The sequence below is a fragment of the Mobula hypostoma genome, chromosome 26 (genome assembly GCF_963921235.1).
Source record: "Mobula hypostoma chromosome 26, sMobHyp1.1, whole genome shotgun sequence".
Taxonomy (NCBI): domain Eukaryota; kingdom Metazoa; phylum Chordata; class Chondrichthyes; order Myliobatiformes; family Myliobatidae; genus Mobula; species Mobula hypostoma.
Genome location: NC_086122.1, coordinates 1,803,561 through 1,947,739, shown reverse-complemented (window position 1 = coordinate 1,947,739; position 144,179 = coordinate 1,803,561).

The following is a 144,179-nucleotide window of genomic DNA, read 5'->3' as shown; positions in this document are numbered from 1 at the left end:
CCAGAAATTGCTCATAATAATCCAAATGTCTCGCCAATTCTTTATAAACTTCAGCAGTACATTTATGTTCCAGTCCTCACAAAATCAATGCTAACTTTGCACTTGCTTTCATTATGACCCACTGAATCCACAAGTCCCAAGTCCCTTTGCACCTCCGATTTCTCAATTTTCACCCTATTTAGAAAATGGTCTGCACCTTTATTCTTCTTACCAACGTACATACGCAACCCCAAGTTTCCTGCAATAAATTCCTTCTGCTACTTCTTTACCATTCTCCCAACCTCTCTAAGTCCTTCTGCAGACCTATGTGACATGGCCAGACCCTCCACCTATCTTGTTATCTGCAAACTTGGTCACAATGCTGTCAGTTACTTCATCCAAATCATTAATGTATAAAGTGAAAAACTGGACTCAATACTGACCCCTGAGGAACTCCACTAATCACCGGCAGCCATCCTGAAAAGGACCCATTTATCCCCACTCTCTGCCTTCAGCCAGTCATCCAAACTTCTGTCAAGGCTAATAGTGTTATGGTAAAGATAGACATACAATGTTCAGGGTACCCTGGCTGTTAAGATATATCAAGGCTATAGTCTGGAAAATAAAGGAATCGTCCATCATGTTTAGGTAGCCGGGCATGAACAAATTCCTCAATTAATATTCAAGAAATTTGGCCTGTCCCCTAAAACACTCACTAATTTTTATAGATGCACCGTAGAAAGTATTCTTCTAGGGTGCATCACAACCTGGTACGGAAGTTGTCCTGTCCAAGACTGAAAGAAGCTGCAGAAGATCGTCAACACGGCGCAGCAGATCACACAAACCAATCTTCCATCCTTGGACTCACTTTACACCGCACGCTATCAGAACAGTGCTGTCAGGATAATCAAAGGCATGACCCACCCAGCCAAAAGACTTTTCATCCCTCTTCCCTCTGGGAGAAGGTTCAAGAGCTTGAAGACTCGTACGGCCAGATTTGGGAACAGCTTCTTTCCAACTGTGATAAGACTGCTGAACGGATCCTGACCCGGATCTGGACCGTACCCTCCAAATATCTGGACCTGCCTCTCGGTTTTTTTGCACTTTCTTACTTTCCATTTTTCTATTTTCTATTTATGATTTATAATTTAAGTTTTTAATATTTACTAATTTTTACTATTTTAAATATTTTTCATATTCAAAATTTGTAATCCAGGGAGCGGGAAGTGCAGAATTAGATATCGCTGTGGTGATTGTATGTTCTAGTATCAATTGTTTGGCGACAATAAAGTATAGTGTATAATATATACGATTAGGCTTAAAAAGGAAATCCCCAGAGAGGAAATACGTGCATGAGGTAGATTTGGCAGAGAGAGTTAAAGATAATCCCAAAAGGTTCTTCAGTTATTAACAATAAAAAATGTAACTATGGAAACACTGATTATTCTTAAAGTTCATACCTGCACCTCTTGTAGCATTCTTGATCTCCAGACTTGAATGCCTCAAAAGCTGTCTTAGTGTGGAGCCACAGGAGATGGCTGAGATTTTTAGAACACAAACATTGAACAGTCACACAGGAACAGGCCCTTTGGCTCACAATATATTGCTGAACCAATTAAATTAGTAATCAAATAGCTATCCAAACTATTCTCCTCTGCCTACAAAATGTCGATATCCTTCAATTTCCCTCACATTCATATGCCTATCTAAACATCTCTTAAATGTCCCCAGGTTCCTCAGCATACCCATCACCGAGGACCTCACTTGGTCTGTATATACTGGCCGTGTGGTGAAAAAGGCACAACAGCGCCTCTTTCACTTCAGACGGTTAAAGAATTTTGGCACGAGTCCCCGGATCCTAAAAACTTTCTACAGGGGCACAATTGAGAGTATCCTGACTGGCTGTATCACTGCCTGGTATGGAAAGTGTACTTCTGCAGACTGCAGAGTATTCAGGACATCGGTGACAGGTGCGTAAAAACAGCCCAAAGGATCATCGGAGACCCGAGTCACCCCAACCACAAACTGTTCTAGCTGCTATCATCCGGGAAACGGTACTGCAGCATAAACCAGGCTCAACAGGCTCTGGGACAGCTTCTTCCACCAGGCCATCAGACTGATTAATTCATGCTGAAACAATTGTATTTCTATGTTATATTGACTGTCCTGTGGTATATCTTACTGTACATACTATTTATGTCAAATTACTACAATTTGTACACTGCACATTCAAATGAAGATGCAACGTAAAAATTATCTCCTCATGTATGTGAAGGATGCAAGAAATAAAGTCAATTCAATAATGTTCCTGCCTCTACCTCCACCACAGGCAACACATACCAGACACCCATCACTCTAAAAACCTTGCCCCACACATTTCCTTTGAACTTTCTCCTTCTCACTTCGCTGCATGCTCTCTGGTATTAGACATTTCAACCCTGGATAAATGATATTGTTTCTCTACTCTATCTATGCCTCTTGTGATGTCACCCAGTTCGGATATGGCCCAAGTGCGGCGTGAGAGACACTGAAGCAGGTCGATAGTTCACAGATTTTAATGAGAACAGTGTTAAAGGGACACACGGTATGGACAAGGGAACTATCTACCAGGCGGGGAGGAGGGGGAGAGGTAGTAACTGGCTTGAGCTGGGTGGATCTTCGGTGATACTGGTAGACTCAATCTATATCACACCTTGTTGACAGCCTTTTCCACTACAAACAGTCCCACATAGCGCGGTGCCAATTTCCAGCTCTCGACTTTCAGGGGAAGATCCCTTGATGCCAACCAGACATCCTCTCCTGGCTTGAATGGCCTTGTGTGTGGAGGAGCCGGATCAGTGGTTGTGACACAAAACCTTACAATCCTCTATCAGGTCTCCTCTCAGCATTGAACTCTCCAGAGTAAACAACCCACGATTGTCCAACCTCACATTATAGCACATCCAGGCAACATCCTGGAAAACATCTTGTGCACCTTCTCCAAAGGCTCAAAACCCCAGAATTTTTAATGCCTATTTTTTCCAGTTTACGGAGAATATCATAGATATCAAAGAAATTAGGGTAATAATGAGTGAAGTCTTACATTATATGCATAAAACCATAAGACTTAGGATCAGAATTAGGCCATTCAGTCCATCGAGTCTGCTCTGCCATTCCATCATGACTGATCCCAGATCCACTCAAACCCATACACCTGCCTTCTCGCCATATTCTTTGACAGCCTGACCGATTGGAAAACTATCAACTTCTGCCTTATATATACACATGAACTTGAGCTCCACTATAGTCTGTGGTAGAGCATTCAAAGATTTACTACTCTTTGGCTAAAAATATTCCTCCTTACCTCTATTCTAAAGGGTCACCCCTCAGATATGAGGTTATGCCCATTAGTTCAGGATACGCCCACCATAGGAAACAGCCTCTCCACAACCACCCTATCTAGTCCTTTCAACATTCGGTAGGTTTCAATGAGATCCCACCCCCCCCCCCCACCCCGCACTCTTCTAAATTGCAGGGAGAACAAGCCTAAAGCTGCAAAATGCTCCTCATATGTTAACCCCTTCATTCCCGTAATTATCGTTGTGAGCCTCTTCTGGACTCTCTCCAATGACAACACATCCTTTCTGAGATATGGGGCCCAGAACTGTTGACAATACTCCAAGACTAGTGTCTTATAAAGGCTCAGCATCATCTCCTTGCTTTTATTTTCTATTCCCCTTCAAATAAATGCCGACATTGCTTTTGGCTTCTTTACCACAGACTGTAAGTTAACCTTGGAGGCTTGCACGAGGACTCCTAAGTCCCTCTGCACCTCTGATGTTTGAAACTTCTCCCCATTTAGGTAATAGTCCACACTATTGTTCCTTTGGCCAAACTGCATTAAAATACATTTCCCAGTACTGTATTCCATTTGCCAGTTTTCTCCCCATTCTTCCAATTTAAGTCCTGCTGAAATCGCATTTCTTCCTCGGCACTACCTACCGCTCCACCTATATATATGTATCATCAGCAAACTTTGCCACAAAGCCATCAATTCCATGATCTAAATTACTGACAAACAGTGAAAAGTAGTGGTCCCAACACTGATCCCTGAGGAACACCACAGGTCACAGACAGCCCAGCAGAAAAGGCCCCCTTTATTCCCACCAGCCGCCAAGCAGAAAAAGCCCCTTTTATTCCCACTCACTGACCTCTCAGCCATTCCACTATCCATGCCAGTATCTTTCCTGTAATGCCATAGGATTTTATATTGGTAAAAAGCCTCATGTGTGGCACCTCAGCAAAGCCCTTCTGAAAATCCAAGTAGATGACATCCACTGCCTCTCCTTTCTCCATCCTGCTTGATACTTCCTCGAAGAAATCTTAACAGATTTCTCAGGCAACCATGCTGACTGACTAATTCTAACCTTAGTGTCCAAGTACCTCAAAATCTCATCCTTAATACTAGACTCCAACACTTTCGCAACTACTGAGGTTAGGCTAACTGACCTATAATTTCCTTTCTCTTGCCTTCCTCCCTTCTTAAAGAGTGGAGTGGGATTTGCAATCTTCCAGTCCTCCAGGACTAGGCCAGAATGAAGTGATTCTTGAAAGATCATGACCAATGTATCCATTATCTCTTCAGCAACCTCTCTCAGGACTCTGGGATGTAGTCCATCTGGCCCAGGTGTCTTATGCACCTTAAGACCTTTGAGTTTGCCTGCACTTTGTAATAGCAATGGCTCTCACTCCTGCTCCCTGACACTCACGGACCACTGGCACACTGCTAGTATCTTCCACAGTGAAGATAGATGCAAAGTACCCATTAAGTTCATCTGCCATTTCTTCGTCCCCATTACTACCTCACCAGCACCATTATTTTCAGTGGCCCAGTAACAACTCTCACCTCCCTTTTATTTTTTATGTAACTGAAAAAACTTTTGGTATCCTGCTTTATATTAATGGCTTGGTTGTCCTTACAGTATATTTCACCTTTTCCCTTCTTATAGCTCTTTTAGTTGCCTTTTGTTGGATTTTAAAAGCTTCCCAATCATCCAACTGCCTACTCACTTTTGCACTTTTGCTACCTTTCCTTGGCATTTATGGAGTCCTTAACTTCCATTGTCAGCCGTGGTTGGCTACCCCTGCCATTTGAGAATGTCTCCCTCTACAGGACATATCTATCTGGCGCCTTGTGAACTATTTCCAGAAACTTCAGCATCTCTGTTCTGCTGTCACCCTCCCCAATCGACCTGGGCAAGCTCTTCTCTCGTGCCTCTGTAACTTCCTGTATTCCATTGCAATACTGACACATGTGACTTCTCCTTCTCAAACTGCGGTATGAATTCAATCACAGTCCCTGAAGAGTGGCTTTGTGTTAAGCACCCCAATAAGATCTGGGTTATTACATAATACCCAATCTAAGATAGCCTTCCCCAAGTAGACTCAAAAACAAGTTTCTCTAAAAAGCCATCTCATAGGCATTCAACAAATTCCCTCTCTTGCGATCCAACACCAACCTGATTTTCCCAATCCCCTTGCATATTGAAGACCCTATTTCTATTGTGTATTACCCTTATTCCAACTCCCTTTGCAATCTTAATCCCACATCTTGGCTACTGTTTGGAGGCCTATAGATGATTCCCATTATGTTTTTTTTACCCTTGTAATTTCTTAACTCTATCCACAAAGATTCAAGATTCTCTGACCCTATGTCACCTCTTTCTAAAGATGTAATTCCATCTCTTACTAACAGAACCACACCACCCACTATGCCTTACTGCCTATCCTTTCAATACAAAGTTCTTTTGAAGAGGTAACTAAAAGGATAGATGGAGATAGGGTTCTGAAAGTTGTCTGTGTTGATTTTATTAAAGTGTTTGACATAGGTGATCTGGAAGGTTCAGTTACCTGGGATTCAGGGGGAACTAGAAAGCCGTATTCAGAATCAGCTCAATCAAAGGAAGTAGAGGGTGATGGTTGAAGCTCAACTCTCCAGCTGAAGGTAGTGCCCTGGAGGCCGTTTTTTCACTATTTTTGTCCATGATTGGAATATGAATATTCCTGGTGCAATTTACAATTTGTTGATGACAGCAAATTAGGGAATCTTGTTGATAGTAAAATGGGTAACAATGAATTTTGAAGATATCTTCATCAGTTAGGGCAATGGGTTGAGGAATGGCAAATCGATTTCAACTTAGATAAGTGTGAGGTGATCTATTCTGGACATTCAAAATAGGGAATGGCAGGGGATTGATGAGTGTTGTGGAACAGAGGGACCTGGAGTACAAGTGCACAATTCACTGAAAACAACCTGATAAGTAGGCAGGGTTGTGAAGAAAGCACTTCGCATGTTAACTTTCATCAGTCATGGCACCGAGTTTAGAAGTAGGACCATTATACTGTGTTATATAAGATATTGTTGAGGCTGTACTTCGAGAATTGTGTACATTTTTGATCGCACTGTTACAGGAAAGACATTGTCAAGCTGGCAAAACTGCAGAAGAGGTTTATCTTGCTGTTCCCCACCAAGAAGGCTGCAAAGCACTCCGTTTTCTCTCTCGACACCAGACGCATCCAGTTCTCCTCCACCAACACTCTCCTCCATCTAGTAGAAGTTATCCTCACTCTAAATAGTTTCTCCTTTCACTTCCTTCAAACAAAAGGGGTAGTCATGGGCACTTTCATGGGTCCCAGCTATACCTGCCTGTTTGTCGGCTACATGCAACAGTCTATGTTCCAAGCCTACACTGGTAACCGTCCCACACTCTTCCTACACTACATCGATGACTGCATTGGTGCTGCTTCCTGCACCCATGCTGAACTCATCGACTTCATCCACTTTCCCTCCAACTTCCACCCTGCCCTCAAATTTACCTGGTTCATTTCTGACACCCTCATCCCCTTTCTTGATCTCTCTTATCCAACGATATCTAATATAAATTCACAGACTTTCACAGCCACCTAGACCATAGCTAGACACACCCTGTTACTTGTAAAAATGCCATCCCCTTCTCTTAATTCCTTCATCTCCACTGCATCTGCTCTCAGAGGCTTTTCATTCTAGAATGAAGGAAACGTCCTCCTTTTTCAAAGAAGTGGGCTTCCCTTCTTCCACCATCAATGTTTCCCTCAACCGCATCTCTTCCGTTTCACACACATCTGCTCTTACACCATCCTCCCGCCACCCTACCGGGGGTAGGGTTCCTCTTGTCCTCACCTACCAAACCACCAGTCTCCATGTCCAGCACATAGTTTTCTGAAACTTCCACCACCTCCAATAGAATCTCACTACTGAGCACATCTTTCCCTCCACCCCACTTTCTGCTTTCCACAGGGATCGCTCCCTACATGACTCCCTTGTCCATTCCTCCCTCCCCACTGATCTCCATCCTGGCACTTATCCTTGCAAGCGGAATAAGCACGACACCTCCTCCCTCACGACCATTCAGGGCCCTAAACAGTCCTTCCAGGTGAGGTAACACTTCACCTGTGAGTCCGTTGGGGTCATTTACTGCGTTTGGTGCTCCCGGTGTGGCCTCCTGTATATCGGTGAGACCTGATAGAGATTGGGAGACCACTTCGCCGAGCACCTATGCTCAGTCTGCCGGAATAAGCAGGATCTCCGATATGTCCCTCCATGGTCTACACCACTGTCGTGATGAGGCCACATTTCTGTTGGAGGAACAACACCTTATATTCCGTTTGAGTAGCCTCCAACCTGAAGGCATGAACATCGATTTCTCAATCTTACAGTAATGCCCCCCACCTCCTTCATGATTTCCCATCCCCTTTTTCCTCTCTCACCTCATCTCCTTGCCTGTCCATCACCTCCCTTTGGTGCTCCTCTCCCCTTTTCTTTCTTCCATGCCCTTCTGCTTCTTTCACCAATCAACTTCCCAGCTCTTTAGTTCACCCTTCCCCCTCCTGGTTTCACTGATCATCTTGTGTTACTCTCTCCCTTCCCCCCACCTTTGAAATCTGCTCCTCACCTTTTTTTCTTCAGTTCTGCTGAAGAGTTTCGGCCTGAGGCGTCGACTGTACTCTTTTCCTGGACGCTGCCTGGCCTGCTGAGTTCCTCCAAGATTTTGCGTGTTTTGCTCAGATTTTCAGCAACTGCAGCTTTTCTTTTGTTTGGCATGCTGTATGTTTATCCCCAGGAGTGCAGGAGAATGAAGGGTGACCTCACAGAAGAATATAAAGTCATGAAAGGCATGGATCAGGTGAATGGTCATAGCCTTTTCACCAAGGTTGGCAAGTCCAAAACTAGAGGACACAGATACAAGATAAGAGGGGAGAGATTTAAAAGATTTAAAAGATGGGTAACTTCTTTATACTGAGGGTAGCGTGTAACCGGAATGAGCTGCTAAAGGATGTGGTCGAGGCAGGGACAATTGGAACATTTAAAAGGCATTTGGATAGATACATGGAGTTGAAGAGCATTGAGGGTTATGGGCCTAATGCGTACAGGTGGGACTAGCAGGGTGGATGCTGTGGCCAGCATGGGCCAGCTGGAATGAAGGGCCTGTTTTTGTGCTTTATTACTCGATGACTATCTGTAACTGCACCAATATTGGTGTCATCCCTAAACTTGCTGATCCCCCCATCTACATTTGATATACTGTATTTCACAAGCAACAGAGGCTCCAGCACAGATTCCTATTGAATACCACTGGTCATGGACTTCTAGCCATAATAACAATCTTCAAACTTATTCTCTGTCTTCTGAATTCACTTTAGATCCCATGCATTATTATCTTCTGAGTCAACCTGTAATGAGAGACCTTGTCAAATGTCTGAATAAAATCTATGTGGATAACATCTACTGCTTTACCCTCATCATGCACCTTCGTCACTTCCTTGAAATACTCGTTCAAGTTCGTAAGGCATGACTTCCCTCGCACAAAGCCAGGCTGTCTTTCCCGAAGCCAAGCCTTTCCAAATGCACATAAACCATCTCTAATAACTTTCTCATCACTGACACAAAACTCACTGGTGTATAATTATCTGGATTATCTCTATTTCGCTTCTTAAACAAAGGCACAACTTTTGCTATTCTCCAGTCTGCAAGAACCTTGCCTGTTGTTTGTGAGGACACAAAGATCTTTGTCAATGTCCCAGCAATCTCTTCACCTGTACCTTTCAGTGTTTAGGAATATATATGCCATAAAGCTCTTAATGCTTTTCAGATCACCCATCTTACCACCTTTATCTCAAAATGTCCCAACACATTAGCATAGCCAGTCTGTTCACAAACCTCCAATTCCTTCCACTTGATAAGTACCAATGCAGAGTCCTCATGTATTACCTCAGGCACTTGCTCTAACTACAAGCATTAATTCCCTTCTTTATCCTTGAATGCACCCACTCTCTTCTTAGTTATCCTTTTTTTCTTAATGTAAGTATATAAAATACTTTGGATTTACCCTTGACCCTAGTCACTAAGGACATTTCATGGCCCCTTTTGGCTTTCTTAATTGCCTGCTTGAGGTATTTCTTGTTTCCTTTATATTCCACAAGGGCCCAGTATGAGTTTAGTTTCCTAAACTTTATACTTCCTGGATTAGACAGCGTGCCTTATGAGGATTGGTTGACTGAGCTTGGGCTTTTACTTTGCAACGAAGGACGATGAGAGACCACTTGATAAGATGAGAAGTGGCATATATAGATTGGACAGGCAGTAACTTCTTCCCGGGGGGCATTGGCTAATACAAGGGGGCATACTTTGATTTGAGGAAAGTATAGGGTGATATTAGAAACAAGAGAAAATCTGCAGATGCTGGAAATCCATGCAATACACACATAAAATATGCAGAAACATAAGAAGGGGTGGAGCAGATAATGCAATAAAGGTGAAAACATCAGTTTTACAAATTATATGGTGCATATTATTATGTTGGAAACCATACTGTGCAATAAGAAATTTCACAGAATTAGCACTATTCAGTTTAAAGACAAAACTTGAAAAAAGTGGCAAGACAAACTGAAATAGATTGAGGATTCATTAAAGAAGAGCAATCTATGTCTTATGAGCAGAAAATAATTAATTTGGTCAAGAAAAATAGCCTAGGTATTTTCTAGCGACTGAAGACGGTGAAGAACCACAGGCATCCAATATAATAACAGGTGCCACAGGTGAACACAATGCTATTTCTGCTTGGGGTGTCGAAGTTTGGTGTTGAATTCTGGCACTCTCTGTAAGGAATCTTTGTATGTTCTCCCCATGGAATGTGTGGATCTCCCCTGGGTGCTCTGGTTTCCTCCCACAGTCCAAAAATATATTGGGTAGGTTTATTGATCATTGTACATTGTCCCCCCCCCCCCCCGCCCTGGGTTGTATGGGGTGTCAGGGAGGGGTAGCACCTCTGGTGGGGGAACATGTCGCGTCCTTTTTAGGGCGGTTAGTCCACCTTTGGTCCCCATCTGGCACTCAGCTCTCACCTGTGGCTCCCCATAGCTGTTTGCATGCGATAGCGGCCACACCCCGGGCAACAGCTTCAACAAGCCAGCTAAACCAGGTGAGGGTAGCCGACGGGTCTCAAACCCTCAGTGAGATAGGGAGTTGTCTATCCCAGCATGTGAAGACAGACTCCGGCGGATTGAGCGGACGAGACCAATGGAAGGTCCAACGGTCAAGAAAGCGGTCTCTGCAAGCGTCGTGGAACATGTAGAGCAGGACAAGACACAGAAGATGTCCTGGTCATCCACTGCGCCTAGTCCCATCTCCAGCTGTCTAGACTCTGTCTTGCTTCTGGATCCAGATGGGAATTGGGAAGAGAGAGTGAGGCTGACGGTGCGCAACTCTCCCTCACTTAAATCCAAATCACGCGCTAGTCTCGACACCATTATGATGATGTCGAGGTCCTCATCGACGTCAACAACGTCAACAACGGATGAACAACAACAACATTGTCCCCTGATTAAGTCAGGGTTAAATCGGAGTGCTTGGGGGTTGCCGAGGCAGTGTGGCTCGGAGGACCAGGAGAGCCTACTTTGCACTCTATTTCTAAATATATAAATAAGTAAGCATGCATGATATATACCAGCCATGTGATCTATTAGCAACACAGCATCCGAATGGATCTGCCAGATCATGCTCATGATATTTTATTCATTATCTGTGCCTACCCAATAGAAGGCAGTAGGATTGTGGGTGCCCATCATCTTGGAAGCCTGGCAAGAATAGAACTTATGCAGTAAATGTAGGGCACTAAAGAATGTCTATGAATGTCTCTGAGAGACCTTGGAGATTATATCCATTGTTTCCTGAAAGTGATCACATAGATAAACAGGGTGGTGATGACGATGAATGGCACGCTTGACTTTGTAGGTCAGGACACAGAATATAAAAGTTGGGCAGTTATGTTGCATTTTCACAAGGTAGTTGGAGAATCGTGTTCTTGCCACCATTCTTTTGAAGTGATTAACTGCAGAGAGAGTGCAGAGGTGATTCACAAGAATGTTGCCTGGATTTGAGGATCTTAGTCACAGGGAGAGGTTGAATAGCCTTGGTTGGTTTCTCTGAAATGAATGAGATAGAGATATATAAATTTATAACAGGTATATAAATCTCTAAGAGGCATATATACAGTATATATAATATTTTTCCCATGGCTGGGGTATGAAAAACAAAAGAGCAAAGGTTTATGTGAAAGAAAGAAGAACGAGTTCCATGTGTTTCTTTGTTTTGTGGCTGTCTGTGGAAAGATGAATCTCAGGGTTGGATACTGCATACTGTACATACTTTGATAATAACTGTACTTTGAACTTTGTACTTTAAAGGAAATTGGAAAAGAAATCTTTAATATATTGAGTGATTAATATTTAAATACCTTCTGCAGGGGAGGTTGTGGAGCCTATTACAATTATTATGTTTAAGAAGTATTTAGACAGGTACTTGAATAGGCATGACCTAAAAGAATATGGACCTAATGAAGGCACCTGGGATTGGTGCAGATGGCCTGCATGGATGCTGTGGGGTTAAGAGCCCATTTCTGTGTTATACAACACCATGGAACTGTGAAATATCACTACCTCCACCTTAAGTACATCTAGTGACCCAGCATTCACAAACCTCCAGAGAGAGACTTCAGATATTCATTCCTGAAGTGTTGAAGATTCAGTTGCCTCTGTTAATGAACCGGAGATGGAATCTTTTCTAAGAAATTAGCAGCGCCAGTGCAATCTGTTATAAGATACTGATAATTGATAGAGTGGGCAATCTTTGAGATTCATTTTGTCATGCTAATTTGGCTGGCCTCAATCTAGTTTGTGTCAGAGAGGTATTTCAATGCCATACTGAAACGTGATTTGTTTGTGTAAAGTACATTACACCATCAGATAGTTTCCTCCAGCAGGCTCATGCTTGTGTCTGTGGTAATTCTGTATCCTCACATAATCCCACATAAGTGACAGCAGTATGAACATAACATGCAGATTTTAACTCCATTGCACAGGGTTTTAAAGCCATTCCACGTGAATATGGATAAAGTGTTCAGATTTTGGATTGTCTCTGAAACTGCAAATTGTTCACCAATTCCTTCAGGATTTAAAAAAATATTGGCAGTTTTGATATTTCCCATTTTTGGAGATAGAATTTAAAAAGATTAACACAAAATGTTTCTTCTGCTTATGAACAAACTTAAAACTCAGCGTTAAAACCTGGTTTACTTTTGCATAGGACTGCACCTCTGTACAGACTGCTAATCTACTCCAAACTATATGATTGGTCAGCAGTCATCTCACAGGTAGCACTGTTCTCATACCTCAGGGATTCACACAACACACACAAAATGCTGCAGGAAGTCAGCAGGCCAGGCAGATTCTATGGAAAAGAGTACAGCTGATGCTTCGGGCCGAAGCAGTGTTGTTTAGATTTCCAGCTTAGGAGGGAGGAGAAGATGGCGGCGAGACGCAGCGCGCGCGGCCGTTCCGAATGATATTTAATGTGTTAACTAGGGGCCGTGTAGAGTCCTGATTTGATGGAGACAGACGTGACAAGCACGGAGGAACACCTGGAGAAACTTCTGAAATGCCCACTTCACTGCCGCTGCTACTGTGCGATCCAGAATCTCCAGGGGGTAGGCTCCAAATCCTCGGCTTTGCCTGCTGCCTGTTGCCGGGGCCGGGGTCAAAGCGCTCGGCAGAGATAGTGCTCAGTGCTTGGTGTTGGAGAGTTGGTCGGAGGCTCAGAGTTTTTGGACGGACTCGGACTCGGATTGTGGTCGGATGCTTCCAGGATGCTGCATCGGCAAGTTTGTGGCGCTGGAGGTTCACCGTCTGCGTGAGATGGTGGGATGTCGAGAGACTTTGAGACTTTTTACCATGCCCATGGTCTATTCTGTATCAAATTACGGTATTGCTTTGCACTGTTGTAACTATATGTTATAATTATGTGGTTTTTGTCAGTTTTTCAGTCGGTTTGTCATGTGTTTCTGTGATATCATTCTGGAGAAACATTGTATCATTTCTTAATGCATGCATTACTAAATGACAATAAAAGAGGACTACGTGTCCTCATAATCTAATCTAATCTAATTTGCAGATTTTTACTTGTTTGTGATTGGATACCTCAGGGATTAACATTTTATGTGCAAAGTATCTTACTTGTTCTCAAACCAATCACAATAATCAAGTACAACTCAGGAGGTTGCAAACATCTAGAAATCTTCCTCAATCCTCTCCAATCCAGTAAGCAAGTAACAAGTTGTGTAAATAGAACACAGAGCAGTGCAGCACAGGTCCAGGTCTGTCAAATCCCAATATCGGGTCACACTCATTAAACTAAGTAAAGTAAGCTTCCCAATGTGGTCTGTTCCACAGCTCCTGCCTAAAGACCTCAAACCAGACTACTGTCCTTCAGATATCTGATCCCACCCATCTCTATCAAATCTTCCATAGCATTCCACTGGGCAAATGCTACAACACATTACCAAGACAATCCTGGTTGGCCAACACAACATTCCTAAGTTGGACAAAGTGGCTCCCTATCTTTAGCTGAAGCCAAAACACAAATCTATGAAGCTTACTAACAAGATACACTGTGTTTGCAGAAAACTGCTAAAATAAAAATACCTCACAGCATAGCATTAGAAATCTTAACCAGGACATTACACTAAGTTTACCAAACGAATGCAGTTGTAGGAAATCTTCAATAATAGTAACAATTACCAGCAAATGCCTTGAAATAAATCACTAAAAGCATGGGTGAGAAAACCAATAGAATTGTTTTAAGTTTTAAAAAGTCTTGGAATAAATTAGATAAATCTTGAAAATGGACAGTGATCATGGAGCCGAAATAATCTGCAGAAGATAATCAATATCAAACTGCCTATCAACAGAGAGGAGCAATCAGCAAGACCACAGGACTGTAGTAGGTGAATACCAATCAAAGCGCATTGAAGGTGTTCAGTGATCATTGTCAGAGCGTCCAGCTCTAGTCACTGGAAGTACTGGTGAACTGTACAGAAGACTACAAGGCTCATCCATCATATCAGAGGTCTAAATTATTCAGAAATATTAATAGGCCTCAGACTTTCCGGCCTGAGGCATCTGTAAGCAGATCAGAATGAACAATGTAAGACCAGCGGGCATGCATTGGGAGTAATTTCAGAAGAGATTTTTTTTACACAGAGAGTGATGGGTACCTGGATTGCACTGTCAGGGAGTCAGTAGAGGCAGAAACATTAGTGACTTTAAGAGACATTTAGACAGAGAGATGAATGTGAGGTTAATGGAAGGATATGGACATTGGGTAGGCAAAAGAGATTAGTTAGCCATTTGATTATTAATTTAATTAGCTTGCCACAAACATTGTGGGATGAAGGACCTGTTCCTGTTCTGTACTGATCCATGTTCTAATATGATGGATAAATATCATAAGTCTCAACATTTATTGTGAACATTGAACAAAATTATTCCAAATTCAATTTGATAAAAGGGTAATTTAAAGTTCCAAGTAAATTTATTATCAAAGTACGTGTAGACAATAAGACCATAAGACATAGGAGCAGAATGAGGCCACCTGCCCTATCGAGTCTGCTCTGACATTCAATCATGGCTGATCCTTCTCTCTTCTTCTCCTCAACCCCAGTTCCCGGCCTTTTCCCATAACCTTTGATGCCATGTCCAATCAAAACCTATCTAGAATCAAGAATATATATCACCATGTACAATCCTGAGATTTGTTTTCTTGCGGGCACGTGTAACCCAGGTTAATTAAACCCAAAGGTGTAATGTTAGAAAGTTCCACCTGTGGAGGGATGGAAATGAGGTTTATTGATTTATAAAAAAGAGAATTTGAAAAAAAAAATGCTTTGCAAGAGGAGGTGTGCTGAATCAGGTATAGTCAAGGAGCAGCAATGATTAGAAGCTAAAGGCATGAGCTGTTAAGAGTGGAATTAGTAGTGAGTATCTTTACCTTACTAACTTGAAAGGTAAGGAGGAGAGAGAACAGCGATAAAAGATTTATTGAAGGCTGTAACACACAGCAGCTACAACAAGACAATATTGGCAGATCCCTACTGTGTAGTCAGGAATTAGTTCTGTAAATTCACACCAAAGGATTTGGTCAAGTTTGTGAATTGAGTTGCTGTGGATGATAAACGACTTCATTCCAATGAAAGAAGATGGCGAGCCAACCACGCTGAAGAACCAGCGCAGGAACAAAACGTTTAAAGATGCTGAGGATTTAATACGGTTTGATGTATAAGTTCAGTTTCATTTGAAGAAGCTGAATTTGATTTTCTGCAAGGGGGAAAGGGGTCAGACTTCTGGATAACTGGGATCTCTTATGGGGAAGGTATGGCTTGTACAAAAAGATTGGGTTACACCTGAAAGCATTGAGGACTAATATCCTTTTGGGTAGGTTTGCTACAGCTGGTCAGGAGAGTTTACACTAACATTGGCAGGAGTTGGGATCCAGGGTGACAGGGCTGAGGATGGAGCAGTTGGTTTACAAGCAGAAGCAGTGTGTCGTGAGAATGCTAGCAAGGACAGGATGATAGGACAAAGCTGTAGTCAGCAGGATGCTCGTCTGTAAAAGGGGGACAAAATCAAAAAGGGTGGTGAATACAGGACTGAAGGCATTAGAATGCACACAGTACATGGAATAAGGTGGATGAACTTATAGAACAGTTAGAAATTGGCAGGTATGATGTTGTGGGCATCACTGAACTGAGGGGGAGATTATAGCTGTAGGCTTCACGTCCAAGGATACACATTGTATCAAAAGGACAGGCAAGTAGGCAGAAGGGGTGGGGAGGCTCTGTTGGTAAAAATGAAACCAAATCCTTAGAAAGAAGTGACATGGGATCAGAAGCTGTAGAGTCCTTGGGGGGTGGGGGGTAGAGTTAAGAAACTGCAAGTGTAAAAATACCCTGATGGAAGTTATATACAGGCCTCCAAACAGTAGCAAACATGAAGGCTACAAATTACACCAGGAGATAGAAAAGGCATAATAAAAGGGCAATGTTACAATAGTCATGGGGGATTTCAATATGCAGGTAGATTGGGAAAATTAGTTCGGTGCTGGATCCCAAGAGGAGGAGGTTGTAGGTTTCCCACAAGATGGATTTTTAGAGGAGGTCTTAGTTGAGCCCACTAGGGATTCAGCTATTCTGGATTGGGTGTTAGGCAATGAATCGGAATTGATTAGAGAGCTTAAAGTAGAAGAACTCTTAGGGGCACGTGATCATAAATGATAGAATTCACTCTGTAATTTGTGAGGGAGAAGCTAAAGCTAGATGTATCAGTATTAGAGTGGAGTAAAGGGAATTACAGAGGCCTGGGAGAGGAGCTAGCCAAAGTTGATTAGAAGGGGATGACGGCTGGAATTTCTGGAAACAATTTAAAGATGCAGGATAGATACATCTGAAAGACAAAGTATTCTAAAGACAGGATGATGCAACTGTGGCTGACAAGGGAAGCCAAAGCCAACATAAAAACCAAAAAGAAGGCACATGATAGAGCAAAATTTAGTGTGAAGTTAGAGGATTGGGAAGCTTTTAAAGACCAATAGAAGGCAATTAAGGAAGTAATAAAGAGGGAAAAGTTGTAATACGAAGGTAGGCTAACAAATAATATTAAAGGGAATACCAAAGTTTCTTCAGATATATAAAGAGTAAAAGAGAGGCAAGAGTAGATATTGGACTGCTGGAAAGTGATGTGGGAGAGGTAGTAAGGGAGAACACGGAAATGGTGGATGAACAGAATCAGTATTTCAAATGTTCAAAGCTTCATTATGTATGCAGTATGCAACTCTGAGATCTGTCTTCTTCAGACAGCCGCAAGACAAAGAAAATTATGTAAGTCTGTTCAAAGAGAAACATCAAACCCACCCTGCCCTGCACCAAAAAGAATGGTAACAGGATCATCAACCCTCCCCTACACAAAATGCAAGAAGAACATTAACCTCCCCCCCACCACCAAATCTCCACCTCCTGCACAAAAAAACAAGGAGGAACACGTAAAAACACAGAATACAAAAACAATAACACTAACAAATTCCATACGCCAAATCCGTAAATGCAGAACCTCAGCAATATTCTCTGACATCATCGAAATTGAGAGACACCACTCGAATGTAGAGGCCTACCCCAGGGCACAATGAGCTACCACACAGTGCTATTTTGCATCAGACTTCACTGTGGAAAGTTCCAGCTCTATGCTGGAAGTTCGAGAGTGTCAGGGGGCAGAAGTCAGTAAAGTCAGATTTAGATTAGATTATATTATGAAGACACGCAGTCCTCTTTTATTGTCATTTAGTAATGCATGCATTAAGAAATGATACAATATTTCCTCAGGTGTGATATCACAAAACACAGGACAGACCAAGACTGAATATACTAACAAAACCACATAATTATAACATATAGTTACAACAGTGCAACAATACCATAACTTGATGAAGATCAGTCCATGGCACAGTAAAAAGTTTGAAGTCTCTCAAATGTCCCACATCTCACGCAGACGGGAGAAGGAAGAAAAACTCTCCCTGCCATGCCCGACCACAGTCCGACTCTGAGTCGTCCGAAAACTTCAAGCCTCTGATCAGCTCTCCGACACCGAGTACTGAGCATCATCTCTATCCGAACGATTCGACCTCAATCTCGATCACCAACAGTAGGCAAAGCCGGGGATTTTGGGGCCTACCCTCCGGAAGATTCTCGATCGCGCAGTAACAACAGCAGCGGACCTGCGTTTCAGAAATTTCTCCAGATGTTCCTCTGTGCTTTCATGTCTATCTCCATCAAATCAGAATTGTCCACGGCCCCTATTTAACAGATACAATATCATTTTCACCGGAGAGCTGCACGCGCACGGCGCTGCTATCTCTCCTCCTGTTATCTCTCTAGTTACCATTACTAGGAGAAAGTTCTTTGAAAACTGAAAGTTCTGGAGGTAGATAAATCACCTGGACTTGCACCTCAAGGTTCTGAAGGAGGTGGTTGAAGAGACTGAGGAGGTATTATTAATGATCTTTAAAGAGTTAATAGATTCTGACAAGGTTTTGGAGGAATGAAAAATTGCAAATGTCATTCCACACTTCAAGAAAGGAGAGAGGCAGTAGGAATGAAATTATAGGCCAGTTAGTCTGACATCAGTGGTTGGGGAGATGTTGGAGTTGATTGTTAAGGATGTGGTTTTGTGGTATTTGAAGGCACGTGATAAAATAAGCCAAAGTCAGCATGGTTTCATTAAGGGAAAACCTTGCCTGACCCATCTGTTGGAATTCTTTGAAGAAATAGCAAGCAGGATAGATGAAAGAGAATCGGTGGATATACCGATTCTTGAATTTGTATTGGATTTTCACAAAGCCTTGACAAATGGTGCACATGAGGTTGCTTATAAGTTAAGAGCCCATGGTATTACAAGAAAGATGCTAGCATGGATAGAGCATTGGCTGATTGGCAGGAGGCAAAGCGTGGGAATAAAGGGAACTTTCTTTGGTTGGCTGCCAGTGACTAGTGGAGTTCCACAGGTGTCTGTGTGGGGACCTTGTCTTCTATGATATATGTCAGTAATTTGGATGATGGAATTAATGGGTTTGTGGACGAAACAAATATGGGTAGTGGGCAGGGAGGCTACAGAAGGACAGGCGCATTAGAAGAAGAGGCAGATGGAACACACTGTAGGGAAGAAATGCACTTTGGTGGCAGGGATAAAAGTTTAGACTATTTTCTATCTGGACAGAATATTCAAAAATCCAAGCTGCAAAGGGACTTGGCAGCCCTTGAGCAGGGTTCCATAAAGGTTAATTTGCAGGTTGAGTCAGTGCTGTGGAAGTCAAATACAACATTCATTTTGAGAGGGCGAGAATATAAAAGCAAGGATGGAATGCTGAGGCTTTACTGGGCACCGGTAAGGCCTCACTTGGAGCTGTTTTGGGCGCCTTATCAAAGAAAGGATGTTCTGACATTGGAGAGGGTTCAGAAGAGGTTCATGATAATGTTTCCATGAGTGAAAGGGTTAGCATATGATGACTGATTGATAGCTCTGGGCCTGTACTCACTGGAATTCAGAAGGATGAGAAGGCATCTCATTGTAATCTATCAAATGTTGAAAGGCCACAATGGAGTGAATATGGAGGGTGTTTCCTGTAGTGAACAAGATGGCACTGCCTTTCAATAGAGGGATCTCCATTTAGAATGAAGATCATAGGAATTTCTTTAGCTAGAGAGTGCTGAATCTGTGGCATGCATTTCCACAGGTGGCTCTGGAAACCAAGTCACTGGGTACATTTAAGGTAAAGGTTGATAGGTTTCTGATTAGTCAGAGCATGAAAGGTTTCAGGGAGAAGGCAAAATATTGGGGCTGAGAGGGGAATGGATCAGCCATGATGAAATGATGGAGGAGAACTGATGGACAAAATGACCTAGTTTTGCTCCTATATCTTATGGTCTTACTCTTTTACAGCGTCCTGTTTATCTGTTCAGGATCTGGCTGAAGCATAGTAAGAAACATGTGCTTGCTTTGGAGAAAATGCAGAAGAGATTAACCAGGATGTTGCTTGGACCTGGAGTACCATAGCTGTAGGGATAGTTGTACATGCTGGATTTGTTTTCCATGGACCAACAGAGATTGTATGGTGTTTGAAAGAGATGAATAAAATGTTAAGAGGCATAGATACAGGGAGGAGATAGAATATTTTTCCTATGGAAGGGCTATCACAAAAACAAAAAAATGCATAGCATTAAGGTGTTAGGAAGCAGATTTTGAGGGATAAAGTTTCAGATAGTAGATGGTTGATATTTCAAACTCTCTGCCAGAAGAGGCGGATAGTCTGATATAGTCCCTACTTTGAAGAGACATTTAGACCGTAAGGCCATAAGACAAAGGAGCAGAAGTCGGCCATTCGGCCCATCGAGTCTGCTCCACCATTTTATCATGAGCTGATCTATTCTCCCATTTAGTCCCACTCCCCGCCTTCTCACCATAACCTTTGATGCCCTGGCTACTCAGATACCTATCAATCTCTGCCTTAAATACACCCAATGACTTGGCCTCCACTGCTGCCCGTGGCAACAAATTCCATAGATTCACCACCCTCTGACTAAAAAAATTTCTTTGCATTTCTGTTCTGAATGGGCGCCCTTCAATCGTACTAGACTCCCTCATCATGGGAAATAACTTTGTCACATCCACTCTGTCCATGCCTTTCAACATTCGAAATGTTTCTATGAGGTCTCCCCTCATTCTTCTAAACTCCAAGGAATACAGTCCAAGAGCGGCCAAACGTTCCTTTTATGTTAACCCTCTCATTCCCAGAATCATTCTAGTGAATCTTCTCTGTACCCTCTCCAACGTCAGCACATCTTTTCTTAAAAAAGGAGACCAAAACTGCCCACAGTACTCCAAGTGAGGTCTCACCAGTGCCTTATAGAGCCTCAACATCACATCCCTGCTCCTATACTCTATTCCTCTAGAAATGAATGCCAACGTTGCATTTGCCTTCTTCACTAACGACTCAACCTGGAGGTTAATCTTAAGGGTATCCTGTACGAGGACTCCCAAGTCCCATTGCATCTCAGAACTTTGAATTCTTTCCCCATTTAAATAATAGTCTGCCCATTTATTTCTTCTGCCAAAGTGCATAACCATACACTTTCCAACATTGTAATTCATTTGCCACTTCTTTGGCTATTCTACCAATCTATCCAAGTCTCTCTGCAGACTCTCCGTCTCCTCAGCACTACCAGCCTCTCCACCTATCTTCGTATCATCAGCAAACTTAGCCACAAAGCCATCTATTCCATAATCCAAATCGTTGATGTACAATGTAAAAAGAAGCGGCCCCAACACGGACCCCTGTGGAACACCACTGGTAACCGGCAGCCAACCAGAATAGGATCCCTTTATTCCCACTCTCTGTTTCCTGCCAATCAGCCAACGCTCTATCCACGTATGTAACTTTCCTGTAATTCCATGGGCTCTTTTCTTGTTAAGTAGCCTCATGTGTGGCACCTTGTCAAAGGCCTTCTTAAAATCCAAATATGCAACATCCACTGCATCCCCCTTGTCTAGCCTACTGGTAATTTCCTCAAAAAATTGTAATAGGTTTGTCAGCCAGGAATTTCCTTTAAGGAATCCATGCTGAGTTCTGTCTGTCTTGTCATATGCCTCCAGGTACTCTGTAACCTCATCCTTGACAATCAACTCCAACAACTTCCCAACCACCGATGCCAAGCTAACAGGTCTATAATTTCCTTTTTGCTTCCTTGCCCCCTTCTTAAATAGCGGAGTGACATTTGCATTCTTCCAGTCCTCCGGAACCATGCCAGAATCTATCAACTTTTGAAAGATCATCGCTAATGCCTCCACAATCTCCACAGATACTTCCTTCAGAACATGAGGGTGCATTCCATCTGGTCCGGGAGATTTATCTACCTTTAGACTATTCAGCTTTCTGAGTACTTTTTCTGTTGTAATTGTGACAGCGCACACTTCTCTTCCCTGCCACCCTTGAGTGTCTGGTATACTGCTGTCTTCCTCAGTGAAGACTGATGCAAAATACTTGTTCAGTTCCTCTGCCATCTCCTTATCAACCATTACAATTTCTTCAGCATCATTTTCTATCGGTCCTATATCTACTCTCACCTGTCTTTTACTCTTTATATACTTGAAAAAGCTTTCAGTATCCTCTTTGATATTATTTGCTAGCTTCCTTTCATAGTTAATCTTTTCTCTCTTAATGACCTTCTTGGTTTCCTTTTGTAAGGTTTTAAAGACTTCCCAATCCTCTGTCTTCCCACTAATTTTTGCTTCCTTGTATGCCCTCTCCTTAGCTTTAACTTTGGCTTTGACTTCTCTTGTCAACCACGGTTGCATCCTTTTTCCACTCGAAAATTTCTTCTTTTTTGGAATATACCTGTCTTGCACATTCCTCATTTCTCGCATAAACTCCAGCCACTGCTGCTCTGCTGTCTTTCCCGCCAGTGTCCCTTTCCAGTCAACTTTGGCCAGTTCCTCTCTCATGCCACTGTAATTTCCTTTACTCCACTGAAGTACCAACATATCAGATTTCGGCTTCTCTTTTTCAAATATCACAGTGAACTCAATCATGTTATGATCACTGCCTCCTAAGGGTTCCTTCACCTCAATCTCTCCAATCACCTCTGGTTCATTTCACAACATCCAATCCAGTACAGCCGATCCCCTAGTGGGCTCAACAACAACTGTTCTAAAAAGCCATCTCGCAGACATTCTACAAATTCTCTCTCTTGAGATCCAGTGCCGACCTGATTTTCCCAATCCATTCGCATGTTAAAATCACCCACAATTATCATAACACTGCCCTTCTGACAAGCCTTTTCTATTTCCAGTTGTAATTTGTCGTCCACATCACTGCAGCTGTTAGGAGGCCTGTAAATAACTGCCATCAGGGTCCTTTTACCCCTGCAATTTCTTAGCTCAACCCATAAAGATTCTGCACCTTCCGATCCTATATCACCTCCTTCTAATGATTTAATATCATTTCTTACCAATAAAACCACGCCTCCCCCTCTGCCTACCTGCCTATCCTTCCGATACACCATGTATCCTTGGACGTTCAGCTCCCAGAGACATGCATCCTTTAGCCGTGTCTCAGTGATGACCACAATATCATACCTGCCAAACACTTAGCCAGACACTTAAATAGGCAAGGCATGGGAGGATTAGAAATGAGATTAGGTCAGCAGGAACATGGTGTGTCAATGGGCCTGTTTCTGTGCTCTACAACTCCATGAAAGTGTATGTGCACAGCAATCCATTCCCTTCATATATTCAGTTTATATGATCATTTCTTATCACTTCTTCCAGGGGAGAGATCCTAAACAAAGTCAAATTTTATTTTCTGAATGGTTAATACTATTTATAAGCTATGGACCTCAAATGATAGGCTTGTTTGGCTCCAACATTCTGGGATTTAAAATTAAAAATATGCTGCACAAAGCTGTCGTCAAAGATTTGCTTCACACAGATAAGTTACTGTGCTAAAGGAATGGCTGGGAGCAGATGTAGCTGGAACAGATTTACATTAGTCTAATCTGAGGTTCACCCTTCCAGCACAGGAGTAGCACCAGAGGATTAGAGAGGGGCAAATATCATTCCTTTGCTCGAGAAAGGTAATAGGGATAATTCTGGGAATTATAGACTGGTGATTGTTAAAGACCAGTAAAGTGGATTGATGAGATTTTGGAGAAGCACAGTCTAGTTAGAATAGAGGGGCAGGTCATGTTTCACAAGTCTGATTGATTTTTTTTTGAAGAACCTGTTGATGTTGAATGGTGGTTTGGTAGAAATAAATTTCAGTAAGTTATTTGACAAGGACCCCATGGTGGGCTTATTCAACATGGAATCGATGGAAATTTGGCTTGCCCATAGAAGCCAGAGGGTAGTGGTGAATGGAATATATTCTGCCTGGAGGTAAATGACCAGTGGTGTTCCCCAGGGATCTGTTAAACCATAAGACCAGTTGATAGGGTGGTTAAAAAGCGTGTGGTGTGTTGGGCTTCATTAATCGGAGGACTGAGTTCAAGAACTGTTACAGATCTAGCAAAGTCTGGTTAGACCACACTTGGAACCATAGAACATTACAGCACAGAAACAGGCCTTTTGGCTCTTCTTGGCTGTGCCGAACCATTTTTCTGCCGAGTCCCACTGACCTGCACCTGAACCATATCCCTCCATACACCTCCCATCCATGTACCTGTCCAAGTTTTTCTTAAATGTTAAAAGTGAGCCCGCATTTACCCACTTCATCTGGCAACTCATTCCACACTCCCACCACTCCGTGTGAAGAAAGATTGTATCATTTCTTAATGCATGCATTACTAAATGACAATAACAGGGGACTGCGTGTCTTCCTAATCTAATCTAATATTCCCTTTAAACTTTTCCCCCTTCACCCTTAACCCATGTCTTCTGGTTTTTTTCTCCCCTTGACTCAGTGGAAAAAGCCTGCTTACATTCGCTCTATCTATACCCATCATAATTTTATATACCTCTATCAAATCTCCCATCATTCTTCTTTCTTTTTCCAATATTTTTACTAAATTTATTAAAATTTATATACATAAATACAGAATTCATAAAGATACTTATTATAAATCAAACGCACTATATACAAATCACACTGATACAATCACGGTATCCCATACTCATGATCAAACAAATAAAATAAATTGAATTATGAAATACAGTAATATGGTTAATTATACTATAAAAAAGTCTACACCCACTACCAAGACAAAGCTGGTTGGTAAACACAAAACAAAACAAAATAAAAAAGATTACTTTACCATATAGTGATTTATAATAATCGCTCAGATCTATTTTTTTTTTAATTTTTTATTTTTATTGAAAGAATGACACAATAAAGAATATATAATGGATTACATTTTCCTCCATTTTGCTTTAATATCATACCCCCAAAACAAACCTCCCCCCACCCGCCCTCCCCTAACATATCATGGCAGCTCACATAAAAGTTGCTGGTGAACGCAGCAGGCCAGGCAGCATCTCTAGGAAGAGGTGCAGTCGACGTTTCAGGCCGAGACCCTTCGTCAGGACTAACTGAAGGAAGAGTGAGTAAGGGATTTGAAAGTTGGAGGGGGAGGGGGAGATGCAAAATGATAGGAGAAGACAGGAAGGGGAGGGATAGAGCCAACAGCTGGACAGGTGATAGGCAAAAGGGATACGAGAGGATCATGGGACAGGAGGTCCGGGAAGAAAGACAAGCGGGGGGGGGGACCCAGAGGATGGGCGAGGGGTATATTCAGAGGGACAGAGGGAGAAAAAGGAGAGTGAGAGAAAGAATGTGTGTATAAAAATAACTAACAGATGGGGTACGAGGGGGAGGTGGGGCATTAACGGAAGTTAGAGAAGTCGATGTTCATGCCATCAGGTTGGAGGCTACCCAGACGGAATATAAGGTGTTGTTCCTCCAACCTGAGTGTGGCTTCATCTTTACAGTAGCGGAGGCCGTGGATAGACATGTCAGAATGGGAATGGGATGTGGAATTAAAATGTGTGGCCACTGGGAGATCCTGCTTTCTCTGGTGGACAGAGCGTAGATGTTCAGCAAAGCGGTCTCCCAGTCTGCGTCGGGTCTCGTCAATATGTAGAAGGCCACATCGGGAGCACCGGACGCAGTATATCACCCCAGCCCACTCACAGGTGAAGTGTTGCCTCACCTGGAAAGACTGTTTGGGGCCCTGAATGGTGGTAAGGGAGGAAGTGTAAGGGCATGTGTAGCACTTGTTCCGCTTACACGGGTAAGTGCCAGGAGGGAGATCAGTGGGGAGGGATGGGGGGGACGAATGGACAAGGGAGTCGCGTAGGGAGCGATCCCTGCGGAATGCAGAGAGACGGGGGGAGGGAAAGATGTGCTTAGTGGTGGAATCCCGTTGGAGGTGGCAGAAGTTACGGAGAATAATATGTTGGACCCGGAGGCTGGTGGGGTGGTAGGTGAGGACCAGGGGAACCCTATTCCAAGTGGGGTGGCGGGAGGATGGAGTGAGAGCAGATGTACGTGAAATGGGGAGATGCGTTTAAGAGCAGAGTTGATAGTGGAGGAAGGGAAGCCCCTAATATGGCAACTAATATATTTACATCACAACAATTCATAAATACAAGTACGGACATTTCACAACCATACCCCCACGCTACTTCAAGACGATGGCTCACACACATCTGCAACATGTCAGATGATCCAAAATACACTCATATTTACAATTTATCAACCACCCTGTGAGGTAAATTATAAGCGTGTTAAATGGAAGGCAACTTCCCAAGTACAATCAAATGCCCTCAACTTGCAGGTAATTCCTCTAGACTCCCAAAATATGATAAGAAAGGTCCCCATTTCGAATAGAACTTTTTCACAGACCCCCTCAAAGTAAATTTAATCTTTTCTAATTTCAGAAAAAACATTACATCTTCTAACCAAGCAGCAGCAGTTGGGGGAGTGGCAGATTTCCAAACCAGAAAAATTCTCCTACGAGCCAATAGCGATGTAAATGCAATGATATCCGACTGGCTTGCATTTAAACTCAAATCATCATCTGCCACACCAAATACAGCTATAAGTGGGCAAGCTCTCAGTGTCACCCCCAAAACCTCACTGATAATTTTAAAAACCAGTGCCCAATAGCCATCAAGCCGAGGGCATGACCAAAATGCATGCACTAAACCAGCCGGAGAGAAGGAACACCTGTCACAGCCAGCGTCCGTCCCAGGGTATATGTCTGCCAGTCTGGCTTTACTTAAATGTACCCTGTGTAAAACTTTAAATTGTATGAACCCCAGTCTAGCACATGATGATGAGAAATGAACCTTATTCAATACTTTTGCCCAATATTCCTCAGCCAGATCCATACCGAGGTCATTCTCCCACCTAGTCTTAGTTTTGTTTAGATCTTGAACTCCCAAAGACATCAGCTGAGAGTATAGAACAGAGATCAGCCCTTTATTGTTCAAGCTAAGAGTGAGTTTTTCCCATAACATAGCAGGTGGTAGAACAGGAAAAGAGGGAAATTTTTCCTTGACAAAGTGGCGAATCTGCAGGTATTTAAAAAAATGATTATGCGGAAGGCCATACTTACCGCGCAGGTTATCAAAACTATCAAATATGTTATCAGTATACAAATCCTTAATGTGCATAAGACCATTCAACCCCCATTGTCTAAAAGCTGAATCGAATGTGGAGGGAGGAAATAAATGGTTTTTATGAATGGGGCCCAAAACTGAAGCTGATATGAACTTATAGTGGCAGCGAAATTGATTAAAATTTTTGAGGGTGGAGAGCTCGACCAGGTTAGGTGTGAATTGAGAGGATTTCAATGGTAAGGAAGAATACACCAAAGCTGGGAGAGACGAGGAGTAGCAAGACCGTGACTCAAGCAGGCACCAGATTATATCTGGCCGGTGAAGCCAAAATAATACTTTTTGAATGTTCGATGCCCAGTAGTAATGAATAAAGCTGGGAAGACCCATTCCACCTATGTCACGACCTCTTTGAAGAGCGTGCTTATTAACCTTTGGGACCTTATTTTTCCAAATAAAGGAGGTTATAGCTTGGTCGACTGATTTAAAAAGTAACTTAGATAAGAAAACTGGCAAACACTGAAACAAATAAAGAAATCTAGGAAGTATTTAAACGCAAACAACAGGAATTCTGCAGATGCTGGAAATTCAAGCAACATACATCAAAGTTGCTGGTGAACGCAGCAGGCCAAGCAGCATCTATAGGAAGAGGCGCAGTCGACGTTTCAGGCCGAGACCCTTCGTCAGTATAGTCATTTTCACTGACTGAATTCTCCCAGTTATAGTAAGGGGTAAACTGCACCATCTCTCAAAATCAGCCTTCATTTGGCTAACCTGAGGCCTGTAGTTAGCTTCAAACAGAGATGTAAAAGAGCGAGGAATATGTATTCCTAGGTATACAAAACCATCTTGAGATAAAGGAAAAGGCAAAGAATTTTGTCGGATCTGTAGGGCTAAGTTATTAATGGGAAAGAATTTGCTTTTTTGAAAGTTGAGTTTATAGCCACAGAAGGATCCAAATTGACCTAATAATGACACAATAGCAGGACTGCTATCTGCAGGGTCGCTAACATAAAGTAAGAGGTCATCAGCATATAGGGATACACGGTGTTCCATGTCCCCTCACCTAACACCTTGAAATAATGTAGTTGACTTAAGTGCAATAGAAAGAGGCTCAATTGTAATTGCAAAAAGAAGAGGGGACAATGGGCAGATTTGGCAAGTGCTACGTGTTAATGGGAAACAGCCAGATCGAAAATAATTTGTCTGTATACACGCTGAAGGCGAGTGGTATAATAGCTTAACCCAAGCTACAAATATTCTGCCAAATCCAAAATTCTCAGAAACACTAAACAAGCATACCCACTCCACTCTATCAAACACCTTCTCTGCGTCCAAGGAGATAACAACCTCTGGACTTGGAGAATCACTGGGTGAATAAACCACATCAGCCAGTCGACAGATATTAAAAAAAGAATAGCAATTTTTAATAAAACCTGTTTGATCGTCTGAAATTATCTTGGGAAGGGGATGTTCTAAACGGCATGCAAGCACTTTAGCCAAAATTTTCACATCTACATTCAAAAGTGAAATGGGGCAATATGATCCACATTGAGTCGGGTCCTTGTCCTTTTTAAGAAGTAGTGAAATAGCTGCCTGTGAAACAGAAGGGGGTAAGGAGCCATTCTCCAAAGATTCCTGAAACACTTCTAGAAGGGCTGGTATGAGCTTATCCTTAAATTTCTTATAAAATTCTATTGGATAACCATCAGGACCTGGAGACTTACTATTCTGCATAGCCATAATAGCATTATTAATCTCTTCCTGCCCAAGAGCCCGATCTAGGTTCTCCACCTCCTCTGGTTCAAGAGTTGGTATTTCCAAATAATCTAAAAAACGTTCTATATTTGTTTAATCTGAGGGGAACTCTGAGGCATACAGAGAGGAATAAAAAGTTGCAAAGATGTTATTAATCTCTTTTGGATTGCGTGTCAAGTTTTGGTGCGTGTCTCTTATCTGGGGAATAAGTCATGATGCAGCTTGGCGTTTCAACTGATGATCCATAAGCCGGCTTGCCTTGTCACTATATTCATAATAGAGGCCACGTGTCTTAAGAATTAATTGTTCCGATAGGTTTGTAGGTAGAAGATTAAACTGCACTTGCAAATCAACCCGGCTTTTATATAATTCCGCAGTGGGTACCCCAGAGTATTTTCTATCCAGGTCCAAAATAGATTGCAATAACACTTGCATTTCCTTCCTACGCTCTTTATTGGCATGTGAAGTACAAGATATTATTTGACCCCTCAAGTAAGCTTTTAAAGTTTCTCAAAGTAAAGAGTATGATGCCGACTCAGTTTTGTTAGTCTCGAAGAATGTGTCAATGATAGCCAATAAATAACTACAAAATTTCTCATTAGAAAGCAAAAATGGGTTAAGTCTCCACAGAGGCTGTTCTCTAACGTTTAAAGGAAAACATAGGTCCAGTTTCACGGGCGAGTGATCAGATATAACTATAGCAGTGTATTCAATTTGTCGAATTATTGGTATCAAGGAGTTATCTATAAAGAAATAGTCTAGCCTGGAATAGGAGTGGTGAACATGAGAAAAGAAAGATAATTGCCTAACTGATGGATTCAAAAATCTCCAAGGATCTATATAACTATTTTGTTGCATAAACATCGAGAAGGCCTTTGCCATACCAGAAAATGTTCCCCTAGGGCAAGACCTATCAAGCAGTGGGTCAATAGCACAGTCCAAATCTCCATAAGACCATAAGACAAAGGAGCAGAATTAGGCCATTCGGCCCATTGAGTCTGCTCCGCCATTGTATCATGAGCTGATCCATTCTCCTATTTAGTCCCACTCCCCCGCCTTCTCACCATAACCTTTGATGCCCTGGCTACTCAGATACCTATCAATCTCTGCCTTAAATACACCAAATGACTTGGCCTCCACTGCTGCCCATGGCAACAAATTCCATAGATTCACCACCCTCTGACTAAAAAAAATTTCTTCGCATTTCTGTTCTGAATGGGCGCCCTTCAATCCTTAAGTCATGCCCTCTCGTACTAGACTCCTCCATCATGGGAAACAACTTTGCCACATCCACTCTGTCCATGCCTTTCAACATTCGAAATGTTTCTATGAGCTCTCCTCTCATTCTTCTAGACTCCAAGGAATACAGTCCAAGAGCGGACAAACGTTCCTCATATGTTAACCCTCTCATTCCCAGAATCATTCTAGTGAATCTTCTCTGTACCCTCTCCAACGGCAGCACATCCCTTCTTAAATAAGGAGACCAAAACTGCCCACAGTACTCCAAGTGAGGTCTCACCAGCGCCTTATAGAGCCTCAACATCACATCCCTGCTCCTATACTCTATTCCTCTAGAAATGAATGCCAACATTGCATTCACTTTCTTCTCTACTGACTCAACCTGGAGGTTAACTTTAAGGGTATCCTGTACGAGGACTCCTAAGTCCCGTTGCATCTCAGAACCTTGAATTCTTTCCCCATTTAAATAATAGTCTGCCCGTTTATTTTTTCTGCCAAAGTGCATAACCATACACTTTCCAACATTGTATTTCATTTGCCATTTCTCTGCCCATTCTTCCAATCTATCCAAGTCTCTCTGCAGACTCTCCGTTTTCTCAGCACTACCGGCCCCTCCACCTATCTTCATATCGTCAGCAAACTTAGCCACAAAGCCATCTATTCCATAATCCAAATCGTTGATGTACAATGTAAAAAGAAGCGGCCCCAACATGGACCCCTGTGGAACACCACTGGTAACCGGCAGCCAACCAGAATAAGATCCCTTTATTCCCACTCTCTGTTTCCTGCCAATCAGCCAACGCTCTATCCACGTATGTAACTTTCCCGTAATTCCATGGGCTCTTATCTTGTTAAGTAGCCTCATGTGTGGCACCTTGTCAAAGGCCTTCTGAAAATCCAAATATACAACATCCACAGCATCTCCCTCATCTAGCCTACTGGTAATTTCCTCAAAAAATTGTAATAGGTTTGTCAGGCAGGATTTTCCTTTAAGGAATCCATGCTGAGTTCTGCCTATCTTGTCATATGCCTCCAGGTACTCTGTAACCTCATCCTTGACAATCGAGTCCAACAACCTCCCAACCACCGATGTCAAGCTAACAGGTCTATAATTTACTTTTTTTTCCTTGCCCCTTCTTAAATAGCAGAGTGACATTTGCAATCTTCCAGTCCTCCGGAACCATGCCAGAATCTATCGACTTTTGAAAGATCATCACTAATGCCTCCACAATCTCCACAGCTACTTCCTTCAGAACACGAGGGTGCATTCCATCTGGTCCGGGAGATTTATCTCCTGAAAAGATTAGCTGGTGTGTATTCAGGTTAGGTATTAATGACAAAATCTTATTTGCAAAGTGGACATTGTCTCAGTAAGGGGCATAAACATTTACCAAAATAATAGGTATCTGAAAGAGAGAGCCAGAGACTATAATAAAGCGATCATTAAGGTCACTGATTACATCAGATGGTGTGAACTGCATTCTTCTGGTGATTAGTATTGCCACCCCCCTGGACCTACTATTAAATTTAGAATGAAAAACCTGACTAATCCATGCTTTACGAAGTGTATAACGGTCCTCCACTCTTAAATGTGTCTCTTGTAGAAATAGTATATCTGCTTTTAATTGTTTGAGATGAGAGAAAACTTTAGCTCTTTTAACCGGACCATTGAGCCCCTTTACATTCCAAGAAATAAATCTCACAGGGTGGCCTCCATCAGCTGCACTCATGTTAACCATATCAAAAGACACACAGGACCTACAATCCAAAACAGTGCAAGGGTATAAATTGCACACAATAACGCACAATGAAAAGAAAGTCTGATCAATTCGTAACACACAAAAGAATAAACTGCCATGGTAATCCCCCAAAACACTCCCCCCACCCCTTTACACAAACAACAAAAAAACCCAATTAACCCCCGAAGCCTAGATCTACCTCCCCAATTGAGGATGATCGCAGGCAGTACCCAACAAAAAACTTCCAAGGTGTTCTCAGCTCAATATCCCTTACCAGAGGTCATCCCTTTAAGATGAGTGGATGGAAGTTTTAGAGAGGTGTCGGAGGGAGGTGTTTTTTTTTAAAACACAGAATGGTTCTAGGAATGCCTTACCAGGGGTGGTGGTAAAGTCCTATTCAATGGGGTCATTGAAAAAAAACTCAATAGGGACATTTAAAAGGCACTTGAATGAAAGAAAAATAGAGGAAGAATGTTCATATTGACCATGGAGGGAAGTAAAAAGTTATCACAACATTGTGGCTGAAGGGGCCCATTCCGCGCTGCCCTGTTCTATGATTGATGTCGTGTGAATATGCAATATATTTAATCACAATTACATCAGGAGCAAATATCACATACATCCTCTTTCATATTTTATAACAGATCTCCAATGTGTTTGGTACCCAAGGAACTCGACTGCAGATCTAACCAATGCTTTCTCTCAGAAAGAAATGCAATCAATTCTCCAGCTTCTTAATTTCAACTGGCTGATCTTTTGCTGTTGGGTAAATATCATGCTCTTCTAGCTGTTCCATAGGCATAAACAAACATAATCTATATAGTGTGTGAAGTATTCTGGGAACTTCAGTGGTGCTGAATTGAAGACAACTTAGGAGCTGTACAAACATACAAAATACCATTTCAAGATGTCTGTTATGCATTTATTGATGATCCCAGTGACTCTGAATTATGTTTTTGCTGTGGTTGATACATTACTATTATAAAGAAGAGTAGGTTCTTCACTTAAACTTGGACCTTTGTGGTAAGTGTTGAGCATTTGTGCACATCCTGCATGTTCGATGGATTATCATCACAGACAGCACGTTACACATTCCAACCACTGTCTGGTTAAGAACAATTCTTCTGCAGACCCCTTTGAATTCTTTCATCCCTTACCTTAAACCTATATTCTGATTGTATACATCTCTGCAATGGGAAAAGTACTTTTTAAAATATATCTATCTATTCTCTCTCTTTCATCAATCTATCATTGCTCCGTATATTTTCTCCAAACATCCACATCAACTATTGGCCCAAACCTGCTCACAATATTCCAAGTGAAACCTCACCGGTGCTTTATAAAGTCTCAACATTACATCCTTACTCTTATATTCTAGTCATCTTGAAATGAAGCTAACATCGCATTTGTCTTCCTTATTACGTTTGTGAATCCTGCTCAAGGACTCTCAATTCCTTTGCACCTCAGACTTTTTAATTTTATCTCCATTTAGAAAATAGTTTTACTTTTTTATATCTTCTACAAAAGTGCTAATGTTCATGCACTTTTGTATCCATCTGCCACTTCTTTGCCCACTCTCCTAATGTCTCAGTCCTTCTGTAGCCTCTCTACTTCCTCAACACTACCTGCCAATCCACCTATCTTTGTATCATCTGCAAATTTCGCAACAAAGCCATCAATTCTATCATCCAAGTCATTGACATATACCATGAAAAGAGGCGGTCACAACACAGATCCATGTCGAACAGCACTAGTCACTGGCAGCCACCAGAACGGGCACCTGTCATTTCCACTCTTTCCCTCATGTTAATCAGTCACTGCTATTATCTTTCCTGTCACTTAAATTGTAAAGCAGCCTCATGTGTGAGGCCTTGTGAAAGGCCTTCTGGAAATCTAAGTACACAACATCAGTCGATTATCCTTTGTCTATCCTACTTGCTATTTCTTCAAAGAATTCCAACAGATTTGTCAGGCAAGATTTTCCCCTGAGTAAACCATGCTGACTACAGCCTAATTTTATCATGTGCCTCCAAGTAGCCCAAAATCATATCCTTAACAATTGATTCCAACATCTTCCCAAACACTGAGGTTAGACTAACTGGCCTATAATGCCACACACATAAAAGTTGCTGGTGAACACAGCAGGACAGGCAGCATCTCTAGTGTACGGGGTCTTTCATTTTTTGTATGTTAAATTTAAAATGGCTTCTTTGTTATGCTATACTTGGGAATGCATCTTTGTTATGTTAAATGCTGAGAAAGTCCTTCCCGCTAGCAGTTTGTTGGATCAGTTACTGATAAGTGGATGGTATGAACCAATTCGGATAGTTGTTATGGTTTTGGTGTATTTGAAGATACTGTATGCGTGGGGTTTTGGGGCAGAAGGCGGGAGAGCGAGACAGAGGTTGGACCAGGTCCCGTGATGTCCGCTAACAGGGTCGGACCCCGAGGAGGTCGTTCGACGAGGAGAGGAGATGGAGACGGACTCGTGTGGAGCGTCTGGTCGGCCACCGTTATTGTTCCCAGGCGGCCGGTCGAGGTGGTCCGAGGGGGTCGCAGGGTGAAGAAGAAGGTCCTTGAGCTCCAACAGTTTTGTGCATGAAGAGATTGAACTTTGATAAGTGTGGCGCCTTTTATTTTCCTTTTATATTTTATTCTCTATTAATTATATAGTTCCAGTAATATCTATAAACTGTAAATCATTTAATCGTATCTGGTGTATTGTCTGTTATTTGGGTAGGGTGGGGTACATCACACAGCATCCACACTAACTAATTACCCAGTTTGGTGGGGCCGAGGGTTGTTTCCCTTGACGAACAGCGAGCCGAGCGACCCTGAGGGTGGCCAGGGGGGCTACAATAGGAAGGGGTACAGTTGACATTTCAGCCGAGACCCTTCGTCAGGACTAACTGAAAGAAGAGATAGTAAGAGATTTGAAAGTGGGAGGGGGAGGGGGAGATCTGAAATGATAGGAGAAGACAGGAGGGGGAGGAATGGAGCCAAGAGCTGGACAGTTGATTGGCAAAAGGGATATGAGAGGATCATGGGACAGGAGGCCTAGGGAGAAAGAAAAGGGGGAAGGGGAAGCCCAGAGGATGGGCAAGCGGTGCAGTGAGAGGGATAGAGGGAGAAAAAGGAGAGAGAGAAAAAGATAGATAGATAGATAGACTTTATTAATCCTGAGGGAAATTTGGTTTCGTTACAGCCGCACCAACCAAGAATAGAGTGTAAATATAGCAATACAAAAAACCCCAACAATCAAACACCAAAATGCAAACTATGCCAGATAGAAAATAAGTCCAGGACCAGTTTATTGGCTCAGGGTGTCTGACCCTCCACGGGAGGAATTGCGCTTTCGATGGCCACGGGCAGGAACGACCTCCCGTGCCGCCAAGTGTTGTATCACCGTGGAATGTGGCCGAAGTCCAACAGTAAAAAGTTCAATATCCAGTCTGCAAACACGTTCCTCGATCGTTATATACCCCGGATTGCACCATCAGTTGTAAGCCGGAACAGTAAGCACCCAACTCCTTTACGCTTACCGCTCTCAGTGCACTTCCGGTCAGCCGGAACGGTATCACCCACCGAACTCCTCTTCTCCATAAGTCTCTGTTGTCTCAACCCTGTCCTCTTTCCTCAGCTTTGTGATCCCCCTGTGTGTTTTCCTCCGGATTTCAGCAGGGGTGTCCGCCGCTCTGTTCGCTAAGCTGGCCGGTATTTGCTGGTCCGTGGAATACACCATGCGACCTTGCTTCTATCCCGCATGTCGGGATGTAACCATTTCCAGCGCTAAAGAAAACCCAAATAAAACTCTCTCTACCAACATGTTAGAGAGGGTGCAACTTCAACGTGTTACCGTGAGGAAAAAAAAATACAAAAAATAACGTAAATTAAAAAGTAAGAAGAAGAAAGTAAGAATAGATCGGAACGGCTGTACCAGGCTGCATGCACGACCGGCGCATGCGCACTAGGTAAGAATGTGTGTATATAAATAAACAAATAACGGATGGGGTACAAGGGGGAGGTGGGGCATTAGCAGAAGTTAGAGAAGTCAATGTTCATGCCATCAGGTTGGAGGCTACCCACACGGAATATAAGGTGTTGTTCCTCCAACCTCAGTGTGGCTTCATCTTTACAGTAGAGGAGGCTGTGGAAAGACATATCAGAATGGGAATGGGACATGGAATTAAAATGTGTGGCCACTGGGAGTTCCTGCTTTCTATGGTGGACAGAGCATAGGTGTTCAGCAAAACGATCTCCCAGTCTGCGTCGGGTCTCGCCAATATATAGAAGGCCGCATCGGGAGCACCAGACGCAGTATATCAGCCCAGCCAACTCACAGGTGAAGTGTCGCCTCACCTGGAAAGACTGTCTGGGGCCCTGAATGGTGGTGAGGGAGGAGGTGTAAGGGCATGTGTAGCACTTGTTCAGCTTACACGGATAAGTGCCAGGAGGGAGATCAGTGGGGAGGGATGGGGGGGCACGAATGGATAAGGGAGTCACTAGGGAGCGATCCCTGCAGAAAGCGGGGGGAGGGGGGGAGGGAAAGATGTACTTAGTGGTGGGATCCCGATGGAGGTGGCAGAAGTTACGGAGAATAATATGTTGGACCCGGAGGCTGATGAGGTGGTAGGTGAGGACAAGGGGAACCCTATTCTGAGTGGGGTGGTGGGAGGATGGAGTGAGAGCAGATGTGCGTGAAATGGGGGAGTTGCATTGGGGGCAGAGTTGATGGTGGAGGTAGGGAAGCCCCTTTTTCATTTTTTTTTTTTTTAAATGGAGGACATCTCCCTTGTCCTGGAATGAAAAGCCTCATCCTGAGAGCAGATGCGGCGGAGATGGAGGAATTGCGAGAAGGGGATGGCATTTTTGCAAGAGACAGGGTGAGAAGAGGAATAGTCCAGATAGCTGTGAGAGTCAGTAGGCTTATAGTAGACATCAGTAGATAAGCTGTCTTCACAGATAGAGACAGAAAGATCTAGAAAGGGGAGCGAGGTGTCAGAAATAGACCAGGTAAACTTGAGGGCAGGGTGAAAGTTGGAGGCAAGGTTAATGAAGTCAATGAGCTCAGCATGTGTGCAGAAAGCAGCGCCAATGCAGTCGTTGATGTAGCGAAGGAAAAGTTGGGGACAGATACCAGAATAGGTTTGGAACATAGATTGTAACACAAAGCCAACAAAAAGACAGGCATAGCTAGGACCCATACGGGCGCCCATAGCTAATCCTTTAGTTTGGTGGAAGTGGGAGGAGCCAAAGGAGAGATTATTAAGAGACCATAAGACCATAAGACAAAGGAGCAGAAGTAGGCCATTCGGCCCATCGAGTCTGCTCCACCATTTTATCATGAGCTGATCCATTTTATCCTATTTAATCCCACTGCCCCGCCTTCTCACCATAACCTTTGATGCCCTGGCTACTCAGATACCTATCAATCTCTGCCTTAAATACACCCAATGACTTGGCCTCCACTGCAGACCGTGGCAACAAATTCCATAGATTCACCACCCTCTGACTAAAAAAATTTTTTCGCATTTCTGTTCTGAAAGGGCGCCCTTCAATCCTGAAGTCATGCCCTCTCCTACTAGCCTCCCCCATCATGGGAAACAACTTTGCCACATCCACACTGTCCATGCCTTTTAACATTGGAAATGTTTCTATGAGGTCTCCCCTCATCCTTCTAAACTCCAAGGAATACAGTCCAAGAGCGGACAAATGTTCCTCATATGTTAACCCTCTCATTCTCGGAATCATTCCAGTGAATCTTCTCTGTACCCTCTCCAACTTCAGCACATTCTTTCTTAAATAAGGAGACCAAACCGCCCACAGTACTTCAAGTGAGGTCTCACCAGCGCCTTATAGAGCCTCAACATCACATCCCTGCTCCTATACTCTATTCCTCTAGAAATGAATGCCAACATTGCATTCGCCTTCTTCACTACCGACTCAACCTGGAGGTTAACTTTAATGGAATCCTGTACGAGGACTCCCAAGTCCCGTTGGATCTCAGAACTTTGAATTCTTTCCCTATTTAAATAATAGTCTGCCCATCTATTTTTTCTGCCAAAGTGCATAACCATACACTTTCCAACATTGTACTTCATTTGCCACTTCTCTGCCCATTCTTCCAATCTATCCAAGTCTCTCTGCAGACTCTCCATTTTCTCAGCACTACCGGCCCCTCCACCTATCTTCGTATCGTCAGCAAACTTAGCCACAAAGCCACCTATTCCATAATCCAAATCGTTGATGTACAATGTAAAAAGAAGCGGCCCCAACACTGATCCCTGTGGAACACCACTGGTAACCGGCAGCCAAGCAGAATAGGATCCCTTTATTCCCACTCTCTGTTTCCTGCCAATCAGCCAACGCTCTATCCACGTATGTAACTTTCCTGTAATTCCATGGGCTCTTAACTTGTTAAGCAGCCTCATGTGTGGCACCTTGTCAAAGGCCTTCTGAAAATCCAAATATACAACATCCACTGCATCTCCCTTGTCTAGCCTACTGGTAATTTCCTCAAAAAATTGTAATAGGCTTGTCAGGCAGAATTTTCCTTTAAGGAATCCATGCTGAGTTCTGCCTATCTTGTCATATGCCTCCAGGTACTCTGTAACCTCATCCTTGACAATCAACTCCAACAACTTCCCAACCACCGACGTCAAGCTAACAGGTCTATAATTTACTTTTTGCTTCCTTGCCCCCTTCTTAAATAGCGGAGTGACATTTGCAATCTTCCAGTCTTCCGGAACCATGCCAGAATCTATCGACTTTTGAAAGATCATCACTAATGCCTCCACAATCTCCACAGCTACTTCCTTTAGAATAGGAGGGTGCATTCCATCTGGTCCAGGAGATTTATCGACCTTTAGCCCATTCAGCTTCCTGATTACTTTCTCTGTAGTAACTGTGACTGCGCACACTTCTCTTCCCTGCCACCCTTGAGTGTCCGGTATCCTGCTGTCTTCCTCAGTGAAGACTGATGCAAAATACTCATTCAGTTCCTCTGCCATCTCCTCATCTCCCATTACAATTTCTCCAGTATCATTTTCTATCGGTCCTATATCTACTCTCACCTGTCTTTTACTCTTTATATACTTGAAAAAGTATCCTCTTTGATATTATTTGCCAGTTTCCTTTCATAATTAATCTTTTCTCTCTTAATGACCTTCTTGGTTTCCTTTTGTAAGGTTTTAAAGACTTCCCAATCCTCTGTCTTCCCACTAATTTTTGCTTCCTTGTATGCCCTCTCCTTAGCTTTAACTTTGGCTTTGACTTCTCTTGTCAACCACGGTTGCATCCTTTTTCCACTCGAAAATTTCTTCTTTTTTGGAATATACCTGTCTTGCACATTCCTCATTTCTCGCATAAACTCCAGCCACTGCTGCTCTGCCGTCTTTCCCGCCAGTGTCCCTTTCCAGTCAACTTTGGCCAGTTCATCTCTCATGCCACTGTAATTTCCTTTACTCCACTGAAATACTGACACATCAGATTTCGGCTTCTCTTTTTCTAATTTCACAGTGAACTCAATCATGTTATGATCACTGCCTCCTAAGGGTTCCTTCACCTCAATCTCTCCAATCACCTCTGGTTCATTTCACAACATCCAATCCAGTACAGCCGATCCCCTAGTGGGCTCAACAACAACTGTTCTAAAAAGCCATCTTGCAGACATTCTACAAATTCTCTCTCTTGAGATCCAGTGCCGACCTGATTTTTCCAATCTACTCGCATGTTAAAATCCCCCACAATTATCATAACATTGCCCTTCTGACAAGCCTTTTCTATTTCCTATTGGAATTTGTAGTCCACATCACTGCAGCTGTTTGGAGGCCTATAAATAACTGCCATCAGGGTCCTTTTACCCCTGCTATTCCTTAGCTCAACCCATAAAGATTCTGTACCTTCCGATCCTATATCACCTCTTTCTAATGATTTAATATCATTTCTTACCAATAGAGCCACGCCCCCCCCCTGCCTACCTTCCTATCCTTCTGATACACCGTGTATCCTTGGACGTTCAGCTCCCAGAGACATGCATCCTTTAGCCAGGTCTCAGTGATGGCCACAATATCATACCTGCCAATCTGTAGCTGTACAACAAGATCATCCACCTTATTTCTTATGCTGCGTGCATTTAAGTACAACACCTCAAGACCAGTATTTGATACTTTTTGCTTTGATTTCACTGCAACTTTATTGCACTGAAACTCATCCCAATGGCTACACATTTGCCCCATCACCTGCCTGTCTTTCCTGACATCTTTACTGCTCACTATCTTAGATTTATTTCTGTTTTCCCCTTCCTCCACTCTATCATTCCGGTTCCCATCCCCCTGCCAAATTAGTTTAAACCCTCCCTAACAGCTCTATTAAACTTTCCCGCCAGGATATTGGTCCCCTTCGGGTTCAGGTGTAACCTGTCCTTTTTGAACAGGTCATACTTCCCCCAGAAGAGATCCCAATTATCCAAGAATCTGAAGCCCTGCCCCCTACACCAGTCTCTCAGCCAGGCATTCATCTGCCTGATCCGACTACTCTTGCCCTCGCTGGCACGTGGCACAGGTAGCAATCCTGAGATTACTACCCTGGAGGTCCTGCTTCTCAGCTTCCTTCCTAACTCCTGGAAATCTCTCTTCAGGACCTCCTCCTTTATCCTATCTATGTCATTGGTACCAACATGTACCAAGACAACTGGCTGCTCACCCTCTCCCTTTAGAATATTCAGGACCCGATCCGAGACATCCCGTACCCTGGCACCTGGGAGACAACACACCATGCGGGTATCTCTGTCAGGCTCACAGAATCTCCTGTCTGTTCCCCTGACTATGGAATCCCCCACGACTACCGCATTTCTCTTCTTCCTCCTTCTCTCCTGCACAACAGCGCCAGGCTCAGTGCCAGAGACCCGGTCACCGTGGGCGTCCCCTGTCAGGTCATCCCCCTCAACAGCATCCAGAACAAGATACTTTTTGCTGAGGGGGACAGCCACAGGTGTGCTCTCCACTATCCAGGCATTTCCCTTCCCTCTCTTGACAGTGACCCAGTGTTCTGACTCCTGTAGCCTAGGGATGACTACTGACTCCTGTAGCCTAGGGATGACTACCTCCCTGTAGCTCCTGTCTATCACCTCTTCACTTTCCCTGATAAGCACTAGGTCATCAAGCTGTAGCTGCAGATCCCTAACACGGTCTCTGAGGAGCTGCAACTCGGTGCACCTGGACTAAGGACTAATTCCGCTAGACGGAGCAGAGTGGTGGTAGAGGGGAACTGGTTAGGTCTGGAATCCAAAAAGAAGTAGAGAGCTTTGAGACCTTCCTGATAGGGGACAGAAGTATATAGGGACTGGACATCCATGGTGAAAATAAACCCTCCTCCTCTTCATGGACACCCTGCTCTGGTCCTCTTTATTGCTAACTGCCGACGGGACATCAACCGACTCGACTTCACCGCACCTTGTTTCAATACCAACCTCTCTCCTTCCGAACGCTCTGCTCTCCACTGCCCTCAGAGCTCTCCACTTTGGAGGTGGTGGTGATTTAATTACCTCCACTTTGGAAGTGGTGGTGACGAAGGATCTTGGCCCGAAATGTGGACTCTACCTCTTCCTGGAGATGCTGCCTGGCCGGCTACGTTCACCAGAAACTTTGATGTGTGTTGCTTGAAATTCCAGCATCTGCAGATTTCCTCGTGTTGGCCGATAATGCCCTTTCTTCTGCCTCACTCCCTTCTTGGAGTGCAGTTACATTTACAATTTTCCAGTCTTCTGGAACCATTCTAGAATCTAACGATTCTTGGAACATCATAACTAATGCCTCCACAATCCCTTCATCCATCTCTTTCTGAACCCTGGGGTGTACCCCACCTGGAGCAATTGATTGATCCAACTTCAGACCTTTCAGTTTCAAATAACTTTCACCCTAATAATGGCAACAGCACATAGTTCTGGCCCCATACACTCTGGGACTTCACCATAATGGAAGTGTTTGCCAGCGAAGACTGATGCAAAATAGTTATTTAGTTCTTCTCCCAACTCTTTGTCCCCCTATGTCCTCCAGCATAGTTTTCCAGTGGTGTGATATCATCTCTCATCTCTTTTACACTTTATGTATCAGAAGAATCTTTTGGTATTCCAATTAAAATTATTGGCAAGTTTACTTTTGGATTCCGTCTTTCCTTTCTTCGTGACTTTTTTAGTTACCTTCTGTTAGTTTTTAAAAGCTTCCCAATCCTCCAAATTCCCACTGACATTTGCTCTATTATATGTCCTCTTTGGCTTTTATGTTGGCTTTGACTTCTCTTGTTAGCCATGGTTGTGTCAATTTGCCTTTAGAATGCTTCATTTTAGGGATGTATATATCTTGTGTCTTCCAACTTTCTTCCAGAAATTTCGGCCATTGCAGCTCTGCTGTCATCCCTGCCACTGTTATTTTCCAATCAATTTTGGCCAACTCATCTCTCCTATCTTCTGGGGCACCTAGGTGCGACTTGAGTAGCAGCAGTACTCTCAATGGATACGATTAAATATTCCTGTTTCAGTCTGATACAGCCAAAAAGCACAACTGCTTCCAAGGTCAGTACAGTCAAAGCTGTCTTAATGCATTTAAACAAACTATTGCTGCTCAAAACTGAAGGAAACAACACCGATTGTGGTCGGAAGTACCCACGGAGGACACTTCGGAAGAAGTGCAGGTGCAGAGTGGGGTTACAAGTGTGTTTAAGGAAACGAGATTTTAAACTCGCTATACTGACCAACTTGCTGGCAAATGTGCAGTCTCTGGTGAATAAAATTGATAATCTCAGAGCTGGGGTGCTGTATCAGAGGGATATTAGGACCGTGTGTGTACTTTGTTTCACGGAATCCTGGTTAACCCCTTCTGTACCAGATGCAGCGATTCAGATCAACAGGTTTACTATACACCGTCAGGATAGATCTATAGTCTCTCAAAAGCAGAGGTGGAGGAGTATGCCTCATGATCAACTCTTCTTGGTGCAAAAATAGATCAGTGCTGTCCCAATTCTGCTCACCAGACCTGGAACATCTAGCAGTTAAGTATCGTCCTTTCTACCTACCACGGGAGATCTCCGGGATCGTTTTGGCAGCAGTATACATTCCATCTCAGCCTCTCTTGCTGCTCTTCTCCCTTTTGCCTTTGAAGCCATGTCTAATCAAGAACCTATCAAGCTCTGCCTTAAATACATCCAATGACCTGGCCTCCACAGCTGCCTGTGGTTATAAATTCCACAAATTCACCGCACTCTGGCTAAAGAAATTTCTCTGCATCTGTTTCAAATGGGCGCCCCTCTGTCCTGAGGCTGTGCCCTCTTGCCTGAGACTCAAGACCATAAGACAAAGGAGAAGTAGGCCATTCGGCCCATCGAGTCTGCTCCGCCATTTTATCATGAGCTGATCCATTGTCCTATTTAGTCCCACTCTCCCGCCTTCTCACCATAACCTTTGATGCCCTGGTTACTCAGATACCTATCAATCTCTGCCTTAAATACACCCAATGACTTGGCCTCCATTGCTGCCCGTGGCAACAAATTCCATAGATTCACCACCCTCTGACTAAAAAAAATTTCTTTGCATTTCTGTTCTGAATGGGCGCCCTTCAATCCTTAAGTCATGCCCTCTCATACTAGACTCCCCCATCATGGGAAACATACTTTCCACCTCCACTTTGGCTAGGCCTTTCAACATTCAAAAGTTTCAGTGAGATCCCCCTCATCCTTCTAAATTCCAGCAAGTACAGACCCAAAGCTATCAAATGTTCCTCATATGATAAACCTTTCATTTTCGGAATCATCTCGTGAACCTCCTCTCAGCTGTCTCCTAGGCCTGCACATCTTTTCTCAGATGAGGAGCCTAAAGATGTTCACAATACTCAAGGTTGGACCTCATCAATACCTTTTAAAGCCTCAGCATCACATCCCTGCTCTTGTATTCAACACTCAAGTCACTTCACTTCCGGGGCGCCTTGGGGCAACTCGAGTAGCAGCAGCATTCTCAATGGATATGATTAAATATTCTCATTTCAGCCTGATACAGCTACAAAGTACAACTGCATCCAAGGTCAGTATAGACAAGAAAGATGTCTTAATGTGGTTAAACAAACTATCGCTGCTTAAAACTGACAGAAAGAACACTGATTGTGGATGGAAGTGTCCATGTAGGATCCTACAGAGGAAGTGTGGCTACAGAGTGGGGTTACAAGTGCGTTTAAGGCCACGGGGTTGTAAACTCCCTATACTGACTACCTTGCTGGCAAACATGCAGTCTCTGGTGAATAAAATCAATGATCTCAGAGCCAGGGTGCTGAATCAGAGGGACATTAGGACCGTGTGTCCTTTGTTTCACAGAATCCTGCTTAACCCCTTCTGTACAGGATTCAGCAATTCAGATCAATAGATTTAATATATACCATCAGGATAGATCTATAGAGTCTCTCAGAAGCAGAGGTGGAGGAATTTGCCTCATGATCAACTCTTCTGGTACACAAATATATCAGTGCTGTCTCAATCTGCTCACGAGACCTGGAAAATCTAGCAGTTAAGTGCCATCCCTTTTTTACCTACCACAGGAGTTCTCCAGGGTCATTTTGGTAGCAGTATACATTCCACCTCAGGGTAATGTCAATCAGACTGCAGATGATCTGAGCGATGGGATCAATACGCATGAAGCAGTGCATCCTGACGTCTTCATCATCGTTTTGAGAGATTTTAACGAGGCCAGTCTTAAAAAAAAAAATCACAAAATCACAAAGCAATTGCCATCAACAGATCACTTGCAATACTAGAGGAAAGAACACACTGAACCATTGCTACACCACCATCAAGAATGCCGACCTTGCTATTCTAAGGGAGGCACAGGAGCACCTACAGGACTTCTCTGAATCAGTGCACTGGACTGGTATGGGGTGTGTGTGTGTGTGGGGGGGGGGGTTGCTACTGCACAGGACCAAAAGAAGCTGCAGAGGATTGTAAATTTAGTCAGTTCCATCTTGGGTAGTAGCCTACCAAGTACCCAGGGCATCTTCAAGGAGCTGTATCTCAGGAAGGCAGCGTCCATTATTACGGACCTCCAGCACCCAGGGCATGTCCTTTTCTCACTGTTACCATCAGGTAGGAGATACAGAAGACTGAAGGCTCACCCTCAGCAATTCAGGAACAGCTTCTTCCCTTCTGCACTCCGATTCCTAAATGGACATTGAACCCTTAGACGCTACCTCACTTTTTTCATATATAGTATTTCTGTTTTTTGCACGATTTTTTTATCTATACTGTATACTGTAATTGATTTTATGTATTATTATATTTTTCCAGATTATGCATTGCATTGAACTGCTGCTGCTAAGTTAACAGGTTTCATGTCACATGCCGGTGATATTAAACCTGATTCTGATATTCTAGACCTCTGTAAATGAAGGCTGATATTGCATTTGCCTGCCTTACCACCGACCCAACCTGCAAGTTAACCGTCAGGGAGTTCTGCACAAGGACTCCCAAGTCCCTATGCATATCAGATTTTTGGATTTTCTCCCTGTTAGAAAATAGTCTGCACATTTATTTCAACTACCAAAGTAGAATTTTCCAACATTATATTTCATTTGCCACTCTCTTGCCCTTTCTTCTAATATGTCTGAATCCTTCTACAGCCTACCTGTTTCCCCTCCTCCAATCCATATCATCTGCAAACTTGGCAATAAAGCCATCTATTCCATCATCTAAATCATTGATATACAGCAGAAAAAGAAGTGGTCCCAACACCAACCCCTGCAGAACACCACTAGTCACTGGCAGCCAACCAGAAAAGAATCCTTTTATTCCCACTCACTGCCTTCTACTACTCAGCCAATGCTCTAACCATGTTAGTAACTTTCCTGTAATACCATGGACCATTAACTTGGTAAGCAGCCTCATGTGTGGCACCTTGTCAAAGGCCTTCTGAAAATCCAAATCCACTGCATCCCCTTTATCTATCCTACTTAAAATCTCTTCAATGAATTCCAACAAGTTTGTCAGGTATAGTTTCCCTTAAGGAAACTATACTGAATTTGTCCTCTGTCACCAAGTACTCCATAATCTCATCCTTAACAACTGACTGCAACATCTTCCCAACCTCCGAGTCAGGATAACTGTTTTATAATTTCCCTTCTGCTGGCTTCCACCAGTCTTAATAACAATAATGTTGTAGGTGTAACTGAAAGGAGATTATAGCTGGGAGTTTAACATCCAAGGAAACTTATAGTATAGAATCAGAATAAGGTTAATTATCACCAGCATGACGTGAAAAGATAATCAACCACATGTATTGAATAGATTAAAAATAATGTGCAAAAACAGAAATACTTTTTTTTTAAAGTGAGGTAGTGTCCAAAGGTTCAATGCCCATTTACGAATCGGATGGCAGAGGGATAGCCGCTATCTTGCCTTGTTTATAACTACATCGATATGTTGGGACCAGGTTAGATCCTCAGAGTTCTTGACACCCAGAAACTTGAAGCTGCTCACTCTCTCTACTTCTGATCCCTCTATGAGAATTGGTATGTGCTCCTTTGTCTTGGCCTTCCTGAAGTCCGTAGTCAGCTCTTTCGTCGTATTGACGTTGAGTGCCAGGTTGTTGCTGCGGCACCACTAGTTGGCATCTTTCACTCCTGTACACCCTCTCGATACCACCTGAGATTCTACCAACAATGGTTGAATCATCAGCAAATTTATAGATGGTATTTGAGCTATGCCAAGCCAAACAGTCATCTGTATATAAAGAGTAGAGCAGTGGGCTAAGCACACACCCCTGAGGTGCACCAGTGTTGATCGTCAGCGAAGAGGATATGTTATCACCAATCCGCACACATTGTGGTCCTCTGGTTAGGAAGTCGAGGGTCCAATTGCAGAGGGAGGTACAGAGGCCCAAGTTCTCTAACTTCTCAATCAGGTTTATGGGAATGATGGTATTAAAATGCTGAGCTATAGTCGATGAACAGCATCCTGACGTAGGTGTTTGTGTTGTCCAGGTGGTCTAAAGCCATGTAGAGAGCCATTGAGATTGCATCTGTTGTTGACCTATTGTGGCAATAGGCAAATTGCAATGGGTTGAGGTCCTTGCAGGAGTTCAGTCTAGTCATGACCAACCTCTCAAAGTATATCACTGTCAATGTGAGTGCTACCAGACAATAGTCATTAAGGCAGCCCACATTATTCTTCTTAGGCACTGCTATAATTGTTGCCTTTTTGAAGCAAATGGGAACTTCTGCCTGTAGCAGTGAGAGGTTGAAATGTCCTTGAATACTCCCAATAGTTGGTTAGCCTTTCAAAGCCTTACCAGCTACTCCATCGGGACCTTCCACTATGTGAGGGTTCACTCTCTTTAAAGACAGTCTGACATTGGCCTCAGAGACAGATCACAGGGTCATCAGGTGCAGCAGGGATCTTCAAGCTGTGGTTGTATTCTCCCTTTCAAAGCGGAATAGAAGACATTCAGTTCATCTGGTAGTGAAGCATTGCTGCCATTCATGCTATTGGGTTTCACTTTGTTGGAAATAATGTCTTGCAAACACTGCCAGAGTTGCTGTGCATCTGATGTCACCTCCGACCTCATTTTAAATAATCTCTTTGCCCTTGAAATAGCCCTCTGCAAATCATACCTGGTTTTCTGGTACAGGCCTGGACCGCCAGATGTGAATGCCACAGATTTATCCTTCAGCAGACAACGTACCTCCTAGTTCATCACGGATTTTGGTTTGGGAATGTACAATAAGTCTTTGTGGGCACACACTCATCCACACAGTTTTAATGAAGTCGGTAACAACTGCAGCATACTCATCCAGATTCAAAGATGAATCCCTGAATATAGTCCAGTCCACCGATTCAAAGCAGTCCTGTAGGCACTCCTGCGCTTCCCTTGTCCATACCTACATGGTCCTCTCGGCTGGTGCTGCAGTCTTCAGTCTCTGCCTGTACTCAGGGAGCAGACGTACAGACAGGTGATCAGATTTCCCGAAGTAGGGGCGTGGAATAGCACAGTAAGCATTTTTAATGGTGGTGTAGCAGTGGTCCAGTGTGTTGTTTCCTCTGGTATTGCAAGTGATCTGTTGATGGTAGTTGTAGAGTTCAGACTGGCCTGGTTAAAATCTTCCAAAATGATGGTGAAGGCTGAGGAATAACGGCTCAGCCATGATGGAACGGTGGAGCAGACTCAATGGGCAGAATGGCCTAATTCTGCTCCTACGTTTTATGGTCTTATTACATGTGCCAATCTGTAACTGTACATCTACCTTATTCCATTTTGTGTGTGCAATCAGTCCTGTATTCACCCCTTGATTGTGTCAGCCTTTCACATTGCAACTCATCCTGTAGACTGCAACTTTGCCCTATCATCAGCCTCTCCTTGCTCAGGGTCTCAGTGCGGATTGCCTTTGTTTGTAAATTAACCTCATCCTCAGCATGAGCACTGTGGTTCTCGTCCCCAACTGAATTAGCTTAAACCCTCCCGGACAACTCTAGCAAACCTGCCTGCAAGGAGGTAGGAACCCCTCAGGTCCCTTTTGCACAGATCATACCTTTCAGCACCTGCACAATCTTTCTCACCGTGTTCTTCCTTGGATTTAACAGGGAGCCAACATTTCCATCAAAACAACCAATTACCTGTTGTTTTAAAATCCTTCTGACCAGCATTTTAGCCAGCTCACAGGCTGCTGGTGTTCACCCTTCACACTCGCTTAGATTCTTCAATTGGCTTTGTCACTTCAGTTGATGAACAATGAGAACTTTAATAAGTGAAATGAAGCCAAACATCAGCTCAGCCCCAACCTGCAGCCTGCCCACCACGAGGTTCGTGCATGCTGCCTCTGCCTCTTGGAATCCTCTCAGAGACTGCAGAGTGCTGGAATGGACCCGATTGCAGACCAAGTACTGTGTGTACTGTGATATTTACTGAGTAGCAAATCCAGAGGGGCAATGAAGTCAGCGTCAAAGTTCAGATGGAGATCAAAAGTTCCAAAGGAATCAAAACCCAGGAATCGGGAAACAGGCAGAGTCAATATTCAGACGGACAGAGTCCAGATACGAATGCTGGAAAGGCTCAGGAAAATTCACTGACACAATCTGACAACAAACAAGTGAAAACACAGGACTGAAATACACCGAGCAATAAACAGAGAGGCAGATGATAGGTGGAGCACAATGAGACACAGGTGGCAGCAAAACAGGTAATAATGGGAAACAGGTGAGAGATGGAGTACTCAGTATTACAGGGGCCAGAGTAGAGTAGAAGCGGGGTCAGGAGCACATGGGGCATGAAAACAAACAAGAGCACATGGCAATACAAAACCACAGACTGACAGCTAGGGGGAAACACACAAAAAGACAAAGTTAACTGACAGTACCCGTCCCCTTTACGGACGCCTCCTGACATCACAGCAGGTAGAGCTGGGTGCTGGCGATGAAAGTTCCTGATGAGAGAGGGGTCCAGGATGTTATGAGCGGGGACCCAGCACCTCTCTTCAGGACCGTAGCCCTCCCAGTCCACAAGGTCTGGAGACCACGGCTCCAGCAACGAAGTCCAGCAGTCGACGCACTGTGAAGGCCTCTGACCCATTGATGAGCTGTGGGGGAGGGGGGATTTGGGGGACATGACACAGGGGGTGACTCATGAAAGGCTTGATGTGGGGCACATGGAAGGTGGGATGAATGTGGCAGAGAGTGGAGGGGAGCTTGAGACGGACGGCAGCAGGGATGATGACTTTAGCAATGGAAAAGGGGTCGATGAAGCTAGGGGTGAGTTTGCAGGAATCTACCTTGAGGGGCATGTCTCGGGTTGAAAGCCACACACGCTGTCCCTGGCGATAACATGGGGCCTTGGAGCGATGGTGGTCAGCTTGATGCTTGATCCTAGCAGAGGCACGGAGAAGGGCAGAGCGAGTGCACCTCCACGTCTGCTGACAATGGCAGATGGAACGCCAACCTCCTCCTCCTGGGCAGGAAATAGTGGGATGAGGTGGATGAGAGTTTATGACGTACTCGGCCCAGAGTAGCTGCTGACTGCACACCGAGGGGTTCTGGGAGACCAGACACTGCAATACTGTCTCCAGCTGTTGGTTGGCCATTGGTCTGTGGGTGGAATCCTGAAGACAGACTCAGAGGCACCCAGAAGATTACAGAACGCCCTCCAGAAGTTGGATGTGAATTGAGAGCCCCCATCTGACACAACATCTACAGGTAAACCATGTAATTTAAAAACATGCAGTACGAGTAATTTGGCTGTTTCTTTGGCAGAGGTGAGTTTAGGTCAAGGAATGAAGCGTACAGACTCGGAGAAATGACCAACTACTGTGAGAATGGTGGTGTTACCATCTGATGGGGGAAGACCGGTGACAAAATCCAGGGCAATGTGGGACCAGGGTCTATGGGGATAGACAGGGGTTGTAACAGACCAGCTGGTAACCGGTTAGAGTTCTTGCCTTGAACACAGACCGAGCAGACTGAGACAAAGTTGTGGATGTCATCTCCCATGGAGGGCCACCAGAACCGCCAACTGACGAAGGCCTGAGTACACTCGGTTTCAGACAGGATAACCAGGAAGAATGACCCCACTGCAATACCTGTGGGCGGACAGAGCTGGGAACGTAAACACAGTTAGTGGGTCATTGACTAGGAGGCTGCCTCGCTCTGTTGAGCAGTTTGCAAAATGCATTCAATGTCCCATTGCACTGCACCCACGAGACAGTGAGCAGGGAGGATGACATCGGGGACCTCAGGGGTCTCAGAGGAAGGAAATCTTTGGGAGAGGGCATCAGGTTTTCCATTCTTGGAACTGGGGCGGAAGGACAGAGTAAAATTGAATCTTGAGAAAAACAGGGACCAACAAGCTTGACGGGAGTTGAGACGCTTGGCCGAATGGATATATTCCAGATTCTTGTGATCAGTCCAGACTAAGAATGGCACCTTTGCTCCCTCCAGCCAATGCCTCCACTCCTCCAGAGCTAGCTTCACAGCCGGCAGCTCCCGGTTTCCGACATCGTAATTCCGCTCCGTGGGAGTGACACAGTGAGAGAAGGCGGCGCAGGGGTGTACCTTCTCATCCTTGGCCAAGCGCTGAGAGAGAACAGCTCCTACACCAATGTCAGACACATCCACCTCCAAAATAAACTGCCGGTTGGTTTTGGGCTGAATCAGGATGGGGGCAGAGGTGAAATGTTCTTTCAGGTCAGAGAAAGCTTTTTCAGCAGCAGGGGACCCAGAGAATCTGACAGCGGATGAGGTGAGAGCAGTGAGTGGTGCAGCCAGTGTACTGTAATTTCTGATGAAGCAGCAATAGAAGTTAGTGAAGCCCAAGGAGTGTTGCAACTCCCGACGAGTCGAGGGTTAGGACTACTCGACCACCGCCTTGACTTTCTGTTGGTCCATCTGAATGGAACTGCCTGAAATTACATACCCCAGGAAGGAGACTATTGTGATGAAATTCGCATTTCTCAGCCTTCACAACGAGCTGGTTCTCCAGAAGGCACTGGAGATCTTTGCGGACGTGACCTGTCTGTTCAGCAAGGGACTTAGAAAGAAAATCAAAATGTCGTCAAGATACACAAAAATCAAATTGGTTCAGCATGTCCCTGAGAACGTTATTTACCAGGGCTTGGAAGATGGCAGGCGCATTGGTGAGACCGAATGCCATGACCAGATACTCACAATGGCCTGAGGCGGTGTTGAAGGCCGTCTTCCACCCGTCCCCTTCGCGGATGCAGACAAGATGATAGGCGTTATAGATATCAAGCTTGGTGAAAACTGAGGGTCCTTGTAGTAGTTCAAATGCCAAGGTCATGAAGAGGGTAACAGTTTTTAATAGTGACTTCATTCAGTCCCCGGTAATCAATGCATGGACACAAGGAGATGTCCTTCTTTTCAACAAAGAACAAACCAGCCCCAGCAGGGGAGGAAGACGGCTGGATGATGCCTGCAGCCAGAGACTCTTTAATGTACTTACTCATGGCTTCTGTTTCAGGTATGGACAGAGAATACTGGCGGCCCCTTGGGGGAGGTGTGCCAGGCAAGAGGTTAATAAAGCAAACGTATGGACGATGAAGCAGCAGGGAAGTGGCCCGGGACTTGCTGAACACAGCCTTGAGGTCCATGTATTCTGCGTCAGAGAGAGCTGTCTCTGCCAAAACCATCAGCCCCTCGTCTCGCTCCCGCGTCTGCACAAATTCTTTCCTGGCTAATGCTACGTCTGCCTCAGCTCCCTCACTACCTCTTGTTTCACTACACTCCTTCTTTTCACTTCCAACCTCCTCCTGGTACATCTCAGCTAAATTTACTTCGGCAGTCCCGTGATGAACCTGTGAGTCCATGGGCGGGGCCTCAATGCTGGCAGGCTGACCTGTCAATCTCACGGCTGGGAACACGATTCCCCCGGCGAGGTCATTACCGAGCAAGATTTCCAGGCCTTTCATCGGTAATTCGGACCTCACCCCGATCATGACTAGTCCAGAGACCAGGTTGCTTTGTAAGTGTATCTGGTGCAAAGTGTCCCTTCCCCATATGTTTGACCTTGACCTCCCCAGTCTGGGTCTCTGAGCTAAACTCTAATACACTCTTCAGTATCAGTGACTGACACGCTCCCGTGTCTCTCCAGATCCGCACTGGAACTGGTTTTAACCCCTCCTTCACTGACACCAATCCGGCCGAGATAAACCTCTCGCGCCCTTCCTGAACTTTGGCAGACCTGTCCTCCCCTAGCGGTTCGTTTACCAGCTTGATACAGCCAGTCAAAATCGCAGTTTTTCCTTTTCCCGTCTCCTTCTTTGGGGCAAAGCACCTGGACGCAAAGTGTCCGGCTTTCCCACAATTATAACAGACGACCCCAGGAGACTTCCTACCAGACTGCTCCCGGTCTACCTTATCCTTCTCACTAGTCCCCGGCTTACTTTCTGACTTTTCTGGCGGACTCTCCCCGCCGTCCTGACTACCCTTCTGGTAGCCTTTACTCGGGGCAAACTTCATTTTATGCGTCAACGCATACTCATCCGCTAACTTAGCAGTTGCGGCTAACGTGGCTGCCTCTTTCTCATCTAGGTAGGGTCTCATACCCTCAGGGACACAACCTTTAAACTGCTCAATCAGGATCAGCTGTAGCGGTCTGTCATAATCCCCTTCTACCCCCTTTGAGGCGCACCAACGCTCACAATATGTCTGCATCTCACGGGCAAACTCTAAATACGTGCGGTCCCACTGCTTCCTCGCATTCCGGAACCTCTGCCTGTATGCCTTCGGGACCAACTCATAAATCCTGAGGATGGCCTCTTTCACCACCTCATACCTCTGGGCATCTTCCGCGGACAAAGCTGAGTAAGCTTGTTGGGCTTTCCCTTTCAGTACACTCTGAAGCAAAACAGCCCACTTATCCCTCGACCAGTCCTGACTTGTAGCAACTTTTTCGAAATGGAGAAAGTACCGATCCACATCGGTATCATCAAATGGGGGAACCAGCCTAACCTCCTGGGTCGCTCGGAACCCTCCACCTTGGTTCGGCACAGGCCCCTGCTCTGCCCTCATCCTTAACTTCTCCAGCTCGAATTCCCTTTCCCTCTGTTTCTCCTCTCGCTCCAACTGTCTCTCTCTCTCTCTCTCTCTCTCTCTCTCTCTCCAGCCTTTCTAACTCTCTCTCCTGCCTTTCTAACTCTTTCTCTTTCTCCTGCCTTTGTAACTGTTTCTCTTTCTCCCACCTTTCTAACTCTCTCTCCTACCTTTCTAACTCTTTCTCTTTCTCCTGCCTTTCTAACTCTCTCTCCTTCTCTTCTCGCTCCAACTGTCTGTCCCTCTCTTTCTCTTCTCGCTCCAACTGCCGTACCCGGAACTCGTGCTCGAGTCTCAGTTTTTCAAGCTGCACCTGTACCGCGTCTCCAGCAGGTTTTTCAATAGACACCACCCCCAGCTCGCCTTGGGGAAACACACCTTTAGATACATAGCGCTCTACAATAGCTCTGTGTATCTCCTCTCTCCTCATTGTCGACTTCCCCTTAACAAGATTCAACCGTTTGGCCACAGCTACCAATTCCGATTTCCTGGCATCCTCTAACGCCTCCAAGGTCGGCGCCTTTATAAATTCCTCAGCCTCCATTTCTGCTGTTTGTCTTTTCTTTCTTCCGGGAATTTTGACCCAATCAATTTACTCCGTCCCAAATTTAGCGTTCAAAATTGCGGACGAGAACCCCACTTATGTTACGTACCCCGTAACTGGGTTGCCAGACCAGCAGAAATGGATCACTCAGTTGAGTTAGTCCTGACGAAGGGTCTCGGCCTGAAATGTCGACTGTACCTCTTCCTACAGATGCTGCTTGGCCTGCTGCATTCACCAGCAACTTTGATGTATGTCACTCAGTTGGAGTCTGGATTACTAGAACTAAGAAAGTCTTATTAAAGAAACAAGCAACACAGTACTCTAATCAAAAGGATAATGAATGCAACAGTTCAGCAATGATAAACATACATGTACACAGAATTAGGATAACAGGATCAATCAAGCTCTATCGTTGTCTAGGAGTAAATGACCAGTTTCAAAGTGACGCAAAGTTCAGTTCAATTTAGTTCAGTTCAGTTCGCAGTAATCGCTGCCGTGGTGATGGACAGTGGGGGGAAGGAGAGAGAGAGCAAAACGACTGAATATTCAAAACGGCTTCCACACAGACCTTCGCAGTCAGCTTTCGTGCGAGTCCTTTGTGATGTCATCTGAGGTCACCGATCGTGACCCCTCCATTTCCAGATACGATCGTTTCTCTGCGGTGAACCTGGCACCCAGGCAAGGGTGGACACACACCAGGTTCCCGCCGATCGTGCCTTTCCACCCTGTGTGTCTATGGCCTGGTCCCGCAACCGGCCTTCCAAAACTTCCCACCGACTTGTGAGAGACGCACCGCTTCCAGGGTCTCGTTACCTCGGGTGTCGTGTGTGTGTTGCCTTAGCGAACCTGTCCCTTTTTATCCCCCTGCTGGGGTATCGCCTGTCCATCACTTCAAACAGTTCAGGGTTCAAAGGGTGAGCCGATCTTGACAGCTCTCCTTCCATTACTCTCTCCCGTCCCTTCATTAACATCTCCAAATGCTGCTCCATTGTTTTCCTTATCTCTCTCTATCCTGAAGACAGGTGGCAGACCAACTGCTGATCCCACTGGTGCCAGCCCAGGCCAGCTAACATCTTAATTTATGTGTATTCTCGTCACACTGGCAACCAACAGGTAAAAACACAGGACTGAAATACACTGGGCAATAAACAGAGAGACAGATGATAGGTGGAGCACAGTGAGACACAGGTGGCAGCAATACAGGTAATGATGGGAAACAGGTGAGAGACGGAGTACTCAGTAATACAAGGGCTGGAGTAGAGCAGGAGTGGGGACAGGAGCACATGGGGCATGAAAACAAGAGCACATGGCAATACAAAACCGCAGACTGACGGCTGGGGGAAACTCACAGTCAGACAGAGTTCAGCTGGAGGTGCTGACACACCCAAATGATCTCCAAACAGTGAAACAAAGTCTCCAACAATTCCAGAATCATATCCAAGATGAGAAACAGATGTAACATACTCAAAAGAAGTGAAAAAGATGTATCAAGTGTGTATTTGTAGATTTCAGCACTCCAGCTATTTCTGCCAGCTGGCGATGAGTGGCATTAGGCGGATGGCTTTTCATTTGGTCCAGTTGGGTAACTGTTCGGCTTGTATCCAATATTTTCATGGCATTTTGGCAAGGGTCTGAAAATGCTTCAGGTCAAAATAAGAAACAAAATGATCAAAACTCACTGCTCTTTGAATGAAAACGCAAACAACAGGAATTCTGCAGATGCTGGAAATTCAAGCAACATACATCAAGGTTGCTGGTGAACGCAGCAGGCCAAGCAGCATCTATAGGAAGAGGCGCAGTCGACGTTTCAGGCCAAGACCCTTCGTCAGGACTAACTGAAGGAAGAGTGAGTAAGGGATTTGAAAGCTGGAGGGGGAGGGGGAGATGCAAAATGATAGGAGAAGACAGGGAGGGGGGAAAACCAGAGGATGGGCAAGGGATATAGTCAGAGGGACAAAGGGAGAAAAAGGAGAGAGAAAAAGAATGTGTAGCCTCTAACCTGATGGCATGAACATTGACTTCTCAAACTTCCACTAATGCCCCACCTCCCCCTCGTACCCCATCCGTTATTTATTTTATATACAGGGGCCGGATATGTGTGTATATATGCCCGCATTCTTTTTCTCTCTCTCCTTTTTCTCCCTCTGACTATACCCCTTGCCCATCCTCTGGTTTCTCCCCCCTCCCCCTTTTCTTTCTCCCCAGGCCTCCTGTCCCATGATCCTCTCATATCCCTTTTGCCAATCACCTGTCCAGCTCTTGGCTCCATCTCTCCCCCTCCTGTCTTCTCCTATCATTTCGGATCTCTCCCTCCCCCTCCCACTTTCAAATCTCTTACTAACTTTTCTTTCAGTTAGTCCTGACGAAGGGTCTCGGCCTGAAACGTCGACTGTACCTCTTCCTAGAGATGCTGCCTGGCCTGCTGTGTTCACCAGCAACTTTGATGTGTGTTCCTCTGATTGGAAGAAGTTTAATTTTTTCACATCCATTATTTTCTGTTTTGCTTCCAAAACAACAGTAACTAATTCAAGAAAGATACACATCTACACTACAGTGAGCTCATTTGCCTTTTTTAAGATCACCAACTGGGTTAATGCCTCAACTGAACAACAATTCCTCTGTTGCTACATTATTTAAATTATGTACTGGAGAGTTAAATTATGCAGTCAAGTCACTTCAGAGAAGACAGATCTACATCCTTCTAATTTTAAGGGACATCAATGCTACTACTAAAACCTACTGATTCATTATAAGAAGTTTCCTTTGAAGTAATTTATTTCTGAGCTCCCAACGCAGTGGGAGGACTAACCTTGATCAATGTTTCTTTCATCATACACTGACTGGACGTGGGACATAGTTGCAGGGATAGAGTATACAACCCCTCAAGCCAGCTCTGACATTCAAAAGATCATGATTTAATACTTGGCTTGAATTCAGGTTTGCAGCTCAATCCTTCAATCTCTTTATTGTGCTGTAGTTCAAATATTTATTTATCTCAGCAAGGAATGGATATAATGACATAGCATTTAATGTTCTCTGGAGTAAAATATTCAGATTATTCACAAACTTCTGACAAAAGAACTATTTCCTGACCTTAGTTTTAAGTAGCTGAGAAAATGCCCTTGGTTTTCTTAAAGAAATAGGGTCATAGACAAAGGCCCTTCAGAACACTGAGTTCAGGTCAACCATTAAATAGCCAAACACACGAATCCTTTTATTCTCTTTGTGTTCCTATTACACATCTGCCTCCTAAATTTTAAAACATGTAGATACAATTTACAGTAGTCATTTATCATCCCAACCTTCACACACATTTTATACATGACCCATGTTTGATCAGGTTTGAATCACAAGGTCAAAAGATTTTGATGAAAGGTCACTATTGTGAAAAACCTATTCTGTTTCATAGAACATAGAACATAGAACATAGAAGATGGAAATATACAGCACATTACAAGCCCTTCGGCCACATTGTCAAGCTGACCATGTAACCTACTCAAACTCATGTTTCCTTCTCCACAGATATTTCCTAACCTGCCAAATGATTCTAGCATTCTGCATTTTTTTATTTTATGAGGGGTTATTCCAAAATCTATGATATATGGAAAGTCTGAAAATACACAGAAGGGTGGCTGAAGGCATTGTTACACTGGTCATTTACAGACCCGAACAGAGAATCATGGAATTGTTTAAAAACAGGAGGAAGCCATTCGGCCTATTGACTCTGTGTTGGCTCGTCATGCAGCAGTTCAGTGATCCCATTTCCTCACATTGTTCGTTTGTCCTATAAATTATTCTTTCGTATAGCTATACAGCACAGTACACTGCTAAATAAAACTTATGACTTTTGAAGGGACTAACTGATTCTGTCTCCATCACCCTGAAAGGCAGTGTGTTCTGGACCATTGACATTATTTGTGCAAAATGTTTTACGGTATGTGCCCACACCCCAACCAGTTCTGGGCCCACAATGCTGTGGAGCTCCTATTTCAATCCTCTGCCTCCATGCCTACTTCTCTGACAGGGAGTCCTTATGCCCCTCAGATGACCTCTTCTCATATCTCCAACACTCATCCTTCTCTTGAACACCTCTTTCCCCTTCCCTTGACCTTTTCATCTCCAGCTGATGTCATGACAAATTCTTCACTTCTTTGGCCAGCTCTAGCCTCACCCCTTCTGAACTCACAGCCCTCCACTAATCTCAACTGTGTCATCAAACCTGCACAGTGAGGTCCTGCTGAGGTCTGGCAGACTGACCTTTACATTGCAGAGGCCAGACAGCAGCTCTCAGACAGTTCCGCTTGCCAACCTCACTGACAAAGACCAGGATGTCAACTCCCTCACTGTCACAGATCCCAATACATTGGGAGATTCCCCACCACCACCTCCCACTCTATGACCTCCGATCTAAGAGCAACCCAAACTTCCACAAAGACATAGAATCACACAGCACAGATACAGGCCTTCCAGCCCAACTGATCTATGTTGACCAAGATGTCCCATCCAAGTTTGTCCCATTTGTGTTTGGTCCATATCTTTCTAACCATTTCCTATGAATTTAGCTGTTCAACTAACTCTTAGATGTTGTTATTGTTCCTGCTTCAACCACTTCCTCTGGTAGCTCACACCACGTAGATATACTCACCCCTCATGTGGGGCTTGGAGATCTTTTGGCTCTTCCCACTGTGCCTCAGATCCTTTCGACAGACCCTGAACTCAGGGTTGTTAACGGGTGGGGTTGTGACCTGCTAGTGTCAGAGAGTGGGCCATGGCTTTTCTTTATTTGTTGGAATCTAACACCACTGCCACCCCTTCAGAGTGGGTATGGTACACAATCGTCCCAGTCACCCATTCCTCCAACACAACCAAAGAACTTCCTTCCTCTCACAACCCAGCCCACACTACTTCTATCACTTACCCAGCAGTGTCCTCGTAGGCCAATTGTTTCTGCCTGCTTTTGCCTCACCAAACAGCTCCTCATACTTCAATTCCATCCTGCCTCCCCTAGTCCAGTCTCTTCCCACCTACATCTGGGAAACCTCACATTCCCTCTACCAATTTCCCAATTCCAATTCCAATTCCTATCCCCCATCGTCTCAGCTTCCTGATGAATGTCCACTTTCTATACACATTCATCTCCTACCAGGAAGTTCTTAATCTCTCTGATTCTTTCTGCAAAACTACAGCATCACTACTATCTGCCCAGTGAACACCTTAGCCTAAACATGTTCTCTTTTGTCTCCAAATAAGAGAAAGTCTGCAGATATTGGAAATCCGAGCAACTACATCTAACACATCATTCTTCATCATTTCCACCAGCTACAATGAGATCCCACCACTAGTCAAATCATCTCCACACCGTTTTCCACCTTTCATACAGCCCACTGTCTCTCTGATCATAGAGTCATTGAGTAATACAACACAAAAACAGGCCTTTCAGCCCAGCTACTCCATGCCATTCTCATTGCCAGTCACATTTGCCTGTATTTGACCCATTACTCTCCAAGTCCAATTCAAATGTTTCTCAAATGTTGCAATTGTTCACTCCTTAACCAATTCCCTGGCTGCACTCCAGATATTCACTACCAGCCAGAAACTTCTGTTAAAAAGTTTCCTCTCAGGTCTCTTTATCTCTACCCTTTATATTATATCTGTGCCCTCTAGTGGACTCCCCAACCCTGAGGAAAAGACAACAGGTGTCCAACTTATCCATATCCCTCATGATTTTATATACTTCTCTGAGGTCACTGCTTATTCATCAGAAAGTGGTTGTAAGAATGTGGAGTACAAAGTATTCTAAATAACTCTGCACATGAATCACAAGAAGCAAGCAGGCAAATGCAGCAGGTTGTTTGGAAGACGCATGGCATACTGGCCTTAACTACGTTTGTACAATGGAGTGCGAAATATTTAAATAGGAAAGTATTGTTGAAATTGTAAAGGGCTTTGGTGAGGCCACAGCTGGTGTGCTGAGCACAGTTGTCATGGGGCAATCGAGAAGGCACAGTTAAATACTGGGATGGAAATGTTAACTTAATACAAGTGGCTAGAGAAGTCGTATCAAATTCCTTTGGAGTCTAGAAGAATGGGTGATCTTATTGAAACATATACTGTAAGATTTTAAGGATCATGATGGTATAGAAGTTTCCAGTAGTGGGATAGTCTGCTCCACCATTTCATCATGGCTGATTCAATTTTCCTCTCAACCCAATCTCCTACTATCTTCTTGTATGCGCTCATGCCCTGACCAATCAAGAATCTGTCAAACTCTGCCTTAAGTATACATAAATTCTTGTCTTCCACAACAGCCTGTGGCAAAGAATTCCACAGATTCACCATTCCCTGGCTAAAGAAATTCCTCATCATCTTCATTCTAAAAGGACACCCCTCTATTCTGAGGCTGTGTCCTCTGGTCTAAGACTCTCCCATCTTAGGAAACTTCCTCTCCACATCCACTCTATTAATGCCCTTCACCATTTGATAGGTTTCAATGAGGTCACCATTCCTTCTTCTGAATTCGAGTAAACACAGGCCCAGAGCCATCAAACACTCTTTTTATGACAAGTCATTCAATTCTAGAATCATTTTTGTGAAGCTACTTTGAACCCTCTCCAGTATCAACACATCCTTTCGAAGATAAGAGGCCCAAAACTGTTCACAATATTCCGAGTGAGGGATTACTCAATATTACGTCATTGGTTTTATAATCTAGTCCTCTTGAAATCTAACATTGCTTTTGCCTTCCTCACCACAGACTCAACCTGCAAATTAACCTTCAGGGAATCCTGAACAAGAACTCTCAAGTCCTTTTGCACCTCAGTGTTTTGTATTTTCTCTCCATTTAGAAAATAATCAACCCTTTCATTTCTTCTACCAAAGTTCATGACCATACACTTCCTGACATTATATTCCATCTGCTATTTACTTACCCATTCTCTTAATCTCTGTCCTTCTGTAGCTCCTCTACTTCCACAAAACTACCTGTCCCTCCACCTATCTTCATATCGTCTGAAAACTTCGTAACAACGCCATTAATTCTGTCATCCAAATAATTGACATATTATGTAAAATTAATCGGTCCCAACACAGGCCCCTGTGATGGGTCACCAGCGGCCAGTCAGAAAAGGCTTCCTTTATTCCCACTCTTTACCTCCTGCCAAACAGCCACTGCTTTATCCATGATAGAATTTCTCCTGCGTTATCATGGACTTGTAACTTGTTAAGCAGTCTCATGTGTAGCACCTTGTCAAAGGCCTTCTGAAAATCTAAGAACACATCAACCAATTCTCCTTCACCTATTCTGTTGGTTATTTCTTTGAAGAATTCCAACAGATTTGTCTGGGAAGGTTTTCCTTTGAGAAAACTATGCTGACTTTGCCCTATTTTATCACTTGCCTCCAAGTACCCTGAGACCACATCCTTAATAATCGACTCCAACATCTTCCCAACCACTGAGATCAGACTAACTGGCCTTCAATTTCCTTTCTTCTGCCTCTCTCCCTTCTTGAAGAATGGAGTAACATTTGCAATTTTTCAGTATTCTGGAACCATTCCAGAATTTAGCGATTCTTGAAAGATCATTACTAATGCTCCACAGTCTCTTCATCCACCTCGTTCAGAACTCTGGGGTTTACACAATCAGGTTCTACCTTCAGATCTCAGTTTCCCAAGAATCATCTCTCTAGTTATGTTAACTTCACACAATTCATGCCCCCTGACACCTGAAACTTTCACCATACTGCTAGTGTCTTCCACAGTGAAGACTAATGCAAAATACTTATTCAGTCCATCCAGCATTTTGTTGTTCCCCCATTATGTACTACTTCTCCAGCATCATTTTCCAGCCAGCTGATATTCACTCCCACCTTTCTTTTATATTTGATGTATCTGAAGAAACTTATAGTGTCTTCTTTAATATTGGTGGCTAACTTACTTTTGTATTCCATTTTTATCTTCTTTTTGACTTTGTAGTTGTCTTCTGTTGGTTTTTAAAAGCTTCTCAATCTGCTAACTAACCATTAACTTTTTTCTAACATATACCCTCTCTTTGGTTTCCACCCCGCCTCCCAGAATCCAGCACCAACCTGATTTTCCAAATCTCCCTGCATATTGATGTCCCCATGATGATTGTAACATTGCTCTTTTGGCATTGCTCTTCTCCCAGTGGTAATGATGTAAGAACTGAGGTGGAATTTCTTCTTGTAGGAGGTGGTGAATCTCTGGAATTATCTGCCTTGGAGGACTATGGAGACTAGTTTGATGGAGGTATTTAAAAAGGAGATACATACATTTTTGAAGACCATGGAAAAGTGGGAATGAGGAAGGTTTGAGCCCTGGAACAGATCGGTACCAATGACATGGCAAGGAAGAGTGAAGAGGTCCTGGACAGTGAGTATACAGAGCTTGGTAGGAAGTTGAAAAGCAGGACCTCAAGGGTGGTAATCTCAGGATTGCTACCTGTGCTAGGTGCCAGTGAGGGTAGGAAGAGGATGCTCTGGAGGAGGAACAAGTGGCTGAGGAACTGGTGTAGGGGGCAGGGTTTCAGATTTCAGGATCATTGGGACCTCTTCTGGGGCAGGTGGGACCTGTACAAGAGAGACGGGTTACACTTGAACCACAGGGGCACCAATATCCTTTCAGGGAGGTTTGTTAGTGCTATTGGGGAGGCTTTAAACTAGATTTGCAGGGGGATGGGAACCAGAGTGCCAGAGCTGACAGTGTGGCTGGGGTGAAAATAAATGATATTGAAACTTTAAGCAAATCCGCTGATAGAAAGGTTGTGAGTGGTGGTAAAAATCTTCTGAGGTGTATATATTTCAATGCTAGGAGTATTGCGGGGAAGGCGGATGAGTTGAGGGCGTGGATTGACACGTGGAATTATGATGTTGTAGCAATTAGTGAAACTCGGCTACAGGAGGGGCAGGACTGGCAGCTTAATATTCCAGGGTTCCGATGTTTCAGATGTGATCGAGGCAGAGGAATGAAAGGTGGGGGAGTAGCATTGCTTGTTAGGGAAAATATTACAGCAGTGCTCAGGCAGGACTGATTAGAGGGCTTGTCTACTGAGTCCTTATGGGTGGAGCTGAGAAACAGGAAAGGTATGGCCACATTAGTGGGATTGTATTACAGACCATCCAATAGTCAATGAGACTTGGAAGAGCAGATCTGCAGAGAGATAACAGGCAACTGCAGGAAACATAAAGTTGTGGTGGTAGGGGATTTTAATTTTCCATACATTGATTGGGACTCCCATACTGTTAGGGGTCTAGATGGTTTAGAGTTTGTAAAATGTGTTCAGGAAAGTTTTCTAAATCAGTATATAGAGGGACCAACTCGAGGGGATGCAATATTGGATCTCCTGTTAGGAAACGAATTAGGGCAAGTGACGGAAGTCTGTGTAGGGGAGCACTTTGGTTCCAGTGATCATAACACCATTAGTTTCAATTTGATCATGGACAAGGATAGATCTGGTCCTAGGGTTGAGGTTCTGAACTGGAAGAAGGCCAAATTTGAAGAAATGAGAAAGGATCTAAAAAGCATGGATTGGGACAGATTGTTCTCTGGCAAAGATGTGATTGGTAGGTGGGAAGCCTTCAAAGGGGAAATTTTGAGAGTGCAGAGTTTGTATGTTCCTGTCAGGATTAAAGGCAAATTGAATAGGAATAAGGAACCTTGGTTCTCAAGGGATATTGCAACTCTGATAAAGAAGAAGAGGGAGTTGTATGAAATGTATAGGAAACAGGGGGTAAATCAGGTGCTTGAGGAGTATAAGAAGTGCAAGAAAATACTTAAGAAAGAAATCAGGAGGGCAAAAAGAAGACATGAGGTTGCCTTGGCAGTCAAAGTGAAGGATAATCCAAAGAGCTTTTACAAGTATATTAAGAGCAAAAGGATTGTAAGGGATAAAATTGGTCTTCTTGAAGATCAGAGTGGTCGGCTTTGTGCGGAACCAAAGGAAATGGGGGAGATCTTCAATAGGTTTTTTGCGTCTGTATTTACTAAGGAAGCTGGCATTAAATCTATGGAATTGAGGGAATCAAGTAGTGAGACCATGGAAACTGTACAGATTGAAAAGGAGGAGGTGCTTGCTGTCTTGAGGAAAATTAAAGTGGATAAATCCCCGGGACCTGACAGAGTGTTCCCTCGGACCTTGAAGGAGACTAGTGTTGAAATTGCGGGGGCCCTGGCAGAAATATTTAAAATGTCGCTGTCTACGGGTGAAGTGCCGGAGGATTGGAGAGTGGCTCATGTTGTTCCGTTGTTTAAAAAAAGGATCGAAAAGTAATCCGGGAAATTATAGGCCGGTGAGTTTAACATCAGTAGTAGGTAAGTTATTGGAGGGAGTACTAAGAGACAGAATCTACAAGCATTTGGATAGACAGGGACTTATTAGGGAGAGTCAACATGGCTTTGTGCGTGGTAGGTCATGTTTGACCAATCTGTTGGAGTTTTTCGAGGAGGTTACCAGGAAAGTGGATGAAGGGAAGGCAGTGGATATTGTCTACATGGACTTCAGTAAGGCCTTTGACAAGGTCCCGCATGGGAGGTTAGTTAGGAAAATTCAGTCGTTAGGTATACATGGAGAGGTGGTAAATTGGATTAGACATTGGCTCGATGGAAGAAGCCAGAGAGTGGTGGTAGAGAATTGCTTCTCTGAGTGGAGGCCTGTGACTAGTGGTGTGCCACAGGGATCAGTGCTGGGTCCATTGTTATTTGTCATCTATATCAATGATCTGGATGATAATGTGGTAAATTGGATCAGCAAGTTTGCTGATGATACAAAGATTGGAAGTGTAGTAGACAGTGAGGAAGGTTTTCAGAGCCTGCAGAGGGACTTGGACCAGCTGGAAAAATGGGCTGAAAAATGGCAGATGGAGTTTAATACTGACAAGTGTGAGGTATTGCACGTTGGAAGGACAAACCAAGGTAGAACATACAGGGTTAATGGTAAGGCACTGAGGAGTGCAGTGGAACAGAGGGATCTGGGAATACAGATACAAATTTCCCTAAAAGTGTCGTCACAGGTAGATAGGGTCATAAAGAGAGCTTTTGGTACATTGGCCTTTATTAATCGAAATATTGAGTATAAGAGCTGGAATGTTATGATGAGGTTGTATAAGGCATTGGTGAGGCCGAATCTGGAGTATTGTGTTCAGTTTTGGTCACCAAATTACAGGAAGGATATAAATAAGGTTGAAAGAGTGCAGAAAAGGTTTACAAGGATGTTGCTAGGACTTGAGAAACTCAGTTACAGAGAAAGGTTGAATAGGTTAGGACTTTATTCCCTGGAGCGTAGAAGAATGAGGGGAGATTTGATAGAGGTATATAAAATTATGATGGGTATAGATAGAGTGAATGCAAGCAGGCTTTTTCCACTGAGGCAAGGGGAGAAAAAAACCAGAGGACATGGGTTAAGGGTGAGGGGGGAAAAGTTTAAAGGGAACATTAGCGGGGGCTTCTTCACACAGAGAGTGGTGGGAGTATGGAATGAGCTGCCAGACGAGGTGGTAAATGTGGGTTCTTTTTTAACATTTAAGAATAAATTGGACAGATACATGGATGGGAGGTGTATGGAGGGATATGGTCCGTGTGCAGGTCAGTGGGACTAGGAAGAAAATGGTTCGGCGCAGCCAAGAAGGGCCAAAGGGCCTGTTTCTGTGCTGTAGTTTCTATGGTTCTATGGTTCTATGACAGATAAGTCATCATCATATTGAATTGTAGGACAAGCTTCAGGGGTCAGATAGCTGACTGTTGCTGCTTTTTATGTTATTGTGTGTTTTGTAAGGATATCACTGACAGGGTAGATAAAGGGTTCGCAGTGCCTGGACTGAATTACAATTTGCAAAAGGTATTGATAGGCCTCCAGATGAAAGCAGATCATCATTAGTAAATGAGATAAAGGCAGATGAGGCCACCCATAATATCAGTTTGGACAGCAGATTGATTAATAGACAGAAATGAAAGGATAGGAATGAACAGATGAATTTCAGGTCAAGTGCCTCAAGGATTAGTGGCCTTAAGTTTTTAAAATCTATTAATGTCTTAGATGTTCATACTGATTCTAATGCAACAAAGTTTGCTGATAATAGAAAGTAATACAAGCAACCAGAAGTCGTGATACATGTTGGGACCAATGACATAGGCAGGAAGAGGGATGAGGTCCTGAAGTGTGAGTTTCGGGAACTAGGCAGAAGGCTGAAGAACAGGAGCTCAAGGGTGGTGTTCTCAGGATTGCTGCCAGTGCTACGTGACAGTGATGGTAAGAATTGGAGGAGATGGCAGTTAAATGCGTGGCTGAGGAGTTGGTGCAGGGAGCAGGGTTTTAGATTTTTAGATCATTGGGATCTCTTCTGGGGAAGGTGGGACCTGTACAGACTGGATGGGTTGCACCTGAACTCGAGGGGGAGCAATATCCTTGCAGGTAGGTTTGCTAGCATGGTTCGGGAGGGTTTAAACTAATTTGCGATGGGGATGGGACCCAGAGCGATAGAGCAGTGAAAGAAGTGCATGGAGTAAAGCCAGATCTAACATATAGACAGGCTTTGAGGAAAGAGAAGCAGAATAAACAGTGTAAAGACAGTCAGGTAGAAAGGCTGAAATGTGTGTACCTCAAAGCAAGAAGCATCAAGAACAAAGGTGATGAACTGAGAGCTTGGATACATACATTGAATTATGATGTAGTGGCCATTACAGAGACTTGGCTGGCACCAGGGCAGGAATGGATTCTCAATATTCCTAGATTTCAGTGCTTTAAAAGTGAAAGAGAGGGTGGAAAAAGGGGAGGAGGGGTGGCATTACTGGTTAGGGATACTATTACAGCTACAGAAAGGGAGGGTAATGTAGCAGGATCCTCTTTTGAGTCAATATGGGTGGAAGTCAGGAACAGGAAGGGAGCAGTTACTTTATTGGGGGTATTCTATACGCCCCCTGGTAGCAGCAGAGATACAGAGGAGCAGATTGGGAGGCAGATTTTGGAAAGGTGCAAAAATAACTGGGTTGTTATCATGGGTGACTTTAACTTCCCTAATATTGATTGGCACCTGATCGAAGGGTTTAGATGGGGCAGAACTTGTTAAGTGTGTCCAGGATGGATTCCTATCACAGTATGTGGACAGGCCGACCAGGGGGAATGCCATACTAGATGTAGTACTAGGTAATGAACCGGGTCAGGTCACAGATCTCTCAGTGGGTGAGCATCTGGGGGACAGTGACCACCGCTCCCTGGCCTTTATAATTATCATGGAAAAGGATAGAATCAGAGAGAACAGGAAAATTTTTAATTGGGGAAAGGCAAATTATGAGGCTATAAGGCTAGAACTTGCGGGTGTGAATTGGGATAATGTTTTTGCAGGGAAATGTACTATGGACATGTGGTCGATGTTTAGAGATCTCTTGTAGGTAGGTTTAAATTTGGTAAGGGATAAATTTGTCCCAGTGAGGAAGATAAAGAATGGTAGGATGAAGGAATCACGGGTGACAAGTGAGGTGGAAAATCTAGTCAGGAGGAAGAAGGCAGCATACATGAGGTTTAGGAAGCAAGGATCAGATGGGTCTATGAGGAATATAGGGAAGCAAGAAAGGAGCTTAAGAAGGGGCTGAGAAGAGCAAATAGGGGGCATGAGAAGGGGGCATGAGAAGGCCTTGGCCAGTAGGGTAAAGGAAAACCACAAGGCATTCTTCAATTATGTGAAGAAAAAAAGGATGACAGGAGTGAAGGTAGGACCGATTAGAGATAAAGGTGGGAAGATGTGCCTGGAGGCTGTGGAAGTGAGTGAGGTCCTCAATGAATACTTCTCTTCAGTATTCACCAATGAGAGGGAACTTGATGATGGTGAGGACAATATGAGTGAGGTTGATGTTCTGGAGCATGCTGATATTAAGGGAGAGGAGGTGTTGGAGTTGTTAAAATACATTAGGACAGATAAGTCCCCGGGGCCTGACGGAATATTCCCCAGGCTGCTCCACGAGGCGAGAGAAGAGATTGCTGAGCCTCTGGCTAGGATCTTTATGTCCTCGTTGTCCACGGGAATGGTACCAGAGGATTGGAGGGAGGTGAATGTTGTTCCCTTGTTCAAAAAAGGTAGTAGGAATAGTCCGGGTAATTATAGACCAGTGAGCCTTACGTCTGTGGTGGGAAAGCTGTTGGAAAAGATTCTTAGAGATAGGATCTATAGGCATTTAGAGAATCATGGTCTGATCCGGGACAGTCAGCATGGATTTGTGAAGGGCAGATCGTGTCTAACAAGCCTGATAGAGTTCTTTGAGGAGGTGACCAAGCATATAGATGAGGGTAGTGCAGTGGATGTGATCTATATGGATTTTAGTAAGGCATTTGACAAGGTTCCACACAGTAGGCTTATTCAGAAAGTTAGAAGGCATGGGATCCAGGGAAGTTTGACCAGGTGGATTCAGAATTGGCTTGCCTACAGAAGGCAGAGGATGGTGGTGGAGGGAGTACATTCAGATTGGAGGATTGTGACTAGTGGTGTCCCACAAGGATCTGTTCTGGGACCTCTTCTTTTCATGATTTTTATTAATGACCTGGATGTGGGGGTGGAAGGGTCGGTTGGCAAGTTTGCAGATGACACGAAGTTTGGTGGTGTTGTAGATAGTGTAGAGGATTGTCGAAGATTGCAGAGAGACATTGATAGGATGCAGAAGTGGGCTGAGAAGTGGCAGATGGAGTTCAACCCGGAGAAGTGTGAGGTGGTACATTTTGGAAGGACAAACTCCAAGGCAGAGTACAAAGTAAATGGCAGGATACTTGGTAGTGTGGAGGAGCAGAGGGATCTGGGGGTACATGTCCACAGATCCCTGAAAGTTGCCTCACAGGTGGATAGGGTAGTTAAGAAAGCCTATGGGGTGTTAGCTTTCATAAGTTGAGGGATAGAGTTTAAGAGTCGCGATGTAATGATGCAGCTCTATAAAACTCTGGTTAGGCCACACTTGGAGTACTGTGTCCAGTTCTGGTCACCTCACTATAGGAAGGATGTGGAAGCATTGGAAAGGGTACAGAGGAGATTTACCAGGCTGCTGCCTGGTTTAGAAAGTATGCATTATGATCAGAGATTAAGGGAGCTGGGGCTTTACTCTTTGGAGAGAAGGAGGATGAGAGGAGACATGATAGAGGTGGACAAGAAAATAAGAGGAATAGATAGAGTGGACAGCCAGCGCCTCTTCCCCAGGGCACCACTGCTCCATACAAGAGGACATGGCTTTAAGGTAAGGGGTGGGAAGTTCAAGGGGGATATCAGAGGAAGGTTTTTTACTCAGAGAGTGGTTGGTGCGTGGAATGCACTGCCTGAGTCAGTGGTGGAGGCAGATACACTAGTGAAGTTTAAGAGACTACTAGACAGGTATATGGAGGAATCTAAGGTGGGGGCTAATATGGGAGGCAGGGTTTGAGGGTCGGCACAACATTGTGGGCCGAAGGGCCTGTACTGTGCTGTACTATTCTATGTTCTATGCTCTGAAGATGTACCAGAAAAGGAATAACGACAGGTTACATATGTGGCCAAAAATATAGTTGATAGGGCATAGTGATGAGTAATGAGAGACTTTCTGCTTTTGTAGAAAGAAAAGAAAAGCAGAGTTTTAATTGAACAGTGTAGGAAATGACTTGTAACATGTGTAATGTTCTGATTTGGGGGATCAAGGTGCTGGAAACAGATTCTGAAGGGACCTGACTGGGTTGATGCCAGAAGGTTGTGTCCTTGGTGAAGAGTCCAGACATTTTAACGCAGCAAGAAAACTGCTGCCTGACAGCCACTCATCTCTGATGTCCATATGGAGCTTGTGTGTCCTGTCTGTTAACCGATGGTTTCCACTCAATGCTCCAAATCTTTGGTGGGAGGAGAAGATAGCAGCGCAGCGTGCGCGCGCAGGTCTCCGGTGAAAATGATATCGCCTCTTTTAAATAGGGGCCGTGGACAATTCTGATTTGATGGAGACAGACGTGAAAGCACAAAAGAACATCTGGAGAAATTTCTGAAAAGCAGGTTTGCTGCTGTTGTTACTGTGCGATCGAGAACCTCTGGAGGGTAGGTCCCAAAATACCCGGCTTTGCCTGCTTTTGGCGGCCGAGATTGAGGTCAAATCATTCGGATAGAGATGGTGCTCGGTTCTCAGTGTTGGAGGGCTGATCGGAGGCTCGAAGTTTTTGGACGACTCAGAGTCGGACTGTGGTCGAGCATGGCATAGAGCGTTTTCTTCCTTCTCCCGTCTGCATGAGATGTGGGATATTCGAGAGACTTTGAACATTTTACTGTGCCATGGTCTGTTCTTCATCAAGTTATGGTATTGTTGCACTGTTGTAACTATATGTTATAATTATATGGTTTTGTTAGTTTTTTCAGTCTTAGTCTATCCTGTGTTTTGTGATATCACACCAGAGGAATAATGTATCATTTCTTAATGCATGCGTTACTAAATGACAATAAAAGAGGACTACGTGTCCTCATAATCTAATCTAATCTAAATTACTCAGATAGCCAAAGGCAGTTTGATTGGCACTATAAATTGTCCCTAATTTGTTGGTGACTGGGAGAATCTGGAAAGTTGATGGGAATGTGAGAAGTACTAGATGAGATTAGAAACATAGAAACATAGAAAACCTACAGCACAATACAGGCTCTTCGGTCCACAAGGTTGGGCCAAACATGTCCCTACCTTAGAAATTACCCAGGTCATCTATCGCCCTCTATTTTTCTAAGCTCCATGTACCTATCCAAAAGTCTCTTAAAAGACCCTATTGTATCAGCCACCACCACTGCTGCCAGCAGCCCATTCCACGCACTCACCACTCAGCATAAAAAACTTGCACCTGACATCTCCTCTGTACCTACTCTGAAACACCTTAAACCTGTACCCTCTTGCGGCAGCCATTTCAGCCCTGGGAAAAGGCCTCTGACTATCCACATGATCAATGCCTCACATCATCTTATACACCTCAATCAGGAACTGGAGTTGGATCCGGATGTGGTTAGGACCATCCAGAAGGCTTAAAACGTCATTGATGAGACATTTACTGAAGTGGTCACACCCAGAACGCAGGCTTCAGATAGTAAATGGGTGACCAGTAGGAGGAGTAAGAGGAGAAAGCAGTCAGTACAGTTCCCCTGTAGCCATTCTCTTCAGCAACAAGGATACCCCTTTGGATATTGCTGGGTGGGTCAGGGATAACCTATCAGGGCACAGTAGCAACAACCAGGCCAGTGGGACTGTGGCCAGCACTGAGGCTTACCAGAGAAGGGTAAAGTCAGGTGGAGAGATAGTGATAGGAGATTCAATAGTTAGGGGTACAGGCAGGAGATAATGTGGCTACGAAAGAGACACCAGGATGGGGAATTGCTGGAGTTCAGGATGTCTCAGAGATGCTGCAAAAGATTTTCAAGAGGAATGGCGAGCAGCTAGAGGTCGTGGTGCACACTGGCGGCAATAACATACTGTGCCACTTTAACTCACATGTTTTGGTCTTGCATGAAGTTGGAGAATTTTTGGAAAGATGTTTTTAAAACCTTACCAAAAGTGCTGGATCTGGATTTACAACCAAACTTATTTACAGCTATTTTTGGGATTATTCCATCGGAAACATAGAAACATAGAAAATAGGTGAAAGAGTAGGCCATTCAGCCCTTCGAGCCTGCACCGCCATTCAGTACGATCATGACTGATCATCCAACTCAGAACCCTATACCTGTCTTCCCTCCATACCCCCTGATCCCTTTAGCCATAAGGGCCATATCTAACTCCTCTTAAATATAGCCAATGAACTGGCCTCAACTGTTTCCTGTGGCAGAGAATTCCACAGATTCACCACTCTCTGTGTGAAGTAATTTTTCCTAATCTCGGTCCTAAAAGGCTCCCCCTTTATCCTCAAACTGTGACCCCTCGTTCTGGACTTCCCCAACATCGGGAACAATCTTCCTGCATCTAGCCTGTCCAATCCCTTTAGAATTTTATACGTTTCAATAAGATCCCCCCTCAATCTTCTTAATTCCAGAGAGTGTAAGCGTAGTCGATCCAGTCTTTCATCATATGAAAGTCCTGCCATCCCAGGAATCAATCTGGTGAACCTTCTTTGTACCCCATCTATGGCAAGAATGTCTTTCCTCAGATTAGGGGACCAAAACTGCACACAATACTCTAGGTGTGGTCTCACCAAGGCCTTATAAAACTGCAGTAGTACCTCCCTGCTCCTGTACTCGAATCCTCTTGCTATGAATGCCAGCATATCATTCGCCTTTTTCACCGCCTGCTGTACCTGCATGCACACTTTCAATGACTGGTGTACCATGACACCCAGGTCTCGTTGCAACTCCCCTTTTCCTAATCGGCCACCATTCAGATAATAATCTGTTTTCCTTTTCTGCAGGATATACTCCTGCTTCCGCTCAGCGGATGATAGCCTTTTCAACTCTATCGACCAGGGAAGCCATTTTACTTGAGTGGATGGACCCTAACCCTCCTACCGCCTTTTATTGGCTTTCCTCTATCATGTCCTGCTTAAGTCTCGAGAAAATAAGAAGTCGGACATTGGATACATCCTTTAAATATGAGGAAATCTGGCGACCTTTTATTCAATATTTTCATATGATCTGATTTTTGTGCTGATTCTGTTCCAGCTATTTTTCCAGAACCTTGGATTTGATCAGAGAGTCTCTCTTCTCTTGGTTTTTCTCTCAGGATGGACTGCCTTGTCCTTTTTTTTTCTGTTTAGAATAGTGTTTTTTTTTTCTTTTTTTATGTATAATTCTTCATAAATTGATAACAGGAGAATGAATTACATTCTTTTTTTCCTGCATTATACATTCTATATCAAATTCATACTTTGTAGATCAACACTATGTGTGATTCTGATATTGTTTTTTACCTTCTGTATGTACTGTTACTGACATATATACCAGAGATATTCTCCTCTTGTTTGTGTACACACTCTTTTAAAAAAATGAATAAAAAGATTGAGAAAAGAAAGAAGATACTGTAGGTAGAAATAGGGAAGAGGTCCTGCACTGTGAGTATAGGGAGTTAGGGAAGAAGCTGAAGAGCAGGACCTCCGAGGTGTAAATCTCTGGATTACTGCCAGTGGCAGTCAGGGCAGCAATCGTACAGATGAATGATCAGCTGAGGAAGTGGTGCAGAGAGCAAAGTTTCAGATTTCCAGATCATTGGGATCTCTTCTGGAGATGGTGCACCTGTATAAAAAAGGACGGGTTACGTCTGAACCAGAGGGGAACTATATCTTTGCGGGCAGGTTTGCTAGAGCTGCTGAGAAGGATTTAAACTACTTTGCCTGTGGGGTGGGAACTGGAGTGATAGGGCTGAGCATGGGGCAGTTGGTATACAAGTTTATGCTTTGTGAACTGAGACTGTGAGGAAGGCCAGACAGATGATAGGGCAAAATTGGGATGAATTAAAGCGGGGCAAAGTCAAAAAGGGTGATGAAGGTGTTATATTTGAATGCACACAGTATACAGAGTAAAGTAGATGTTCTTGCAGCACAAGAGATTGTCAGGTATGACATTGTGGGTGTCACTGTGTTGTAATTGAAAAAAGATCATAGTTAGGAAGGATATATATTGTATCAAAAGGACAGGCAGGAAGGCAGAGGAAGTGTGGTGACTCTGTTGGTAAAAATAAAATCAATCCTTAGAAAGAAGTAACATAAGATTGAAAACTATAGAACATTGTGGGTAGAGTTAAGAAACTGCAACAGTAAAAAGACCCTGATATGAGTTACTGAACAGTAGCCAAAATGAGGGATATGAATTACAATGGGAGATAGAAAAGTCATGTTAGGGTGATGTTACAATAGTCGTGAAGAATTTCAATATACAGGAAAATTGGGAAAAGCAGTGTAGTTCTGGATCCCAAGGGAGGGAATTTACAGGATGTGTACAAGATGACTTTTTAGTACAGCTTATGGCTGAGCCCACTAAGGGAAAGGCAATTCCGGATTGGGTGTTGTGTAAAAAAACAGATTTGATTAGGCAATTTAAGGTAAAAGGGCCTGTAGGAGGCAGTGATCATAATACGACAGAATTCACCCTGCAGATTGAGAGCGAGAAGATGAAATCAGATATATCAGTATTAGAGTGGAGTAAAGGGAATTACAGAGGCATGAAAGGGGAGCTGGCCAAAATTGATTGGAAAGGGACACTGTCAGGGATGACGATCTGTACAGTTAGTAACATCGTTTTAATCCAATTAAAAATTTATTGCTATTTAAAATTGATGGAACTCGAACAGTGGTTGTTGGCACGGTTCCCCTTTAAGACATTGAAAGAGAGGATACTGTGCTGTCTTAAAAATTTGTCTAAGGAAGTCTGGCTTTTAACTCCTAGTACCAACCATCTTGCTGGCAAGTGTACAGTGAATAAAATCAAAGATATCAGAGCTAGAGCCCAGTACCAAAGGGACATTAAAAACTGCTGCTTTTTTGTATCACAGAATCCCTCCATTCCAGACGCATCAATACAGCTTGTAGGGTTCATAGTACACTGCTACGATAGGATTGCTGAGTCTTTCACAAGCAGAAGGGGTGGACTGTGCTGCATGATCAACTCCTCGTGGTGGTTCAGTCCCAGTCCTGTTCACCAGACCTGGCACACCTCACGATCAAGTGTGGTCCATTTTAACTGCTGCAAGAGATTTCAGCCATCATTTGGTAGTGGTGTACATCCCACCTAAGGCCAGTGTAAAACAGGTTCTAGACGAACTGAGCGGAAGTAATCAAGACGCATGGAACAGCACATCCTGATGCCCTCCCCATCATGTTGGGGGATTTTTAACCATGCTAGCTTGAAAGTCTCTAAATAACTATTACCAGCAAATCACTTGTAGTTCCAGAGGAAGTGTTTGTCCATCGTTGTCAATGATGACCTTGACACCAATTGATGGTGTCGAGACTAGCGCGTGATTTGGATTTAAGTGAGGGAGAGTTGCGCAGCGTCAGCCTCACTCTCTCTTCCCAATTCCCATCTGGATCCAGTGGCAAGACAGAGTCGAGGCGGCTGGAGATGGGACTAGGCGCAGTGGATGACCAGGATGTCGTCTGTGTCTAGTCCTGCTCTACACGTTCCACGACGCTTGCAGAGACCGCCTTCTTGACCGTTGGACCTTCCATTGGTCTCGTCCGCTCAATCCGCCGGAGTCTGTCTTCACATGCTGGGATAGACAACTCCCTATCTCACCGAGGGTTTGAGACCCGTCGGCTACCCTCACCTGGTTTAGCCGGCTTATCAAAGCCGTTGCCCGGGGTGTGGCCACTGTTGCATGCAAACAGCTACGAGGAGCGACAGGTGAGAGCTGAGTGCCAAGTGGGGACAAAAGGTGGACTAACTGCCTTGAAAAGGACGCGACATGTTCCCCCACCAGAGGTGCTACCCCTCCCTGACACCCCATACACCCCAGTTCCAGAGGGACCAACACACTGGACCACTGTACCACCACCATCAAGGGAAACCTTGCTATCCCTTGCCCACACTTGGAAAGACTGATCACCTTGTTGTTCTTCTACTCCATGACTATAGGCAGAGACTCAAGACTTCTGCACCAGTAGTGAGGACCAAGAAGGTATGGACAAGGGAAGCATAGGAGCGAGGGAGAAAGTATGAACAAGGGAGAAGGAGGTGCAATTACAGGGCTGCGTTGAGTCAGTGGACTGGACATTATTCAGGGATTCATCTTCAAGTCTGAATGAATACGCCACAGTCGTTAGTGACTTCATTAAAACCTATGTGGATGAGTATGTATCTACAAAAATATACTGTACATACCCAAATCAAAAGCCAAGGATGAGCCAGAAGATTCGAAGTCTGCTGAGAGCTAGATCAGTGGCATTCAAGTCTAGTGATCCAAGACCATACAAGAAGGCTATCTCAAGAGCCAAAAAACAGTTCTGATTGAGGGTAGAGACAGAATCAGATGCACGTCAACTTTGGCAGAGTTTGTAGGGATTTACATCCTACAGAGTGAAACCCAACATCACAAATGGCAGTGATGCTTCATTCCAAGATGAGCTCAATGCCTTTTATGCTCGCTTTGAAAGGGACAATAAAACTACAGCTATGAGGATCACTATAGCATTTGGTTGGGCTGTGAGGCTGTCTTTCAAGAGCGTGAACCCTTGCAAGGCAACAGGCCCTGATGGAGTACGTGGTAGAGCTCTGAGAACCTGGCAGGGGTGTTCAAAGACATTTTGAATCACTCATTGCTAAAGTCAGAAATTCCAATTGCTTCAAAAGGGCACAATTATACAGTGCTCAAGAAGACCAGGGTGAGCTGCCTCAATGACTATTGTTCAGTAGTGCTCACATCTACGGTGATGAAGTGCTTTGAGGGGTTGGTTATGGCTAGAATTAACTCCTGTCCCGGCAAGGACCTGGACCCATTGCAATTTGCCTGTCACCATAATACGTCTATACGGCATCTGGCGAAGGGTTTCTTTGATTGGACTTTCTTCTATCGATGCTGAGCTCCTCCAGCATTTTCTGTGTGTTGCTCAGATTTCCAGCATCTGCAGATTTTCATAAACACAAAATAATCTGCAGATGCTGGAGTCAAAGCAACACTCACAACACACTGGAGGACCTCAGCAGGTCGGGCAGCATCCATGGAAATGATCAGTCTACGTTTCGGGTTGGAACCCTTCATCAGGACTAAAGAGGGAAGGGGCAGAGGCCCTATAGCGAGCCGGTTTAGCGAGCAGAGCAGCGGACACCCCTGCTGAAATCTGGAGGAAAACACACAGAGGATGCAGAGGGGGATCACAGAGTCGAGGAAAGAGGACCGGGTCAAGACAACAGAGACTTATGGAGAAGAGGAGTTCAGTGGGTAATAAAATGGACGAGTTCACGGCGCTAGCCAGGCATCGGAGAACATTTTGGGAGTGCAGTATTATGTGTTTCACTGGAACGGGGCTGCACGAGGACATACCCGATCAAAACTTCTCCATGGACGGCTTCCAGCCCGTTCCGGCTGACCGGAAGTGCACTGGGAGCGGTAAGTGTGAAGGAGTTGGGTGCTTACTGTTCTGGTTAACAACAGATGGTGCAATCCGGGTCATACTACAATCGAGGAGCTTGTTTGTAGACCAGATATTGAACTTTTTGCTGTTGGACTTCAGCCACATTCCACCGAGATACAACACTGGACGTCATGGGAAGTTGTTCCTGCCCGTGACCATCGAACTTGCAGCTCCTCCCGTGGAGGGTCAGACACCCTGAGCCAATAGGCTGGTCCTGGACTTAATTTCCATCTGGCATAGTTTGCATTTTGTTGTTTGATTGTTTGTGGTTTTTGTATTTCTATATTTATGCTCTATTCTTGGTTGGTGCGGCTGTAACAAAACCCAATTTCCCTTGGGATCAATAAAGTATATCTATCTATCTATCTATCTATAAAGAAGGTGGGGGGAGGGTGGGAAGGAGAAGGCCGGTAGGTTCCAGGTAAAAAACCAGTAAGGGGAAAGATAAAGGGGTGGGGGAGGGGAAGCAGGGAGGTGATAGGCAGGAAAGGTGAAGAAGGAATAGGGGAAAACACAATGGGTAGTAGAAGGAGGCGGAACCATGAGGGAGGTGATAGGCAGCTGGGGGAGGGGGCAGAGTGAAACTGGGATAGGGGAAGGGAGGGGGAGGGAATTACCAGAAGTTAGAGAATTCTATGTTCATACCAAGGGGCTGGAGACTACCTAGATGGTATATGAGGTGTTGCTCCTCCAATCTGAGTTTAGCCTCATCATGCCTTCACATTCCCATTCAGATATGTCCATACATGGCCTCCTCTACTGCCATGATGAGGCTAAAATCTGCAGATTTTCTCTTCTTTGTGATCTGATTACCACTCTGTGAAGTCTCTTCCAGGGATGCTTACCCTGAAGAAGTTTAAATCGATGGGATTTCAGTGAAACTCTCTGTCACTGTTCCCCCTCTGTGATCCCTGCTGCTCCCAGTCCTGTCGAAGGGTTTTGGCCCAAAATGTTGACTGTACTTTTTTCCATAGATGCTACCTGGCCTGCTGAGTTCCTCCAGCATTTTCTGTGTGTTGTTTGGATTTTCAATATCTGTAGATTTTCTCTTGATTATGTCAGGATACTGTTATTGACTACAGCTATACATTTCCTGATGATACAACCATTATTGGCCCAATTTCAGATGGTGACAAGAGGGCACACAGGAGTGAGATATATTAGCTAGTTGAGTGGTGTCAGCAACAAACTTTCACTTAAGGTTGGTAAGACTAAAGAGCTGATTGTGGACTTCAGAAAGGGTAAGATGAGGGAACATGCCTCAGTCCTTATAACCATATGACAATTAACCATATAACAATTACAACACGGAAACAGGCCATCTCGACCTTTCTAGTCGATGCCGAACTCTTATTCTCACCTAGTCCCACCGACCTGCACTCAGCCCATAACCCTCCGTTCCTTTCCTGTCCATATATCTATCCAATTTAACTATAAGTAACAACATCGAACCAGCCTCAACCACTTCTGCTAGAAGCTTGTTCCACACAACTGCCACTCTCTGAGTAAACAAGTTCCCCCTCATGTTACCCCTAAACTTTCGCCCGTTAACTCTCAACTCATGTCCTCTTCTTTGAATCTCCTTCATTCTCAATGGAAAAAGCCTATCCACGTCAACCCTATCAATTCCCCTCATAATTTTAAACACCTCTATCAAGTCCCCTCTCAACCTTCTATGCTCCATAGAATGAAGACCTAATTTGTTCAACCTTTCTCTGTAACTTAGCAGATGAAACCCAGGCAACATTTTAGTAAACCTCTTCTGTACTCTCTCAATTTTATTGACATCTTTCCTATAATTCGGTGACCAGAACTGTACACAATACTCCAAATTTGGCCTTACCAATGCCTTATACAATTTCAACATTACATCCCAACTCCTATACTCAATGCTCTGGTTAATAAAGGCCAGCACACCAAAGGCTTTTTTTACCACCCTATCCACATGAGATTCCACCTTCAGGGAACTATGCACCATTATTCCTAGATCCCTCTGTTCTACAGCATTCTTCAATGCCCTACCATTTACCATGTGTGTCCTATTTTGATTCGTCCTACCAAAATGTAGCACCTTTTTCAGAATTAAACTCCATCTGCCATCTTTCAGCCCACTCTTCTAACTGACCTAAATCTCTCTGCAAGCTTTGAACACCTACTTCATTATCCACAACGCCACCTATCTTAGTATCATCGGCATACTTGCTAATCCAATTTACCACCCCATCATCCAGATCATTAATATATATGACAAACAACACTGGACCCAGTACAGATCCCTGAGGCACACCGCTACACACCGTCCTCCAATCTGACACAGTTATCCACCACTACTCTCTGGCGTCTCCCATCCAGCCACTGCTGAATCCATTTTACTGCTTCGATATTAATGCCCAATGATTGAACCTTCCTAAATAACCTTCTTGTCAAAGGCCTTACTGAAGTCCATATAGACAACATCCACCGCTTTACGCTCATCAACTTTCATAGTAACCTCATCAAAAAATTTAATAAGATTTGTCCAACATGACCTTCCATGCACAAATCCATGTTGACTGTTCCTAAACAGAGCCTGCCTATCCAGATAATTATATATACCTTCTCCAAGAATACTTTCCATCAATTTACCCACCACTGACCTCAAACTCACAGGCCGATAATTGCTAGGTTTACTCTTTGAACCCTTTTTAAAGAATGGAACCACATGAGCAATACGCCAATCCTCCGGCACCATTCCCGTTTCTAATGACATTTGAAATATTTCTGTCAAACCCCCTGCTATTTCCACACTAACTTCCCTCAAGGTTCTAGGGAATATCTTGTCCGGACCCGGAGACTTATCCACATTTATATTCCTTAAGAGCGCCAGTACTTCCTCTTCTTTAATCAGCATACTTTCCATAATTACCCTTCTTGTTTCCTTTATTTTACACAATTCAATATCCTTCTCCTTAGTGAAAACCGAAGAAAAGAAATTGTTCAAAATCTCCCCATCTCACTATACTTTTGCGATTAATTTAACTGTAGAAACCCTTTACATTTATTTTCACCTTACTTGCCAAAGCAGCCTCAAATCTTCTTTAAGCTTTTCTAATTTCTTTCTTAAGATTCTTTTTACATTCTTTATATTCCTCGAGCACCTCATTAACTCCCAGCTGCCTATATTTATTGAAGATCCCTCTCTTTTTCCGAACCAAGTTTCCAATATCCCTTGAAAACCATGGCTCTCTCAAACTTATAACCTTTCCTTTCAACCTAACAGGAACATAAAAATCCTGTACCCTCAAAATTTCACCTTTAAATGATCTCTATATCTCTATTAGACATACTTTATTGATCCCGAGGGAAACTGGGTTTCGTTACAGTTGCACCAACCAAGAATAGAGTATAAATATAGCGATATAAAACCATAAATAAATAAATAATAATATGTAAATTATGCCAGATGGAAATAAGTCCAGGACCAGCCTATTGGCTCAGGGTGTCTGACCCTCCAAGGGAGGAGTTGTAAAGTTTGATGGCCACAGGCAGGAATGACTTCCTATGACGCTCAGTGTTGCATCTCGGTGGGATGAGTCTCTGGCTGAATGTACTCCTGTGCCCAACCAGTACATTATGTAGTGGATGGGAGACATTGTCCAAGATGGCATGCAACTTGGACAGCATCCTCTTTTCAGACACCACTGTCAGAGAGTCCAGTTCCATCCCCACAAAATCACTGACCTTACGAATGAGTTTGTTGATTCTGTTGGTGTCTGCTACCCTCAGCCTGCTGCCCCAGCACACAACAGCAAACATGATAGCACTGGCCACCACAGACTCGTAGAACATCCTCAGCATCGTCCGGCAGATGTTAAAGGACCTCAGTCTCCTCAGGAAATAGAGACGGCTCTGACCCTTCTTGGAGACAGCCTCAGTGTTCTTTGACTAGTCCAGTTTATTGTTAATTTGTATCCTCAGGTATTTGTAATCCTCCACCATGTCCACACTGACCCCCTGGATAGAAACAGGGGTCACCGGTGCCTTAGCCCTCCTCAGGTCCACCATCAGCTCCTTAGTCTTTTTCACATTAAGCTGCAGATAATTCTGCTCATACCATGTGACAAAGTTTCCTACCATAGCCCTGTACTCAGCCTCATCTCCCTTGCTGATGCATCCAACTATGGCAGAGTCATCCGAAAACTTCTAAAGATGACAAGACTCTGTGCAGTAGTTGAAATCCGAGGTGTAAATGGTGAAGAGAAAGGGAGACAAGACAGTCCCCTGTGGAGCCCCAATGCTGCTGACCACTTTGCTGGACACAGTGTTGCAAGCACATGTACTGTGGTCTGCCAGTCAGGTAATCAAGAATACATGACACCAGGGAAGCATCCACCTGCATCGCATCCTTCCCTTAAAACAAATTGTCCCACTCCCTCTAAATCCTTTTGCATCTCCTCAAAGTTAGCCTTTCTCCAATCAAAAACCCCAACCTTAGGTCCAGTCCTGTCCTTCTCCATAATTATATTGAAACTAATGGTATTGTGATCACTGGACCCGAAGTGCTCGCCAACACATACCTCCGTCACCTGCCCTATCTCATTCCCTAACAGGAGATCCAACACTGCCCCTTCTGTAGTTGGTAGCTCTATGTATTGCTGCAAAAAACTATAGAGAGATCAGAAGTGGAAAGTATGAGCAATTTCAAGTTCCTTTGTCTCAATATCTCGAAGAATCTAATCTGGAACTAACATATTGATGCAGATATAAAGAAGGCAATGACAGCAGCTATATGTCATTCGGAGACTGAGGAGATTTGATATGTCACCTGAGACACTTGCAAATTTCTACAGATGTACCATGAACAACATTTTGACTGGCAGTATGGCCATCTGGTGAGGAGGAGCAGAGCTGCAGAGAGTTGTTAACTCAGTCAGCTCCATCATGGGCTCCAGTCTCCATAGTATCCAGGACATCTTCAAGGAGTGATGCCTCAAAAAGGCAGTGTCCATGATTAAGGACCCCCATCACCCAGGTCATGCCTCATTGTCACTGCTACCATTAGGAAGGAGGTGCAAAGCATGAAGGTACACACTCAATGATTCAGAAACAGTTTCTTCCCCTATGCCATCCGGTTTCTGAATGGACATTGAACCCATGTACACTACCTCACAACTTTCTCATTTTTATTTTTACTTATTTAATTCAGCATCGTGGTTTCCATGCCATTGGAATCAGTTGGTTGATTTGTGAAGTATCGTGTGCTTCTTGGAGTGCAACATCAAGTACACGTTAAACAAATATACACACAGGCATCTTCGCTCTGTGGAGCACTTCTTCAGAACGAAGACCATCATCCTCGACCTCAAGGGATAGCCACGACGATTATAATTATATATATACCTATTCTAATTCAGTTTTTTTTCTATTTTTATGTATTGTATTGTACAGCTGCTGCAAAGTCAACAAATTTTACGACGGAAGCAGGTGATATGAAACCTGATTCTGATTCTGAGATGGTGGCAGGGAACGATTCCTCGGGCTACATCAATCATTTCTGCCTTTCTACAATTTCTATTTATTCTTTTCATCTTAATTTTGTTTTTGAAACTATTAAAGCCTGTGCTTACAGTCTGTAGTTCAATCAAAAGAGCTAGCACTGTGCTGTCCCTGAGAAAACTCCAGGAGAGAAATGTGAGCATGAGCTACCATGAGAAGAAGCTCAGCAATGAGATAAGGGGCCATGATCAGCATTTCTTGGGGATTAAAACATCGAGGTAGATTGAAACATTGAGGCAAATGCGGAGGAGAGCGAGGAATTCTCGGAGTGGTTCATGTCGCTTTCTGCAGAGAAGCTGCTGCTTCACGTTGCTGCCTTCAGATGGGCCATTGGTTCGAGTCGTTGCCGTCGGAAAGGCCACTGGTTCGAGTCGCTGCTCTCGGAGGGGCTGCTGGTTCGAGTCACTGTCGTCAGATGGGCCGCTGGCTCGAGTCGTTAACTTAGATGGGCCACTGGTTTGAGTCGTTGCCGTCACAGTACAACTATAGAAGTTTTTGAGTGTATTTGTTAACATGCCAAATTTCTTCAAACTCCTTATAAAGTATAGCCGCTGTCTTGCCTTCTTTATAACTGCATCGATATGTTGGGACCAGGTTAGATCCTCAGAGATCCTGTCACTGAGGAATTTGAAGCTGCTCATTCTCTCCAATTCTGATCCCTCTATGAGGATTGGTATATGTTCGTTCGTCTTACCCTTCCTGAAATTCACAATCAGCTCTTTCATCTTACTGACGTTGACTGTTAGGTTGTTGCTGTGACACCAGTTGGAATATCTCGCTCCTATACGCCCTCTCATCTCCACCAATAATATCATCAGCAAATTTATAGCTGGTATTTGAGTTATGCCTTGCCACACTGTCATGGGTATAGAGAAAACAGAGCAGTGGGTTAAGCACACACCCCTGAGGCGCACCAGTGTTGATTGTCAGTGAGGAGGAGATATTATCAGCAATCCGCACAGATTATGGTCTTTCAGTTAGGAAGTCGAAGATCCAATTGCAGAGGGGGGTACAGAGGCCCAGGTCCTGTAACTTCTCAATCAGGATTGTGGGAATGATGGTATTAAATGCTGAGCTATAGTCGATGAACAACATCCTGATGTGGGTGCTTGTTTTGTCTTGGTGGTCTAAAGCTGTGAGAAGAGCCATTGAGATTGTGTCTGCCGTTGACCTATTGTGGCGACAGGCAAATTGCAATGGGTCCAGGTCCTTGCTGAGGCAGAAGTTCAGTCTAGTCATGACTAACCTCTTAAAGCATTTCATCACTGTAGATGTGAGTGCTACCGGAAAATAGTCATTAAGGCAGATCACATTATTCTTCTTAGGCACTGGTATAATTGTTGCCTTTTTGAAGCATGGGAGCTTCTGCCTGTAGCAGGGAGAGGTTGAAAATGTCCTTGAATACTCCCGCCAGTTATTGGCACAGGTTTTCAGAGTCTTGCCAGGTACTCTATCAGGACCTTCCACCTTGTGAGGGTTCATTCCCTTTAAAGACAGCCTAACATCAACTTTTCAGACAGAGATCACAGGGTCACCGGGTGCAGCAGGGATCTTCATAGCTGTAGTTGTGTTCTCCCTTTCAAAGTGGGCATAGAAGGACACTTTTATGGTACGGTTCATCTGGTAGTGAAGCATCACCTCCGTTCATGCTATTGGGTTTCGCTTTGTAGGAAGTAATGTCTTTCAAACCCTGACAGAGTTGTCGTACATTCGATGTCGCCTCCAACCTCAATTGAAATTGTCTCTTCGCCCTTGAAATAACCCTCCACAAATCATACCTGGTTTTCTGGTACAGGCTTGGGTCGCCAGACTAGAATGCCAAAGATCTAGCCTTCAGCAGATGATACACCTCCTGGTTCATCCATGGCTTTTGGTTTGGGAATGTACAATAAGTCTTTGTGGGCACACACTCATCCATACAGTTTTAATGAAGTCGGTAACAACTGCAGCATACTCATCCAGGTTTGAAGATGTATCCCTGAATATAGTCCAGTCCACCGATTCAAAGCAGTCTTGTAGGCACTCCTGTGCTTCCCTTGTCCATACCTACTTGGTCCTCACTGCTGGTGCTGCTGTCTTCAGTCTCTGCCTATGCTCAGGGAATAGAAGTACAGCCAGGTGATCAGACTTCCCGAAGTGAGGGTGTGGAATAGCACGGTAGGCATACTTGATGGTGGTGTAGCAATGGTCCAGTGTGTTGGTTCCTCTAGTATTGCAAGTGATCTGTTGAAGTTAATTGCTTAGTGATTTTTTTCAGACTGGCCTGGTTAAAATCTCCCAAAATGATGGTAAAGGCATTAGGGTGCACTGTTCCATGCATGTTGATCCCATTGCTCAGATCATCTAAAGCCTGATTGACACTGGCCTGAGGTGGAATGTAAACTGCTACCAAAATGACCCTGGAAAACTCCCATGGAAGGTAAAAGGACGGTACTTAACTGCTAGATATTCCAGGTCTCGTGAGCAGAATTGGGACAGCACTGATACATTTGTGCACCAAGAAGATCATGAGGCAAATTCCTCCACCTCTGCTTTTGAGAGACTTTATAGATCTATCCTGACGGTATATACATACTTTTATAATAAATGTACCTTTAAACCTTTTCTGAGAACGAGAATAGCTGGAGTTTCTGGGTGTATGGGTGTATTTCAGAAGGCACAGGATAGATGCGTCCCAAAGATGGAGTAGTATTCTAAAGGGAGGGTGAGGCAGCAGTGGCTGACAAGGGAAGTCAAAGACAGCATTAAAGCAAAAGAGAGAGCATAAGATATAGCAAAAATTTGTGGGAAGTTAGAAGATTTGTAAGATTTAAAAACCAGTAGAAGGCATCCATGAAATCGAAGTAAATTTATCATATGTCATCCTGTGATTCATTTTCTTGTGGGCATTCACAGTAAATACAAAGAAACACAATAGAATCAGTGAAAACCTACATAACAAATACAGGAAAACAAGCAATGTGCGGAAAGCAGCAAACATTGTGCAAATTAAAAAATGACAGAAAAAAGAAATAATAATATTGATAATTATTACGGAGGGAAAATAATGCACACACATAACTGAAGAAACGCAAATACTCGAAATTACAATGGATATGCTCAGAGGTTATAAAAAATACCCACAATTGGAAAAGTACTGGCAGTGATAATATTCCTAATTATCAATATAAATTTACTGAATCAGATGAAAATTAAGTATCAAATCAGAAACAACGAAATGAGTTATACCTCGACACACCTTCTATACATGGATGATTTGAAATTATATGCTCCTCATCAGTAAAGCTAAAGCAATTAATTCAAATAGTAGAACTATTTAATAAAGATTTAAACATGAATTTTGGACTGGATAATTGCAGACCATTAAACATAAAGAAAGTTGCAATTGAGCTGACAGAATACAAAACAGAGCAGCAGGAAACAATACAACTGATGGGTGAATATGAAACATATCAGTATCTGGGATATCAATGAGCAAAGAAAATAGATCTTAGTGTGATAAAAGAAAAACTTTTGAAAGAATTTATTTCAAGGCTTAAAGTAACATGTTGAACAGAGCTCAATAGTAAAAATGTAGCAAAGGCAATAAACCCTCCTGCTATACCCATAATTAACGTATTCCTTTGATATAATATCTTGGTCTGAAACCGATCTACAAAATTTACAAAGAAAAGTAAGAACTGAAGTGACAAATTTCAGAAAATATTTATACACTCAAATGCACTTAGATTAAAACTACCTAAGACAGAAAATTTCTAAGGATAGACGGTGTATTGGCCTTCATCAATCGTGGAATTGAGTTTAGGAGCCGAGAGGTAATGTTGTAGCTATATAGGACCCTGGTCAGACCCCACTTGGACTACTGAGCTCAGTTTGGTTGTCTCACTACAGGAAGGACATGGAAACCATAGAAAGGGTGCAGAGGAGAGTTATAAGGATGTTGCCTGGATTGGGGAGCATGCCTTATGAAAACAGGTTGAGTGAACTTGGCTTCTTCTTGGAGTGATGGAGGATGAGAGGTGACCTGATAGAGGTGTATAAGATGATGAGAGGCATTGATCGTGTGGATAGTCAGAGGCTTTTTCCCAGGGCTGAAATGGTTGCCACAAGAGGACACAGGTTTAAGCTGCTGAGGAGTAGGTACAGAGGAGATGTCAGGGGTAAGTTTTTTATGCAGAGAGTGGTGAGTGCGTGGAATGGGCTGCCAGCAATGGTGGTAGAGGCGGATACGATAGGGTCTTTTAAGAGACTTTTGGATAGGTACATGGAGCTTAGAAAAATAGAGGGCTATAGGTAAGCCTAATAATTTCTAAGGTAGGGACATGTTTGTCACAACTTTGTGGGCCGAAGGGCCTGTATTGTGCTGTAGGTTTTCGATATTTCTATGTTTCTATGATATATTTTCATCATAGAAAACAGGATTCAGTACGCCACATGATCATATAAGAAATACACACCACTGAAGCTAAATGAGAGCTCAACACAAAAAGAGGAAGAAATTATCACTATAGAAGAAAAAATTAACTACTGGAAGTTCATGGCCCTCTGTGGAAGACATCCCCATGATCTGAGCAGACTAGATGTCAACAAGGAAGCATCAAATGCCTGGCTCAGAATTGGAGACCTCCTACTAGAAACAGAATTCTTGAGACAGCACAGACCAAGGTGGTTAATACAAAAAATATCAAAATACATAATAAAAGACAACAAAAAATAAATTTAGAAAATGCCAAGAAAAAAAAACAGAAACAGTCCAACACATGACAGATTCTGCAGCAGTTTAACTCAATCTGATTACTTACACAGGCACAATCAAGTGGCAAACATCATTCAGCAAAATCTTTCTTTAAAATACCAACTCATAAAAGTAACCACATCTTACTATAAATACAAGCCTGATCCAGTTTTACAGTCAGAATACCACAAATTATATTACGACTGATCTGTTATTACAGACATAATAATTGTCTGGATATAATAAGCAAGCAAGAACAAACAAGAACAACTTACTGAATAGTTATAGCTATTCAAAACGCACATAACTTACAGAAATCAATACGCGAAAAGCACCAGAAATATGCTGAATTAAAAGAGGAAAGTGAAAGAATTTGGAACATAAACAGGGTAGACATTGTCCTGATAGTAATATCTACAGCTGGTATCATCCCAAAGGCACTACACAACAGCATTAAACGACTAGGGCTGCACAGCAATATTATGTGAATCTTCAGAAAGCCGCAACACCATTACAATAGTCTGAAAGTTCCTAGCAATTGAGAAAAAGAGTGTGCTTTGCTATGTCTGTATCTCAGGTTTGACCAGCTTGAGTTGAGAAAAATAAAAATAATAATAGTAATTAAATAAACAATAAATATTGAGAACATGAGCTTAGAATCCTTCAAAATGAGTCCACAGGTTTTGAAATCAGTTCAGTGTTGCGGTAAATGTCGTTATCCCCTCTGGTTCAAGAATCATAGTGATTGCATTTCAAACTCTGGCCCTACCTAAGATATATATATATATTAATTTACTTTAGGTTTGTATTGAATTTATATATAAAATTTTAACTGATTAATTTATTCATTGGAATTAAAATATCCTATACAACATTCCTTTCAGTTTTTTTGTAAGGTATTAGTTAATCAGCCTATTTCACATATTAAATCATTTTTGTCCTGATTTACAAAATAGTTATTATTATTTTCTGCCCTGATCATATTTTTTCATGACTTCATCAACCTATCTATACTGATCCCATTTATAAGTATTTGGTGCAGACCCTGTTTATGTCTTGCTGATTCAAGTGCTTCATAGATCTTATAAGAGGATTCTACTCTTGATAAATGCACCTCCGCTTTTGCTTTCAGTATTGTGGGACATTGTCTGAAAAGGGTGCACTTAACACACACAAAAGAAGGATATTTTTGTAGCCTTTCCCTGCTGTGCAATACTGCTCTCTAACAATAAATGTTTTTTCAAAGACTGGAAAACAGGGAAAGACTATCATATCTCAGAAGTCATTTCTTAGTGAATGCAGACATTAATAATGAAATTTATCATTGCTTCAATGTGCACTAGCACAGCCTTTAGCCAACTGAGGAAGTGAATATTTGAAGGTCAGGACCTGAGGACTGACATTACTCATGGTCCACTGGGCAGCCGTGATTTCTGCTCTTCTAGCTTTTCCTTGGACTACCTGAAGCAGGCATCTACTATCAGTGGAAGGATATCAACGTGTCTCTGCAAATCCACCAAATGTTCTGGAAAGACAATATCAGCATCCTCTCTCAGGCCAGAATTGTCAGCATTGAGGCCATAATCACAATCCATTGTGTTTGCTGGCAGGACGCAATATTTGCTTACCTTAACACCAGGCTCCAAAACAGTTCTGAACTTCGTCACTGGAAGTTATTACCTGGGTTGACACCGGAAACGATTCAATAATATTCACAGAAACTTCTTGAAAAATATGCAATACTTCATGACTGCTCAAAGTAAAGACCTTTGACACATTGAAGCCCAGAGCATAAGACAGAAGCTACCCAGCGACCAGACCAGATAGGCTCTTCCTGTCTCCCTGGGGAACAGTTTTTGTTCCAGGATGACCACATCAGTCACTGAGATCCCAGTGAACTGGAAGAAAAGCACTTTAATCTTTGAGCTCAAGGAAAAAGCAAAGAAGAAGCAAATGACTGTAAAGTATACAAATATATGTGCTTCATGGAAGATTTTCTCACTCTTTATTGAATTTAGTTTCTGCATTGATACCTTTGCATTTACTATATGCAATATATTGGCATGCATATTTTTACTCGGGCAATGAAAACCTATTAAAGTAAGAATACAGAACATTAGTCATCAATGTAGCTTGAAATTCCATGTAAACTGAGACTTGGCTTTCTAAAACTCTGATTTTCTTTCGTTATTATCATTCTGAATAGTTTAAAAATCAAAATGATTCTTGTAAAGTCAATAACCATTCGCAACTTTTTATACTTTTCTAAAATAACTGAAATATAGGATAGTGAAAAACTATAGAAATTGCTTTTCAATACATTGGGCTCCTCAAAAAAAATTTATATTTCAAATCAGTACATCATTGGCATAAACAGTATATACTTAAAATTCACTTCCGATTATAGATTTAAATTTTTATTGATTAAATAACATCTTCACATTTGTCATTAAGTGTAACTAACTAACTTAGAGTGCTTCAGGGAAATTCTGAACGTTAATCCTAATTTTTCAATACCAATAAATGTGCAAATACTTAAGGATGTCAACTCGTTAAGGAAGAGAGTTATTTTCATGAGCACTGTCGAATTACAGAAAGGAAAAAAATATTATTAAACATCTGTTTTATTGAATTAAATTAATAAGCTGGTCAAGGTAATCTAAATCTGTCAGCTCCTATCTAATAGTTGCTAAAGCATCTAAATCCAAGGCTATGCTCAAAGAAAGAAGGGGGGTGATGTTGTAGTCTGGCGCCTCATTATAAAACCCGCCGATAAGTGGGGTGCTGTTGTAGTTTGGCGTACTGACCTCGACCTTGCCAAGGCACAACGGCAACTCGCGGATACCTCCTCTTATTTACCCCTCGATCGTAACCCCACTAAGGAGCACCAGGCCATTGTCTCCCACACCATCACTGACTTTATCCACTCAGGGGATCTCCCATCCACTGCAACCAACCTTATAGTTCCCACACCTCGCACTTCCCGTTTCTACCTCCTACCCAAGATCCACAAACCTGCCTGTCCTGGCCGACCTATTGTCTCAGCTTGCTCCTGCCCCACCGAACTCATTTCTGCATACCTCACCACAGTTTTATCCCCCCTTGTTCAATCCCTTCCTACCTATGTTCGTGACACTTCTCACGCTCTTAAACTTTTCGATGATTTTAAGTTCCCTGGCCTCCACCGCTTTATTTTCACCATGGATGTCCAGTCCCTATATACTTCCATCCCCCCATCAGGAAGGTCTCAAAGCTCTCCGCTTCTTTTTGGCTTCCAGACCTAACCAGTTTCCCTCGACCACCACTCTGCTCCGTTTAGCGGAATTAGTCCTTACTCGTAATAATTTCTCGTTTGGCTCCTCCCACTTCCTCCAAACTAAAGGTGTAGCCATGGGCACCCGTATGGGTCCTAGCTATGCCTGCATTTTGTTGGCTTTGTGGAACAACCTATGTTCCGTGCCTATTCTGGTATCTGTCCCCCACTCTTCCTTCGCTACATCGACAACTGCATTGGCGCTGCTTCCTGCACGCATGCAGAACTCGTTGACTTCATTATCTTTGCCTCCAACTTTCACCCTGCCCTCAAGTTTACCTGGATCCATTTCCAACACCTCCCTCCCCTTTCTAGATCTTATTGTCTCTATCTGTGGAAACAGCTTATCTACTGATGTCTACTATAAGCTTACTGACTCTCACAGCTATCTGAACTATTCCTCTTCTCACCCTGACTCTTGAAAAAATGCCAACCCCTTCTCGCAATTCCTCCATCTCCACTGCATCTGCTCTCAGGATGAGGCTTTTCATTCAGGATGAGGGAGATGTCCTCCTTTTTTAAAGAAAGGGGCTTCCCTTCCTCCACCATCAACTCTGCTCTCAAAAGCATCTGCCCCACTTCACGTACATCTGCCCTCACTCCATCCTCCCACCACCCCACTAGGAATAGGGTTCCCCTGGTCCTCATCTACCACCCCACCAGCCTCCGGGTCCAACATATTATTCTCCGTAACTTCCACCACCTCCAACGGGATCCCACCACTAAGCACATCTTTCCCTACCCCCCCACCCCGCTTTCTGCAGGGATTGCTTCCTACGCGACTCCCTTGTCCATTCGTTCCCCCCATCCCTCCCCACTGATCTCCCTCCTGGCACTTATCCTTGTAAGCGGAACAAGTGCTACACATGCCCTTACACTTCCTCCCTTACCACCATTCAGGGCCCCAGACAGTCCTTCCAGGTGAGACATCACTTCACCTGTGAGTCGACTGGGGTGATATACTGTGTCCGGTGCTCCCGATGTTGCCTTCTATATATTGGCGAGACCTGACGCAGACTGGGAGATCGTTTCGCTGAACACCTACGCTCTGTCCACTAGAGAAAGCAAGATTTCCCAGTGGTCACATATTTTAATTTCACGTCCCATTCCCATTCTGATATGTCTATCCACGGCCTCCTCTACTGTAAAGGTGAAGCCACACTCAGATTGGAGGAACAACGCTTTATATTCCATCTGGGTAGCCTCCAACCTGATGGTATGAACATTGACTTCTCAAACTTTGCTAATGCCCCACCTCCCCCTTGTAACCCATCTGTTATTTATTTATATACACACATTCTTTCTCTCACTCTCCTTTTTGTCCCTCTGTCCCTCCCACTATACCCCTTGCCCATCCTCTGGGTTTTTCCCCCCTCCCCCTTTTCCTTCTCCCTGGGCCTTCCGTCCCATGATCCTCTCATATCCCTTTTTCCAATCAACTGTCCAGCTCTTGGCTCTATCCCTCCCCCTCCTGTCTTCTCCTATCATTTTTGATCTCCTCTTCCCCCTCCCACTTTCAAATCTCTTACTAGCTCTTCTTTTAGTTAGTCCTGACGAAGGGTCTCGGCCCAAAACGTCGACTGTACCTCTTCCTATAGATGCTGCCTGGCCTGCTGCATTCACCAGCAACTTTGATGTGTGTTGTGTGCATCTTATTTCTACAGACAATAACTAAAATAGAGATGGACTGGGTAAGTGCAAGATGGAGGTGGTAGCTGTCTCAAAAAAGGATAAATTGATGATTGAATGAATAGATTATTAGATTTATCAGACTCAAGACTACGATTAATAGATCCCTCCGACTCAAGAATACAATTAATACATCTGTCAGACTCAAGAATGCAACTAATAGATCTCTCAGTGTCAGGAATACAACTAATAGATCTCTCAGTGTCAAGAATGCAATTAATAGATCTCTCAGACTCAAGACTACGGTTAATAGATCTAAATGTGAAATGTCCTCCTGTATTATGTTGTCGTGCATCCGTCCTGTACACATTGGCTTCTGGTGCAATACCATTTACATTTCAAAAAGGTTCACCCTTCTGTTTAAATCCTTACCAACTTCATCATTCTCTAACTCTTAACACAAAATTCTGGTGTAAAGTTAACAAACTTTTGGAAGAACTAAATTGGGTCGAGCAGCATCTTGGGAGAAGTGGGTTCAGTTTGAGAATCCTCTGTCTGATCTCTTCATGTTCTCTTCCAATTCATAGATCAAAGAACACAGAACATTATAGTACAGTAAGGCCCTTCAGTCCGCAATGTTGTGTTGACCTTTTAACCTACTCCAAGATCAATCTCACCCTTCCCTTTCACATAACTGATTATTTTTCTATTATCCATGTACCTATCAAAGAATCTCTTAAATGTCAAAGGCCACTCAGCTCCTGACATCATCACCTCCTCGGTCCAAATATGGACCAAAGAGTAAATACCAGAGGTGAGGTGAGAGTGATAGCCCTTAATATCAAGGCAGCATTTGACTGAGTATGGCACCTAGGTGCCCTGGCTAAAATGGAGTCAATGAGAATTAGGGGAAAAACCCTCCACAGGTTGGAATTATACCTGACACAAAGGAAGATGGTTATGATGGTTGGAGGTCAATCTTCTCATCCTCAGGACACCACTTCAGGAGTTCCTCAGGAAAGTGCCTAGGACAAACCATTTTCAGCTGTTTCATCAATGACTTTCTTTCCATCATAAGGTCAGAAGTAGGGATGCACAATGTTCTGCACCATTCATGACTTCTCAGATAGTGAAGCAGCTCATACTCAAATACAGCAGGACCTGGACAATATCCAGGCTTGGGCTGACAAGTGGTAAATAACATTCGAGCCACGCAAGTGCCAGGTAATGACCGTCTCAACAAGAGAGGCTTTAACCTTCGTCTCTTGACATTCAGTGGCATCACCATCACTGAATCCCCTACTATCAACATCCTGGGGGTTACCATTGACAGGAAACTGAACTGGTCTAGCCATATAAACACCATGGCTACCAGAGCAGGACAAAGGCTAGGAATCCTGTGACGTGTAACTCACCTCCTGATTCGCCAAAGCCTGTCCACCATCTACAAGGCTCAGGTCAGGAGTGTAATGGAATACTTGTCACTCACCTGGATGAGTGCAGCTCCATCAACACTCAAGAAACTTGACACCATCCAGTACAAGGCAGCCCACTTGATTGATAGCCCTTCCACAAGCATTTGAACCTCCACCATCAATGAACAGTTGTAGTAGTGCCTACTGTCTACAACATGCACTGCAACAATACTTCAAAGTTCTTAAGGCAGCATCTTCCAGACCAACAACCACTACCATCTAGAAGGACAAGGATAGCAGATACCTGGGAACACCACCACTTGGAAATTCCCCTCCAAGTCACTCACCATCCTGACTTGGGCACATTGTCGTTGGGTCAAGATCATGGAATTGCCTCTCTAAGAGCACTGAGGGTGTACCTACAGCTCAGGGACTGCAGTGGTTGAAGAAGGTAGCTCATCACCACCTTCTCAAAGACAACAAGGGATGGGCAATAAATGCTGGCTTCGCTGGTGATGCCCACATGCTGGAAGTGAATAAATAAAAAAATGTCCCTAATGTAATTGACTCTTCCAGTACCCTTATACTTTCCTCCAATCTCCTTAAAATTAAGCCCCTTCACAATAGCTATTTATGTTCTCACTGCTCATTCGATCTATGCCTCTTATCATCTTGTACACCTCTATCAAGTCACCTCTCATCTTCAGCCGGAACTCACTCATCCTATTCTCATAAGTCGTGCTCTTCACTCCAGGCATCATCCTGGTAAATCTCCTCTGGCTTTAAAGTATGACATTTAATCTTGTCCAAGTCAGGATATTATCCAGTGGTTACTTGAAAAGGTTTTTGTAGGTGGGAAGAAAATGTACAATTTAAAGACTTCCTGCAATACTTAAAAGAAATTTTTGTTTGCTGAATTATTATGTATGGGAGTACTGCACTGTCGAAGCGTGCCACTTGATTCATAGTTCCTTTCTGGCAAATTTTATTCAAGATTATTCCAATTTCATTTTGAAAATTCTGAAATTCTGAAAAGTCCTTGCTTTGTATATATATAATGTTTCAAGATATTCCAGTCCTATAATTATAATTTAAAATAAATATTTATATATTCTTTACATTTTGCACTTCAGTGAATATACCCTGGAAATTTATGCTGCCCTTTTGTGAATAAATAAAATGGACAATTCTTTTGTATGGCACAAAGATTTTGTGCAATATGCAATTCAATTTTATCCAACCAGTACTGTGCAGAAATCTTAAGCCCCCTAGCTATATCCATGTGTACAGTACTGTAGATATGATCTGGGTGCTCTGTGCACAGAGTCAAAACAACAGATACTTTACTGCCACCCTTGTGCCGGATCTTGTACACTCGAAGTCCAGGAATATAGGAAATTCTCATTACTAAATACTAAGTGGAAGTTAACACTTGCTTCTTTGTTAGTTAAAGCCTCCTTACCTTGATCCCTATAGGGAAGAGTGAACTATGTCATCTCACAGGTAGGTCATCTATGAAGGAGTTTTCTTAGTGCGCATTCACAACTTTCTCCATCATTATCAATAGGGCTATCATTGACAAATCTAACCACATCCAATGGATCGTGGCCTGTACCTTCCGCACAGTACTGTACCGTATTTTGTGTTCAGAACATTGTTGATTAATTGTTCAAAGGCATTGCAATTTGCAGAGGAAGAACTGTAACAAGGGGCATCCTGTAAAATGAAGCAATATGCAGGACATCACAGCAAAGACAGTTCGGTTGTGAGAGGGAGCTCATTAAATCCGAAAATACCAACACAGGTTTTGAGACTAGTGACATTTGATACAGCTGTGTCAATTTTAAATGGCAAGTATTTAATGTGGTTGTGGCGACCCACTTTCTGACACCCACGAACCGGCTCAGGAAACAGCGCGTGCAGGCAGAGGGCCGGCAGCAAAAAGGGCGGGAACGGGAAGGCTTTAAAGCGGGCCGCGAAGTTTGAATAAATCTGTTTCATCGCAGCTCCAACTCACCGACTCCGTGTGGTTATTCTAGCACTGTGTGTAGCACATCGCTACAATTGGTGACCCCGACGGCCCAAACGATATTTGGAGCAGAGATGACCGACGCTGCATCTGTTCACGCAGTTTCGTTAAAACTGCCAAGCTTCTGGGCGCTGCGACCCCATTTGTGGTTCGAACAAGCAGAAGCACAATTCCACATTCGGCAGATAACCTCGGAGTCCACTCGCTACTACTACGTGCTGAGCTCCCTCGACCAGGAGACTGCTGCACAAGTTGAGGAGTTTATACAGTCGCCCCCGGAGGACGGCAAATACACAGCATTCAAAGCCCTGCTCATAAGGACTTTCGGACTCTCACGGCGCGAACGAGCACGCCGCTTAATGCACCTGGATGGTTTGGGAGACAGGCCGCCGTCAGCATTAATGAACGAGATGCTGGCCCTGGCTGAAGGACACAAACCCTGCCTCATGTTTGAGCAGGCGTTCCTAGAGCAACTGCCCGAGGACATATGCCTGCTGCTGTCCGACGCAGATTTCAGCAACCCCCGGGAGGTGGCGGCCCAGGCAGATGCGCTGTGGAATGCCAGGAAAGAGAGAGGGGCATCCGTCGCACAGATCACCAAGCCACGTGCCCAACGACAGACCAGACCAGGCCCGGCAGCAGAGCCTACAAAACCCGGCGACGGGAGTGAGGAGCCCAACGAACAATGGTGTTTCTACCACCAGCGGTGGGGCACAGAGGCCTGCTGCTGCAGACCACCCTGCAAATTCCCGGGAAACGCCAGGGCCAGCCGCTGCCGATCGCTACGGCGGCTGGCTATCAGGACAGCCTCCTGTATGTCTGGGACAAGCAGTCGGGACGCCGCTTTTTGGTCGACACCGGAGCGGAGATCAGCGTCTTACCTCCAACGAGTTACGACACCCGCAACAGAGAACCCGGACCACCCTGAGGGCCGCAAATGGCAGCACAATACGAACCTACGGCACCCGCACGGTGCGGCTACAGTTCAGCTCCAGCCGGTTCACGTGGGACTTCACACTGGCCGCCGTGGCCCAACCACTCCTGGGGGCGGATTTTCTGCGAGCCCACAGCCTGCTGGTCGACCTGCAAGGGAAGCGACTAGTCCACGCCAAGACTTTTCAAACGTTCTCCCTGGGTGAAGCACAGTTGCCAGCCCCACACCTGGACTCCATCACGCGGTCCCACGATGAATTCACCAGGGTCCTGGCGGATTTCCCATCAGTACTGACACCGCAGTTCACAGCAGCCATGCCCAGACACGGAGTACAGCACCACATCCCGCCCAGGGACCACCCCTCCATGACCGTGCTCGAAGGTTTCCCCCGGACAAGCTCCGACTGGCGAAGGAGGAGTTCAAGAAGATGGAGGAATTAGGGATCATACGACGGTCCGACAGCCCATGGGCCTCCCCCCTTCACATGGTGCCCAAGGCAACGGGGGGCTGGAGACCATGCGGTGACTACCGCAGACTGAACGAGGCTACAACGCCAGACCGCTACCCTGTGCCGCACATTCAAGACTTCGCAGCAAACCTACACGGCGCAAGGATCTTTTCCAAGGTATACCTCGTCCGGGGATAGCATCAAATCCCTGTACATCCGGACGACATCCCCAAAACAGCACTTGTCACCCCGTTCGGACTTTTCGAATTCCTCTGAATGCCGTTCAGTCTAAAGAACGCCGCACAGACTTTCCAGCGGCTAATGGACGCGGTGGGACGCGACCTGGACTTTGCATTCATCTATTTGGACGACATCCTCATAGCCAGCAGTAGTCGGCAGGAGCATCTGTCCCACCTCCGCCAGCTCTACTCCCGCCTGAGTGAATTCGGCCTTACAATCAATCCAGCCAAATGCCAGTTCGGACTCGACACCATCGACTTCCTGGGCCACAGGATTACTAAAGACGGGGCAACCCTGCTGCCCGCCAAGGTAGACGCGGTCCGCCACTTCCCCCGACCCAACACAATCAAAGGCTTGCAGGAATTCGTGGGTATGGTGAATTTCTACCACCGTTTCCTCCCCTCAGCAGCCCGAACCATGCGCCCCTTGTTCACTCTAATGTCGGGTAAGGGCAAGGACATTACCTGGAACGAAGAGGCCGCAACCGCTTTCGTTAAAACCAAAGAAGCCTTGGCAAACGCCGCGATGCTAGTGCACCCCAGAACGGACGTTCCTACTGCCCTCACGGTGGATGCATCCAACACAGCAGTCGGTGGAGTGCTGGAACAACTCATCGAGGGTCGCTGGCAACCCCTGGCGTTCTTCAGCAAACACCTACGACCACCCAAATTCAGATACAGTGCTTTCGACCGGGAGCTATTGGCACTATACCTGGTAATCCGAAATTTCAGGTACTTCTTAGAAGGTAGGCCCTTCACCGCGTTTACGGACCACAAACCGCTTACCTTTGCGTTCACTAAGGTGTCCGACCCCTGGTCGTCCCGCCAGCAGCGACATCTGTCCTACATCTCCGAGTACACGACGGACATCCAGCATGTCTCTGGAAAGAACAATGTCGTGGCAGACGCACTATCCAGACCTACCATACAGGCCCTGTCCCAGGGGGTGGACTATGCAGCGCTGGCAGAGGCACAGCAGGCAGACACTGAGATCCCCAGTTACAGGACTGCAGTCTCCGGTTTGCAGCTCCAAGACCTCCGTGTAGGCCCAGGTGAGAGGACCCTACTATGTGACGTCGCTACCGGCCAACCCCGCCCCATCGTCCCAGCAGCCTGGCGCCGGCGGGTGTTCGAATCCAGTCACAACTTAGCGCACTCCTCCATCAGGACCACCGTCCGGCTGGTCGCCAACAGGTTCGTGTGGCATGGACTTCACAAACAGGTCAGTGAATGGGCCAAAACGTGCATGCAGTGCCAAACGGCCAAGGTGCAGTGGCACACCAAGGCTCCGACGCAGCAGTTCGAACCCACCCACCGGAGGTTCGACCACATCCATGTGGATATCGTGGGGCCCCTGCCAGTGTCACGAGGAGCGCGGTACCTCCTAACTATGGTAGACCGGTTCACCAGATGGCCAGAGGCAGTCCCGCTCACCGACACCACCTCCGAATCCTGCGCCCGAGCACTGATCGCAACCTGGGTAGCCCACTTCGGGGTACCGGCCCACATTACCTCCGACAGGGGCGCCCAGTTCACCTCCAGCCTGTGGTCGGCTACGGCCAGACTTTTAGGAACACAGCTACACCACACAACTGCCTACCACCCACAGTCGAACGGACTAGTAGAGCGCTTCCACCGTCACCTGAAATCGGCTCTCATGGCCCGCCTGGAGGGGCCTAACTGGGTGGACGAACTTCCCTGGGTCCTGCTCGGAATCCGCACGGCGCCCAAGGAAGATCTACACACCTCGTCGGCCGAGTTGGTGTACGGCGCGCCCCTGGTCGTCCCAGGAGAGTTCATACCAGCCCCAAGGGGGCAAGAGGAAGAACCCACAACAGTCCTGGACAGACTACGGGAGAGGCTCGGTAACCTGGCCCCCATACCCACTTCACAGCACGGACGGAGCCCGACCTGCGTACCCAAAGACCTGCAGAACTGTAAGTTTCTTTTTGTACGACGGGGCGGACACCGGGCACCGCTACAGCGGCCCTACGAGGGGCCGTTTAAGGTGATCAGGAACAACGGGTCCACGTTCGTGCTGGACATTGGGGGGAGAGAGGAGGTTTTCACGGTGGACCGACTCAAACCGGCCCATGTGGACTTGACGCAACCGGTCCAGGCTCAGGCACCGCGGCGCAGGGGCAGACCCCCAAAACAGAGGCCGATCCAGACTGTGGACATTGGAGGAGGTATCGCCGGTTCTGGGGGGGTGTTATGTGGTGACCCATTTTCTGACACCCACGAACCGGCTCACGAAACAGCGCGTGCAGGCAGAGGGCCGGCAGCAAAAAGGGCGGGAACGGGAAGGCTTTAAAGCGGGCCGCGAAGTTTGAATAAACCTCTTTCATCGCAACTCCAACTCACCGACTCCGTGTGGTTATTCTAGCGCTGTGTGTAGCACATGGTGCCATTAGTGACAATACCAATTACCATCACCTTCATATTTTATGAATTTTGCACCTTTCAGGTGAAACGTATCTTTCAGATAATTTGGCAGTGCGACACCCCTCTCCCTTCCTCACAGCCATTCCAATTTTCAATTCTTAAAGTGTAATTGGGAACCACACTAGCTTATGTCTTTTTATCTTAATAATAGAATAGAATAGAATGGAATAGAACAGTATAGCACAGTACAGGCCCTTTGGCCCACAATGTTGTGCCGACCCTCAAACCCTGCCTCCCATATAGGCCCCCAACTTAAATTCCTCCATAAACCTGTCTAGTAGTCTCTTAAACTTCACTAGTGTATCTGCCTCCACCACAGACTCAGGCAGTGCATTCCACACACCAACCACTCTCTCAGTAAAAAACCTTCCTCTAATATCCCCCTTGAACTTCCCACCCCTTACCTTAAATCCATGTCCCCTTGTATTGAGCAGTGGTGCCCTGGGGAAGAGACGCTGGCTATCCACTCTATATATTCCTCTTAATATCTTGTATACCTCTATCATGTCTCCTCTCATCCTCCTTCTCTCCAAAGAGTAAAGCCCTAACTCCCTTAATTTCCGATCATAATCCATACTCTCTAAACCAGGCAGCATCCTAGTAAATCTCCTCTGTACCCTTTCCAACGCTTCCACATCCTTCCTATAGTGAGGCAACCAGAACTGGACACAGTACTCCAAGTGTGGTCTAACCAGAGGTTTATAGAGCTGCATCATTACCTCGCGACTCTTAAACTCTATCCCTCGACTTATGGAAGCTAACACCCCATAAGCTTTCTTAACTACCCTATCAACCTGTGAGGCAACTTTCGGGGTTCTGTAGACATGTTCCCCGAGATCCCTCTGCTCCTCCACACTACCAAGTATCCTACCTTTTACTTTGCACTCTGCCTTGGAGTTTGTCCTTCCAAAGTGTACCACCTCACACTTGTCCGGGTTGAACTCCATCTGCCACTTCTCAGCCCACTTCTGCATCCTATCGATGTCTCCCTGCAATCTTTGACAATCCTCTGCACTATCTACAACACCACCAACCTTTGTGTCGTCTGCAAACTTGCCAACCCACCCTTCTACCCCAACATCCAGGTCGTTAATAAAAATCACGAAAAGTAGAGGTCCCAGAACAGATCCTTGTGGGACACCACTAGTCACAACCCTCCAATCTGAATGTACTCCCTCCACCACCACCCTCTGCCTTCTGCAGGCAAACCAATTCTGAATCCACCTGGCCAAACTTCCCTGGATCCCATGCCTTCTGTGATCTTGATTAACTTCGTTATCCTTTACCTCTTTAGTTCTTTCTCACACCTAAACCTCTTTTTACTTGAGATGATAAACAGGATTGGACACAGTAAATTCCACATTGAACATCTCCCACTTCTTATTTGTAATTTCACCCATTGTGCACTTTGGTGTGGAAGTCAGCCATACACAAGTCCACCACCTTCGAGGGTGAAGGTGTGGCATTGAACTTGATCATGTTATAATCATTATTAGATAAATACTCACAAGCATCAGCCTGTGAACTAAACATAGAAACATAGAAAACCTACAGCATAATACAGGGTCTTTGCCAAACAAAGCTGTGTTGAACATGTCCTTACCGTAGAAATTACCTAGGGTTACACATAGCCCTCTATTTTTCTAAGCTCAATGTACCTATCCAGCAGTCTCTTAAAAGAGCCTATCATATCCGCCTCCACCACTGTCGCCAGCAGCCCATTCTATACACTCACCACTCTGCGTAAAAAAACTTACCCCTGACATCTCCTCTGTACCTACTTCACAGCACCTTAAAAATATGCCCTCGCATGTTAGGCATTTCAGCCTTGGGAAAAAACCTTTGAGTATCCACATGATCAATGCCTCTCATCATGTCTATCAGGTCACCTCTCATCCTCTGCCACTCCAAGGAGAAAAGGCTGAGTTCACTCAATCTATTCTCATAAGGCATTCTCCCCAATCCAGGCAACATCATTGTAACCTGGTACATTCATTCAAAAGTAAGTTTAATAGACTCACAATTACTTCATTATCTACTTGTATTGAAGGATAATGAACTAACATATTACTAACATCTATTGGAAGTTTCATCCAGAGCAGAGGTTATTAGCAGAATTGAAGCACAGACGTAAAAGGGACATTGAAAGCATGGAAATAAAGTTAGCCAAGTAACAGATAACCAAGAGTCATAATGGGGAAAAATAAATATTAATGTTTCCTTAGATAGAAGTCAGCGCATTGTTATTTTTGGTCATATGAATAACGTAGACTTAACGGTACAAATCATCATTAATAAGTTTGTGGATGACACAAATACTGATAATATTGCAAAGATGGTGGTGATAAATTGGAGCAAGATATTAACAGACTGCAGATTGGGAAAATGCAAAACAGATGAAGTTTAATGTGGAGAAAAATGATGTGATACATTTTAGCAAAGAATGAGGAAAGGCAAACTAGAATAAAGATCTACTGTGCGAACGTAGTGCAGGGGACGAGGAACCTGGGATATGTAATCGCTATAAGTCACGTGCAGACTCAGAGGGCAGTTTAAAAAGTACACCATCCTGGGTGTGATCAATAGAGGCTCCATTCTAAAACCGGGGAAGTCATACTAAACCTTTATCATACACAAATCTTATTTCAACTTGAATGCTACAATCAATTCTGGTTGTCTCATTGTAAGAAGAATGAGAAGGCATTAGAGTATGTGGAAATTATTTATGTTTATTCTTTATTGATAGATACAGTGCAGTAACAGACCATGCCTGCCCAATGAGCCCACTCCACCCAAGTATACCCATGTGACAATTAACATACTAACTTACACATCATTGGAAATCGGAAGTAAACATGTACAGAGGAAACACACAGGGTCACAGGGAGAAACTACAAACTCCTTACAGACCTGATGGAATTTGATCCAGGTCACTGACATTGTATTAGCATCACACTAACTGTTATGGTACCAAACAAAAATGTTTCTAGGATTTATTGCATTTTACAAGAATGTTTCTGGGATAAAAAACAACAGTTACAGATTGGAAAAGTTTGCATAATTTTCTTTGGAAGGAGCTGAGGGAAAATTTGGTACAGGTATTTAAAATGATAATCAGAATCAGGTTTATTATCACCAGCATGTGGCATGAAATTTGTTAACTTAGCAGCAGAAGTTCAATGAAATATGTAATCTAGCAGAGAGAGAAAAAATAATAATAAAATAAAACATATTAATAAATAAACAGGTAAATCAATTATGTATATTGAATAGATTTAAAAGAATGTGCAAAAACAGAAATACTGTTTATTAAAAAAAGTGAGGTAGTGTCCAAAGCTTCAATGTCCATTTATGAATCGGATTGCAGAGGGGAAGAAGCTGTTCCTGAATCACTGAGTGTGTGCCTTCAGGCTTCTGTACCTCCTACCTGATTGTAACAGTGAGAAAAGGGCATGCTCTGGGTGCTGGAGATCTTTGATAATGGATGCTGCCTTTCTGAGACACTGCTCCCTAAAGATATCCTGGGTACTTTGTAGGCTGGAGCCCAAGATGGAGCTGACTAGATTTTTAACCTGCTGCAGCTTCTTTCAGTCCTGTGCAGTAGCCCCTCCATACCAGATAGTGACGTATCCTGTCAGAATGCTCTCCATGGTACATCTATAGAAGTTTTTGAGTGTATTTGTTGACATGCCAAATCGCTTCAAACTCCTTATAAAGTATAGCCACTACCTTGTCTTCTTTATAACTAAACCGATATGTTGGGACTAGGTTAGATCCTCAGAGATATTTACACCGAGGAATTTGAAGCTGCTCATTCTCTCCACTTCTGATCCCTCTATGAGGATTGGTATGTGCTCCTTCATCTTACCCTTCCTGAAGTCCACAATCAGCTCTTTCTCTGCGGCACCATTCCACTAATTGGCCTATCTCACTGCTGTACGCTCTCTCGTCACCACCTGAGATTCTACCAACAATGGTTGTATCATCAGCAAATTTATAGATGGTATTTGATCTATGCCTAGCCACACAGTCATGTGTATCAGAGAGAAGAGCAGCGTTGATCCTCAGCAAGGACAATATGTTATCACCAATCCTGCACAGACTGTGGTCTCCCGGTTAGGAGAGTTCGAAGACTGGAGGTCGCAGGTATAAAACAAAAGAATAAGGAAAACCGTTTTTACAGAAAATTTGTGTATCTGGAATATACTTCCTGCCAGTAAGATAAAGTAGGTTCCATTGAGTTTTTCAAAAAGTAATTTGGTAAATATATCTGAGTGGCACACTGATAAAACTAGTATGTAGCTATCGTACAGCTCCAGTGACCTGGTTTTCGTCTTGATCTCTGGTGTTCTCCTTGTGTAGTTTGATGGTTTTCTTGTGCTGTTGAAGGCAAACTATGGGAATTCCAGTTTCACCTCACATTACAAAGATGTGCAATATGGTTAATTAGTCATAGTCCTGAGAGTGCAGACGACTAGTAGAACATAAAGGTGCTGCTGGATAAATAAAATTGAATGTTTGAGTGACTAGCATTGTAGTTCAATCACTCGAGTCCAGTATGATGTTCTCCTAAGGGGTGGGCCATTGGTGGGTTCAGAGGTGGCCATAAAGGCTGGCCAAGGTCCACATATTCTGGTGGAGTGTGGTCAAGAGTAAGTGGTGGCTGTGGTTATTGCCTGGATATTTTCGTTGTTCAATCTCTCCTGCTGCTCGTTCTCTCTGACCCAGTGGAGGTCACTCCCATGTAGCACAGCTCCCTCCAGGTGTATCGATTGAGTGCAATATCTTCCCAGTTTTTAGATGTAATGTCGAACTTATTCAGGCTGATTTTGATATTACCTTTGAAGTGTTTCCTTTTCCCAGCAAGGGTTCGCTGACTCTCCTTCAACTGGGAGTAAAGGATCTGTCTGGGGAAATGTTAATTAGGCGGCCAGATGCTGTGATTGGTCCATTGGAGTTGGTTTTGCTTTATCGAGGTGGAGATGCTGTTCATGTTGACCTCCTGCAGTACGCTGGTATGAGTGTGTCCTTCCAGCTAATCCTCAAAATCCTTTGTAAAGATCATTGGTGGTATTGTTCCAGGGCTTTCAAGTGCCTACTATAGATGGTAGAAGGAGATGAGTTATTAACTTCAAACTTTCTGCATAGTCACTCAAAGAATTGAACTGCACGTGCATGTAACGAGAGCTGTATAACTCATCTCCTTCCACCTTAGGCCACAAACTTATCAATCACCCCTGCTGTGGGTCCACTTTCTGGAGGTCCAAGATGCCGACTTCTACAAAGGAGGGATCCGTATGCTCCATGACCACTGGACTAAGTGTGTAAATGTAGGAGGGGACTACGTTGAAAAATAAATGTGCTAGGTTTTCTAAAATTGATTCCTCCTACCCTAGGCCACGAACTTATCAATCACCCCTCATATATGCTCTAGGCTTATCAAGGCCTTTCACCATTTGATAGATTTCAATGGGGTCACCCTTCATTCTTCTGAATTCCAGTGAATTCATGCCTAGAGCCATCAAACGCTCTTCATATGACAAGCCATTCAATCCTGGAATCATTTTCGTGAATCTCCTTTGAACCCTCCCCAGTTTCAGCACATTCTTTCGAAGATAATGGAGCCAAACCAGCTCTCATTACTCCAAGAGAATCCTCACCATGGCTTTATAAATCCTCAACATTACATCTTTGCTTTTATATTCCAATCCTCTTGAAATGAATGCTAACTTTGTATTTGCCTTCCTCACTGCAGACTCAACTTGCAAATTAACCTTTAGGGAATCCTGCACAAGGATTCCCAAGTCTCTTTGCACCGCAGTTTTTTTTGTATTTTCTCTCCATTTATAAAATAGTCAACCTCTTCATTTCTTCTACCAAAATGCATGACCATACACTTCTCAACACTGTATTCCATCTGCCATTTCTAATCTACTTCCTCACAACTACCTGCCCTCCAACTATCTTCATATCACCAGAAAACTTTGCAATAAAGTCATCAATTCCATCACCCAAACCATTGACATAGAACGTAAAAAGAATTGGTCTGAGCAGATTCCCCTGTGGAAAACCAGGCAGGAAAGGCTCCTTTTATTCCATCACTTGGTCTCCTGCCAATTAGCCACCACTTTATCCATGCTAGAAATTTTTAGACCATAAGACCACAAGATATAAGAGCAGAAGTTGGCCATTTGGCCCATCGAGTCTGCTCCACCGTTCTATCACAAGCTGATCTAATTCTTCCAGTCATCCCCTTTCCTCTGCTTTGATACCCTTTGATACCTTGGATAATCAAGAACCTATATATCTCTGCTTTAAATACGCCCAATGACTTGGCCTCCACAGCCGCTCATGGCAACAAATTTCACAGATTTATCACCATCTGACTAAAGTAATTTCTCCGCAAGTCAGTTCTAAAAGGACGTCCTTCAATCCTGAATTCATGCCCTCGTGTCCTAGAATCCCTCCCATAGAAAATAACTTTGCTATATCTAATCTGTTCAGGCCTTTTAACATTCAGAATGTTTCTATGAGATCCCCCCCTCATTCTCCTGAACTCCAGGGAATACAGCCCAAGAGCTGCCAGACATTCCTCATATGGTAACCCTTTCATTCCTGGAATCATTCTCATGAATCTTCTCTGAACCTTCTCCCATGTCAGTACATCCTTTCTAAAATAAGGAGCCCAAAACTGCTCACAATGCTCACTGTTGTCTCATGAGTGCCTTATAGAGCCTCAACATCACATCCCTGCTCTCATATTCTGTATCTCTAGAAATGACCCAACATTTCATTCACCTTCTTCACAACCGACTCAACCTGGAGGTTAACATTAAGGGTACCCTGCACAAGGATTCCAAGTCCCCTTGCATCTCTGCATTTTGAATTCTCTCCCCATCTAAATAATAGTCTGCCAGTTTATTTCTTCCACCAAAGTGCATGACCATACACTTTCCAACGTTGTATTTCATTTGCCACTTCTTTGCCCATTCCCCTCAACTATCTAAGTATCTCTGCAGGCTCTCTGTTTCCTCAACACTAACTGCTCCTCCACCTATCATTGTATCATCAGCAAATTTAGCCACAAAGCCATTGACATACATCATAAAAAACAGCGGTCCCAAAATTGACCCCAGTAGAACTCCACTGGTAACCGGCAGCCAGCCAGAATAGGATCCCTTTACTACCACTCTGTTTTCTGCCGACCAGCCAATGGTCCACCTACGCTAGTAACTTTTCTGTAATTCCTTTGGCTCTTATCTTACTAAGCAGCCTCATGTGCAGCACCTTGTCAAAGGCCTTCTGAAAATACAAGTACACCACATCTACTGCATCTCCTTTGTCTACCCAGCTTATAACTTCCTGAAAGAATTGCAGTAGGTTTGTCAGGCAGGATTTTCCTTTCAGGAAACCACGCTGGCTTTGGCCTAACTTGTCATGTGCTTCCAGGTACTCTGTAATCCCAGCCCTAACAATCGATTCCAACAACTTCCCAACCATTGACGTCAGGCTAATTTAGAGGAACAAATTTGCAGAGATAGCAGACTGTTGAGAGAAGCATAAGATTGAGATAGTAGGTGTTTTTAACTTTCCACATATTGATTGGGAATCCGATACTGTAAAAGGACTAGATGGGATAGAGTTTGTCAAATGTGTTCGGGAAAGTTTCCTTAATAAGTACATAGCAGTCCCAAAGAGAGTATGTGCAATACTTGATGTCCTATTGGGGAATGAGACAGGACGTGAGGGAATAGGGCCAATCAAATGTGACAGTGGAAAAGTGTGTATGGAACTGGAGGAGATAGCAAAGGTACCTAATGAATACTTTGCTTCAGTATTCACTACGGAGAAGGACCTTGGCGATTGTAGGGATGACTTACAGCCGTCTGAAAAGCTTGAGCATGTAGATATTAAGGAAGATGATGTGCTGGAGCTTTTGGAAGCACCGGGACCAGACGAAATGTACCCCGGGCTCCTGTGGGAGGTGAGGGAGGAGATTGCTCAGCCTCTAGCGATGATCTTTGCATCATCAATGGAGATAGGAGAGTTTCCGGAGGATTGGAGAGTTGCGGATGTTGTTCCCTTATTCAAGAAAGGGAGTAGAGTTTGCCCAGGAAAATGTAGGACCAATCAAGTGTGACAATGTAAAAGTGTGTATAGAACTGGAGGAAATAGTGGAGGTACTCAATGAATACTTTGCTTCAGTATTCTCTGCGGAAAGGATCTTGGCGATTGTAGGGATGACTTGCAATGGACTGAAAAGCTTGAGAATGTAGATATGAAGAAAGAGGATGTGCTGGAGCTTTTGGAAAGCATCAAGTTGGATAAGTCACCTGGATCGGATGAGATGTACCCCAGGCTACTGTGGGAGGTGAGGGAGGAGATTGCTGAGCCTCTGGCAATGATCTTTGCATCATCTGTAAGGATGGGAGAGGTCCCGGAGGATTGGGGGGGGGTTACAGATGGTGTTCCCTTATTCAAGAAATGGAGTAAGGGTAGCCCAGGAAATTATAGACCAGTGATTCTTACTTCAGTGGTTGGTAAGTTGATGAAGAAGATCCTGAGAGGCAGGATTAATGAACATTTGAGAGGCATAATATGATGAGGAATAGTCAGCATGGTTTTGTCAAGGGCAGGTCGTGCCTTTCGAACCTGATTGAATTTTTTGAGGATGTGGCTAAGCACATTGATGAAGGTAGAGCAGTAGATGTAGTGTATATGAATTTTAGCAAGGCATTTGATAAGATACCCCATGCAAGGCTTATTGAGAAAGTAAGGAGGCATGGGATCCAAGGGGACATTGCTTTGTGGATCCAGAACTGGTTTGCCCACAGAAGGCAAAGAGTGGTTAGAGATGGGTCATATTCTGCATGGAGGCCAGTGACCAGTGGTGTGCCTCAGGAATCTGTTCTGGGACCCTTACTCTTCGTGATTTTTATAAATGACCTGGATGAGGAAGTGGAGGGATGGGTTAGTAAATTTGCTGATGACACCATGGTTGGGTGTGTTGTGGATAGTGTGGAGGTTACAGCAGTACATTGATAAGGTGCAAAACTGGGCTGAGAAGTGGCAGATGGAGTTCAACCCAGATAAGTGTGAGGTGATTCATTTTGGTAGGTCAAATATGATGGCAGAATATTGCATTAATAGTCAGACTCTTGACAGTGTGGAGGATCAGAGGGATCTTGGGGTTTGAGTCCTTAGGACACTCAAAGCTGCTGCACAGGTTGACTCTGTGGTTAAGAAGGTGTACGGTGTATTGGCCTTCATCAATCATGGGATTGAGTTTAAGAGCCGAGAGGTAATATTGCAGCTATATAAGACCCTGGTCAGACCCCATTTGGAGTACTGTGCGCAATTCTGGTCACCTCACTATAGGAAGGACGTGGAATCTATAGAAAAGGGACAGAGGAGATTTACAAGGATGTTGCCTGGATTGGGGAGCATGTCTTATGAGAATAGGTTGAGTGAACTTGGCCATTTCTCCTTGGAGTGACAGAGGATGAGAGGTGACTTGATAGAGGTGTACAAGATAATGAGAGGCATTGATCATGTCAGAGGCTTTTCCCCAGGCTGAAATGGCTAGCACAAGATGGCATAGTTTTAAGGTGCTTGGAAGTAGGTACAGAGGAGATGTCAGGGCTAAGTTTTTTACGCAGAGTGGTGAGCGCGTGGAATTGGCTGCTGGCAGCAGTGGTGGAGGCGGAAACGATTGGGTCTTTTCAGAGACTCCTGGATGGCTACATGGAGCTCAGAAAAATAGAGGGCTGTGGGTAAAGCCCAGGTAGTTCTAAGGTAGGGACATGTTCGGCACAGCTTAGTGGGCCAAAAGGCCTTTATTGTGCTGTATGTTTTTCTGTGTTTCTATGTTTCTACATTTGTCAGACTCTATCCCATCTAGTCCTTTTACAGTATCGGATTCCCAGTCAATATGTAGAATGTTAAAATCACCTACTATCACAATATTATGCTTCTCGCAACAGTCTGCTATCCCTACATATTCGTTCCTCTAAATTAGCCTAACAGTGGTTGGGAAGTTGTTGGAATTGATTGTTAGGGATGAGATTACAGAGTACCTGGAGGCACATGACAAGATAGGCCGAAGCCAACGTGATTTCCTGAAAGGAAAATCCTGCCTGACAAACCTACTGTAATTCATTGAGGAAATTACAAGCAAGGTAGACAAAGGAGATGCAGTAGACGTGGTGTACTTGTATTTTCAGAAGACCCTTGACAAGGTGCCACACATGAGGCTGCTTAGCAAGATAAGAGCCAATGGAATTACAGGGAAGTTACTAGCGTGGGTGGAGCATTGGCTGGTTGGCAGAAGACAGAGAGTGGGAATAAAGGGATCCTATTCTGTCTGGCTGCCGGTTGCCAGCGGAGTTCCACAGGGGTCCGTGTTGGGACGGCTGCTTTTTATGATTTATGTCAGTGATTAGGACTACGATATTAATGGATCTGTGGCTAAGTTTGCTGATGATACAAAGCTCGGTCGAGGAGCAGGTAGTGTTGAGGAAACAGATAGATTTAGATAGTTGAGGGGAATGGGCAAAGAAACGGCAAATGAAATACAATGTTGGAAAGTGTATGGTCATGCAATTTGGTGGAAGAAATAAACTGGCAGACTATTATTTAGATGGGGAGAGAATTTAAAATGCAAAGATGGAAAGGGACCTGGGAGTCCTTGTGTAAGATACCCTAAAGGTTAACCTCCAGGTTGAGTCGGTTGTGAAGAAGGCAAATGCAATGTGGGGTCATTTCTAGAGATACAGAATATAAGAGCAGGGATGTGATGTTGAGGCTCTATACAGCACTCATGAGACGACACTAGGAGCATTGTGTGCAGTTTTGGGCTCCTTATTTTAGAAAGGATATACTGACATTGGAGAGGGATCAGAAAAGATTCACGAGAATGATTCCAGGATTGAAAGGGTTACCATATGAGGAACATCTGGCTGCTCTTGGGCTGTATTCCCTGGAGTTCAGGAGAATGAGGGGGGATCTCATAGAAACATACTGAATGTTAATAGGCCTGAACAGATTAGATATGGCAAAGTTATTTCCCATGGTTGGGGATTCTAGGACAAGAAGGCATGACTTCAGGATTGAAGGACGTCCTTTTAGAACAGAGATAAGGAGAAATTACTTTCGTCAGAGGGTGGTAAATCTATGGAATTTGTTGCCACGAGTGGCTGCGGAGGCCAAGTCATTGGGTGTATTTAAGGCAGAGATAGATAGGTTCTTGATTAGCCAGGGCATCAAAGAGTACGGGGTGAAAGCAGGGGAGTGGGGATGACTAGAAGAATTGGATCAGCCGATGATTGAATGGCGGAGCAGACTTGATGGGCCGAATGGCCTACCTGCTCCAATATCTCATGGTCTTATGGTCTAAATTCCGTGGAATGTCGTGTGCTGTATAATACAGCCCATTAACATGGTCATACCTTTTTTATTCCTCAGTTCCACCCATAAAGCCTCAATAGACAAGTTCTGCAGTCTGTCCTGACAGAGCACTACTGTGACATTTTTCATGACTAGTAATGCTGTCCCTTCCCTTTAAATTGCTCCCACTCTACCATGTCTAAAACAACAGAACCCCGAAATGTTAGAAACATAGAAACATACAGCACAATACAGACCCTTCGGCCCACAATGCTGTGTCGAACATGTACTTACTTTAGAAATTACCTAAGGTTACCCATAGCCCTCTATTTTTCTAAGCTCCATGTACCTGTCCAGGAGTGTCTTAAAAGACCCTTTCGTATCTGTCTCCACCACAGTTGCCGGTAGCCCATTCCACACACTCACCACTCTCTGTGTAAAAAAAACCTCCACCTGACATCTCCTCTGTACCTACTTCCTATCACCTTGAAACTGTGTCCTCTCTAACGAGCTGACATCCTGTCCCTCCTGCAAGCAACTCTGATCAATGGCTACAATATCATAATTCCTTGTGTTGATCCATGCCCTGAGCTCATCTGCCTTCCCTACAATATTTCTTGTATTGAAATTTACACAGCTCAGAACATTAGTCCCACCATGCTCACCGTTTTACTTCTTGACTTTGTCTGAGGTCTTAACATCTACCTCCACAACTTGTCTACTATCTGTTCTGGCATTCTGTTTCCATTCCCCTGCAACTCCAGTTAAACACTGCTTGCAGTACCAGCAAACTTTCCAGACAGGGTATTTGTTCCCTTCATGGACCACACACACATCAAATGAAGAAGTTCTCAGAAGAGCCCGAGCAGTTCGATCACTCATACCAACAATAAGAGAAAGACAACTCAGATTCCTAGGACACATCATGCGGAAAGATGAACTAGAAAAACTCATACTCTCTGGAAAGATTGAGGGGAGTAAACCTAGAGGAAGACCTCGGCTTATGTACATCAAAAGCATAGCCAGGTGGCTACACATCGAGGAAATGGAAGTCATCCAAAAAATGAAGGATAGATCTACATGGAAAACCATGGTCACCAAAGTCCACATCAGAAATGGTACTTAGACAGACTGACATTAGTCTCTGAGACAGTGATTGCGATTCTGGCCGGTGTTGCAGGAGTCAAGTAAAAGTGGAACAGCACAGCAGTGTGCAGCCCCTTTGGCTGATGATGTCACAAACTTTTAACTACTCAAGGACCAATCTAACCCCATATAGCCCACCATTTTTCTTTCATCTATTTGCTAAATCAATCAAGTTTACAATTAATTGATGATTACTTTAAATACTGTTGGGCACAATATTCTGGTATGACATTTCTATTTAGATTAATAATGTGCTGAGAGGGTGTTGCCTGGGGCCTTGGCCTTCAAAATAGCAGAGTGACAAACTGAATGGCACTTCATGGTCAGTCGACTGCTTGCCTGTGGAGTGTAATAGCTTTGCACACACTAATGCTTTCACCATGGCATCCAGCATGACCTGCAGCAGAAAGGGTTGTGTGTGTACTGGAAATCATTTTAGATTGAATTCAGCTTCTACGATAACAAAATATTGTACACCATCTAACTGGACTTCTTAGCCAAGTTTTTCAAATCCTCTTAAAATATCCTCAGCCTGTTCCAAATCATAATCACAATTTCAGAAGCTCTGGAGGAGAAGGCCCCAAGTCCTCGGCTTTGCTTGTTGCTTGGCGGCCGGGACACGATCGAGGCGCTTGGAGAGGCTGTGTCGGAGGGGCTGGTCGGACGCTCGAAGTTTTCGGATGGACTCAGGGTCCGCTGCGGTCGGGTGCTTCCAATGGTGCTGCATCGGCGAGTTGGCGGCGCTTCGAGGTTCATGGCGGGGAGAGTTCCTCCCTTCCTCCAATTGCGTGGGATGATGAGACTATCGGGACTTTGAGACTTTTCTTTACCGTGCCCATGGTCTGCTCTTTATCAAATTATGGTATTGCTTTGCACTGTTGTAACTGTATGGTATAATTAATGTGGTTTTTGTCAGTTTTAGTCTTGGTTTGTCCTGTGTTTTCTTGTGATATCATTCTGGAGAAACGTTGTATTATTTTTTAATGCATGCATTTTTAAATGACAATAAATGAGGACTCAGTGTCCTCATAATCTAATCTAATTCCACATCCAGTGCATTTGTAAAGGATCTTAAAATCTTAATGGGGTTATGTTTCTTGTAGTGGTCTATTTTCTAAGAGGTGAGAAAAGAAAGGCTTAATTACCCAGTCCAGAATTTCCAGATCGTTCAAATCCTTGAATTGATTCTGAAAATTTTACTTCAGTGACTGCAGGTGTAAGTAGTATTTTTTGCAAATCGCTAGCTGTGAAAGAGAGTGCCATACTTTCCATGCAGGGAAACGATGAGAACATTCTTCTCCCAATATTTTGCTGATATGTTTCTAATTTTCTGATAAAAGTGGACACTGCACTTCTTGCCATGATTAGATTAAAATTTTCACCCTGGCTTTTCATATTTGAAATTTTATTTTGTCATACAGATGAGCTAAGTATGCCACATCTCCAAGCAGAAGTTCAGAAGCTCATTCTTGTTTCCCAAGCTCTTGTCACCTTTGAGCAAAAATATAACCACAGTGTCAAAATGTTCAGAGATGTTTTAAGCAGCAGCCTTTTGACAGCCAATTCACTTCAGGGAAGAAACAAGTGTTCGTTGTTGTCTGGTGAAATTTGCAGTTTTCTTCTGCTATTTAATGGATGAGCTTTAATTCAAAGGTTCAAAGGTACAATTTCATGTCAGAGAAATTATACAATATAAAACTTGAAATGCTTTATCTTTGCAACCATCCACGAAAAACAGAGGAGTGCCCCAAAGAATGAATGGCAGTTAAATGTTAGAACCCCAAAGTCCCCACCCCCAGCTCCACCCCCCCACTCCCGGCAGCGAGCAAAACTCCACCTCTCCCCACCAGCAAAAGTGAAGCACACCCAGCACCCGTTACCAGCACTCAAGCGTGAGCAAAGCAATAGCAAAGACAGACTTGCAGTTACCCCAAAGACTATGTTATTCACCTGACAATTCGACATGCTGCAGACTCTCTCTCTCCTAATAAGGGAGAAAGAGGTGACTCCATTTTCCAATGCGTGGGGAGAGATAACAAACAACTCGCTAGTTTACAATTTTAAAAGTCAGTTACGTCGGTTTTTTCAAGCTCTGTGCCTGGAGATTGCAAGGATCCCGGGTTCCCAGGCACACAGCAGATATTCCGACTCCCCCAACGACACACGGGTCTCCTGTGGTGACACCGACCCTTGATTCGCCTGTCTCCAGTTCCTTGAGATCCCAGGCTTCTGAAACCGTGCTGAAATTTTAGGCTGAGACTTTGACACACCGAATAGCAGCTGATTGTGGAACCCCGAGAGTGGGTCCCATTCCCACAAAGAACCATAGTCAGCATGTAACTCCAGATCAGCATCTTCAAAAGAACCCTGAAAGGGAAAAATATAGATATTAAAGATGGAAATAGAACTGCTTTCAAAGATGCAAGGAAAGGAGTCATATTGGGTGCCATAACTACTTAGCTCCGCCTCCTAATGATAACATATTACAAGAGTCATGCTTGAAAATAGTCCTGGCTGAGGTTTTTGTCTGCAAGATGTTGACGATGAATTACACAATGGATTTCAAACAGACTTTGAGTTTCTTTTATCATAAATGTTACTAAACCAGCATGGGAACCTGTCATATATGGTTTTCCATCTGCTGCACAAGAAGTCATATTCCTGATCAGAATACTTTTATCCTCCGTTTATTTTGAGCTCTTCGTAGATTGATTCTCTGTCAATATTTGTTTATAAGTTTTTTACAAGAGAGAATCTCTTCATAAACATTTCCATTTTTGATGAACTGTACATATGCCATTAGCAATGCCTTGTTGTCTCGCACCATTGACTCATCCTGTTGTATATCAAATTCTGTTTCTTGTAGCTCTGAGAATAGTTGATACTCAATGTCTTCACTCATTTCATCAATATGATGAACTACACAGTTATTACTCAGAGGAATTGATTTTAAAATACTGGTATCCATTCTGAGAACAGTGATAAGCAATTCTGATACAGCAGGCATTGTTAATCTTTCACCAGTTGTATAAGATTTTCCACACTTTGCTATCATTTTGGGAATGTTATAACAAGCAATGAGACCACTATCCAGGTTATTTTTAACTTTCTAGGCAAATGAATCGAGTATGCAACACTTTTCAAATGCTTATTTTATCTTCCGGAACATCGTAATACCATAAGTAGCCTTTTCAGAGTGTCTCTTACAGAAGTATTCCTGCAATGTTGATGGTTTCATGGCTTCATTAGACAGTACAGTATTGCAACTAAGACACATGGGGCATGGCTGATCTGACGGGATCGGAATAAAACCTCACTCCAAGTACATACTATTGTTTTGATGCACTTTCTGTGATTTCTGTTTCCTAGCTAGATTAGATTTCAAGATTACATGGTCTTCAGACTCATAGAGATTGTGCCAGATGTATTTCTCTATCTTTAACGGGGCTAGATTAAAATAAAAAATTAACACAAACTGGTAATGTCTTTCAGATGTTGACGATGACTGTAAACCAGAAGACATGGGGGCAAAATTAGGCTACTCCATCATGGCTGATCCCGGATCACACTCAAAACTACATACCAGCCTTCTCGCCAGATGTCGTGACCAATCAGGATACTATCAGCTTCCGCCTTAAGTAGACCCACGGACTTGGCCTCCACTACCGTCTGAGGCAGTGCGTTCCACAGATCCACTACTCTCTGGCTAAATTCCTCCTTAACCCTTAATTTTGAGGCAGTGCCCTCTAGTTCTGGATACCCCCACCATAGGAAACATACTCTCCACATCCAACCTATCTAGTCCCTTCAATATTTAGTAATATTCAATGACATTCCCATGCATTCTTCTAAATTACAGTGAGTACAGGGCCAAAGCTACCTAGTATTTCCCGTATGTTAACCTCTTCATTCCCAAAACCATCCTTGTAAACCTCCCCTGGACTCTCCAATGACAACACATCCTTTCTGAGATATGGGGCCTAAACTGTTGACAATACTCCAAGTGCAGCCTGACTAGTGTCTTATAAAGGCTCAGCATTATCTCCTTGCTTTTATATTATATTCCCCTTGAGACAAATGCCATCATTGCATTAACCATCTTTACCACAGACACAACCTGTAAATTAACCTTCTAGGAGTTTTGCAGGAGGAATCCCAAGTCCCCCTGAATCTTCTCCCCATTTAGATAATAGTCTGCACTATTGTTCCTTTTACCAAAAAGCACTATCATACATTTCCCACACTGTGTTCCATCTGCCACTTTTTTGTCCATTCTTCCAATTTGTCCAAGTCCTTCTGCAATCGCATTGCTTCCTCAGCACTACCTACCTCTCCACCTATCTTTGTATTATCTGAAAACTTCACCACTGACAAACAATGTGAAAAGTTGTCGTCCCAACACTGACCCCAAGGAACACCACAGGTCACTGACAGCCAACCACAAAATTTCCCCTTTATTCCCACTTGCTGCGTCCTGACTGTCAGCCATTCCTCTATCCATGCCAGAATCTTTCCTGTAACACAATAGGATTTTACCTACGGGAATGGTACCAGAGGACTGGAGGAAGATGAATGTTGTCCCCTTGTTCAAAAAAGGTAGTAGGGATAGTCCGGGTAATTATAGACCAGTGAGCCTTACGTCTGTGGTGGGAAAGCTGTTGGAAAAGATTCTTAGATCTTAGACCGTAAACTATACGACAAAGTAGCAGAAGTTGGCCATTCGGTCCATCAGGTCTGCTCCGCTATTTTATCATGAGCTGATCCATTCTCCCACTTAGACTACTCCCCTGCCCTTCTCACCATAACCTTTGATGCCCCAGCTACTCAGATACCTATCAATCTCTGCCTTAAATACACCCAATGACTTGGCCTCCACTGCCGCCCGTGGCAACAAATTCCATAGATTAACCACCCTCTGGCTAAAAAAATTTCTTTGCATCTCTGTTCTGAATGGGCACCCTTCAATTCTTAAGTCATGCCCTCTCGTACTAGACTCCCCAATCATGGGAAACAACTTTGCCACATTCTCTCTGTCCATGCCTTTCAACATTCGAAATGTTTCTATGAGGTCTCCCCTCATTCTTCTAAACTCGAAGAAATACAGTCCAAGAGCCGACAAACTTTCCTCATATGTTAACCCTCTCGTTCCCGGAATCATTCTAGTGAATCTTCTCTGTCCCCTCTCCAATGTCAGCCCATCATTTCTTAAATAAGGAGACCAAAACTGCACACAGTACTCCAAGTGAGGTCTCACCAGCGACTTATAGAGCCTCAACATCACATCCCTGCTCCTATACTCTATTCCTCTAGAAATGAATGCCAACATTGCATTCACCTTCTTCACCACCGACTCAGCCTGGAGGTTAACCTTAAGGGTATCCTGCACAAGAACTCACAAGTCCCGTTGCATCTCAGAATTTTGAATTCTCTCCCCATTTCAATAATAGTCTGCCCGTTTATTTCTTCTGTCAAAGTGCATAACCATACACTTTCCAACATTGTAGAGGTAGGATCTATAAGCATTTTGAGAATCATGGTCTGATCAGGGACAGTCAGCATGGCTTTGTGAAGGGCAGATCGTGTCTAACAAGCCTGATAGAGTTCTTTGAGGAGGTGACCAGGCATATAGATGAGGGTAGTGCAGTGGATGTGATCTGTATGGATTTTAGTAAGGCATTTGACAAGGTTCCACATGGTAGGCTTGTTCAGAAAGTCAGAAGGCATGGGATCCATGGAAGTTTGGCCAGGTGGATTCAGAATTGGCTTGCCTGCAGAAGGCAGAGGGTCATGGTGGAGGGAGTACATTCAGATTGGAGGTTTGTGACCAGTGGTGTTCCACAAGGATCGGTTCTGGGACCTCTACTTTTCATGATTTTTATTGACAACCTGGATGTTGGGGTAGAAGGGTGGGTTGGCAAGTTTGCAGACAACACAAAGGTTGGTGGTGTTGTAGATAGTGCAGAGGATTGTTGAAGATTGCAGAGAGACATTGATAGGATGCAGAAGTGGACTGAGAAGTGGCAGATGGAGTTCAAGCTGGAGAAGTGTGAGGTGGTACACTTTGGAAGTACAAACACCAAGGCAGAGTACAAAGTAAATGGTAGGATACTTGGTAGTGTGGAGGAGCAGTGGGATCCGGGGGTATATGTCCACAGATCCCTGAAAGTTGGTGTTAGCTTTCATAAGTCAAGGGATAGAGTTTCAGAGTCGCAAGGTAATGATGCAGTTCTATAGAACTCTGGTTAGGCCATACTTGGAGTACTGTGTCCAGTTTGGTCGCCTCACTATAGGAAGGATGTGGAAGCATTGGAAAGGGTACAGAGGAGATTTACCAGGATGCTGCCTGGTTTAGAGAGTATGGATTATGATCAGATATTAAGGGAGCTCTTTGGAGAGAAGGAGGAGACATGATGGAGGTATACAATATATTAAGAGGAATGGATAGAGTGGATAGCCAGTGCCTCTACCCCAGGGCACACTGCTCAATACAGGAGGACGTGGCTTTAAGGTAAGGGGTGGGAAGTTCAAGGGGGATATTAGAGGAAGGTTTTTTACTCAGAGAGTGGTTGGTGCGTGGAATGCACTGCCTGAGTCAGTGGTGGAGGTAGATACACTAGTGAAGTTTTAGAGACTACTAGGCAGGTAAATGGAGGAATTTAAGGAGGGGGGTTATATAGAAGGTTTGAGGGTCGGCACAACAATGTGGGCCGAAGTGTCTGTACTGTGCTGTACTATTCTATGTTCTATGTTTTAACCTATCAAGTGCCTTTTGAAATTCTAAGTGAATGACATCCTTTGGCACTCCTTTGTCCATCCTGCTGGTTACTTACTGAAAGAACTCTTAACAGATTTGTCAGTCAAAATTTCCCTTCACAGATCCATGCTGATTTTGACTTATTTTATCATTAGTTTCCGAGTACCCCGAAACCTCATCCTGAATAAGAGACTCCTTAATAGCTAAACCGTAATAATTTCAAGATCTCTGGGACCATGCCAGAATTAAGTGATTCTTGAAAGATCATGACCAATGCATCCATTATCTCTTCAGCAACCTCTCTCAGGACTCTGGGGTGCAGTCCATCTGGTCCAGGTGACTTATCCATCTTAAGGCCTTTGGGTTTGCCCAACAATTTTTCCTTTGCAATAGGAATGGCTCCTCTGCTCTGACACATTGCTAGGGTTTTCCACAGTGAAGACTGAAGCAAAGTACCCATTAAGTTCATCTGTCACTTATTTGTCCCCCATTAGCATCTCAGTAGCATCATTTTCCAGTGATCCAATATTAACCCTCACCTCTTTTTTACTCTTTATTTAACTGAAAATCTTCGGCTATCCTACTTTATATTGTTGGTGACTTTGCCCTCATATGTCATCTTTTCCCTTCTTACAGCTTTTTAGTTGCCTTCTGTTGGATTTTAAAATTCTCCCACTCATCCAACTTCCTACTCACCTTTGCTACCATATATGCCCTTTCCTTGGGTTTTATGCAGTCTTTATGCAGTCGGGGTATGGAGGGAAGGCTGGGTTCTGAGTTGGATGATCAGCCATGATCATAATAAATGGCGGTGCAGGCTCGAAGGGCCGAATGGCCTACTCCTGCACCTATTTTCTATGTTTCTATGTTTCTATGTTTAACTTTCCTTGTCAACCATGGTTGTCTATGCCTGCCATTTGAGAACATCTGTGGGACATATCTATCCTGCGCCTTTGAACTATTGTCAGAAACTTCAGCCACCTCTGTTCTGCAGCATTTCTGCTAGTACCCTCCTCCAATCCACCTGGGGAACCTCCTCTCTCATGCCTCTGTAATTCTGTTTATTCCTTTGTGATCCTGAAACACCTGACTTATGCTTCTCCCTCTCAAACTGCAGTACGAATACAATCATATTATGATCACTGTCTCCTCAGGGTTCCTTTACATTAAACTCCCTTTTAAGAGCTCATTCATGATAGCCTTTCCCTGAGTCGGCTCCAACACAAGCTGCTCTAAAAGACCTTCTCATAGGCATTCAACAAATTCCCTCTCTTGCGATCCGACACCAACCTGATTTTCTCAATTCCCTTGCATACTGAAGTCTCCCATTGCAATTGTGTCATTATCCTTATTACATGCCTTTTCCAGCTCCCTCTGCAATCTCAACCACGCATCTTGGCTACTATTTGGAGACCTATATATGATTCATATAATTGATTTTTTACCCTTGCATTGTGTTAACCTCACCCACAAAGATTCAATGTTCTCTGACACGATATCACCTCTTTCTAAAGATGCAATTCCTTCTCTTACCAACGGAGCCACACGACCACTTATGTCTTCCTGCCTGTCCTTTCAATACTAAGTATATCCTTTGATGTTAAGCACCTAACTCTGGATTTCTTTCGGCCATGACTTAGTGATGCCCACAATGTCTTAACATAATCCATATGGCTGCAGTGGAGCTTGGCCCCACTAAGCTTTCAGGAATAGGGTTTTGCACTTTGGTGTATTCCTTGATACATTGATTGGAACATGTACCAACTGTGACCTTCTTACAGCCACAGCTCAGTGATACCCACAATGTCATACCGAACGATCTCTAATTACGCCACTAGTTCGTCCACCTTATTATGAATGCTATACACATTTAAAAATATCACCTTCAGCCCTGCATTCTTCACCCTTATGAATTTTGTCTCTGTGATAGAACTTAACTCTTTGCTCTGTCTGCAGTTAGAAACCATAGAAAAATCACAGCACAGAAACAGGCCTTATGGCCCTTCTTGGCTGTGCCGAACCATTTTCTGCCTAGTCCCACTGACCTGCACACGGACCATATCCCTCCATACACCTCCCATCCATGTATCTGTCCAATTTATTCTTAAATGTTAAAAAAGAACCCGCATTTACCACCTCGTCTGGCAGCTCATTCCATACTCCCACCACTCTCTGAGTGAAGAAGCCCCCCCTAATGTTCCCTTTAAACTTTTCCCCCCTCACCCTTAACCCATGTTCTCTGGTTTTTTTCTCCCCTTGCCTCAGTGGAAAAAGCCTGCTTACATTCACTCTATCTATACCCATCATAATTTTATATACCTCTATCAAATCTCCCCTCATTCTTCTACGCTCCAGGGAATAAAGTCCTAACCTATTCAACCTTTCTCTGTAACTGAGTTTCTCAAGTCCCGACAACATCCTTGTAAACCTTCTCTGCACTCTTTCAACCTTATTTATATCCTTCCTGTAATTTGGTGACCAAAACTGAACACAATACTCCAGATTCGGCCTCACCAATGCCTTATACAACCTCATCATAACATTCCAGCTCTTATACTCAATAATTTGATTAATAAAGGCCAATGTACCAAAAGTTCTCTTTACGACCCTATCTACCTGTGATGCACTTTTAGGGAATTTTGTATTTGTATTCCCAGATCCCTCTGTTCTACTGCACTCCTCAGTGCCTTACCATTAACCCTGTATGTTCTACTCTGGTTTGTCCTTCCAATGTGCAATACCTCACACTTGTCTGTATTAAGCTCCATCTGCCATTTTTCAGCCCATTTTTCCAGCTGGTCCAAGTCCCTCTGCAGGCTCTGAAAACCTTCCTCATTGTCTACTACACCTCCAATCTTTGTATCATCAGTAAATTTGCTGATCCAATTTACCACATTATCATCCAGATCATTGATATAGATGACGAGTAACAATGGACCCAGCACTGATCCCTGTGGCACAACACTCGGAGAAGGAATTCTCTACTACCATGCTTTGGCTTCTTCCATCGAGCCAATGTCTAATCCAATTTACCACCTCTCCATGTATACCTAGTGACTGAATTTTCCTAACTAACCTCCCATGCGAGACCTTGTCAAAGGCCTTTCTGAAGTCCATGTAGACAATATCCACTGCCTTCCCTTCATTCACTTTCCTGGTAACCTCCTCGAAAAACTCCAATAGATTGGTCAAACATGACCTACCACGCACAAAGCCACGTTGACTCTCCCGAATAAGTCCCTGTCTATCCAAATGCTTGTAGATTCTGTCTCTTAGTACTCTCTCCAATAACTTACCTGCTACCGATGTTAAATTTACCAGCCTATAATTTCCCGGATTACTTTTTGATCCTTTCTTAAACAACGGAACAATATGAGCCACTCTCCAATCCTCCGGCACCTCACCTGTAGATAGCGACGTTTTAAATATTTCTGCCAGGGCCCCTGCAATTTCAACACTAGTCTCCTTCAAGGTCCGAGGTAACACCCTGTCAGGTCCCGGGGATTTATCCACTTTAATTTCCTCAAGACAGCAAACACCTCCTCCTTTTCAATCTGTACAGTTTCCATGATCTCACTACTTGTTTCCCCCAATTCCATTGACTTCATGCCAGTTTCCTTTGTAAATACAAACGCAAAAACCCTATTTAAAATCTCCCCCATTTCCTTTGGTTCCACACATAGCCGACCACTCTGATCTTCAAGAGGACCAATTTTATCCCTTGCAATCTTTTTGCTCTTAATATACCTGTAAAAGCTCTTTGGATTATCCTTCACTTTGACTGCCAAGGCAACCTCATGTCTTCTTTTAGCCCTCCTGATTTCTTTCTTAAGTATTTTCTTGCACTTCGTATACTCCTAAAGCACCTTATTTACTCCCTGTTTCCTATACATGTCATACAACTCCCTCTTCTTCTTTATCAGAGTTGCAATATCCCTTGAGAACCAAGGTTCCTTATTCCTATTCACTTTGCTTTAATCCTGACAGGAGCATACAAACTCTGCACTCTCAAAATTTCTCCTTTGAAGGCTTCCCACCTACTGATCACATCTTTGCCAGAGAACAACCTGTCCCAATCCACGCTTTTTAGATCCTTTCTCATTTCTTCAAATTTGGCCTTCTTCCAGTTCAGAACCTCAACCCTAGGATCAGATCTATCCTTGTCCATGATCAAATTGAAACTAATGGTGTTATGATCACTGGAACCAAAGTGCTCCCCTACACAGACTTCCGTCACTTGTCCTAACTTGTTTCCTAACAGGAGATCCAATATTGCATCCCCTCTAGTTGGTCCCTCTATATATTGATTTGGAAAACTTTCCTGAACACATTTTACAAACTGTAAACCATCTAGACCCCTAACACTATGGGAGTACCAATCAATATATGGAAAATTAAAATCCCCTACCACCACAACTTTATGTTTCCTGCAGTTGCCTGCTATCTCTCTGCAGATTTGCTCTTCCAAGTCTCGTTGACTATTGGGTGGTCTGTAATACAATCCCACTAATGTGGCCATACCTTTCCTGTTTCTCAGCTCCACCCATAAGGACTCAGTAGACAAGCCCTCTAATCTGTCCTGCCTGAGCACTGCTGTAATATTTTCCCTAACAAGCAATGCTACTCCCCCACCTTTCATTCCTCTGCCTCGATCACATCTGAAACATCGGAACCCTGGAATATTAAGCTGCCAGTCCTGCCCCTCCTGTAGCCAAGTTTCACTAATTGCTATAACGTCATAATTCCACGTGTCAATCCACACCCTCAACTCATCCGCCTTCCCTGCAATACTCCTAGCATTGAAATATATACACCTCAGAAGATTTTTACCACCACTCACAACCTTTCTATCAGCGGATTTGCTTGAACTTTTAACATCATTTATTTTCACCCCAGCCACACTGTCAGCTCTGGCACTCTGGTTCCCATCCCCCTGCAAATCTAGTTTAAAGCCTCCCCAATAGCAGTAACAAACCTCCCTGAAAGGATATTGGTCCCCCTGTAGTTCAAGTGTAACCCGTTTCTCTTGTACAGGTCCCACCTACCCCAGAAGAGGTCCCAATTATCCTGAAATCTGAAACCCTGCCCCCTACACCAGTTCCTCAGCCACTTGTTCATCCTCCAGAGCATCCTCTTCCTACCCTCACTGGCACCTAGAACAGGTAGCAATCCTGAGATTACCACCCTTGAGGTCTTACTTTTCAACTGCCTACCAAGCTCTCTATACTCATTCTCCAGGACCTCCTCACTCTTCCTTGCTATGTCATTAGTACCGATGTGCACCACGACATCTGGCTGATCACCCTCCCACTTCAGAATGTCAGACAAGCGATCAGAGACATCCTTGACCCTGGCACCCGGGAAGCAACAAACCATCCTGGATTCTCTGTCACGACCACAGAACCTTCTATCTGCACCTCTAACTATCGAGTCCCCTATCACTACTGCTCTCCTCTTTTCCCCCCTCCCTTCTGCACTGCAGAGCCAGACTCAGTGCCAGAGATCCAGCTACTGCAGCTTATCCCAGGTAAGTCATCCCCCCCAACAGTATCCAATGCAGTATACTTGTTGTTGAGGGGAATGGCCACAGGGGAACCCTGCTCTGCCTGCCCTTTCCTCTTCCCTCGCCTGACAGTGACCCAATTTCCTGTCCTTTGCTCCTTTGGTGTAACTACCTCCCTGTGGCTACGACCTATAATCTCCTCATTCTCCCGAATGATCCGCAGGTCATCCAGCTCCTGCTTCAGTTCCCTAACACGGTTTGTTCGGAGCTGCAGCTGAATGCACTTCTTACAGGTTGTACCCAATCATTGTTCATCCTTATATTCAGATTCCATATGACATCATATACCTGTAAATCATCCTTAGCTCTATCATACTGGTTCCCACCACCCTACCATATTAGCTTAAACCGCTCCCACCAACGCTAGTAAACCTAGTTGACATTGATGGAATGATAGACCCGGCACTGAAAGAAACAGAGGACAATCACACCAACGAAACTTATGTATCCAGGAATTTAGATTGGAATCTGAATGTTCATTGGAATAGAGCTGATGATCAGCAAGCTACTTTTATATTATTCCAGTTGCGCGTTTGACCAATCACGTAAAGTCTCATAATCATAGTGCTGCTTACCATGCCCCCAAGGAATTTGAATGTCCCTAAGTGACTTTTATTTCCCTTTGGTCACCTAACAGCCACTACTGGAAATCACTAGTCTACAATATTAAAGCAAAGGTTTAACCTGAGGCTTTATAGGACATTGGTCAGGCCGCACATGGACTTTTGTGAGCAGATTTGGGCCCTTTTTCTCAGAAAGCTTATGCTGACATTGCAAAGGGCCCAGTGGAAGTTCATGAGAATGATTCCGGGAATGACAAGTTTAAGGTATAAAGACTATCACGTGACCAGCAACAATGAATATAGAATTGAGTCTGGTTTTATAAAAACAAACAAACATTTATTGAACTCCACTCAAAAATAGCAAAATGTATTTAAATGGCGAACTTCACCGGAAGTTAACTGCTATACGGCAATTCCAGAACAGTTCTTAAAAGGGTAAATGCGGAAACAGTTCTTAAAGTGGTAAATTCAAACACAGTTCTTAGAACGGTAAATTCAAAAGTCCAAGAGATTTATACAGTCCATGAGGAGAGACTTTCCTGAAGTAAAGAATTCATCGAAGACGTGATCTTACTGCTGATCCCAGCCGGAACCTACCTTGTCCGCAGGATTCACAACAACGGTAAAACGGTTTAAAGAACTGACCTTTTCCTCTGTTGAATAGACACTACGCAATCCTTCTTGCTTCAGCAGAGGGTATTTCAGATGCAGATCACTTTTTCTTGAACGAAGATTCAATAAAGGTCAATCCTCTCCAAAACCACCAAACGATATCAGCTTTACTTGACTCTGCGAATTCCTGTACTTTGGTAAGGTCTTCAATCTCCAATACTACTTACAATAGAAAGTAGAACTCCACTTTAAAACAAAACTGTGTCATAAGACGAATACGCAGCATAATGGAGTATCTGATGAATTAAATAATGAACTGAACTTAAAACTAACTACATCACCCTAGGGGTCTCCCTTTTATACCTGTAGCGAACATGTCATCACGTGACCTCACACTGGTGGGAAAATTACATCACCCCACCATCACATGACAATTACCGCATGCTCATAAGATACTCAATTACATCATGATCATAAGACAGTCACAAGATATCCATGAGGTATGTAACACCTCCCTCCAAAAAATTTTTTGTCTTTTAGGAGTAAAATTTTAAAATTAACTATTTACAGAAAAAAAATTTACTACTTACACAATATACACAGTATTATCATACAGCATTTTGCACACTAATATACAGTAGGAGTGTTACAATTGTTAAAATACCACTCCATAAATAAATTACATTGTACATTTAACATCTAAGTAGACAAACAGCGATCACATGATCTTTACCTTTAATATGAATTATCAAAATATTATACCCCTTAATATCAAACTCGAATTTAGTAATCTTCTATTTTTGTTTTTCATCTTACTCAAAAACACTAATGGATTATGATCAGTGTAAACTATGAGTGGTTTCTGAGTAATACCAACATGCACTTCAAAATGTTGAAAAGCAAAAACAAGAGATAATAATTCCTTTTCTATAGTTGAATAATTTCTTTGATGGGCATTAAATTTCTTAGAAAAGTAAGCTACTGGACAATCAACTTCATCACCCTCATCCCTTTGAAGTAACATTGCTCCTGGAGCTTCATCACTAGCATCCACAGCTAATGAAAATGGTTTTTTTCAAAGTCAGGGGATTTGAGCACAGGTTGACTAAATAGTATGGTTGGTTGTTCGTCCATCATTAACGTCGATGAGGACCTCGACACCATTATGATGGTGTCAAGACTAGTGCGTGATTTGGACTTAAGTGAGGGAGAGTCGCGCAGCGTCAGCCTCACTTTCTCTTCCCAATTCGCATCTGTATCTAATGGCAAGACAGAGTCTAGACGGCTGGAGATGGGACTAGGCGCAGTGGATGACCAGGACGTCTTCTGTGTCTTGTCCTGCTCTACACGTTCCACGACGCTTGTAGAGGCCGCCTTCTTGACGGTTGGACCTTCCATTGGTCTCATCCGCTCAATCCGCCGGAGTCTGTCTTCACATGCCGGGATAGACAACTCCCTATCTCACCGAGGGTTTGAGACCCGTCGGCTACTCTCACCTGGTTTAGCCGGCTTGTCGAAGCTGTTGCCCGGGGTGTGGCCGCTGTCGCATGCAAACAGCTACGGGGAGCCACAGGTGAGAGCTGAGTGCCAGATGGGGACCAAAGGTGGACTAACCGCCCTGAAAAGGACAGGACATGTTCCCCCACCAGAGGTGCTACCCCTCCCTGACACCCCATACACCCCAGTTTTCAATTTATCAAAGCCCTCTTGACAAGGCTTTGTACAAATCAACTTTTCATTTTTCCTCAAGAGGTTAGTTAATGGAAGACAAATGTTTGCAAAATTCTTACAAAATTTTCGGTAATACCCTACCATACCCAAGAATCTTCTAAGAGTTTTCTTACCGGTTGGAGTGGGTACTTCTAAAATTGTCTGAACTTTTGCCTGAACAGGAGCTCATTTTTCCTGACCCACAACATAACCAAGGTAAGTCACTGTGGCATGGCCAAATTCACTTTTAGCTAAGTTAATAGTTAAGTTAGCTTTTGAAAGTCTTTCAAATAGTTTCTCCACCGCAGTAATATGTGCTTTCCAAGTATTATTTCCTGTAACTAAATCATCAACATAGGCATCTGTATCTTTTAACCCATGAATCATAGAATTAATCATCTGCTGGAAAGTACCTGGTGCATTCTTCATCCCAAATGGAAGAACATTATATTCATATAACCCAGATGGGGTTACAAATGCAGAAATCTCTCTACCTCTATCCGTCAATGGAACACACCAATAAACTTTTAAGAAATCAATCTTTGTAAGGAACTTTGCTTGTCCAACTTTATCCACACAATCATCTACCCGAGGCATTGGATATGCATGAGTTTTTGTCACAGCATTCACCTTCCTGCAATCTGTACAAAACCTAATATTATTGTCTGGCTTAGGCACCATAACACACGGTGAACACCAATTCAAATTAGAAGGTCTAATAATATTATTCTCTAATATATAATTAATTTCTTGTTCAGCAAGTTCACATTTTTCCCTGTTCATCCGATATGGATGTTGCTTTATAGGCTTTGTATCTCCAATGTCTACATCATGCAAAGCTACGGTGGTTCTTCTAGGAACGTCTGGAAATAAATCCCTATATTTAAAAATTAACTGTTTCATCTTCTCTCTCTGCTCTGGCTGTAAATGAGCTAATTGCTCATCAGTATTTTCCGGAATTCCTGAGTTTGTTAATCTGGCAGAAATAATGTTGGGTTTAAAATGAATTTCAGATGAATCATCCATTAAGTTCCCACTGGGATCAGACTCATTATTATTGACCACAACAGTCATAATAGCAACCTGTTTCTCATAATACGGTTTTATCATATTAATATGACACAGCTATGTTGGCTTTATTCAATCTGGGGTTTTTATCACGTAATCCGCATCATTTACTTCAGATTTAATCTCATAAGTACCATGAAATTTAGCTTGTAATGGGTTCATTTGCACCAGGAAAAGAACCAACACCTTATCTCTAGTCTTAAATGACCTCATTCTAGTTTCCTTATCAGAACAAGTGTTCATTTTCTCTTGAGCCGATTTTAAATTTTCCTTGGCTAAGCTTTATGTAATCTTTCTTTGAATTTTAAAACATAATCCAACAAATTAGTATGTACCTCTTTATTAATCCACTGTTCCTTCAACAAGGTCAAAGGTCCTCAAACTTTATGCCCAAACACGTTCAAAAGGACTAAAACCTAATGATTCCTGCACTGCCTCCCATTCTGCAAAAAGTAGTAAATGTACACCTTCATCCCAGTTTTTTCATTTTCCACATAATACATCCTAATAATAGTTGTAAGGGTAGAATCGAATCTCTCCAAGGCTCCTTGCGATTCTGGATGATATGCAGATGAGGTAATCTGTTTAGCTCCCAGTTTTTAAACTATCTGCTGAAACAATCCAGACATAAAATTACTACCTTGATCCGATTGTATTTCCTTAGGCAACTCAAAATAAGTAAAAAAAATTTATAAGAGACTTTAATACAGTTTTAGCCATTATATTTCTGAGTGCTATTGCTTCTGGAAACCAAGACACTGTGCACATGATGGTCAGTAAATATTGAGGTCCAGTTTGAGTTTTTGGCAATGGGCGTACACAATATATAATAATTTTGGAAAATGGTTCACCAAATGCTGGAATTGTTTGCAGTGGGGCCACTGGAGTAACTTAATTAGGTTTACCTGTAGTGAACATGTCATCACATGACCTCATACTGGCGGGAAAATTAAATCACGGTCATAAGACAGTCACAAGATATCCATGAGGTATGTAACAAGAGCATATGATGGTTCTGGGCTGAAACTCACTGGACTTTAGAAGAATGATTGATCGAATATTGAAAGAATTCGATAGAGTGGAACTGGAGAGGATGTTTTTTGTTGTCTCAGACCAGAATGCACAGCCTCAGGACAGAGGAATGTCCCTTCAAAGGGATGAGATTGAATTTCATTAGCCAAATGGTGATGAAACTGAGGAATTCATTGCCACAGACGGCTGTGAAGGCGAAGGCATTGGGTATACTTAAAGGTTGATAGGTTTGTGATTACTAAGGGTGACGTCATGGGGGAATCAAAGGTTACGAGGAGACAGCAGGAGAATGGGGTTGAGAGGGATAATAACTCAGCCTTGATGGAATGGTGGAGCATATTCGATGGGCCAAAATGGCCTACTTCAGCTCCTCTGTCTTATGCTCTTATATCATTGTATTCTGGCTAACCAAATGATTACAATCAATAAGACCATAAGACTGGAGTAGAAATAGGTCACTTGGCCCATTGCATTTGCTCCACCATTCAATCATGGCTGGTCCTTTTATACCTCATCAGCCCCACTCCCTAGCCTGCTCCCCATAACCTTTGATGCCATGTCCAATCAAAAACCTATCAAGCTCCGTCTTAAGTACACCCAATGATCTGGCCTCCACAGCTGTCTGTGGTAGTAAATTCCACAAATTTACCACCCTCCGGCTAAAGAAATTTCTCTGCATCTCTGTTTTAAATAGATGCCCCCCTATCCTGAGGCTGTGCCCTCTTGTCCTAGACTCCCCCACCATGGGAAACATCCTTTCCAAATCTACTCTGTGTGGGCTTTTCAACATTCAAAACGTTTTATTGAGATTCCTCCTCATCCTTTTAAATTCCAAAGAGTACAGACCCAGAACCATCAAGCATTCCTCATATGGTAACCGTTTCATTCCTGGAATTATCCTTGTGAACCTACTCTGAACACTCTCCAATGACAGCACATCTCTTCTTCGATGAGGAGCCCAAAACTGTTCACAATACTCAAGGTGAGGCATCACCAGTGCCCTATAAAGCCTCAGCATCATGTCCCTGCTCTTGTATACTCGACCTCTTGAAATGAATGCCAACGTTGCATTTGCCTTCCTCACTATCGATTCTACCTGCAAGTTAACATTTCGGGTGTTCTGCCCAAGGACTTCCAAGTCCCTTTGCATCTCAGATTTTTGGATTTTATCCCCTTTTAGAAAATGGTCTGCACATTGACTTACACTACCAAGTGCATGACCATACTTTTTCCACCATTGTATTTCATTTGCCACTCTCCTAATCTGTCTAGGTCCTTCTGCAGCCAACCTGTTTCCTCAAAACTATCTGCCCCTCCACCAATCTTCGTATCATCTGCAAATTTGGCAACAAAGCCATCTATTTCATCATGTAAGTCATTGATATACAGCATAAAAAGAAGCAGTCCCAACACCAACCCCTGCAGAACACCACTAGTCACTGGCAGCCAACCAGACAAGGATCCTTTTATTCCCACTCGCAGCCTCCTACCAATCAGCAAATGCTCTAACCATGTTAGTAACTTTCCTGTAATACCATGGGCTCTTAATTTGGTAGCAGCCTCATGTGTGGCACCTTGTCAAAGGACTTCTGAAAATCCAAATATACAACATCCTCTGCATTCCCTTTATCTACGCTATGTGTAATATCCTTAAAGAATTCCAACAGGTTCATCAGGCCAGATTTTCCCTGAAGGAAACCATGCTGACTTTGTCCTATCTTGTCCTGTGTCACCAAGTACTCCATTACCTCGTCCTTGGAAGTTGTCCTGTCCAAGACCGAAAGAAGCTGCAGAAGATTGTGAACACAGCACAGCACATCACACAAACCAATCTTCCATCCGTGGACTCACTTTACACTGCACGCTGTCGGAGCAGTGCTGCCAGGACAATCAAGGACATGACCCACCCAGCCAACACACTTTTCGTCCCTCTTCCCTCCGGGAGAAGGCTCGGGAGCTTGAAGACTCATACGGCCAGATTTGGGAACAGCTTCTTTCCAACTGTGATAAGACTGCTGAACGGATCCTGACCTGGATCTGGGCTGTACCCTCCAAATATCCGGACCTGCCTCTTGGTTTTTTTGCACCACCTTACTTCCCATTTTTCTATTTTCTATTTATGATTCCTAATTTAAATTTTTAATATTTGCTATCGATTTGTAATCCAGGGAGCGGAAGGCGAGGTATCAAATATCGCTGTGATGATTGTACATTCTAGTATTAATTGTTAGGCGACAATAAAGTATAAAGTAAAGTAACCATTGACTGTAATATCTTCCCAACCACTGAGGTCAGACTAACTGGTCTATAATTTCCTTTCTGCTGTCTACCTCCTTTCCTAAAGAGTGGAGTAACATTTTCAGTTTTCCAGTCCTCTGGCACCATGTCAGAGTCCAATGATTTTTGAAAGATCATTTCTAATGCTGCCACAACCTCTACCGCTACCTCTTTCAGAATCCTACGGTGCAGTTCCTCTGGTCCAGCTGACTTATGTAGCCTTAGGTCTTTTAGCTTTTTGTGCACCTTCTCCCTCGTAACAGTAACTGCACTCACTTCTCTTCCTTCACACACTACAATATCTGGCACACTCTAGTGCCTTCCACATTGAAGACTGATGCAAATTATTCATTTAGTTCATCAGCCATCTCCTTGTCCCCCAGTTATTATTTCTCCAGCCTCATTTTCTGACAATCTTGAATCCACTCTCATCTGTCTTTTATTTACATACTTGAAAAAGCTTTCACTATGGACTTCGATATTGTTTGCTCACTTGCTTTCATATTTCATCTTTTCCTTCCTAATGATTCTTTCAGGTGCTCCCTGTAGGGTTTTAAAAGCTTCCCAATCCTCTGTCTTCCCATTAATTTTGGCTTTGTTTAATGCCCTCTATTTTGCTTTTACAGTAGGTTTGACTCCTCTTGTCAGCCACAGCTGTACTATTTGACACTTGAGTATTTCTCAATTTTTGGAATACATCTATTCTGCACCTTCCTCATTTTTCACAGAAACACACACCTTTGCTGCTCTGCTGTCATCCCTGACAGCATCTCCTTCCAATTTACTTTGTCCAACACCTCTCTCATACCACTGTAACTTCCTTTCCTCCACTGAAATATTGCTGCATCAGACTTTACTTTCGCTTTATCAAATTTCAAGATGAACTCAATCATACTGTGGTCACTGCCTCCTATGGGTTCTTTTACATTAAGCTCTCCAATCACCTCCATTTCATTACATAACCCCCAATCCAGCATAGCTGATAGCCTACTAAACTCAATGATAAACTGCTCTAAAAAGCCGTCTTGTAGGAATTCAATAAACTCACTCTCTTGAGGTCCATTTCCAACCTAATTTTCCCAATAGACCTGCATATTGAACTCTTCCATGACTGTCATAACATTGCCCTTTTGATACACCTTTTCTATTTCCTGGTGTAATCTGTGGTCCACATCCCAGCTACCATATTTAACTGGCATCAGGGTCCTTTTACTCTTGCAATTTCTTAACTCAACTCACAAGGATTCAACATCTTGTGATTCAATGTCACATCTCTCTATTGATTTGATGCCATTCTTTACTATTAGAGTCAGAATCAGGTTTATTATCACCGGCATCTGACGTGAAATTCGTTAACTTAGCAGCAGCAGTTCAGTGCATTACATAATATAGAAGAAGAAAAAATAAATAAATAAATAACACTCTATGTGTATTGAATAGGTTTAAAATGAGCAAAAAACAGAAATATTATATATTAAAAAATTGAGGTAGTGTCCAAGGGTTCAATGCCCATTTAGGAATTGGCTGGCAGAGGGGAAGAAGCTGGTCCTGAATCACTGAGCGTTTGCCTTCAGGCTTCTGTACCCACGACTTGATGGTAACTGTGAGAAAAGGGCATGGCGCGGCTGCTGAAGCCTTTCTGAGACACTGCTCCTTGAAGATGTCCTGGGTACTTTGTAGGCTAGTACCCAAGATAGACCTGACTAGATCTACAACCCTCTGCAGCTTCTTTCAGTGCTGTGCAGTAGCCCCTCCATACCAGACAGTGATGCAGCCTGTCAGAATGCTCTCCATGCTACATCTATAGAAGTGTTTGAGTGTATTTGTTGACATACCAAATCTCTTCAAACTCCTAATGAAGTATAGCCGCTGTCTTGCCTTCTTAATAACTACATCGATATGTTGGGACCAGGTTAGATCCTCAGAGATCTTGACATGCAGGGACTTGAAACTGCTCACTCTCTCCACTTCTGATCCCTCTTTTAGGATCGGTATGTGTTCCTTCATCTTACCCTTCCTAAAGTCCACAATCAGCTCTTTCGTCTTACTGACGTTGAGTGCCAGGTTGTTGCTGCAGCACCATTCCACTAGTTGGCCTATCTCACTCCTGTACACCCTCTCGTCACCACCTGAGATTCTACCAACAATGGGTGTATTGTCAGCAAATTTATAGATGGTATTTGAGCTATGCCTAGCCACACAGTTATGTGTATACAGAGAGTAGAGCAGTGGTTTAAGCACACATGCCTGAGGTGCGCCAGTGTTGATCGTACGCGAGGAGGATGTTATAACCAATCCGCTCAGATTGTGGTCTTCCAGTTAGGAAGTCAAGGATCCAATTGCAGAGAGAGGTACAGAGGCCCAGGTTCAGCAACTTCTCTATCAGGATTGTGGGAATGATGGTATTAAATGCTGAGCTATAGTCAAAGAACAGCATCCTGACGTAGGTGTTTGTGTTGTCTAGGTGGTCCAAAGCCGTGTGGAGAGCCATTGAGATTGTGTTTGTAGTTGACCTATTGTGGCGATAGGCAAATTGCAATGGGTCAGGTCCTTGCTGAGGCAGGAGTTCAGTCTAGGCATGACCAAGCTTACAAAGCATTTCATCACTGTAGATGTGAGTGCTACCGGGAAATAGTATTTAAGGCAGCCCACATTATTCTTCTTCGGCACTGGTATAATTGTTGCCTTTTTTAAGCAAGTGGGAACTTCTGACCGTAGCAGTGAGAGGTTGAAAATCTCCTTGAATACTCCCGCCAGTTGGTTGAAACAGGTTTTCAGAACCTTACCGGGTATTCCATCGGGACTTTGTGCCTTGTGAGGGTTCACTCTCTTCAAAGACAGTCTAACATCGACCTCTGAGACAGAGATCACAGGGTCATTAGGTGCAGCAGGGATCTTCACAGCTGTAGTTGTGTCCTCCCTTTCAAAGCATGCAGAGGAGGCGTTGAGTTCATCTGCTAGTGTAGCATCGCTGCCATTCATGAATGGTAATGAACTTTCCAGACAGGGTATTAGTTCCATTCCAGTTGAAGTGAAAACTGTCTGTTTCTGCATCTCTTTCCTCAAAGCCTCTCGATATGTTAGATCTGGCTTTAGTCCATGCACTTCTTTCACTGCTCTATCACTCCAGGTCCCATCCCCCTTGCAAATTAGTTTAAACCCTCCTGAACCATGCTAGCAAACCTACCTGCAAGGATATTGCTCCCCCTCGAGTTCAGGTGCAACCCATCCAATCTGTAGAGGTCCCACCTTCCCCAGAAGAGATCTAAACATCTAAAACCCTGCTCCCTGCACCAGCTCCTCAGCCACGCATTCAACTGCCATCTCCTCCAATTCTTACCATCACTGTGACGTAACACTGGCAGCAATCCTGAGAACGCCACCCTTGAGGGCCTGTTCTTCAGCCTTCTGCCTAGTTCCTGAAACTCACACTTCAGGTCCTCATCCCTCTTCCTGCCCATGTCGTTGGTCCGAACATGTATCACGACTTCTGGTTGCTTTCCCTCTCGTACTAGGATGTCATGCACCCATCAGAGACATCCCGGACCCTGGCACCTGGGAGGCAACAAACCATGCGGGTGTCCTTCTCACATCCACAAAATCTTCTGTCTGCTTCCCTGACCATAGAGTCTCCAATGACAACAGCTCTCCTTTTCTCCATCCTACCCTTCTGCACCACCAAGTCAGACTCAGTGCCGGAGGCCCTGCCACCGTGGCTCACACCTGGTCGGTCGTCCCCACCAACAGTATCCAGGATGGTAAACTTATTATTCAGGGGAATGGCTACAGGGGTGCTCTGCACTACCTGTCTACCCACCTTAGCTTTCCCCCCTCTGACTGTCACCCAAAGACCTGCTTCCGGCAGCCGAGGTGTGACTACCTCCCTGTAGCTCTCATCTATGACTGCCTCATTCTCCCTTATCAGTCGAAGGTCATCCAGCTGCTGCTCCAGATTCCTTACACGGTCTTCCAGATCACCCAGCCCTATGCACTTCTGGCAGATGTGACTCTGTGGGAGAGGGTGTTCCCCCAAGACTGCCACATCTCACATGAGAGGCACATCACCATCTCAGGAGACATTGTAAAGACTAACTGCGAGCAAGCTTGTCCTCCGCCTTTTCTCATTGAAGCCTCTCGAGTCAGAGCCTCAAAGCTCCACTCCTTCACTGGCCCACTCACTCACTGGCCGCTTCGCTTGAGCTACCCCTCTATTTATCTGTTTCAGCTTTTCAAAATGTTTGGTCACTTGACCTCTATTGCCCAATCAGCTGCCTTCTGCTGAGTCTGAGCTATTCAAATCTTGATTGTCTAATCAACGGCTTTCTGCTGATCTATTCAAATCTTGATTGACTTGATTGCACAGACCAACCGCCAAAACTGCCAGAATCTCTCGAGTCAAAGCCTCAAAGCTCCACTCCTTCACTGGCCCACTCACTCACTGGCTGCTTTCCACAGGCCGCTGATGTATTTTTAATGTTCTGATAAAAGTGGACACTGCACTTTTTGCCATGATTAGATTGAAACTTTCACTCTGTGGTTTCATATTTGAAATTTTATTTTGTCATACAGATGAGCTAAGTATGCCACATCTCCAAGCAGAAGTTCAGAAGCTCATTGTTGTTTCCCAAGCTCTTGTCACCTTTGAGCAAAAATGTAACCAAAGTGTCAAAACGTTCAGAGATGCTTCAAGCAGCAGCCTTTTGACAGTCAATGCACTGCAGGGAAGAAACAAGTGTTCATTGTTGTCTGGTGAAATTTGCTGTTTTCTTCTGCTATTTAACAGATGAGCTTTAATTCAAAAGTTCAAAGGTACAATTTCATGTTAGAGAAATTATACAATATACGTCTTGAAATGCTTTATCTTTGCAACCATCCACGAAAAACAGAGGAGTGCCCCAAAGAATGAATGGCAGTTAAATGTTAGAATCCCAAAGTCTCCACCCTCCCACTCCCGGCAGCGAGCAACACTCCACCTCTCCCCACCAGCAAAAATGAAGCACACCCAGCACCCGTTACCAGCACTCAAGCGTGAGCAAAGCAATAGCAAAGACAGACTTGCAGTTACCCCAAAGACTACGTTATTCAGCTGACAATTCGACATGCTGCAGACTCTCTCTCTCCTAATAAGGGAGAAAGAGGTGACTCCATTTTCCCATGAGTGGGGAGAGATAACAAACAACTTGCTAGTTTACAATGTTAAAAGTCAGTTACGTCGGTTTTTTCAAGCTCTGTGCCTGGAGATTGCAAGGATCCCGGGTTCCCAGGCACACAGCAGATGTTCCGACTCCCCCAACGACACACGGGTCTCCTGTGGTGACACCGACCCTTGATCTGCCTGTCTCCAGTTCCTTGACATCCCAGGCTTCTGAACCTGTGCTGAAATTTTAGGCTGAGACTTTGACACGCCGAATAGCAGCTGATTGTGGAACCCCGAGAGTGGGTCCCATTCCCACAAAGAACCGTAGTCAGCATGTAACTCCAGATCAGCTTCTTCAAAAGAACCCTGAAATGAAGCTGGGTGGCAGTGTTAGCAGTGAGGAGGATGCTAAGAGGATGCAGGGTGACTTGGATAGGTTAGGTGAGTGGGCAAACTCATGGCAGATGCAATTTAATGTGGATAAATGTGAAGTTATCCACTTTGGTGGCAAAAATAGGAAAACAGATTATTATCTGAATGGTGGCCGATTAGGAAAAGGGGAGGTGCAATGAGACCTGGGTGTCATTATACACCAGTCATTGAAAGTGGGCATGCAGGTACAGCAGGCGGTGAAAAAGGCAAATGGTATGCTGGCATTTATAGCGAGAGGATTCGAGTACAGGAGCAGGGAGGTACTACTGCAGTTGTACAAGGCCTTGGTGAGACCACACCTGGAGTATTGTGTGCAGTTTTGGTCCCCTAATCTGAGGAAAGACATCCTTGCCATAGAGGGAGTACAAAGAAGGTTCACCAGATTGATTCCTGGGATGGCAAGTCTTTCATATGAAGAAAGACTGGATGAACTGGGCTTGTACTCGTTGGAATTTAGAAGATTGAGGGGGGATCTGATTTGAACGTATAAGATCCTAAAGGGATTGGACAGGCTAGATGCGGGAAGATTGTTCCCGATGTTGGGGAGGTCCAGAACGAGGGGTCACAGTTTGAGGATAGAGGGGAAGCCTTTTAGGACCGAGATGAGGAAAAACTTCTTCACACAGAGAGTGGTGAATCTGTGGAATTCTCTGCCACAGCAAACTGTTGAGGCCAGTTCATTGGCTATGTTTAAGAGGGAGTTAGATATAGCCCTTGTGGCTACAGGGGTCAGGGGGTATGGAGGGAAGGCTGGGTTCTGAGTTGGATGATCAGCCATGATCATAATAAATGGCGGTGCAGGCTCGAAGGGCCGAATGGCCTATTCCTGCACCTATTTTCTATGTTTCTATGTTTCTATGAAAGGGAAAAATATAGATATTAAAGATGGAAATAGAACTGCTTTCAAAGATGCAAGGAAAGGAGTCATATTGGGTGCTAACTACTTAGCTCCGCCTCCTAATGATAACATATTACAAGAGTCATGCTTGAAAATAGTCCTGGCTGAGGTTTTTGTCTGCAAGATGTTGACGATGAATTACACAATGGATTTCAAACAGACTTTGAGTTTCTTTTATCATAAATGTTACTAAACCAGCATGGGAACCTGTCATATATGGTTTTCCATCTGCTGCACAAGAAGTCATATTCCTGATCAGAATACTTTTATCCTCCGTTTATTTTGAGCTGTTCGTAGATTGGTTCTCTGTCAATATTTGTTTATAAGTTTTTTACAAGAGAGAATCTCTTCATAAACATTTCCATTTTTGATGAACTGTACATATGCCATTAGCAATGCCTTGTTGTCTCGCACCATTGACTCATCCTGTTGTATATCAAATTCTGTTTCTTGTAGCTCTGAGAATAGTTGATACTCAATGTCTTCACTCATTTCATCAATATGATGAACTACACAGTTATTACTCAGAGGAATTGATTTTAAAATACTGGTATCCATTCTGAGAACAGTGATAAGCAATTCTGATACAGCAGGCATTGTTAATCTTTCACCAGTTGTATAAGATTTTCCACACTTTGCTATCATTTTGGGAATGTTATAACAAGCAATGAGACCACTATCCAGGTTATTTTTAACTTTCTTGGCAAATGAATCAAGTATGCAACACTTTTCAAATGCTTATTTCATCTTCTGGAACATCGTAATACCATAAGTAGCCTTTTCAGAGTGTCTCTTACAGAAGTATTCCTGCAATGTTGATGGTTTCATGGCTTCATTAGACAGTACAGTATTGCAACTAAGACACATGGGGCATGGCTGATCTGACGGGATCGGAATAAAACCTCACTCCAAGTACATACTATTGTTTTGATGCACTTTCTGTGATTTCTGTTTCCTAGCTAGATTAGATTTCAAGATTACATGGTCTTCAGACTCAAAGAGATTGTGCCAGATGTATTTCTCTATCATTAATGGGGCTAGATTAAAATAAAAAATTAACACAAACTGAGAGTGCCTTTTAGATGTTGACGATGGCAGCGAGGTAGACTGTAAGACCATAAGACACGGGGAGCAGAATTAGGCTATTTGAGTCTGCTCTGCTATTCCATCGTGGCTGATCCTGGATCACACTCAAAACTACATACCTGCCTTCTCGCCAGATACTTTGATGTCGTGATCAATCAGGACACGATCAACTTCCACCTTAAATAGACCCACGGACTTGGCCTCCCCTACCGTCTGAGGCAGAGCGTTCCACAGATCCACTACTCTCTGGCTAAATTCCTCCTTACCTCTGTTCCTTCTTAACCCTTAATTTTGAGGCAGTGCCCTCTAGTTCTGGATATCCCTACCATTGGAAACATACTCTCCACGTCCAACCTATCTAGTCCCTTCAATATTTAGTAATATTCAATGACCTCCCCATGCATTCTTCTAAATTACAGTGAGTACAGGGCCAAAGCTACCGAGTATTTCCCATATGTTAACCTCTTCATTCCCAGAATCATCCTTGTAAACCTCCCCTGGACTCTCCAATGACAACACATCCTTTCTGAGATATGGGGCTCAAAACTGTTGCTGATACTCCAAGTGCAGCCTGACTAGTGTCTTATAAAGGCTTAGCATTATCTCCTTGCTTTTATATTATATTCCCCTTGAGACAAATTCCACCATTGCATTTACCATCTTTACCACAGACTCAACCTGTAAATTATCCTTCTGGGAGTTTTGCAGGAGGAATCCCAAGCCCCCCTGAACCTTCTCCCCACTTAGATAATAGTCTGCACTATTGTTCCTTTTACCAAAAAGCACTATCATACATTTCCCACACTGTGTTGCATCTGCCACTTTTTTGTCCATTCTTCTAATTTGTCCAAGTCCTTCTGCAATCGCATTGCTTCCTCAGCACTACCTACCTCTCCACCTATCTTTGTATTATCTGAAAACTTCACCACAAAGCCATCCTATTCATTGACAAACAATGTGAAAAGTTGTCGTCCCAACACTGACCCCAAGGAACACCACAGGTCACTGACAGCCAACCAGAAAAGTTTCCCTTTATTCCCACTTGCTGCCTCCTGCCTGTCAGCTATTCCTATATCCATGCCAGTATCTTTCCTGTAACACAATAGAATTTTATCTATGAGAATGGTACCAGAGGATTGGAGGGAGGTGAATGTTGTCCCCTTGTTCAAAAAAGGTAGTAGGGATAGTCCCGGTAATTATAGACCAGTGAGCCTTACGTCTGCGGTGGGAATGCTGTTGGAAAAGGTTCTTAGAGATAGGATCTATAGGCATTTAGAGAATCATGGTCTGATCAGGGAAAGTCAGCATGGCTTTGTGAAGGGCAGATCATGTCTAACAAGCCTGATAGAGTTCTTTGAGGAGGTGACCAGGCATATAGATGAGGGTAGTGCAGTGGATGTGATCTATATGGATTTTAGTAAGGCATTTGACAAGGTTCCACATGGTAGGCTTATTCAGAAAGTCAGAAGGCATGGGATCCAGGGAAGTTTGGCCAGGTGGATTCAGAATTGGCTTGCCTGCAGAAGGCAGAGGGTGGTGGTGGAGGGAGTACATTCAGATTGGAGGGTTGTGACTAATGGTGTCCCATAAGGATCTGTTCTGGGACCTCTACTTTTCGTGAATTTTATTAACGACCTGGATGTGGGGGTGGAAGGGTGGGTTGGCAAGTTTGCAGATGACACAAAGGTTTGTGGTGTTGTAGATAGTGCAGAGGATTGTCAAAGATTGCAGAGAGACATTGATAGGTTGCAGAAGTGGGCTGAGAAGTGGCAGATGGAGTTCAACCTGGAAAAGTGTGAGGTGGTACACTTTGGAAGGACAAACTCCAAGGCAGAGTACAAAGTAAGTGGCAGTATACTTAGTAGAGTGGAGGATAAGAGGGATCTGGGGGTACATGTCCACAGATCCCTGAAAGTTGCCTCACAGGTAGATAGGGTAGTTAAGAAAGCTTATGGGGTGTTAGCTTTCATAAGCCGAGGGATAGAGTTTAAGAGTTGTGAGGTAATAAACTCTGGTTAGGCCACACTTGGAGTACTGTGTCCAGTTCTGGTCGCCTCACGATGGGGAGGATGTGGAAGCATTGGAAAGGGTACAGAGGAGATTTACCAGGATGCTGCCTGGTTTAGAGAGTATGCATTATGATCAGAGATTAAGGGAGCTAGGGTTTTACTCTTTGGAGAGAAGGAGGATGAGAGGAGACATGATAGAGGTATAGAAGATATTAAGAGGAATAGATAGAGTGGATAGCCAGCCCCTCTTCCCTGGGGCACCACTGCTCAATACAAGGGGACATGGCTTTAAGGTACGGGTGGGAAGTTGAAGGGGGGCTGGTGTCTTCCACAGTGGAGACTGAAGCAAAGTACCCATTAAGTTCATCTGTCACTGTTACATGCCCAAGGAGATGATTTTTTTTGTGAGATTGCTGTAATGGTCTCTTGGAGGTCACCTGATGTGATTTTCCCCCATTGTGAGGTCACGTGATGACATGTGCCGGGGGGGGGCGCGTGACTATATAAGGGTCGACTCAGGTGACGCAGGGGGATTCTGAGTTTGTAAGTTTCCAGGTGTTGTGCCTCCGTTTCTGTTGCGTGTTTGTTTTTGTGACGCAGTTTCATTTTTAAAATGGAAGGTGCGTTCTCTTACAAGATTTGTATTATTGAACTGGAAATTTGTGGCTGGAAGTGCCAATCTACTCAATTCCGACAGTTTTGAAGGGAGAGTGAAGAATTCATCGAAGTGAAGGATTGAGAGAAGTCGGCATCGTTTGGCAGTTTAATAAAGGATCGGCCTTATTGCGTCTTCGTTGAAGAGAAGCTGCATTGAGATAACTCTTGCAATAGAGCAATGAGTTCATGCAAAAAGGCTCTCTCTCTAAAAGGAATTTAAGGTCAGTCGATTTAAACTGTTTATTTTCGGCATCGGGAATCCTGTGGATAGAACCGGCAGTAAAGGTGCGTCGGTGAAGAAATCCTTCTCCAGAGAAGTCTCTCCCAATTGAATGCGTAAAACTGTTGGACTTTCAAAGTTATCACTTTAAGAACTATATCTGACTGTATCGCTTTAAGAACTGTTTTCGCATTTAACTCTTTAAGAGCCAGAGCCGAGTGGAGTTGATGAACGGCTGCATACCTGTTTAACCTCCGGTTAAAGTTTTCCTTTGTTTTTTTCCCTTCCCGCTTATATGTGTTTAATAAATGTTCGGTTGTTTTTATAAAACCCGTCTCGATTAATATTCATTGTTGCCGGTTACGTAACATAATTTTGTGGGGGCTCGTGGGATATGTTCCGATTTTGAATTTTAAGTGCTGGTAATTGCCATTTTGATTTGGAAAAGGGAATACCCGATTTTTTTTTTGATTGGTGTGTGTGTGTGTGTGTGTGTGTGTGTGTGTGTGTGTGTGTTGTATTCGGCAACAATGGATATTGACGAGTTTTTGAAGACGCCTGACTCAGGATTTTTCGAGACTGCGAGAAAACCTGTGGTATTGGAGATTGCTAAGAAGTTGGATATTAAAGGAATTACGAGAAATTCTACTAAGGCTTTCATAAAAAGAAAAATTGCTGAACATTATATTAATTTGAAATGTTTTGAGGAGGAGGTGTTAGATAAGTTTCCAATGAGTAATCTGGAAATGCAGTTGCATCTTGAACAGTTAAAGTTTAAAAGATTTAAAGTGGAAATGAGAGAAAGAGAAGCTGAGAGAAAGAGAAGCTGAAAACCAGAGGAAATTTGAGCTAGAGATGGAGAAAATAAGGTCTGGGAATCAGTCTTCTGGTTCTACAAAACAATTTATTGCTAGTCGTGAGGTTGCTTTGGCTCCTCCATTTAATAAAACTGATGTGGATGCATATTTTCAATATTTCAAAACAGTTGCTCTGAGTTTAAAGTGGCCGAAGGACCAGTGGCCAGTGATGTTACAAAGTGTAATTAAAGGCAAGGTCCAACAAGTTTATACAGCTTTAAATGCTGAACAAGGACTGGATTATGATACTGTCAAAGAGAATATATTAAAAGCATACGAGATGGTTCCAGAAGCGTATAGAGAAAGATTCAGAAGTTTAAAGAAATCAGTGGAAAAAACTTATGTGGAATTTGCCTATGAGAAATCTGTGTGTTTTGAGAGATGGGTTTCCTCTAAAAATGTGAATGGAGAGTATAATAAATTGAAAGAGCTGATTTTGCAGGAGGAATTTAAAAGAAGCATTCCTGTTGAAGTGAACACATACTTAAATGAATGGGACACTGCTACATTGCAGGAAATTTGCTAAATTGGCTGATGAGTATGTTTTAATTCACAAGAATAAATTTTCACCAGGTAATTTTTTAAAAAGGAAAACTAACACAGAGAGTCAAGGTAAATCAGACATTAAATCTGAAGTTAGTGAGAAAAGTAAGGATGAAGGGAGACATGTGAAGGAAAGACATTTTGGTATTATTTGTAATTATTGCAAGAAACCTGGACATGCAGTGACTAACTGCTTCCGATTGAAACGGAAAGAGAAAGAAGAGGCCCCAGATGCTTGTGTGCAGCATATGGAACAACCTGTAAAGCTACAGGGTTTAGAAAATATTACTGAAGGTGTGTCAGAGTCTGACCAAGTTAAGAAGGGATATGAGGCTTTTATAACAGAAGGATTTGTATCCTTGAAAGAAGGATCCAATGCAGTACTGATAAGGATACTTAGAGATACTGGAGCTTCACAATCACTAATATTAGATAGTGTGTTAAGGTTTAATGATGAGTCTGACACTGGTGAGGTAAATTATATAAGCGGAGTAGGGAGTGCCCTTATGCCAGTACATTTACATAGAGTAAATTTAAGGTCAGGATTAGTTACAGGGGTTGTTAAAGTAGGACTACAATCCAGTTTACCTGTGAAT